Raw genomic sequence first — 144,179 nt, forward strand, 5'->3', positions numbered from 1 at the left:
ACCTCACCATTGGAGCTGAATCACTTTTCTGCCAAATGTTCTTTTAACCTAGGGAACAGTTGATAGTCACTGGCCGCCAAGTCAGGACCACAGGGTGGGTGGGTGATTATGTTCCACTGAAACTGTTGCAGGAGAGCAAAGGTTTGCCGAGCAACGTGTGGGCGAGCATTGTCACGGAGAATGTGTACGCCCTTGCTTGACATTGCTCTTCTCTGGTTCTGAATTGCCCATTCAAGTTTTTTCAGAGTCTAACAGTACCTGTCAGTGCTAACTGTGGTCCCAGCTCTGACCACGAGGTGAAAGGAGAGGTTCATAACTTTCTGAACAGCACGGTGGCGAGCTGGTATGATGTGGGCATACAAAAACTGCCACAGCGTCTACAAAAATGCATTGATAGAAATGGTGTTTATGTCGAAAAATAGCTAAATGTTCAAGCTGTAAACTGATGTAAACGATTGTAGAAATAAACAGGTCTATGTACTTACAAAAAAAAAATAGGAGACCTTACTTTTGGGATTACCCTTGTACATTTGAATTTGCTCATTGTATTCAAGTTTGGTCTTCTGTATGACTTTTACCCATTCACCACACTTTCCTCCATTCCTTGATGCCTCAGAATGTCTTAACAACCTGTCCCTTCTTTTTGTCAGTTTGTCCCAATTAAATACAGTTAACTACTCTGACAAGGCTTTGACTTCCCTAAATTGTGCCCTGAAATGGGGTTCATTCTGTCTGACATTTTGCCTGCCACCCTCGCAATCTCTGCAATATCCTTTCAGACCTCATTCTCCTTCTGCACCTCTCTCCCTATGCTATTTCTCCTACCCCTGTGGTTGTCTTCACTGTAAGACTTGCACCCTCCTACCACCACCTGTACTAGCCCTGTAACTGGCAGAACATGTACAGTCAAAGAGAGAGCCACCTGTGAAATGACACACATCATGCACCAGCTGTTATTTAAACACTGTTCGGCCTTTTACATTGGCACAATTACCACCAAGTTATCAGTTAAGGTGAATACGCATAGGCAGAGGGTGCACACCGGCAACATGCACTATCCTGTTCCAGAGAGTGCTCTACAGCGTCGAAGTGGTGACCTCGGTGTGATTATCAGAGTGTATTTTTTTGTTATATTTTCAAAAACTGATTATTTTTGTTTATTAGTTTAAGTTCTGATGTACCCATTCCATTTTCATCATTCACCTGTAGAACCAGATTTCAAAAACTATTATCTTTGCCTCATCTATACTACACTCCTGGAAATTGAAATAAGAACACCGTGAATTCATTGACCCAGGAAGGGGAAACTTTATTGACACATTCCTGGGGTCAGATACATCACATGATCACACTGACAGAACCACAGGCACATAGACACAGGCAACAGAGCATGCACAATGTCGGCACTAGTACAGTGTATATCCACCTTTCGCAGCAATGCAGACTGCTATTCTCCCATGGAGACGATCGTAGAGATGCTGGATGTAGTCCTGTGGAACGGCTTGCCATGCCATTTCCACCTGGCGCCTCAGTTGGACCAGCGTTCGTGCTGGACGTGCAGACCGCGTGAGACGACGCTTCATCCAGTCCCAAACATGCTCAATGGGGGACGGATCCGGAGATCTTGCTGGCCAGGGTAGTTGACTTACACCTTCTACAGCACGTTGGGTGGCACGGGATACATGCGGACGTGCATTGTCCTGTTGAAACAGCAAGTTCCCTTGCCGGTTTAGGAATGATAGAACGATGGGTTCGATGACGGTTTGGATGTACCGTGCACTATTCAGTGTCCCCTCGACGATCACCAGTGGTGTACGGCCAGTGTAGGAGATCGCTCCCCACACCATGATGCCGGGTGTTGGCCCTGTGTGCCTCGGTCGTATGCAGTCCTGATTGTGGCGCTCACCTGCACGGCGCCAAACACGCATACGACCATCATTGGCACCAAGGCAGAAGCGACTCTCATCGCTGAAGACGACACGTCTCCATTCGTCCCTCCATTCACGCCTGTCGCGACACCACTGGAGGCGGGCTGCACGATGTTGGGGCGTGAGCGGAAGACGGCTTAACGGTGTGCGGGACCGTAGCCCAGCTTCATGGAGACGGTTGCGAATGGTCCTCGCCGATACCCCAGGAGCAACAGTGTCCCTAATTTGCTGGGAAGTGGCGGTGCGGTCCCCTACGGCACTGCGTAGGATCCTACGGTCTTGGCATGCATCCGTGCGTCGCTGCGGTCCGGTCGCAGGTCGACGGGCACGTGCACCTTCCGCCGACCACTGGCGACAACATCGATGTACTGTGGAGACCTCACGCCCCACGTGTTGAGCAATTCGGCGGTACGTCCACCCGGCCTCCCGCATGCCCACTATACGCCCTCGCTCAAAGTCTGTCAACTGCACATACGGTTCACGTCCACGCTGTCGCGGCATGCTACCAGTGTTAAAGACTGCGATGGAGCTCCGTATGCCACGGCAAACTGGCTGACACTGACGGCGGCGGTGCACAAATGCTGCGCAGCTAGCGCCATTCGACGGCCAACACCGCGGTTCCTGGTGTGTCCGCTGTGCCGTGCGTGTGATCATTGCTTGTACAGCCCTCTCGCAGTGTCCGGAGCAAGTATGGTGGGTCTGACACACCGGTGGCAATGTGTTCTTTTTTCCATTTCCAGGAGTGTATTTATTATCCATGGAAGACTACTCTCCAAATGAATGCATAACAAAATGCTAGCTAACACATATACTTAGATTAGATGATAACATACTCACTTTTTCAGAGACACATTTCCTTCTTTTGGCAGTACTAATTTTATACCCTCTTTATTTCTGATGACTTAAATTACTTTCCAGTCCAGATAGTAAATGTATCTACAACATATAGAAACTAATTTTTTTAATCCAATTCCCTCCAGCATCACCTGACTTGATCAGATTGCACTTCATTACCTTTGTTTTATGTTGTAAGGATCAGTCCATATGAAAAGATGTAATGAGAGTTGCTTGACCATTTTTAAATATTTTTTTAAATATTTTGTTGTTTTTTTTCATGTGATTAACCTTAATTTAAAAGTTCAAAACAGTTTTTTAAAAAGATTTACCTTGCACCCTTACTGAATGGCACCCATTTTTATTTGTGAGTGCACAACGGTTTTTCAATTTGGAGACACTAGCATTAATTTTAATATCTCTGCACTAGACTAAGTTACAACATTGCAACTGACATGACTGTTTTTAGAAAAATGTCCTCTGCAACATCGTTTATTACCCAAAACACCCTAAATTAAAAAATAACCAGTCAAAATTACTTCCAAAGTTTGGTATTGAAAACTCAGAAAATCCACTTTTTAGACCCAAAAATAACAACCAAGGAGTGATTATCAGAGTGTATTTTTTTTCTCTAGTTAGATATCATAAACTCCTAGCCTTAAATAGAGCAAGAACACTGACAAAGGTTTCCTTAAATTTTTATAAATTTTTGAAATTTGAAAATCATTATTTTTTTGTAAGGTTTGGAACTATTTATCTCTGGTGAGACTGAATATAAAAATTTGTTTTGTTCACTTATTGTACACTTATATGATAGCAAAGTACTGTAAAAATTTCAACATTGATATTTGACTATGAACAAAGATATGAATTTTTGAATACGATGAAATAGTTGATATTGTGCCCGTTTAAATGGTTTATTGTTCCATTGTAATAAAATTTAGTTGCCACAGTGGTAACACCGGTTCCCATCAGATCACCGAAGTTAAGTGCTGTCGGACCGAGCTAGCACTCGGACGAGTGACCTTTCGGTCTGCCGAATGCTGTCGGACCGAGCTAGCACTCGGACGAGTGACCTTTCGGTCTGCCGACAGCATTCGGCAGACCGAAAGGTCACTCGTCCGAGTGCTGTCGGCAAGTGGGGTGCACTCGGCCCTCGCGAAGCAAACTGAGGAGCTACTCGATTGAGAAGTAGTGGCTCCGGTCTCGGAAACTGACATTCGGCCAGGAGAGCGGTGTGCCGACCGCGTGCCCCTCCGTATCCGCATCTGATGACGTTGCCTGTGAGCTGAGGATGACACGGCTCGCGGTCAGTACCCTCGGGCCTCCGTGGCCTGTTCGGGGTGGAGTTTAGTTTAATGTATTAAGTTAACACCGTCATCCTATATTTAGTTATTATTATTTATTTTAATAACAAAATATTCAACAATAGGAGCTTTTGCTTTGGTTCTATGTTAAAAAAAATTGCCCATTTACACCTAGGTTTATTCTCAAAAAAAGTAGCACATTATTACAAGTTCAAAATGATAAAAGTAAAATAATAAACATGAAAAATTTCCCTATTGTTGGTAAGTCTACTATTTTGTGCATGACAAGTGTGTACAGGGGCTTGGTAGCCAGAGTTACAAGTCTGTACTGCAGCCCAGTAGTCGGTGACATAAACTGTGTTCCCCCACTACATTTGCTGGGTATGGTATTGTTTTAGCCGGTCTGTCCAGAAACCTCTGTTAGTATGGATCTACATACTTCATTGAGAGCATAGAATATTTTATGTACTTTTGTTTTTAGTGTAATTTGAAATCAACTAAAATAATTTTAAAATTTAATAATAAATAAATTTGATAGCCTAATTGGAATGCAATAAAATGGATGAACAGTGCTCTAAGTTAAGTGTGTCACAAAACAGTGTATGGTTCAGTTTCAAAAAATGTAAAATATGTTAGTGACTTTGACGAAGATAGACAAACTTTGTCTAAAATAACAAGTAGGGTCTTCTGTATCACCAGTTTCTGAGTATCTTAATGGAAAATATGTTCTGACATACAATCACATTTCTGGAAAAAAAAATGCTCTGATCCATTCAAAGTTTATAAAAAGCCAGTTACTAAAGGTTCGAGGGAAATAAAATTTGAACATTTGTCCTTGCTAAGTGAGAGTAAAACAGCTACCCAAATGAAACTTAATGTAAATCCTGGAAATTCCCCATGCCCAAATTGTTATTCAAAAATATTTGTGATGAATCCAGGACCAAAACTGTGTAATCTTGTAAATGACATCTTGGTTCCTAATGAAAAAGCTATTAGCAAATTGGATTTTGTTTTTCCTGATGTAGAAATATCTTGTGCCTCAAAAATAAGAAAACTGAGTTGCAGAAAAATAAAAGCAGCTATTGAAAGCAAGGTACAATGAATTTCAGACAATATTAGAAAAGACTTAGAGCCATGTTTATGTCATCAAAACGTCGGACTGGTGACTATGGGTGCAAAACCCAATGATGTTATCTACAAAAAGTTACTAGATTTAACAGGCTGTGACACTAACAATGATGACTGCATGATGATTTTGTATGATAAATGCTACAATAATGAAACTGCTCTCGAATTGTTTAGCGAATCTGAGGAGGAAATGCCCGACAGTGGTACCTTGAGACAGTGGGTCACAACTGCAGTGCTGAAATGCTTAAGTGATTAAATCTCAGGAAGAGTACTTTGAATATTTAATTGATAACTTAGAGAATCACAAAGTCACCACTATGTTTCTAAATACCAAACTAAGTTTTTACTTTACGTTTGTGGTTCATGATGCAATACAAGGGTACCACTGGGTCAATGACCAGGTGACAGTGCATCCATTTGTTCTGTGCTTTAAAAATGAGGACGAAATTTGCAGTTCATCAATTTGCATTCTAAGTAACTGCTTGGAGCACAGCACTTTGGTTTTCCATGTGTATGTAACAAATTACATAAAAGAAAAGTTGTCCAAGGCTGAGAAGCTCATACACTTTTGAGATAGAAGTGATAGTCAATACAAGAACAAAAAGAATTTTCAAATCTTTGCAACCGCAAAGTAGATTTTGGGTTGGAGACCGAACATTGAAGTAGGAGGTACAACAAAATGTGAAGTGAGTAAATCCAGCATACAAAGAAAGACCACAGACAAATTTCTTACAGAAGAGGATATGTATGCCTTTTGCAAGCATAATATTAAAGATATCACCTATTTTCCCATCAAGAAAGAAGAGATAGTGCTTCATATAGAAACAACACTTCAAATCAGATCTGAAAACTGTATAGCAATTAAAGGAACAATGCAATTCCACTTTCACTAATGAAATATTAAATGGCTGGGTAACTGGAAGTCACCCGTTGGGATTTTTTGTGACCTATCAAAGGCTTTTGATTGTGTAAATCATGGAATACTTCTAGATAAGCTCAAGTACTGTGGTATGAATGGGACAGTGCTCAAATGGTTTAAATCATACCTAACTGGAAGAGTGCAGAAAGTTGAAATACACAGTTCACATAATATGCAAAAAACTGGCGATTTCTCAAACTGGGGAACAATCAAGAATGGGGTGCCGCAAGGTTCGGTCTTGGGTCCTCTGCTGTTCCTAATATATATTAATGACTTGCCATTCTATATTCACGAAGATGCAAAGCTGGTACGTTTTGCCGGTGATACAAGTATAGCTATCACACCCAACAGACAAGAATTAACTGGTGAAATTGTAAATGATGTTTTTTAGAAAATCATTAAGTGGTTCTCTGCAAATGGGCTCTCATTAAACTTTGACAAAACACAGTATATACAGTTCCACACAGTAAATGGAATGACACCATTAATAAATATAGACTTCAATCAAAAATCGGTAGCTAAGGTGGAATATTCAAAATTTCTAGGTATATGCATTGATGAGGGGTTGAACTGGAAAAAACACACTGAGGATCTGCTGAAACGTTTGAGTTCAGCTACTTATGCTATTAGGGTCATTGCAAATTTTGGTGATATACATCTCAGTAAATTAGCTTAACGCGCCTGTTTTCATTCTCTGCTTTTGTATGACATCATATTCTGGGGTAACTCATCATTGAGTAAAAGAGCGTTCATTGCACAAAAGCGTGTAATCAGAATAATTGCTGGAGCTGATCCAAGATCATCCTGCAGACACTTATTTAAAGAGCTAGGGATCTTCACTATAGCCTCACAATACATATATTCACTTATGAAATTTGTTATTAATAATCTGAATGAATTCAAAAGTAATAGCAGTGTACATGGCTACAACACTAGGAGGAAGGATGATCTTCACTACTCAAGGTTAAATCTAACTTTGGCTCAGAAGGGGGCAAATTATGCTGCCACAAAAGTCTTTGGTCACTTACCTAATAGCATCAAAAGTCTGACAGATAGCCATATAGCATTTGAAAGGAAATTAAAAGAATTTCTTAATGGCAACTCCTTCTACTCATTAGATGAATTTTTGGATATAGTAAGTGGGTCATTCTCCCCCCGCCCCCTCCCCCCCCCCCCCTTAAAAAAAATTAAAAATATTGAGTGTCATGTAATATTTTATGTAATGTCATATCTATGACACATTCCACATTATTACGAAGTGTCGTATTCACAATCTATGGAACAAGTACTAATCTAATCTAGGTTCCTTGGAATTGCAGAATACTAAGTTCGATGTTACATAACATCAGATACCAAAATTTACCAGGATCATTGTGTCAGTAAAAGTACTTCTCTGTCTTTAACACTGAATGACACAGGAGCATGTGTGTGTGATAGACAATGGTGACATGCAGAGGTTGAAAGTCATAAGTTTGGAAAATAATTATGTTTCTGTGCATTTTTACCACCCTGCTGGCCCAATAACACCATTCAAGAAATCGAATAGTGACAAAGTTTTTAAGGACTTCAGGAAGGCAGGAAGGCTGTGAGGGACACACGTGTATTCAGGGGATTCCTTGACAACACTGATCATTATTTAATCTGCGGTGAAATTGGGATTGCGAGGCCGAAAGTGCGGTAGTTCAGGTCCATATGTAGGAGGATAAGAGTGGAGAAACTTCAGGATAAGGAAATCAGGCACAAGTACATAACAGCGATCTCAGAAAGGTACCAGTTAGTTGAATGTAGTCAATTACAGTCATTGGAAAAGGAATGGACAAGGTACAGGGACACAGTACTAGAAGCGGCTAAAGAATGTCTTGGAACAGTAGTGTGTAAAGGTAGGATGAAGCAAACAGCTTGGTGGAACGACACAGTCAAGGCAGCCTGTAAAAGGAAAAAGAAGGCGTATCAAAAATGGCTACATACTAGAACTCAGGTAGACAGAGAAAGTTATGTTGAAGAAAGAAACAAAGGCAAACAGATAATTGCAGCATCCAAGAAGAAATCTTGGGAAGACTTTGGAAACAGGTTGGAGACTTTGGGTCAAGCTGCTGGAAAACCATTCTGGAGTGTAATTAGCAGTCTTCGAAAGGGAGGTAAGAAGGAAATGACAAGTATTTTGGACAGGTCAGGAAAACTGCTTGTGAATCCTGTGGATTCCTTGGGCAGATGGAGGAAATATTTTGGAGAGTTGCTCAATGTAGGTGAAAATACAATCAGTAATGTTTCAGATTTCGATGTACAATGGGATAGGAATGATGATGGAAATAGGATCACATTTCAGGAAGTGGTGAAAATGGTCAATAGATTGCAGTGCAATAAAGCAGCTGGGGTGGATGAAATTAAGTCGGAACTCGTCAAATTCAGTGGAATGTCAGGTCTTAAATGGCTACACAGGATAATTGAAATGGCCTGGGAGTCGGGACAGGTTCCATTAGACTGGACAAAAGCAGTAATCACACCAATCTTTAAACATGGAAACAGAAAAGATTGTAACAACTACAGAGGTATCTCTTTAATCAGCATTGTGGGTAAAATCTTCTCAGGTATTGTTGAAAGGAAAGTGCGACTATTAGTTGAGGACCAATTGGATGGAAATCAGTGTGGGTTTAGGCCTCTTAGAGGTTGTCAGGACCAGATCTTTAGCTTACGGCAAATAATGGAGAAGTGTTATGAGTGGAACAGGGAATTGTATCTATGCTTTATAGATCTAGAAAAGGCATATGACCGGGTTCCTAGGAGGAAGTTATTGTCTGTTCTACGAGATTATGGAATAGGAGGCAAACTTTTGCAAGCAATTAATGGTCTTTACATGGATAGTCAGGCAGCAGTTAGAGTTGACAGTAAATTGAGTTCACGGTTCAGAGTAGTTTCAGGGGTAAGACAAGGCTGCAACCTGTCTCCACTGTTGTTCGTATTATATATGGATCATATGTTGAAAACAATAGACTGGCTGGGTGAGATTAAGATGTGTGAACACAAAATAAGCAGTCTTGCATATGCGGATGACTTAGTTGTGATGGCAGATTCGATTGAAAGTTTGCAAAGTAATATTTCAGAGCTAGATCAGAAATGTAAGGACTATGGTATGAAGATTAGCATCTCCGAAACGAAAGTAATGTCAGTGGGAAAGAGATATAAACGGATTGAGTGCCAAATAGGAGGAACAAAGTTAGAACAGGTGGACAGTTTCAAGTACTTGGGATGCATATTCTCACAGGATGGCAACACAGTGAAAGAACTGGAAGTGAGGTGTAGCAAAGCTAATGCAGTGAGCGCTCAGCTTCGATCTACTCTCTTCTGCAAGAAGGAAGTCAGTACCGAGACTAAGTTATCTGTGCACCGTTCAATCTTTCGACCGACTTTGTTGTATGGGAGCGAAAGCTGGGTGGATTCAGGTTACCTTATCACAAGGTTGAGGTTACGAACAGGCTTAGATGGTGGGGTCATGTTACACGCATGGGAGAAGCAAGGTTACCCAAGAGACTCATGGGTTCAGCAGTAGAGGGTAGGAGGAGTCGGGGCAGACCGAGGAGAAGGTACCTGGATTCGGTTACGAATGATTTTGAAGTAATAGGCTTAACATCAGAAGAGGCACCAATGTTAGCACGGAATAGGGGATTATGGAGGAATTTTATAAAGGGGGCTATGCTCCAGACTGAACGCTGAAAGGCATAATCAGTCTTAAATGATGATGATGATGATCATGATGATTTCAGTTCTTGAACTTGCCACAACAACTGGGAGGTCTTATTCTATATCCCTCAAGCTGTCTGAAGAAATAAGTGGTCTTAACAGAAACTGCTAGGATTCGGAAGCACCACATCTTGAAAAATTACTGAACTCAACATTTGTATTATGTTGAAAAATTTTAAATAAATATTTTCAGTTAACGTACTTTAGAGTTTATGCATATAATTCAGTACCTTAACTTCAATTTGATTACGTCCAGCCAATATCACACATGAATTAGGCAACAGCCATAAGATCAATTGTAATGTGATGGGAATTATTTCCTCATTTTCAAAAATTCGTATCTATGTTCACAGTCAAATGTCAATGTTGAGTTTTTTACAGTACTTTGCTACCATATAGGTGCACAAAATGTGCAAAACTCAATCAGTCCCACCAAGGATAACTAGTCCCACACTTTACAAAAAATTAAGATTTTCAAATTTCAAATATTTATAAAAATTAAGGAAACATTTGTCAGTGTTCTTGTTCTGTATAAGGCTCTATATAAGGCTAGTAGTTTATGATGTCTAACTAGAAAAAAAATTGTTTCTTGGTTGTCATTTATGGGCCTAAAAAGTGGCTTTTCTAAATTTTCAATACCAAACTTTGGAGGTTATTTTGACTGGTTATTTTTGAATTTAGGATATTTTGGGTAATAAACAATGTTGTAGAGGAGACTTTTCTAAAAACAATCATGTCAGTTGCAGTGTTGTAACTTAACACAGTGCAGTGATATTAAAATTAACCTAATGTCTCCAAATTGAAAAACCACCATGTGCTTACAAACAAAAATGGCTGCCATTCGGTAACGGTGCAAGTTAAAATTTGTTTTAAAAACTATTTTGAACTTTTCAATTAAAGGGTAATCACCCATAAAAAATCAAAATATTTAAAAATGGTCAAGCAACTGACTTAATTTTTATTGGATCACTTCATTAGGACTGGCCCTAAAGTAAGCTGCCAATTTGTGCAACAATTTGAAATCGTATATAGGTATCTGACTGGATTGTTTTTGGATAGCACTCAATTCGATGACTGCGTAATCTGCAAAAAGTCTGAGATTCTTGATGTAGCTGTTACTTCCTGGTCTCCAAATTGAAAAACCATCATGTGATTACAAATAAAAATGGCCACCATTCAGTATCAGTGCAAGGTAAAATTTTTTTAAAAACTATTATGAACTTCTCAATTACACCTGCATAGCATTAGTTTGTCCTTGTACTTCCCATGTTAATCTCCCAGACTTTGTCAGTGATATTGTAATAATTACTTTAATTGTAAAATGTGATGTAGAACAGAAAACATTTTTTAAATTTTAAACTTTTCACACAATTTGCAACTGAAGATGCGATATATATTCCTATACTTTATGTACATTGATAACTTGTACTATTCAAATGTTTTTATCGTTGCTCATAAAAGATTAATATCAAATTCAGAAATGCATCTCCCTTCCAGTTCACGATTTTTATTGTCGATATAACAGTTCTTGAGAACATTGCACATCTCCAGGGCAGGATGGCGACCCACGAAATGTTTACTGCCATGTCCGAGCAGCTGTTTCCTCTCACTAAGTTGCTGCAACTGCAGTCCCATGCCGAAGATGCATGTCATCTCTCAGTATCCACTACACAATTTGCACCACACAAGGAAACAGCTACTAAGGTAGCAGAGTAATTCTGGAGTGCACATGGGATTTTTTTGGCTAGGCAGTAGTTTGAGGTGCTCTGACGGACACTCACCATTCAATAAGCATCGAGGGGAGTCAAACGGCGTTCAGAATAAAGACATTTTGCCTGTCAATTTTATGAGTAAACTGTCGAAGTCTTCGTAATAACGTACCTGAATGTACTGCCCTCCAGGAAAGTTCTCACTCTCAAATTATTCTTGGGCTGAGAGGTAGCTGAAACGTGAAGAGTAAAGTTAAGAGATATTTAGCTAGCTGTGGAGTGTATATTGGAAAGACAGATTAGAGGCCATAGGAGGGGAAGTATTCGTTGCAGTTGACAAAAATGTTGTCTCTGAGGTCGAAGTGGGTGTGACAAAGAAGTCACATATAACAGGTGTAGGTGAAACCAAGTTAATTGTTGGATGTTTTTACTGTCCACCCAATTCTGCTGTGACACTTCTAAGAGTCATTAGAAGAAAATGTACCTTCATGCATAAATACTCAGATCGTGTAGTACTAACTGAAGGTGATTTTAACCTACCGAGAATAGACTGGGATGTCTGTCGATTCATTGTGGGAATATACAGACATCCAGTCATGCGAAACACTTGTGAACATGTTTTCTGAAAATTGTCTCGAGCAGCTAGCTCGGCAGCCCGCATGCAGTGGAAATATCTTAGACCTTGTAGCAATAAACAGTCTTGACCTTATTGACAGAGACAGTACAGAAACAAGGATTAGCGATCGTGATGTCATTGTAGCAATTATGAGTACGAAAGTTATTAATTCAGTCAAGAAGACTAGGAGAGAGTTTCTGCTCGATAGAGCATATGGGCAGTTATTAACATCTCACTTAGACTGTTTATTGGCATCATTTACTTCCAGTACCATGGATGTTGAGGAATTATGGCCAAAGTATAAGCCTATTGTAAATCGTGGTCTGGAGAGTTACATGCCTCGTAAGCAGAAAACAATGGGAAAGACCCACCACGGTTTAATAACAAAATTCGTCGGATGCTGTGGAAGTAGAGGCTGTTGCACTCTCGGTTCAAAAGCGAGTGCATAATTGACGACAAGTGAAGGTCAGTAGAGATTCGTGTGTCTGTGAGATCTACACGCGAAGCATACAACAACTACCGACGTGATACTTTAGCGAGAGATCTGGCAGAGTACAGAGTAGAAAGATCGAACCCGTGGTGTTCGGATACAGTATTACTAGTGTCCTGGTCGACACAGTCGAGTCATTTAAATATCTGAGCGTGACATCGCATACCGGTACGAGCTGGAACGAGCGTGTGAGAACTGTGGTAAGGAACGTGAACGGCTAACTTTGATTCATTGGGAGAATTTTAGGAAAGAGTGGTTCGAACGTAAAGGAGACTGCATATAGGACACCGGTGCGACCTCATCTCGAGTGCTGCTCTAGTGGTCGAGATCCGTACTGGGTCGGACCGAAGGAAGACGTCGGAGCAATTCAGAGGTGGGCCGCTAGATTTGTTGCCAGTAGGTTCAGACAATGTGCGAGTGTTATGGAGATGCTTTGGGAACTCAAATGGGAATTCCTGGAGGAAAGCCAATGTCATTTTTGAGAAACACTATTGAGGAAATTTAGAGAACCTGCATTTGAAGCTGACTGCCAAACGATTGTACTGCCGCCAACATACATTGTGCGTAAGGGCCACGAAGATAAGATAGAAGAAATTAGAGCTCACAAGGAGGGGTATCGACAGTCGTTTTTCCCTCGCCCTATTTGTGAGTGGAGCAGGAAAGGAAATAACAAGTAGTGGTACACAGTGCCCTCCACCACATACTGTACAGTGGCTTGTGGAATATCTGTGTAGACGTAGATGTAGATATGGCCCACCAAATGTGCAATAAAAATAAAACCAGCACACAATATGTGCCTGTTTATATTAGACTTACACTGAGGTGACAAAACTCACGGAATAGCAATGTGCACGTATACAGGTGGGGTATAAAAGGGCAGTGCATCGGTGAGCTGTCATTAATACTCAGCCGATTCCTGCCAAAAGGTTTCCGACGTGATTATGGCCGTACGACAGAAGTTAACGGACTTTTAATGTGGAACAGTAGTCAGAGCTAGACGCGTCGGACATTCCGTTTCAGAAATCGTTAGGGAATTCAAAATTCTGAGATCGGTAGTGTCTGGAGTGTGGCGAGAATACCGGATTTAGGGCATTAACTCTCACCGTGGACAACACAGTGTCCAATAGCCTTCACTTAATGACTGAGAGCAGTGGCATTTGCTTAGAGTTGTCATTGCTTACTCACGAGCGACACTTCGTGAAATAACTGGAGAAACGAACTGGGGACGTACGACAGACGTGTCCGTTAGGGAAATTTGGCGTTAAGGGGCCACGGCAGCAGACGACCGATGCGGGTGCCTTTGCTAACAGTACGAGACTGTCTGCAGTGCCTCTCCTGGGCTTGTGAGCGTATCGGTCGAATGTTAGATTATTTGAAAACTGTGGCCCGGCCAGACGAGTCCCGATTTAAGTCGGTAAGAGCTGACGGTAGGGTCTGAGTGTGGCACGTAGCCCATGTAGTTGCGGACCCGAGTTGTCAACAGTGTGTTGTGCGAGCTGGTGGTGGCTCCACAATGGTGTGGGCTGTCTTCACACGGAACCAAACTGGTCCATTGGAGCAGTTCTGTTTGGCTACTAGGAGACAATTTACAGCCATTCATTGACTTCTTTTTTGCAAACAGTGATGGAATTTTTATGGATGGCAATGTACCATATCACTGGACCGCATTCCGGACAACTCGAGTGAACAATTCGGCCACCCGGAATGCCTGTAATGCAAATCTCGTTGAACATTTGTGGGACGTAATCGAGAGGTCGGGCTGTGCACAGTACTGTGCTGTGGCAACGCTTTTGCAACTACTGTGTAAACAGCTACAGAGGCAGCGCGGCTCAGTACTTCCGCAGAGGAAATGTACGTAAATGACCTTGTGGGTGACATCGGAAGTCCACTGAGGCTTTTTGCGGATGATGCTGTGGTGTATCGAGAGGTTGTAACAACGGAAAATTGTACTGAAATGCAGGAGGATCTGCAGCGAATTGACGCACGGTGCAGGGAATTGCAATTGAATCTCAATGTAGACAAGTGTAATGTGCTGCGAATACATAGAAAGATAGATCCCTTATCATTTAGCTACAAAATAGCAGGTCAGCAACTGGAAGCAGTTAATTCCATAAATTATCTGGGAGTACGCATTAGGAGTGATTTAAAATGGAATGATCATATAAAGTTGATCGTCGGTAAAGCAGATGCCAGACTGAGATTCATTGGAAGAATCCTAAGGAAATGCAATCCGAAAGCAAAGGAAGTAGGTTATAGTATGCTTGTTCGCCCATTGCTCGAATACTGCTCAGCAGTGTGGGATCCGTATCAGTTAGGGTTGATAGAAGAGATAGAGAAGATCCAACAGAGAGCAGCGCGCTTCGTTACAGGATCATTTAGTAATCGCGAAAGCATTACGGAGATGATAAATAAACTCGAGTGGAAGACTCTGCAGGTGAGACGCTCAGTAGCTCGGTAGGGGCTGTTGTTGAAGTTTCGAGTACATACCTTAACTGAGGAGTCAAGCAGTATATTGCTCCCTCCTACGTTTATCATGCAAAGAGCCCCTGAGAATAAAATTAGAGCCCACACAAAGGCATACTGACACTCCTTCTTTCCACGAACAATACGAGACTGGAATAGAAGGGAGAACCAATAGAGGTACTCAGGGTACCCTCCACCACACACCGTCAGGTGGCTTGCGGAGTATGGATGTAGATGTAGATGTAGATGTAGATGTAGAGGACTCCAGTGACTTGTCGAGTGCATGTCAACTTGCTGCACTGTGCCGGGTAAAAGGAGGTCCGTCAGCAATTTAAAGGGTATCCTATGACTTTCGTGGCCTCAGTGTATTATTGTATGTTCTGTTATTATAAATTACTTTTATTTAGAGTATCATTTGTTGGTAAGAAGACGTAGGGATATGTCTCACTTCTGTGTAGTGTTAAGCCCATTACAGGCTACTGTTACTATTGTGTGCCAGTTCATTAACGCACTTCCCTCAGTCACACTTGAAGTTACTTCTACACCTGCCGACGGCACTCCATCTGAGATAAAATGCTTCATTCTCCTCACTGAGAAGTCCTCAGTGTGGTCACAAATTGTAGTTGCTCAGCAATCGAGCCTGCACTAAAGTTTGGGCCACAATTCTGATAGTATACAGTTATGAACTTCTGAATGTACAGCTTTTATACTTTGCATGCTTTGGTTGTTTCTCTCTCACACCGCCTAATGCCCGAGTGCAAAATACTGTGTAGCGAAGTAAGTAAGAAGTTCCTCTTCGTCATGCTTCTGAACCGACAAGTGATAGTCGTGTCGAGATGTACAGTTTTTAATCGGCAGCTGGTGCCAGAGCTCTCTTTGTTTTGCTGTGCTTTGCTGTGACAAGTTTTATGTTGTGATTCACAATTGCTGTGTAAATTAATGAAATGAGTGTGTCATTAAGTAGACAGCATAGTACTACTTTATTATCAACATAACTTATTTGCATTATTTTCTTTTAATTGGAAAGCTTGCTGTTAAAGTGAAACAGTTGAATTATTCTTCAACATGGTTGGCACAATTAAATTGTAAACTGAAATTCGTTTACTCCATTTCATAAGAATTCACTTGCTTAGGTTTTTCATTTTGATTTTGAATTGAACATACACTGTGATCAAAAGTATACAGACACCCCTAGAAACGTATGTCTTTCATATTAGGTGCAGTAGGTGCCACAGTATGATTTCATTTGTCTGAGATGCCAGATGTGAGTGCAAGTTGCATTTGTGTGTGTGTGTGTGTGTGTGTGTGTGTGTGTGTGTGTGTGTGTGTGTGTGTGTGTGTATGCGTATGCGTACACATGTCTATTGCTGACAAAGGCCTTAATGGCCGAAAGCTATAATTGTGTGAATCTTTTTGTTGTGCCTATCACAACTCAGCATCTCTGCTATATAGTGAGTAGCAACTTTCCTTCCCTAATATTGTTAACTCTGAAAGCATACTCTGGTTGGGATTTGTGGGGAAGATGCAGATGACAAGATGCCCAAATGAATAATGAAAGACAGGTTGTGTTCCACCAGATGGAAGGGCTGACCGAGAGCTAGATGGCGGGATACTGTATCCACTGACCTTACTGAGATAGAGATCTGATGGAGGAGAAAAACAGAGAACAGATACGTATGGAGGAAGAGTATTGAGGAGCTCGAGGTCCACCGAGACCTGTAGTGCCAAAACGAAGAGGAAATATGTTTCATTTTATCAGCCTCAGTCCTTCTTCTCACTGCACACAATACACTCTCTTGCACAAGAGCCCAATTTGACTGTGTTTACATCCCAGTATCAGTATCTGTCCACCTTGCCTCTCAACTCCAGCATATTTGACAGATATTTTTATGAAAAATTTCAACACCAGTATTTATGAGTGGTATAACGCCATACTCGTCTTTTTGAGATATTTTGATTGCCATTTAAAAAAAAGAGGTTTTGATTGCCATTAAAATGAATGCTGTTCCATTAAAACAAATTATGATTGGGAAAAGGGTTAACTGTGTTCACTCCATAACACATTTAGATGCCCCTGTGCTTACTACCAATTGCTGAAAACCTCGTGTCAGTATCTTGAAGCTGAAGGGGGTGTGCCTTGCATGAATCAAGCTGTTTATAATATTCTAGCAAAGTTTTGATAGAATTTAAACTCTTTTTAGATTAAAGGAGACTAGTCACTGAAAGTGTATGTCTGTGTGTGTGTGTGTGTGTGTGTGTGTGTGTGTGTGTGTGTGTGTCAGAATCACAATTTTATTGTCTCATGACATACATAATTGATTTAAAGTAGAGGACGCTTGTAATTGTAAATAATGTACCAGAGGTACATACAATGTAGAAAGAAACCTAATCTATAAAAATCATTACAAATTTGTTTCATTATTCTACAAAAGGAATCTTCCCCATCATTCAGAAATTCCATGCATGAACAATAACATTTTTGCACTAGGATGGTGCATAATTTTATCTTCAGTGAACCTAGTTCCATACTGAGAAAGTTTTTCATTTTTAATTTATCATAAATTTTTATAGCTGTTTATTGAGGAGCCTGGGAGTAGAGATTTAGCCTATGATATAGCAACAGAAAATTATCTTCGTTTCTTGTGCCATATATAAATTGAAAATGGTTTCCCATAAATAATTCTGGATTGATATGGGCAAAGACAAACAGTTCATAAATGTAAATACATGAAGTAGTTAAAATTTTTAGACCTTTGAATAAAGGTCGGCATGACGCTGTAGAATCAATAGTTCATATATTTATACTAATACTTTTCAAACTAATAATATTCTATTTACACTACTTCTTCCCCCCCCCCCCCCTCCCAAAAGATTATACTATATCTTATAATAGATTCAAAAGAGTTGTGGTAAACAACATTCCTAGTGAAACTTCCTAGCAGATTAAAACTGTGTGCCAGACCGAGACTCAAACTTCACAGAAGCTTTTCTGTGAAGTTTAGAAGAGAGGAAATGAGGTATGGCAGAATTGAAGCTGTGGGGATGGGACGTGAGTCGTGCTTGGGTAGCTCAGTTGGTAGAGCACTTGCCCGCAAAAGGCAAAGGTCCCAAGTTCGAGTCTCGGTTCAGCACACAGTTTTAATCTTCCAGGAAGTTTCATGTCAGCGCACACTCCGCTGCATAGTGAAAATGTCATTCGGAGAACTTTCCTAGTGTCCGTGTCACTTGCATAGAACAGTATTGTCATTGAGATAGGCTTATATGAGAAGACCGGGATAATTTTTTTTTCTAAAAATACCCCAAGGAATTTGACAGATTCTGCTTCTCCAAGTTCCTCGTTTTTATGGATAATTTGGAAGTCCGTTGATTTTGGTTTTTTAAACTGTAGTATTTAGTTCTTTTCCTGTTCAGTTGTAATCCACTTGCACCAAACCAGTGTTATAAACTATTTAGGGTGACATTCACACAGTATCTAATAATAGAATTAAGTAATTTCAGTACACATCTTATTTTTGAGGTAAGAAAAAACCTTCAATGTTGTACCGACCGAAAGCAAGTAAAAAGTATGCAATATTCTATCATTATCCTATATCCACATCTGCATCTACAGAGTGTCCCAGGATTTGGGAACGTGACAAACGATCATTGTAAACAAAAAACGTCACATAAGCATGGGCTCTAAAGTACATACCATAAGAGCTATGAATACACCCTGTATATTGTGTAACAAGTCCCTTGTACTGCAAGCTCTCTGCTTTCCGCATTTTGAGAGGTGGTGGTATGGATCAAAACAAAGAAAAAATTTCCAGTAAGCAGGGGCTCTTAAGTGCATAGCTTAAGAGCTACAAACATTTATTCAGTAGAAGAGATGTTTTTCAAAATAGCAAAGATGAACCAGTGGTCATAGCTTTTAAGGTATGACCACAGGCACATTTTACAGCCCATTCCTACAAAATTTTTTGCTTCAATCGATCATTCCTGTCGTACCTCCGAATATTGACTGTTCCTGTTGGGATATGCTGTACGAAGGAAGGATCGATATACTGGTGGACTTCCGGGAGGTTGACTTCTGGGAACGTACGCACTCGTAATTTTAAAAGTAAGCTATTCTGTGGTACACGACACTCCTCTCGCAGTGTTTACCATTTGAGTTGACTGGACATCTCCTCGATGCTTTCGCACTTACTAAATGAACCTTTACGAAGAAGAACCTACAAGATGTGAAACGTAGAGAAAATGTACATTGTTGCAACACAAGAAGCATCAAACACATATACACGCCTTACCACAGACTATCAAAATCAATAAATAGCTATGAAGTCACAGGGCACAAACTATTTAATAAGCTCCCACATGCTATACAGGATCTTCCTGAACATACATTCAAAGAAAGACTGCATGAATGGTTTATTGCCCACCCGTTCTATGATATCAATGAATTCTTCAACTGTAAAATGCAGTAATCCAACAGATGACCCACTGTACATTTATTGTAATATAAGCTAAAATATTTCAGTAGTCAATACCTTATCACACTGTATTATAAATTGTAACTTCATTTGACGTTGTCAATTGCTGTAATGGCCTAAAGACAATAAAATCTTTATTATTATATGACAAAATGTTCTGCTCTACTTTTGGGTATTGTCTGTTTCTTCTATCAGTCCTATTTGTTACAGATCCCAGACTCACGAGCAGTATTCAAATACAGTGAAACCTCGCACAGTGAGCACAATTCGTTCCGGAATCTTACTCTTAGTGCAAAACACTCTTTAAGGGAAATAATTTATCCTGTATAAAGTGATGTAAAATATGATAATGCGTTCCGTGCAGAAAAAGTACTAAAAGTTTTATCTTCCTTGTGCCATTTGTTCAAAGAAAATTATGCATACAGTATTACGTACGTGATAGGGTCAGGGAATGTGAAGTAGGTGGTGACCTGGTAAAGATAGCTACCCAAACATAACACTATGTGCATTTCGTGCAGCGTTTCAGCATCACAATTGGCCTCATCTTAATGCGGCTGTTAGGCACGTTAACATGGTGCTGGAGAAGGCACTGGTGGCAGAGGGGATGGGTCACATTGCAATTGTGCCAGTACAGTCTTATCAGTAGATCAGGTTTCACTAGGCATGGCCTGCACCTCAAAAGATATAGGGAGGGGAGGCTGGCAAAGCTTATAGGTGACAGTGTAGTGGGAGGGGGTGGTGGGATCACTCGTGGAAAAATTCCTGTAGTAGTTGGTGTTAGAGCTGCACCTTTTTTAGATTGAAGTCAGCTGATAGGTATACCTGCTTAAAGGAAGCCCCTCTAACTAAGGAATCACCATCAGAGGACGTCATGTTCCCGAGTAGAGAAGGAATTAGCGTATTTCATCAAAATGTAAGAGGTATTAGAGATAAAGTTAGTGAACTGCTTATAGATGTTGACTCTGAAATTATTGGTATATGAGAGCACCACATAAATAATTTGACAATTCAGAGGCTTCTTTTACCAGGATACAGATTAGCTGGCTGTTTTTCAAGCAGTTCCTTGCAGGATGGGGGAGTGGCTATGTATGTAAAAAATAGTATTCCATTCGAGTCCATAGACGTATCACGGCACTGCACTGAACAGATATTTGAATGTTGTGCAGGGGCAGTTGAATTTAATGAAACTAAACTTGTATTTTTTCTTGCTTATAGGTCCCCCAACTCCGACTTCAGAGCATTTCTGCTCAAGCTAGTGAGGTTTCACGATTCACTTTATAATAAGTACCAGAAATTAGTTATACATGGTGACTTCAGTGTTAATTTTGTATATGATTGTGCAAGAAAAATGGTGTTGGTAGATCTCCTAAATTCGTGTGATCTGATACAGACTGTGTTTTTTCCTACTAGGGTGCAGGGGAACAGTAGCACAGCCATAGACAATATTTTTATTCATTCTTCATTACCAGATGGGCATTCTGTTAGTAAAAGGGTGAATGTCCTTTCAGACCATGATGCACAAATTTTAGCTCTAAAAGGCTTGTGTACTCAAACGAATGTCACATATAATTACAAACTGTGTAGAAAAGTTAATACAAGGGCAATCGAGAGTTTTTTAAAACTCGTCAAGGAACGAGAGTGTCAGGATGTTTATAGTGCCGATAACATAGATGATGAATATAACGCTTTCCTTAACACATTGCTCCTGCTCTTTCAGAGCTGCTTTCCATTAGAACGTTCTACATGGAGTACTAGCAGTAAAAGGCAGCCTGGGTGGCTGACTACTGGGGTAAGGATATCATGTAGAACAAAGTGGGAATTATATCAAAATGTTAGAAGTAGTCACAAACAAGCTACAGTTGCCCATTGCAAGCTGTATTGTATGGTGCTTAAAAATATTACTAGGAAGGCAAGAGTATGTGGTGCGCAAATAGAATAGCTAATTCACAGGATAAAATTAAGACCATATGGTCAGTTGTGAAGGAAGTGTCTGAAGGTTGACAATATAAAGTCAGTTCGTAGTAAAAATATTTCTGTTACTATTAAATCAGATATATGTACAGTATTTAACAATCATTGTCTGAGCATTGCTGGTGAATTAAATAAAAATTTAATTTCTACAGGGAATCATATAATTCTCTTAGAAAATGCCTTTCCAATGCTGATGTCTGAAATACTCCTCTGTGATACTGACAAGGGGGAGATGTAGTCAATAATTAAATCACTGAAGACTAAGGATTCTCATGGATATGATGGAGTTCCTTGCAGAGTATTAAAGTACAGTGATGCACATGTAAGCCCTGTACTTAGCCATATTTGTAATTTTTCCTTTAGGTATGGTCAGTTTCCTGAACAATTAAAATACTCACAAGGGAACCTCCACATCGCACTCCCCTGAGATTTAGTTATAAGTTGGCGCAGTGGATAGGCCTTGAAAAACTGAACACAAAACAATTGAGAAAACAGGAAGAAGTTGTGTGGAACTATCAAAAAAATAAGCAAAATATACAAACTGGGTAGTCCATGTGGAAGATATGCAACATCAAGGCTAGTGTGAGCTCAGGAGCGCCGTGGTCCCATGGTTAGCGTGAGCAGCTGTGGAACGAGAGGTCCTTGGTTCAGTTCTTCCCTCGAGTGAAAAGTTTTTTTTCTTTATTTTCACAAAGTTATGATCTGTCCATTCGTTCATTGACGTCTCTGTTCACTGTAATAAGTTTAGTGTCTGTGTTTTGCGACCGCACTGTAGACGAAAGGATGTGTCTCTCCAATGGGAACCGAAAACATTTGATCGCAAGGTCATAGGTCAACCAATTCCTCCACAGGAAAACACGTCCGATATATTCTATATGACACTGGTGACGCCATGTGCATCACATGGCAAGAGTATGTTGTCGATCCACCTAACTTGTGCACTTGGCGAATGGGTAAAAAGATTCTACCTTGCCCGATTTAGGTTTTCTTGTGGATGTGATAATCACTCCCAAAAAAGTGATGAAAACATAAGAGTTTGTCTCATAAACTGCAACAAATGAATGCAACGGTTTCACAGTCACACTGTTTTCCTGTGCTCTGTCAAAACATATGTTTTTAACATTTTCAAATTTTTCCGTGTGCAGACTGTCAAATCCTGCATATGTCCAAGCAAATCTGAACATGTTCTGGAATTTTGGAGAGCGAAGTTGGTTATGTGTAAGTGCCTGAACTTTGATAATTGTCTGAAAATAAAAAATTAAACTTTACACTGGAGGGAAGACTTGCACCAAGGACCTCTCGTTCTGCAGCTGCTCACGCTAACCACGGGACCACGGCGCTCCTGAGGTCACACTATCCTTGATGTTGCCTATCTTGCACGTGGACTACTCAGTTTGTATATTTTGCTTATTTTTTTCATAGTTTCACACAACTTCTTCCTCTTTTCTCGATTGATCTGTGTTCAGCTTTTCAAGGCCTATCCACTGTGCCAACTTTTAACTAAATCTGAGGGGGGTGCAATGGGGAGGTTACCTTGTCAGAAGTAAAGCTGCTTTATAGAAAGGGATAATGTAGACAGTTTTAGACCTATTTCTATGCCATCAGTGTTTGCTAAAGTTATTGAAAAGGCTGCTTATGTAAGGATAATTGATCATTTTATGTCACACGATTTGCTATCAAATGTACAGTTCGGCTTTAGAAATCATTTAACAGCTGAAAATGCTATATTCTCTTTTCTCTGTGAGGTACTGGATGGGTTAAACAAAAGGGTTTGAATGCTAGGCATATTTTTTGATTTAACTAAGATGTTTGATTGTTTTGATCACCGACTATAGCTCCATAAGTTGGTCCATTACAGAATAGGGAGAGTAGCTCAATTGGTTCATCTCTTACTTTAGAAACAGATAGCAAAAGGTCATTACTCACAATGTTGAGAATGTCTGTGATGTGGGATCTGAGTGGGGTACTGTCAAATGGGGGGTTGCCCCAGGGATCAGTGTTGGGGCCGCTCCTGTTCCTTATTTATGTAAATGATATGCCCTCTAGTATTATGGGTAATTCTAAAATATTTCTGTTTGCTGACGACACTAGCTTGGTAATAAGGGATGTTGTGTGCAACAATGGCTTGGTTTCAAATAGTGCAGTTCATGACCCAAGTTCATGGCTTCTGGGAAATAAACTAACACTAAATCACAGTAAGACTCATTTTTAGAGTTTCTACACGTAATTCAACAAAACCTGACATTTTAATTTCACAGAATGGGCTTATGATTAGTGAAACTGAACAGTTCAAATTTCTGGGTGTTCAGATAGATAGTAAACTGATGTGGAAAAGCCCACGTTCAGGATCTCGTTCAAAGACTTAATGCTGCCATTTGTACTATTCGAATGGTATCTGAAGTAACTGATGGTTCGACATGAAAATTAGTCTACTTTGCTGATTTCAATTCACTTATGTCATACGGTATTATATTTTGGGGTAACTCTTCTCATTCTAAAAGGATATTTTTGGCTCAGAAATGGGTGGTTTGGGCAATAAGTGGTGTAAGTTTGCGAACCTCTTGTCTGCCCCTGTTCACTAGTTTGGGTATTTTGACATTGGCTTCTCAATATATATATTCTTTACTGCTGTTTCTTGTTAGCAATGTCAGATTATTCGCAATATCAGCTTATTCGCAAGAATAAGCAGCTTTCACTCAGTTAATCCTCAGCATAAATCCAACCTGCCTTTGTATCGTACTTCCTTGACTCGTAGGCAAAAAGGTGTGCAGTATACTGCTGCATCCATTTTCAATAAGCTACCACAAGAATTCAAAAATCTTAGCAGTAATCCACGCACTTTCAAATCGAAACTGAAGAGTTTCCTCACGGGTCACTTCTTGTATTCTGTTGTGGAGTTCCTTGAAAAATTAAGCTGATTCTTATGTTGTATTGTTGACTGCGTTTACTTAAACTTATGGACTGACTTTTTTTGGGGTGACGATTTTCAGTGGACGATGCAACCAATTCCCACACTTTCAGCATTTCTCGTATTGGACCAGAAGATTGCTGCTTTGCTGTTACTGCCGCCTCCTCTTTCTCCTCTTCCTCCTCCTTTGAAGAACTCCTCTCCACAACTCCCTGCCGTGAAACACACTGCAACTCTATAAGCTCTTCGGTGCTCATTTCTTGGCTGTAATCTTCCACAAGCTGATTGATATCACTGTTGTCCACTTTTAGTCCCGTGCTCTTAACAAAGACACAATCTCATTCACTACAGGCTCCACAGGTACTGACTCTATTGCCTCCGAGTCACATTCGACAGTGCACTCTGGCCAAAGTTTCTTCTGAGTAGAAGTGAGAGTTCTCTCGGTAATCCCATCCCACACCTTTTTGGTGATCTTGACACAGGTAATCGTGTGTAAGTGATATTTCCAAAACTCTCCGAGAGTGAGATTGGTAACTTCAGTCGACTCAAAGAAATGCCTGAAGAGTGCCTTAGTGTAGGGCTTCTTAAAATTAGAAATAATTTACTGGTCCATAGGCTGGAGTAACGGATTTTGATGAATTGAAATTCTTCAAGGAAGTGGTCTTGTAGGCCTGGAGGATTGGAGAATAGGCAGGAGCGTTGTCCGTAATGAGCAAGATACAGAGTGGTAGATTAATCTCGAGAGAATATTTTTTCATCGAAGGACCGAACACTTCGTCGATCTGATCACAAAAAAGATCGTGTGTCACCCGAGCCTTGTTGTCGGATCTCCACATCACATTTAACCTGCTCTTGTGCCCTTTACACTTTTTGAAGGCTTGAAGAGTTTCTGAATGGTAAACAGGGAGAGGTTTAATTTTCAAATAATCTCTCGCATTGGCACAGAATAGCAGTGTGAGATCGGCTTTGGTTGTCTCACACCTGGGTAATGCATTCTCCCCTGCTCTTACAAAGGTATGCTTCAGTATATTTTTCCAGAACAGACCTGTCTCATCACAATTAAAAACCTGCTGTGGCAGATAACGCTCAGAATCTACGAGCATTTTGAAGTTTCTGATGAAAGCTCTCTGCTGCCTCTGTGTCCGCCATGCAGTGGACGCTAGTTCTTCTCTTAAACTTCTCGGACCACCCACCGCTTCCCTTAAACACTTCAGTGAATCATTCTCACCTTTTCACATATTACGTTCTCATTAATAGTGTTTTGCAATTGCTTTTCATTTATCCATTTTATCCGTATAAGGAACAACCTGTCAGTATCGTCCAGAATACGAAACCATTGTTTGGATGTTCATGTCACTCGCTTTGCAGCCTCTATCTCCTTAATCTTGTCCCGGTTCTTGAGGATAGTGCAAATAGGTGATGCTAAATCAGCAATGCTCACATCACGTCTGCATTTTTCACTTATTTTACGTTTCATTTCTAAGGTCATTTTCTTACACTTACAGTCATATTCTTGCAGCTTTAGCTTCTGGGACATTTTTAAGAAGCTTATTAAAATTTGTGCATAAAAAACACTGTGGGAACACTATTTTAGAAAAAATGTGTGATTGCAAGCTGCAGTAAGGTGGGTAGCAGAAAGAGCGCTAAGCCCGGACTGTGGTATGTACTAAAGACATTATTGATATGCTGCTGCTGACAATGAAAGTTGCTCATATTGGCAACCGTTTCCCCCACCGCGTGCATACGGCTGGTGATGTTGCACTAAATCGTCATGACTCGTGCTTGTTATGCGTGTCTGTTTTTAATAATTTGTTTAGCTCATTATGTGAAATGCACATTGTGGGAGCTGCTTATTAAGTGAGGTTCCACTGTATTGGCTGAACGAGGACTTTTGGACTAGCTCCTTTGTGGGTGGTCAGCTAATCTCAGTGTGGCATCAACGTTTTCCTACACTTAGTTTTACAAGGATATTCTATTTTAAAATGCTCTGTGCACATATTCCAACATAATAAATATGGCTGCTTCCAGGGATTGTTTGGCAATTGTGTAATTGTCCAGTAATGGGTCTTTCTGTTTATTTATGCGCAATATGTTAATTTGTTTACTTTGGGGGTCAACTAACAGTCACTGCACCAAGTGTCAGTCCTCTGCAGTCATCATCTGCAAACTGACTGACGGGCCTCTTGATGTTCTCCACAAGGTCATTTATACACTCTGTGGATAGTTACGGTCCTACAGCACTCCTTTGGGGTATCAACTTCCTTTGTTATAATGCTATTGCAATTTTGGCTTACATGCCTTTGTCACACTTAAGATTCAGTGCCGTATTGTTGTTATTGTTCTGATTTTCATTCCAAAGATTCGTGTGATGCACTTCCCCCTGCCACTCTTTCCTGTGCAAGCCCCTACGTCTCCAAATAGCTGCTGCAACCAATGTGATCAATGTGATGTGCATTCCAGCCCAAGATGCTGGATTGGTGGTCATGTGTGCATGGTGTGTGTGTGTGTGTGTGTGTGTGTGTGTGTGTGTGTGTGTGTGTGTGTGTGTGTGTGTGTGTCTTTACTGACACAGGCTGTGGCCAAAAGCTATATGTGTGAGCGCCTTTTAATCTCATCTGACCGCAACCTGATGTGTCTTCTTTATGGTAACTAGCAGTCCGTCTCTTCCTACATTGTTGGTGTTCGTACCTCGAGTTTCGATTGTTTGATATATGAAAAGTAACAAGTCTTCGCTTCAGCTTACGACCTTAGTGCACATCGACAGCAGGAATTAGTACCCTGTCACAACTAAATTTTTCTGTACCTTAACTATGTGTCTGAACAATTTCTTTTATTTCATCATCTGTGGAGCTAGTTGGTATATAAACCTGTACTACTGTGGTGAATGTTGGCTTCATATCTGTTTTTGGCCTGCATGGACTCCTACTTTGTATGCATTATTAAACCTACTCTTGCACTACCCTATTTGATTTGTATTTATGGTCCTGTACTCACCTGACAAACTCCTTTTCCACTTGCCACAGAACTTCACTAATTCCCACAATATCCAACTTCAAATCATCCAGTTCCCTTTTTAAATTTTCTAACCTACCTGCCCAATTAAGGGATCTAGCAGTCTATGACCTCACCTGTAGATTGTATGTTTGGTTTTTCACGATGACGACATCCTCCTTATCGGACCCACGTGGAGGCCCGAATGGGGAACTATTTTACCTCCAGAATATTTTACCCAAGAGAATGCCATCATCGTTTAACTACACAGTAGAGGCAGCACGCCCCCAGGAAAACTAACAGCTGTATTTTCCTGCCGCATTTAACTGTTTGCAGTACTGGCACAGTGAAGTCGTGTCGGTTCTTGTTACAAGACAGTGGCTTATAATCCAAAATTGCAATAGCACAATAAAAACAGTTACAGCTAAAAGTGAAAATGACATCTTTTAAGAACTCCCTTGGGATATTTCAGAGGTTACTAATATGTCTGAAGGTTTGTCTTTACTAAGAATGGCATACTATGTTCCATTTGTTAGGAGCTCTTCTGTTCAGTCACAAAACTGGTCCAATATTCCGTACGCTCATCTTTTGTTTATTAGGCTACAGTGTGGAACCCTGTCAGACATCTTCCAAAAGTCGAGGAACGTCAACCTGGGCACCAGTATTTGCTGCTTTCAAGATCTTGTGGATTAATTCACTATAAATGGACTACACAGTTAACGAGAGTAGTTTTACACACGAAACTTACGTCAAAGTATAAGAATTCGATCATTATGTGTTTCTCATTGTGCGCCTCTCACACTGCAGGGCACAGAATGGGAGGAGCTGCTGCGGTGTCACCTGCTCCGAGTGCGCCCACTGCAGGTGTGAGAAGACGGACAGAGAGGTCTTACGGACAGCCGGTATGATGCCACAACTCCGGACACTTACGATGATGCGCGGTACCAGAGCTCGCATCTTACGTAAGATCTGCAGGAACTTTGCAGCTTCACGGCTGTCAGAAGATGAACTACTCGGTAAGTTGAACCTTCAGCTATAGTGTGAGATATAAATGAGGGCCCACTTGTGCGAGTACTGTTTTTAACCAGATGGACAATTCCTGTTTTCTGTACTTTATAGTGAGGGATTGGACGGGTTAAAAGATACGTGTGCTTCTGAGAAACAGAAAGTGCACGTGATTCAAAATGTAGCAATGTGGGACCTCTCATCTTGCTTTGAGATCACTCTTAGAGTTTATACATGGTATGTTTCTTTTTTTTCATTTTTTAATTTAGTTTTGGACTACAGTTACCTGTTAAAATTATATTGTAGGTTACATTTCTCGTATTATCGTTAACTAGCCTTTTCCCTGTGGCTTCGGTCACATACACTTTTGACACATATATTACACACACGTCCTCCTCTCGCTCGCTGTGTCCACTTCTTCCTCTCCCTGTCTCCCTCATCCTCCCACCTCTTCCCTACTCCCACCTCTTCCCTACTCTCTCTCTCTGCCCATCTCTTCCTCCCCTTTTCTCTCTCAGCTTCCTCCTCCTCCCTTTCTCACCGTCAGTCTCTCCTGTGCCCCCACCCCACCTTGCTCAGCTGTGCCACTGCAAGTCGTGCAGATACTACTCACATGACATGCCAGTCATGCAGGGCAGCCTACATGTCAGTGGTAGGAAACCCTTTTGTGCCCATATAACCACTCCTGTGGAAGCTAGGAAGTTCTAACTGCCATAGTGCTGAATGTGATACAGCAAGCAGCATGTCTTCCAAATTTGGGTGAAATTGATTAAGATGCAATTGACAATTTGCTTATTTCTGTAGTGTGAGAATTTTTGATGCAATGACCAAACTCGGCAATCACGGTTAATAGAATAATAAAAAGTAGCAACCGGGATCACAAATTTGTTTTATATCTGGTGTCAGTAATTGGTTTCAGTCATTAAACTGACTTCAGACTGAGACCCCAGATGATGGAGGAGCCTGTGCCAAGCTCTGTTGTGTGATGCCTGTTGCTGTCTGGGACAGATACTACTTGATACTGGCTTCTCTCCTCATCTGGAGTCTCACTCTGAAGACAGATGTCATGTTCTCAGCTGTAATTTTTTATCATTACGGTAGAGTGTAATTAGTCTTGTCGAGGAAGCAGCTTCTCGTACAGCTTAGCTGCAGCGTGCTACCTCGGATGACAGTGAGGGAAACCAGACACGGATCAGCTCTGTGCAGCAGATTAATGACCAGGTCTTCTGTTTTTGTTTCAGGGTGCAGGGTCGTACGCACCCGTGTCAGAAATGTAGAATGTCGGTGCCAATGACGAAGGCACCCCTGACATCACGGTCAGTTCGAGAGCTGTCAGTATATGCAAAGGTACTATTGTGAATTTCCGTGTGAAGGTCGTGAAACTGAAGGCGATAGAGCAAGGCTGGAGGTAGTGACTTTAGGAAGCGAATGGAGGCTGAGGCGAACACGGGCCGCTGCGTGAAGTCGAGCTGGTGAAGGGTTCACACGCGTCAGGAAAGTGGCAGGTATTGTGAAGTTAAGCTGTCGGAGGAAGAGCCGAAAGTGAACTCCGGGAGGTAACAGAGAAAAGGGACGTGCCCCATGCTGGCGATCAAAGGAGTCATTGAAGAAGGAGGCATAGGGTGGGTGGCCTGCACGGCAGACAAACGGTGTGCTTACCTGCTGAGGAGAAAGTAGGATAGCGGTAGTTTGGCAGCTTCAGCATACAGACTCTCAGCTGGTCCAGTGAATAGGTGCCAGTGACCAAACAGATACTACAGTGGTGAATAGTATTGAAACAGGATAAGAGGGACAGATGTGCAGATGCAAAAACGAAACACCCCTAGTCTAGTTTTGAATGGAAAAGGGACCGGTACAAACAGTGGAGGGTGGTTCGATCTGCTCCCCAGGAAGTACCACTGAGGACACGTACAACATTGAGGGACTGCATACAGTGGGCTGTTAGGTAAGACACGTGAGAGGACCGAGAAAGTTTCCTATCGAGCGTGAGACCCAAGAATTTCATAGTTTCAACAAACTGAAGAGGTACAGGTCTGAGGTGCAAAGATGGCGGAAGAAACCGGTTGCGCCACAAGAAATATGTACAAACAGTTTTGTCAACAGAAGAACAAAAGCCACTGTCCGTGCTCTACAAGTAGAGACGATCGAGACATCGCTGAAGATGCTGCTCGATGAGCCGAGTCAGTGGAGAACTGGAATAGATGCAAAATCGTCGAAAAAAAGGGAGCCAAAGATGTCCAGTGGGAGTCAGGCCATTATGGGACTAATGGCGATAGCGAAGAGGACGACACTTGGGATGGAACCTTGAGGCACACTGTTTTCCCGGATAAAGGTGTCTGACAAGGCAGAACCCTCACGTACTTTGAAAACTCGGTCTTTTAAAAATTCCTGAAGGAAATGGGATATGCGGCTACCGAAGCCCCACCTGTAGAGAGGACAGAGGATACCGGTCCTCCAGCAGTGGTCGTAGGCTTTCTCCAAATCGAAAAACATGGCCACAATCTGGGAGTTCCGCAGCAAACCGTTCGTGAGACGGGTGGACAAAATGAAGAGATGGTCGACAGCAACTAAATCCACAGTGTGCAATGTTTAGTAAATTGCGAGAATCATATGTTCCGTCACCTTGCAAACACAGCTGGTGAGAGAAATGGGGCAGTAGCTAGAAGGGAGGTGTTTGTCCTTACTGGCCTTAGATATGGGTATGACAGTGGCTTCATGCCAGAATCGGGGATGTGATGTCATCAGTCATACGACCACACCACCGCCTGAGACACCGATCCGCCGGATGTGATTCTCTCAATAAATGGAACAGAAGAATGGCTGTGTTAGCCAAAGAGTACACAGCCAGTCACAGTACTTACGCTTACCACGAGGCACTGCTGGGCCATTTCGTGTGCAGCAGGACAGTAATGCAGTTGTGCCAGTCCACAGTTCGTAGCCGCGCTCAGTGGTCAGCCAGTGCCGACGTTAGTCATCATCTGCAGCTCAGTATTGCTGCCATCGAGTCTTTGTTGCTTCATTCCAAGTTAGTCTTCAAATTCACCGGATTCGACATTTGAGATTACAAGACATTAAGTCATCACTGCACGATTTTTGACATGTATATTATGTCATTCTACAGACGCTTAGTCTAGTCGCACCTTCTATAATTGATGACCAACTGATCGTGGACTGCAGCAAAGTTAAGTAATAACTTCTTTCTTATTTTGTACTCCTGCTAATTAATTGTGTTTTCCTGTTGTAGCTACCGAGCAGTCTTGGCATAGTTGAACCCACGTTTCCACCTCCTCGGCTACCTCATCTTCGCCACCTCGTGTTGACGGACTCGATTATGGTGGAAGATCGAGAGCCGTTGTGGGAAATGTGCCCTCTGCCCAGATGCGGTCGTACATGTTAAGCAGAAAGTGCTTGCCCTGCCCGAGCCTCCTCCACTCATTTCCGACGGATGAGAAGGCAGGAAAATGGCAGCCCAAGGTGTCGGAGATAGCAGTAGGGTCCACTGTGACATTGTCTGCTACTGTCAGGACCGAAAATCCCAGAGATCTGTCAGAGATTGGCCCACATGGTGGGCGAGGGATGGAATGTTAAAAGAGCTAATGAATGAAACCGAACTAGATTGTTTGCTGTCCTGAAGAAGGTGATGACACTGTGCACACAACTGTTTACAATGAATGCAGTTTGCCATTGTAGGATTACGGTTAAAAATGCAGAGAGCACGTGTCCACACACAAATTGCGTCGCGGCACGCCTCGGTCCACCAAGGGACCGGGGGCCGCAGCGTGGTGAAGAGAAAGTGTAAGGAATGGAATGTTGTGTCACAGTAATGATAACATCTGTAAGATACTCTACCTGGTCAGCACAATGTTTGTCGAAGGTCACCAGAGAGGAGTAGAGCCTCCAGTCAGACTTAGTAAGCTGCCATTTGGGTGTGCACGTAGATGGGATAGGAGTCAGCAAATGGATATTACACGGGAAAAACGGTCACTCGATTACGTGTCAGAGAACGTACGCCTCAGACAGTGGGCGAGCTAGTCAGTGCAGAAGGATAGCTCCAAATGGGAATAGGTGTGCGTGAAGTCTGAAAGGAACATGGGTGCTCCTACATTAAGGCAGAGGAGGTTAATTTGATTGAGAAGGTCAGCCGAGAGGTCACCTCTCCGACACATTCTGGTAGAACCCCAAAGGGGCTGATGCACATTAAAGTCACTGAGCAGCAGAATGGGGTGAGGTAGCTGCCCAATAAACTCTAGAAAGTCTGCCCCGGCGATATCAAATGACGGAGGGACATAAATGGTACAGAAGGAAAAGGTCAAGTGAGGAAAGAAAAGGCAAACTGCAACAGCTCGGAGATGGGTAATCGGAGAGGTGGATCGACTGTAAACATCATCCCGTACGAGCTACAAGGCTCCTCCACGAGGGGGAGGAGGTCAAAACAGACTGGAAAGAAATGCGAGAGCTCAAAGTGGTCGTGAGGATGCAATATTGTTTTCCCGGAGGCAGAGGACGAGTGGACACTGTGATTCTAAGACCACCCATAAATTGTCGTCGTTGGATCGAAGAACGCAAACGTTCCACCGGAGGAGAGTCACGACGAGGAAAACACGGAGGGGTGTCACCTCGGCGGCTGCCAAGTGCCGGCCTACGTATACCTGTCACTACGGGACACGGAAGCGGGAACATCCCACTCCGTGAAGTCTACAGGAGTGTCGGCATTCTCCGTCTGTCGGCCTGCGTATTCCAGGGCAGAAAAACAGCCGAGAGTGCACACCGGCGACACAGAGTTCGGCCAGGTGAGGGTATCACGTGGCGACAGCGTCACAGGGGAGACCGGCCGCCTCCGTTCCACTTCTCGGAGCCTTTCCGGTTGGCAGAGGAAGACTCTGATGTCGGCTGGCTGGAGGGATGTACAAAGTCTTTGTAGGAGTGTTCCTTCTGTCCTTTATGCCTGCCGGTTGTGTAGCAGGTGGCTTAACCCTGGGAGGCGAAAGTTTGTCGCACAGCTGGAGGAGGAGACGGGGACGCTACCGGGACACCGAGCAATTTCACAATCGCGGTGCTAAATATTAGGTTGGACGTCTGCACGGCCGGTTCCTCCGTAGAGCGAGAACGATACTGTAGGTGCCAGGCGGTTGGACGTGGGGTTTACGAGTAGCCGACAACTTACGAGCAGCCGGGTAATGCAGTTTTTCCTTCACTCATATCTCCCGGACAGCCGACTCGTCGAGATACGCGGGATAATCGCAGGAGGATTTGGCACGGTCGTCAGCGCTGTCACTGCAGCAGGGAGAAGGAGGTGGGCACTCGCCCTCGTGAGCGTCACTACCGCAGGTTACACATCTGGCCGGGAGTCGACAGGACTCTCAGGTGTGGTCGTAACGGTGACACCGGTAGCAGTGCGTCGGGTTTGGAATATACAGTCTGACTGTGATAACTTCATCACCTGCTTTGATCTTTGACGGAAGAACCACTCTGTCAAAAGTGAGAAACAGAGTGCGTGCGGGCACTGAGGAGGCATCTACCTTTTTCATCACACGATAGACTGCGATGGCACTCCGATCGGAGAGGTATGTTCGGATTTCTGCCTCAGTCAGACCGTCGAGCGGTGTAGTGTAAATAACACCGCAGGAAGAATTCCGCATTCGGCGGGCCTCGACACCGACGGGATAGCCGCGAAGGAGCGGAGCTGCGAATAGTGTCGCGCCTGCGAGTCAGAAGTAGCCTTTGAAAGCAAAGTGACATTGTGTAAATGAGAGCAGGAGTTCACAGGGCCAGCAGTTGCATCGACACCTTTCCAGGTAATATACGGATTTAGCGTAGTGACTGACCGTCTTCAATATGTGAAACCACGTGGAACCGTGGTGCAGCTGGGAGGGTCTTTTGAATCATTGGCCTCATTCCGTTTATGTTTTGTAGACGTTGAAGGTGAAGACGATTGGCTCGTTGCGAGAAAATCCCCAATGATTTTCGGCATCTCCGACGGCGTGCTCCTTACTACTGGGGGGCACACGTCAGAAGGGGACACACTTGCCTCAGACGATTGTTCACACTTCAGATTGCACCTCACGAACACCTAACAGACGTTCCAATTGGCAATTTGAGAAGCTAGCAGCTCGGGCAATCATCTCTCCTCAGGCCCGGCCTCTACGAGGGGAGGAAGAAGAAAAAAGGAGGACCTCGAACGCCGAAACGGAGGAAGGATAGGAGAAGGGGAACAAGGAAAGAAAAAAGAAATGAAAAACAGTGCAGAGACTGTTCTGATATTGGCCACTGAAAATGCAAAACACCTTTCCAGAAACATTCCGGACACGTTCCCCGAGGGAGAAGAAATAGAACAGTGTGAGGATATACGTGCAGCACCGAAGGGAAACCGTGCTGCAAAGGCAGCGGCCTCACGGTAGCCGAGCACGGACCCGACGAAGAGTGGCGAGTCCCGTGAGGGGTTGGGAACCGGTGGTCTGGTACTTCGGTCAGCCCGAGTGTGGCTTTTAGGCGGTTTCCTGCACTCGTGTAGGGAAATGCTGGGCTGGTCCCCAATCTCCACTCGGTACAAATATCTGTAATATACGGTTACACAAAGGACAAAGTTTACACGTTCCATAGTCGTGTGGCAGCCACAGCTCTCCTCCCTGACGTTAACTGGTGACTGTGGCACCAGGAAGGGTATCTGGCCTCAAATTTAAAATAAAAACAAAATCTGCCAAATCGTGTTAAATAGTAGTGCCTTATGATGGGGTAAATGCTAGGATAGACAGTCAGTGTTTGTGACGAAATTTTATTTTGCAGAACAACCTGATTTTTGATATTTCATAGTACCGTGCAGTCAATAAATTTCAGCATCAATAATAATACTTCCTAGGACAATGACCTGTACTGCTCTACAGTACTAAGTTCCTTAATTTAAAAAATTCTTAAATTTTTATCTAATTTTCAATAATTTAGAATGTACTTGTATTTAATTATTTAATTTTGCATGTGAACATGTAATCAGGAGTATACTGCATAAATTACACATAAAAAATAGGACATGTTTAATCAATTTACAAATGTATGTGAATTACTGAGAGACATAAGGAAATTTGTGTTAATTATATTACACTGCTTGATAAAATTATACAACCATAAATTATATGAGCCACTGAGAACCATAAGAGGCCAAAGCGTATCATCATTGATTGAGACTGTAGCATTTATTTATGCTTCTGACATCCATCAATCTTAGGCTGTGTCACGTTTGTCTGTGCTCTAGATCCACATTGTATGTATGAACAGTCACGAAAAGCTATCTCACTGGCTTCTCTGATATTCGGTTTGATGATGGTTTGCTTGAGGCCCTTGTGGTTCTTAGTGTGTGTGTGTGTGTGTGTGTGTGTGTGTGTGTGTGTGTGTGTGTCAGTTGTACAGAAAGTGCAAAATTGCTAAGCAGGAATGGCTAATGGATGAATGCAAGGCTACAGGAGCACGCATTACTGTGGGGAAAGATAGATGCCATGTAGAGGAGCATTAAAATGACTTTCGGAGAAAAGAGAAACAGCTGTACAAATATAAAGAGCTCAAGTGGCTCGCCAGTACTACGCAAAGAATAGAAAGCTGAACGGTGGAAGGAGTGTGTAGAAGGACTTTACAATGGAAATCAACTTGAAAGCAAAGGGATGATGACGTAAATGAAAATGAGACGGGGGATCTTATTGTGCGAGAAGCATTTGTTGGAGCACTGAAGGTTGAAATAAGGCCCCTAGAGAAAATGACATTCCCTCAGAATTATTGAGATCCTTGGGAGAGTCAGCCATGACAGAACTATTCCATTGTGTGTGTACAAGGTCTGTTCAAAATATTCCAGAACATTTGTAATTTAGAGTGAAATGTGGTTGGCATCTGCGTATGCTTATGTTTAATGTGTTTCATTGTTGTATTTCTGTTAGTTATTGTTGAGTGCTGCATTTAGTAGAATGTTGTGTTGCACAGTTTGTGAATTTCGAGATGGAAGAGCTAGAGGAGCAATGCATCTGCATTAAATTGTGCACGAAACTCAAGAAAATCTGCAGAGACACTCCAAACGATGCAGGAAGCCTACGGTGATGAGTGATTAAGTCGTACTCTGTGTTACAAATGGCTGACACAGTTTAAAAATGGCTGGACAGAAGTTAGAGATGACCCTCATTCGGGACACCCTCCGACGTCTACCACCGACACTCGTGTCGGTAACATCGACAAAATTGTGCGATCCAGTCACAGACTGACTGTCCGAGAGATTTCGGAAGAATGTAACATTTCAATTGGACCGTGTCATGAAATCTTGACACAGCATATTGGAGTGCTATGTGTTGCCAGCAAATTCGTCCCACAGCTCGTGAGTTGAGACCAGAAAGATCTTCGCCATGCAACCTGTGAAGGGCTCTCGCATCGCACAAATGAGAATGAGATGGTCCTTAAGAGTATCATAACGGGTGATGAGATGTGGGTCTACAGTTATGATGCTGAGACTCAGGTTCAATCTTCACAATGGATCAGGAAGGATTCTCCGACACCAAAACTAGCTCATCAGGTCAGATCAAATGTCAAAGCGACGCGGACAGTTTTCTTTGACTTTGAATGATTAGTTCATCTTCATCACGAATTTGTTCCACAGGGACAAACTGTTAACCGATGGTAGGATTGGGACGTGTTACGAAGCCCAATAAAATGTGAGAAGGAAACAGCCTGAAAAGTGGCGAGACAGTTCACGGCTCTCGCTTCGCGATAACGCGTCCACACATCTCTCCCTGTTGCTGCACGACTGTAGCACAAAAAATGAAATGACTGTGCTGCCTGATGCTCCGTACTCTCCACACCTGGCCTCTGTGGACTTTTTTTATTTTCGAAGTTGAAATCCCTTTTGAAAGGACGAAGATCTGCAATGATAGACGATGTAAAAGAAGATTTTAAAACAGCGTTTTGCGTAATCCGTCTAGAGGCGTACCAGGACTGCTTCCACATGTAGAAACGACATTGCGAGCGGTGTTATCAATTGTGGTGGAGAGTATTTCGAAAGAGAGCGTGTAGAAATAGAAGGTAAGCATAGACAAATTTTTTGGACAAAGTTCTAGAATTATTTGAACAGACCTCGTAAGGTGTATGAAACAGGCAAAATACTCTCCGAGTTCAAGGAGGGTGTCACGATTCCAATTCCAGAGAAGGCAGTTGCTGTACTTACGGTTGTGTATTCTACTGGACCAACGGTTTACTAAACCATTGTTGCAAAATACTGACACCGTGAGGACAAGTCAACGAATAAGTCACAAATATCAGTTTACCTTATACTGTGTTTAAATCGCGCATACATACTTTGCCAGAAGATAGTGGCACGTGTACACATTTAGAGGCTGCAGGGAAGTGTACACGAGTAGAATAGTATGTGGTCGTGCATTTCTTGTGGGTGGAAGGGCTGTTCACAGGGGAAGTGTATCGTGAAATGGGTCCCGTGTATGTGGACAACTGTTTATCACAGAAATCTGCGTTCACTCGGATCAGGAGTTTATAAAGGGAAGGCAAAGCGTCAGAGATTGGGAGCGTGCTTGCTGTCCTGCAGTGGTTGCAACTGAAACCGAGAAGCAGTGTGTGGAGCAGATAATTCGTAACGAGTGGTATGTGGTGATCAGTGACGTAGCACGTGCTGTAGGCTGTTCGTGTCAAACAGCTTACACTATAATGGGTGAGCAGCTGAAGTTTCATAAAGTTTGTGCACAGTGGTTGCCTAGCATGGTGACTGAGGAGCACAAAATGAATATAATGGGCTTTTCTCAACAGCACCTCATTCGATGCTCTGGGGAAGGAAGGAGGGAAGGAGAGGATTTAGTGGCACAAATTGTTGCAGGGGTCAAGTTTTGGATTCACCACTTTCAACCAGAGACCAAACGACCATCCACGGAACGGAAGCATTCTACCTCCTCGACAATAAAAACACTGAAGGCCATTCCATCAGCCTGCAAGATTCTGCTCACCACGTTTTGGGACACGTGAGGGCTGTACTGGTGAAATTCCGGCCTCACGGTGAGGCACCGAATGCCGTGTCATACTGCACCAGTGTGTGGGAACTCTTGACACACCATTCACCACAAATGTAGTGATTCCTCTAGATGACAGTGCCTGCCCTCGTACAGAAAGACAAATACGGGACCTGTTACCGATATTTAATTGGGAATGCTTTGAACAGTTGCCCTACGGTCCCAACTTACCCTCGGAAGACTTCTTTGCTGCCAGTTATTGAAGGCTTGTAAAAAGGTGGGATAAGTGTCTGAATGTACAGTGTGAATATGTAGCAAAGTGAAACAAATTTCAGGAAGTTACTTCGAGTTTTATTGCCTCTAGCCTGTTTTGCAACTTATTTATTGACACGCCATCATGCTTACAGAGGTACGGGAAAACTAGTAGAAGCTGGCCTGGAGGAAGGTCAGTTTGGGTTCCAGAGAAATGTAGAAACACACAGGGCAATACTGCCCCTGAAGTTAGCTGGGATAAAATACGGGGAGTGAAAGGATATTTATGGCACGTACAGAAAGTAGACTGCAGATGTAAGAGTTTAAGGGCACGAAAGTTGCAGTGCCGTACAGTATCGATACCGTGCCAGGCAGAACGCATCCGCTGCCGTCTTGAAGCCACATCTCTGGTCATACACGTATGTAGCACCACTGCTGAACTGGATAAGAAGACACTGCAATGAGCCAACTAGTAGCCTATGAGTGAAGGTTATAGTGGCATTTCTGTATTTTGATCATTTATAATGATTAGGCTCTGTCTAATGGAATCTCTTGGACATGCTGTACGAATTTACGTAAACAGCAGTGCCACTGTGATTGTGCATACTTCTAATCGTATCTGCTCTCTGTCTAAGCACCCGCTATTCCATGACACCCGCCACGTGCGGATCCGACGAAAGGGAAGCAGTGCTGCAAAGCGAGGAAGATGGGGTTGTAGCCTAAACCAGGTGTCGTTCAGTCTGTTCACTGAGCGAGCAGTAAAGGAAACTGGGAATAAATTTGAAAATGGAATTAAAGTTCAGGAAGAAGAAATTAAAAGCTTGAGGTTTCCTGATGACTCTGTAATTTCTGTTAGTGTCGGGAGAGGGCTCGGAAGAGTAGGTGAACAGAACGGATAATGTCTCGAAAGGAGGATATTAGACGAACGTCGACAAAAGCAAGACAGGGTAGCAGAATATAGTCGAATTAAAACGGGCTGTGGCGAGAGAATTAGATTGGGAAATTGGACACTAAAAGTAGTGGAGGAGTTATGTTATCTGAGTAGCAAAATAACATAATTGCTGAATTAGAGAGGATGTATAAAATGCAGGTTATCAATAACAAGAAAAGCATTTCTGAAAAAGAGGACTCTGTTAACATCAAATTCAAACTTAAGTGTCAGAAAGTCCACCTCTGCAACCAAACGATTAATGTTGCTGCCTTCAGTGTGGAGGTCGCAGGTTCAATTCCTGGTACCTCTTCAGATATCTTTTGAGATAGGGAGATATGGTACGGTATTCACTCAGCCCTTGTGAGGTCAAATTAAGAAGCAACAGCATCATCAGGATTCATCTGGTGGCTACAACGGCTGGAGCAATTGTCAGCATGCCGATCACACGTTCCACCGTCGTAGACCGCTCCTCGTAGTGCCTTTTAGGCAGCAGTTGGCCAGCCAGAACAGGCCTGAGGCCTAATCCGTGAGCGGTGTTTACGTTTATGTTAGGAGACCTTTCCTGAAGGCACTTGTGTGGAGTCTACACTTGTATGTAATTGGAACGTGATTGATAAGCAATTCAGACAACAGTAAAACAGATCCTTTTGAAATATGGTGCTACAGAAGAAAGCTGAAGGTTAGATGAGTAACTGACAAAGAGGTACTCTGTGAAATAGAGGTAACATAGATTTAGGATTGTCTGACGACAATGCTCTCACCACTGAAATCCCTTTAAGGTCAAACGACGGTAAAGGTATAAATAATATTTACAAAAGAAACTTCTCTGTGGACAGCTGTCATCTGTTCATAAGTATCTTAGAAAAGAAAAACTGGTTAGATGTTATGAAACAAACAAGTACAGATGAGGCATATAGTGTATTTTCATCGAATTATCTGATGAACTTTGATATGTGTTTCCCAAAGAAACTGACCAGAATCAAGTCTAATGGACACATAAAGTCAGGTTCTCGGATGACTCTTGGCATTAATAAATCGTGTGAAAAAATGAAAAAACTCAATTCAGAGTTGAGGGAGTGTGCAGATACTGATTTTATAGAATATGTCAAAACGTATAGGAAAATATACTGCAGAGTAATTGCAAATGCAAAGTTAATAAGTAATGACATGGAAATAAAACAGTCCAGAAATAAAACTAAAATAGCATGGGAAATTGTGAGAAAAGAAACTGGGGTACCTATCAAAGATAAGGAAATTATTCTAAAAGATGAGGAGAATAAAATGTTAGATAAATATGCCATGCCCAGTTATATAAATAATTACTTTTTAAATACACCCCAGACATTAAGCAGGAATTTTGGGGAGCAGATGAGGAGAGCAGCACCCAAGGCACCCAGCAGTATGATGGCAGTCCCAACACATGAAAAGGAAGTTTTAAAAATGATTAAAAGTCTCAAGTCCAAGATGTCAGCTGGAGTAGTTGAGGTGTCAATAATAATAGCAAAGAAAACAGCTAATCAAATAGTGAAACCATTGGTGCACGTAGCAAACGTGTCAATGGCTGAGGGAGTGTTTCCACAGAAACTGAAAATTTCTAAAGTCGTCCCCCTGTTGAAAAAGAGAATTAAGCTTAAAATAGAAAACTACAGACCTGTCTCACTTCTCCCAACTTTCTCAATGTGTGACTCTATATTTCATTTGTATCTGTAAAACCTTAATCTTAATATCCACAATCTGGTAAACAGTAATCAGCACAGTTTTCAAGCTGGGAGAAGTACCAAAACAGCTGTACTGGAATACACAAAAGAAATAATCAGTAAATTGAGAGAGGGAAAAAGTGTAGTTGGATTAAATCTAGATCTGTCAAAAACCTTTGACACTGTTGACCACAGCATACTTTTGGAAAAACGTGAAGCTATAGGTATTAGAGGACCGGTAAAAAAGTGGTTTGAGTCGTATCTGGAAAAGAGGAGGCAGGTAGTTGAAATTACAGCACCAAATATTAACCAAAAAATTAAACTAAGGTCAGGTCCAAGGGAGGTCACTGTAGGAGTACCCCAAGGAAGTGTATTAGGCCCTTTGCTATTCCTCATTTACATTAGTGATATCCGGGTGTCAGAGAGAAAAGCTAGAATCGTGTTATTTGCTGATGATACGTTTAATAGTTAGTGATATGAAGCAGTCATTGCACAGTGCTGTGGACCATGTCTTACAAGATATACAAAAATGGTTTAGTGCAAACAAGCTAACAGTGAATGAAAAAAAAAAAAACTAATTATGTGCAATATGGAAAAATAAGTGAACATGATGACCTAAATGCCACCATGGAGGACAAACAACTTGAGTACAGTGTGCAAAATTCCTCGGTATGCACAGTGATGAGAAGATAAACTGGAAGGACCATTTGGTGAGCTTAGCACTAAAACTAAATTCAGCATGTTTTGTACGTAGAATAATTTCAAGAGTTTGTAGTAATGACTGTACCAGATTAGTATATTTTGGCTATTTTCAGTCCATTGTGTCCTATGGGATAGTATTCTGGGAAAAAATAAATTGTCGTCTAAATGAGACTTTCAAATTGCAAAAATGCGCTATTCGGATAATGAGCCAGAGCCCACCTCAAACACATTGTAGGCCCCTTTTTAAAGCATTGAAAATTTTAACAATTCCATAATTATACATTCTGAAATTTCTGTTGATGATCAAAAGAAATCAGGACAAAATTAAAACCAATACAGACTATCATAATTACGATACACAACAATGTAAAGATCTCCCCCTACAAGCTGTAACAAGGACCCGAAGTCAGAAACATGTTTGTAATCAAGGCATCAAACTTTTTTAATGCACTACCAAAACATATCAAAGAGCTGGAAAATGAAGATAAATTTAAAACTGTTATAAAGAGTCACATGCTTGACAAATGTTGATACAGTGTAAGTGAATTTCTAGGCTCAACTGTATTAGAATATAAAGAACCACATGCTTGACAAATGTCACTACAGGATAAGTGAATAGCTCTGCTCAACTGTATAAGAATATATGATATCATAAATGTGACAAATGAAATCACAACATCAAGGAATAGGTCTGTTAAGCACATAAGAAATTATGTTATAAAAACACTTATTAGTTGTATATTGTATTAAACATAAGATAGATTCATATGAATTCAGCATAGAAAAACATTTTGTTAAGATATTATATAGTTGTTGAAATGTATCCTGACAAATCCTATATCACAAGTGTGATCATTGGGATGATAATAAATAAATAAATAAATTGGGGGGAAAATAACTCCCTGGCACAATATGGCTAAAGGAAGGAGTAGCTCGATACAGCACAATCTGCGGCATTGAGGAGTAATTAATTTGGTGGTGAAGGGAAGTATATTTGATTATAATGCTTTACTTGGACTGAAGTTCAAAATACTTTTCAGTTACTGGTGCCTGCTATATGAAGCGGACTTTGAAGGAATATGAGGAAACTCTGTACACCATAATAAATCTCCATTTCATCGCAATAATATAATAGTTTTGTTGTAATACTTCCTTCTTTTGTTTACCCACCTCAGTGTAGAAAACTATTAGTAGATCAGTTTTCTTGGATTTAGTAAAATAATTTGTTCTTATTTTTAAGTCAAAGACAACTACCACTCATTGCTGTAATAAAAGGCTTATTACATTCTCTGAGTTTCTAATTGCAATCTTCCATTTGGGCTAAATGGGTCTTTAATGCTTCTTTTCCATATAACTTCCCAAACTCTGTGCAAAATAAATAAAAATACCCAGTTGCAAATTTTTTTAAATTGTGAATAATTCCTCTCACTACAGATAATGTGATATTGTGAATTGTGATAATTGTGATAATTCCTCTCACTACTCACTATGAATCTACATTATACATTCACAAATCATTTCCTATGATGAACAGGTGGAAAATAATTCTACTGGCAATAGGCAATAACTGAACATTTTCTTAATATAAATTACACGGTACAGTTACAGAGCCGTCACCTTTTTTTTATTGACTATACAGCTGCCGTGTTCTCACCTTTGCTGACTGTCAGCTAAAAAATCGTGGTGCCTGGTGTTGCATCAGATGAGAAAGATGATACCACACTGTCAGTATTGTAAACTCCACACGAAATGGAGAATGAGAAAACATTTGAGTAAATGTATCGAAAAGAAACTAAACTAAACTACGCCCGAACAGGCCGTGAAGGCACAACGGTACCGACCGGCTGCCGTGCCGTCCTCAGCCCACAGGTGTCACCGGATACAGAGGGGGACGTGGTCAGCACACTGCTCTCCCGGCCGTACGTACGTTTAAGAGACCGGAGCTGCCACTTCTCGATTGAGTAGCTCCTCAGTTTGCCTCGCGAGGGCCGAGGGCACCCCGTTTGCCGACAGCGGTCGGCAGATCGGATGGTGACCTGTCCGAGTGCTAGCCCGGCCCGACAGTGCTTAACTTCGGTAATCTGGTGGGAACAGATGTTACCACTATGGCAAGGCCACTGCCAAATGTATTGAGATGAAGCTAACGTAAATGCTGTGAAGTATAAAATTATGAATGTTTGCCTAATGTCATTTGGGCAGGGAATGTTAGTAAGACTACATATTTTAGAGGCAGACCAGAACTTAATTACAGGAAAGAAGGAAAGACATTCAAACAAGTGTAGGCTGAGTGGTTATTCAGAGATGAAGAGGCAGACAGCTGCATCAAACTAGGCAACTCATACAAATCTCTGGATGTAAGAATTTGTAGGGAAATTGAACTGAACTGTTTTGTAGCCTCTGCCATAGGTAAACAGGTGGCAGACTTTGGTTCATTGGTAGAACACTAAGAAAATAGAATGAGTGCACAAAAGAGATTGCTTGCAAAACACTTCTGCAATCCATTCTAGAATAATGCTCAGGTGTGTGAGACCCATACCAGACAAGACTGATAGGGAATATTCAGAGGATAGAAAGAAAGGCAGCCCAAATGATCACAGGCTTGTCTGACCCGTGAGAGAGTGTCACAGATATACTGCGGATACTGAATTGACAGACTCATCTACATCTACATCTGCATCTATACTCTGCAAACCACGGTGAGCTACACGGCGGAGAGTACGTCCCGTTTTACCAATTACTGGGGTTTCTTCCTGTGACATTCGTGTATGGAGCATGGGAAGAATGATTGTTTAAATGCCTCTGTGTGTGCAGTAATTATTCTAATCGTACCATCGCGCCACCTCTGTGAGCAATACGTAGGGAGTTGTAGTACATTCCTAGAGTAATTATCTAAAGCCAGCTCTTGAGGGATCATTAACAGAGTTTGTTGGGATAGTTTACATTTATCTCCAAGAGTCTTCTGGTTCAGTTCCTTCAGTATCTTTGTGACAGTCTCCCACAGATTAAAAAAACCTGTGACCATTAGTGTTCCCCTTCTCTGTATACATTAATATCCCCTGTCAGTCCTATCTGGTACGGCTCCTACCCACTGGAGCAATATTTTAGGATAGGTCACACGAGTGATTTGTAAACAATCTCTGTTGTAAACTGATAGCACTTCCCTAGATTCTACCAATAAACTGAAGTCTACTACGTGCTTTATCCATGACTGAACCTATGTGATTATTCCATTTCATGTACCTACAAAGCATATACAAGCACCTGGTTGTAGAGATGGCTGATTCCAGCAGTGACTCATTGGTATTTTGGTCATAGGTTACTACATTTTTTTCATTTTGTGAAGTGCAAAATTTTACATTTCTGAACATTTAGAGCCAGTTGCCATACTCTGCATCATGTTGAAATCTTATCAAGATCTGACTGAATATTTATGCGGTTTCTCTCAATTAGTACTTCATTATAGATAGCTGAATCATCTGCAAAAAGACTGGTTTTACTATTCATATTGCCTACAAGTCATTAATATACAACATGAACAGCAATGGTCCCTGGTGCACAGCCAAAGTTACTTCTACATCTGATGATGGCTCTCCATCCGAGATAACAGGCTGCACTCTCCCTACCAAAAAGTCCTCAACCCAGTCACAAATTTCATTTGATACCCATATGATCAAACTTTTGACATTGCAGTACTAAGACAAATGCTTTTTGGAAATCGAGAAACACTGCGTCTACCTGGTTGCCTTGATCCAAAGCTTTCAGTATGACATGTGAGAAAAGTGCAAATTGGGATTTTCACATGATCAATTTTTTAAAAAACCGTGCATCACTTCTACAACGCTTCTTGTAGATGAGTGTGACCTGTGCCATTTTTTCAAAAATTCGGCACGGCTTTTTGTTCGAGGATCTACGATAGATTGTAGTGAGGAGAGGGGTTAACTTGGCTGCAAATTCAGCAGAGAATCTGACAGGAACTCCATTGGGCCCTGGAGCTTTGTTTAGTTTTAACAATTTCAGCTGTTTCTCAGTACCATTGACACTAACACTTATTTAATTCATCTTTCCAGTGGTTTGAGGATTAAATTGGAGCAATTCTCCTGGGTTTTCCTTTGTAAAGGAACATTTGAAAATTGAGTTAAGCATTTCACCCTTTCATCTACATCTACATCATACTCTGCAAGCCACCTAATGATGTGTGGTGGAGGGTACTTTCACTACCACTTTTTGACCCTGCAACCCTGTTCCACTCCTGAATAGTGTGTGGGAAGATTGATTGTCGGTAAGTCTCTGTATTGGCTCTAATTTCTTGAATTTTCTCCTCGTGGTTAATACACGGGATGTATGTCGGGGCGAAGTAATATGTTGTTGGACTCCTCCTGAAAAGTGCTGTCCTGAAATTTCAATAGGAAATCTCTCCGTGATGCACAATGCCTCTGTTGTAACATCTACCAGTGGAGTTTGTATAACATCTCTGTAATGCTCTCTCGCCAGCTAAAAGATCCCGTGATGAAATGTGCTGCTCTTTGTTGGATCTTCTTTATCTTCTCTACCAGTTCTACCTGATAGGGATCCCAGATAGATGAACAATACTCAAGAATCAGATGAACAAGTGCCTTATAAGCCACTTCTTTTGTGAATGAGTTATATTTCCTTAAGATTCTTCCGATGAATCTGAGTCTTGTGTCTGCTTTTCCCAGTATCTGTTTTATATGGTCATTCCACTTAAGGTCACTCTGGATAGTTACACTTGGATATTTTATGGCAGACACTGTCTCAATATGTTTGTCATCAATAGTGTAGCTGTACAGTAGTGGATTTCTTTTTCTATGTATGCGCAATATGTTACATTTATTTATGTTCAGGGTCAACTGCCAGAGTCTGTTCCATTCATCAATTCTCTACAGGTTGTTCTGCAAATTCTTATTATCTTCTGATGTTGCTACTTTGGTATAGACAACTGTGTCATCTGCGAATAGCCTTAAAGAGCATCCGATGCTTTCTTCTAAATCATTTATGTATATTGTTAACAGCAACGGTCCTATCACACTTCCCTGTGGTACTCCGAATATTACCTTTACACCTGTCGATTTAGTTCCATTAAGAGCAACATGTTGAGTTCTGTCTGCAAGAATGTCTTGAATCCAATTGCAGGTCTGCTGTGATACTCCGTAACCACATATTTTTTTCATTAAATGGCAATGAGGGACGGTGTCAAATGCCTTACTGAAATCAAGGAACACGGCGTCAACCTGAGCACCATTGTCCACTGTGCTGTGGATCTCATGGAGGAATAGAGTGGGCTGAGTTTCACAGGATTCCTATTTGTGGAATCCATGTTGATTTTTATAAAGGAGATGTTCATTTTCCAAAAATGTCATAATTCTTGAGCATAAAACATGTTCCATAATTCTACAACAGATTGACATCAATGATATACGTCTGTAACTGTCTGGATCTGTCTTACGGCCTTTCTTAAAAACGGGAATGACCTGCCTTTTTTCCAGTTGTTAGGTATTTTTCATTGCTCAAGCGATCTGCAATAAATTACTGCTAGAAGGGGAGCAAGTTCTTTTGCATAATCTTTATAGAATCTTATAGGTATCTCATCTGGGTCTCAAACCTTTCCACTATTAAGCTATTGTAGCTGCTTTTCAGTTCCGTGATCAGTTATCTCAATATCTGCCACTTCGATGTTCGTACGATGGTTGAAAGTCCACGGTGAAGCAACTTCAGAAGACCGAATTCAGTATTTTGGCCTTCTCTTTGTTATCTTCCATTTTGGTGCCAGTGTGGTCACCAAGAGAATGAATAAATGATTTTGACCCACTTACTGATTTTACATACAACCAAAATCTCGTAGTCTTCGTTGATCCATTATGGACGCTGGCATGAACTTCCTGATGCGATAATTTACCAACAGCCGTATGTATTGTAGAAATTTATTTTATTTTATGAAATTCTATGTGCTATCAGTTTCGGCATTACATTGATGCCATCTTCAGGCCCCACACGTCATAGTCGTAAAATTGCTATACACGGAGGGAGCCATATAACTGGATCCGTGATTCAAATCATTGTGCAACAGCTCTTGGTGGCCAGGCGACACAGCCTCTCTTAGGGTTTTTTCTCAGATTTGTTGACAATGTCTTACTTTCAAAATCATTGAACGCTTCTCTCATTGCTCTCCTTACACTCATTTTTGCTTTGTTCAGCTTTTGTTTGTCACCTAGGTTTTTACTTCTCTTGAATCTGAGTTGAAGTGCTCTTTGTTTATGTAGTGCTTTTCTAACATGACTATTACACCATGGTGGATCTTTTCCATCTCTTAAAACATTACTCATAACATACTTGTGTAGGGCATATTGAACGATGCCTTTGAATTTTTTCCATTTGTTCTCCACATCTTTGTCCTCATCACCGAATATTTGATACTAACTGCTGAGATATTCTGAAATTTATATCCTGTCACCCTTGCTGAGCAAATATGTCTTCCTACCTTTCTTAACATTCCTTGTAGGACCCGTCATCATAGATTCTGTCACAGCCTTGTGATTACTGATACCTTTCTCTGCGTTAACTGATTTTATAAGTTCAGGTATGTTTGTTGCCAGGAGGTCTAAAACGTTATCCTCTCGAGTTGGTTCTCTAACTATCTACTCAAAGTAATTTTAGGGCAAGACATCCAGGACAATGGCTCATGATTCTCTGTCTCTGGCACCACTTTTGATGGCATAACACTTCCAATCTATACCTGGCAAGTTGAAGTCACCCCCTATTACAGCGGCACAATCAGAAAAATTACTAATGATATTGTGCAAGTTCTGTCCGAAGCATTCTACAACTACAGATCCTGACCCAGGTGGTCTATGAAAGCATTGGATAACCATTGTTGACCGTTATTTGATACTCAATTTCACCCAGATTAATTCACATTCGGAGTCCGTGGTAACCTCACTAGATATTATCGAATTTTTTACTGCAATATGCACGCTGCCACCATTGGCGACTAACCTATCCCTAGGATAAACATTCCAGTCTGAACTTAGGATTTCATTGTCACTGATGTCTGGTTTCAACCAGCTTTCTGTTCCCAATACTAACTGTGCAATGCCACCTTCAGTAAGCGATACTAATTCTTGGACCTTTCCTGGGATGCTCCTGCAGTTTACTAAAATCATATTAATCTTTCTATCTCTGATCTGCGAGGACCAAGAATCTCCGTGGTTGCTGTGGTTGATTTGACATGCAAATCATCTTTGCTCCCAAGGGAGGAGTTCTCTAACCTGAAACAGCTCCGTGTGCACACCACACGTACTCCACTACTGTAGTAGCCGCATCCTGCATTTATAGTTCAATTCTTTTATCTTGGCGGCTTGCGCATGCCCGCCCAGATGCGGGAGATTGCTGCGTTGCCAGTTGCAAACGACGTACACGCCAAGAGAAGCAGCGCCAACTTACGTTTAGGCGGGAGCGCGCAGTTTATGAAGTAAAGCCACCACGGCCGCACTAACCCTTTCGCTGCTAAGAGACGTGCTCCGTTTAACAAAAGTCCTGGAGTACTCTAAAATATCAAGCAAAATACCGACAAACACTGTTGGTATTACCGCTTTTCTTTATTGCAAAAAAGCGGTTCGTGAGAATGATACAAACACCTTTCCTTGCTATCACCTGAATTAGGAGGCTTATTGCTTGTTTGGCTTAATTAATTAATATAATATGAAGCAGTTGGTATAAAGAATGCTTTTTCCAAACTTTCTATAAAAAAAAGTCTGCTATCAAGACTTTGCTTTTGTTCGATTACTTTATTTATGACTGAACGTTTCTAAAACTTAAGACACTCGTCCGTGCTCTGCACTGCAGTCGAGTTCTGGCAACGTCGTTCTCTGTTCATCGGCTGACTGTGTTTTGTGACGTCAGATGCGCAGAAAGAACCTAAACTTGCCCGCCGTCGTAAATGATGCGCACTTTAGTGCACGCCTGACCTATTAATGGGAACCTTAAAATTCTGCACCCGATAGTGGAGGTCGTGAAATTTGCATCCGATACTGCCACAGAGTCGTCTGAGCCTCTGGTTTAGATCTTCCACTCTGCTCCAAACCGGAGGACCACGATCGACCCTGGGTACGATGCTACAAATAGACAGCTCAGCCTGCAACCTGCGTGCAAATTCTGAGGCAGTGGCTACCTTCGCCTTACACGCTTAATTACGGTTATATCTGTTATTGGTTGCTGATTTTTAAGTACTTTGTCACACACAATGATGATGGTTAACATTCACAACAATCCTCACTGCAATCGACGGTCGTTACTGGCAGACGCGGTTCATGCGAAACACAAAATTCGGCACTTGTCACTTTCGGTTTTATATCACTCACAAATCGGTATTGATGAGGGTCAACCCCACAACGATAATGGGGACGCACTCATTTGTTACACTTCCGTGAATTTACAATTTACTCCTCATTCGGCACATCCGCCATTGACACCATACTCGGCTCGACCACCCTTCTTGCCCGTCTTCTCAGTACTGCCGCTCACTCGACACTCCTCTCACTGCCTCCTGCAGTGCTCGACAATCGACTCCTGTCTACTATTGACCTGGGCGTCGGATACTAGTATCTGTGTTCGTGGGATCACAGATCCCTTACAACATTAATCTAATTTCCTTCTTTCAAGACATTGTCCATTCTGTTCAGCTGCTCTTCCAGGTCCTTTGCTGTCTTTGAGAGAATTACAAAGTCATCGGCAAACCTCAAAGGTTTTATTTCTTCTCCATAAATTTTAATTCTTTCTCCAAATTTTCTTTTGTTTCCTTTACTGCTTGCTCAATATACAGATTGAATAATATCAGGGATAGGCTACAACCCTGTCTCACTCCCTTCTCAACTGCTGCTTCCCTTTCATGCCCTTTGACTCTTATAATTGCAATCTGGTTTCTGTACAAGTTGTAAATAGTTTTTCGCTCCCTGTAAATAACACCTGCTACCTTCAGTATTTGAACAAGATTATTCCAGTCAACATTGTCAAAAGCTTTTTCTGAGTTTACAAATGCTAGAAACATAGGTTTGCCTTTCCTTAACCCATCTTCCAAGTTGTAGGGCCAGCATTGCCTCACATTTTTCAACATTTCTACAGAATCCAAATTGATCTTCGGTGACTCAGCTTCTACCAGTTCTTCCATTCGTCTGCAAAAAATTCGTGTTAGTATTTTGCAACCGTGACGTATTAAACCAATAGTTTGGTAATTTTCACATCTATCAACACCTGCTTTCTTTGGGATTGAAATTATTGTATTCTTCTTGAAGTCTAAGGGTATTTCACCTGTCTCGTACATCTTTCTCACCAGATGGAAGAGTTTTGCCATGACAGGCTCTCACATGGCTGAGTGTTGTGGAGTGTTGTCTACTTCCCAGGCCTTGTTTTGACTTAGGTCTTTCAATGCTCTGTCAAATTCTTCATCCGTATCATATCTCCCATTTCATTTTCATCTACGTCATCTTGCATTTCCATAATATTACCCTCAAGTACATTACCCTTGTATAGACCCTCAATATACTCCTTCCACCTTTCTGCATTTCCTTCTTTGCTTAGGGCTGGTTTTCCATCTGCGCTCATCTTTACAGTTGACCTCTAGCCATCCCTGCATAAGCATTTTGCCCTCCCTGTCGATCTCATTTTTGAGATGTTCGTATTTCTTTTTGCCTGCTTCATTTATGGCATTTTTATATTTTCTTCTTTCATCAGTTAAATTCAATAACTGCTGAGTTACCCAAGGATTTCTGCTAGCCCTCATATTTTTACCTACTTGATCCTCTGCTGCCTCCACTATTTCATCTCTCAAAGCTGCCCATTCTTCTTGTATTGTACAGTTAACCATTAGGATTTCAATACTCTCACCTGTGGGAGACATTTCTTTCGATCTTACACTGATACTTCTGGGTTTCCTACATCTATTGTTATTTGGATTGGATGGAGAGTCGCCTAACCTGAGAAACCCTTGTGTGAATCCCACACACAGTGAGTTACCTCTGATGTGTAGTGCATGCCTGACCTACTTAGGGAGTCCCTACAGTTCTCAACCCTATGGTGCAAGTCCAGGAAGTTGTAGCCTAGTTTGTCACACAACTTTTGAATTCTCTGGTTCAGTCCTTCCACTCTACTCATAACCAAAGGGCCACCATCACTTCCGGGGACAATGCTGCAAATTGTGAGCTTCATTGAAACTCCACGCACAATGCTGGTCCTCTCAACCTTCTCTGCCAGTTGTCGGAATGACACAAGAATGATTTCAGAGCCCAGACGACAGACATCATTTGTTCCAATGTGTGCCACAGTCTGTAGTTGGCTGCAACTTATTCTTTCAATGACTCCTGGAACAGCCCGTTCAACATGTTGAATGAGCCCCCCCCCCCCCCCCAGGCACTGAGTGCACCTGATGTTCTTTCCCGTCCCTTGCTGCCATTTCCCTGAGGGGTACCACCATTCACCGTACATTCAAAGTGCTGACGATTAATTGACCCCTACCCTTTTGCGTTTGCTTCCTCCCGACACTGGACAAAACAGGTTTCCCCACAACAGGTGTAGTGGGTCCCACTGGCTCAGTTTCAGTGAAAGACGGCACTTCGAACTTGTCGGTTAGGGGGATCGGTACGACAGCCTGAGTCCTCCTTGGTCACCGTCCGCCCTGTACAAGCCACGCAAAGTCAGTTGGACAGGTAATGACAGATCCTGTACTTTCTGCAGAGGAGGCAGGATCCACAGGAGAAGAGGTACCTCTGGTAGAGGTATCACAGGTACACGACTCTCGGGAGTTCTTCCGACACACCAATTCGCAGCAGCTGTCAATCGTTTGTCAGTAGTCGTGGTAATTTCCGACTGCTTCTGAACGTCGACCAACTCGTATAGTTTACATATATCTTGAGAAAGCCTGTTAAAAGCTTCAAGAACATGCTTGTAATGATAATTCTATAAATATACTACATCCCCTTATATATATTGCTCACATAAGGATTGTGAGAACAAGAGTAGGTTATTTACAGCATGCAGAGGGGCATTCAAACAATCATTCTTCCTGTGCTCCGTACATGAATGGAATGGAAAGAAACCCTAATAGATGACACAGTGGGTCATCCCCTCTTCCACTCACTTTGTAATGAAGCAGGGTTGCCCACTGATATCCTGTTTTGGTTTTACACTGCTTTAGTAACTTAGTTAAGCAATGAACTTGTATTTTTTTTCATTTTCACTACTCAGATTCCGACTACAGATTCTGTGACGTTCAGCCTCATCGTACAGAATTCAGAAATAGTTTAAATAAAATTCCCCTTGTAAAATCTATTATTTCAGTACATTCTAATGTCCATTCTGAAAGTAATGAGCTAATTAGTTTTATTGGAAATGCATCATATTAACAGTTATGAACAATGACATATATTGTGCAATACATATTAAATAAAATTTGAGTGAGCTAATAGATCGAATTCAGCTAGAAGACTGCATCCAAAAGAAAGCCTAAATTTTACTGATTCCAGCAAAGTGTTTAAATTAACCTAAAGTCTATTAATTAAATAGATATTAAGACTTGAAATCTGCAGCCTGTATGACTTTAAGTGCCAATTGGGACCAAACTACTGTATAATTCCGAGATCTGTTTTGATACTTTTGCTACCTATATTTTCTTCGTAAAATGACTCCAGTCTCAACTTTGTAAGTGCATTAATTAAGAATTAAGTAAATTTGAATATGTAAAAATTATTGTTCAAGACGTGCCATGGTTATAAGTCGGGAATTCCCACGGCGGATGCATAAGTTAGTTCCCTGTATTTAAATTGATACAGCTCACTCATGTTATTTAAGTAATAAAACCCTATAGTTAACTTCAAAACCAATTAGAAAGGATCATTTTAACCCTGGGAAATTATAAAGTATGATATATTAACTTGACGATTAAGTGTAAGAGGCCTGGTCACATGAATATTGTGTTTGCGAGTGATAACAAATAAATCGCACTGTGGTTGACATAAATGTTCAACAGTGAATACGATCTTGACTTTTGATTTTGGAAAACTTAACCTAGGATCCTGGCTTCTTAATTTCAGTGTGATTTAGGTGGGACAGACGCAGCTACCGGGAAGACAATATTGAATAAGCAAAGCAAGGTAGGTCGAGAACACTGCGCACTATCTACTGGGTGAGGAAATGTTTCAAAACCGGTTCATCCAGTTGTGACATGAACTTTAAGTGGCACTAATACACGATACATGTCCCGGCGCGCTCCAACTTCACTGCGGTTTGCTGAGTGTGGATGTAGATGGTGTTCTTACACTCATTTTCACATTAACGAGAATGCAGCTGTATAAATTCGTAGAGAATATTAATAGCAATACTAGTATTGAGAAGGTTGGTTTCAGTGTATGAAATATGACAATAGTAAAGGAATAGTTACACCCCATAATGAGATGTAATCTATGGAAAATACTGATGTACTAACAAATACACTGCAATTTGTTCTCCCTGCAGCTCCTGAAGTACATATTTGAGAAGTGTCCGAAGATAGAGAAGCTGATAATCGCCAACAACTTACTGGCCGACCGACAGTACGCGGAGTTGGTGTCACGCCTGGAACACTTGCAGAGCCTGGAAGTGTTCGAGAATCGGAGAGGTGCGGGGCCCGTGCTGCTGCGCTTCCTGGCAGACACCTGCTCGAAGTTGCGGGAGATAAACCTCAGCTGTGACTACCACCCACTGGAGGACGTCGAGTACTTCGTGAAGGCCAAGAGGGACACACTCACTTCTGCCACCGTGCGCTGGACCATGGCGGGGAAGAGGTGAGCCTGTCGGCATCTTTCTCCGCGTTCTGGTACGTCACCTAAATTCACACAGACGTAAAATACTCCACGAGCCAGTGTACGGTGCGTGGCGGAGGATACCTTTTACCACCTCTAGTCACTATCTTTCCTGCTACACTTGTAAATGGAGCAAGCTGAAAAGTGGCTATCTGTTCTTCTCTGTACCAGTGCCGATTTCTCTTACCTTACCTTTGTGGTCATTATGTGATACGTATGTCGCTTGCTGTAGAATCATTCTGCAGTCTGTCACAAATGCCAGTTATCTAAATATTCTCAATAGTGCTTCACAAAAATGATATTTTCTTCCCTACAGGCATTCGGATTTCAGTTCTCAGAGTATTTCTGCAATACGCGTTGATCAAACCTGTAACAGATTTCAAATCTGAAATAATTGCATGTATTCCTTTAATCCAATCTGGTACGGATTCCAAACACTTGAGCAGCATTCAAAACACAAGTATTCTATTTGCAGACTTCTTTATAGCTAAGCTACATTTCCATAAAATTCTCCCAAAAAACTAAAGTCAACCACTTGCCTTCTCTTTACACACTCATTCCATTTCCTATCACTTTGCTACATTATGCCTAGATGTTCTGTCAGGTCACACACCACTAATACTGTATTCAGACATCACAGAATTGTTTTTCGTAGTCATTTTTATTAACTTACATTTCCCCACATTTAGAGCAAGCTGCCATCCATCTCATAAAATAGAAACTCTGTCTAAGACGTCCTGAATCTTCCTACAATCACTCAAAGATGACACTTTCCATAAACTACAGCATCAGAAAATTTTCAGTGTCAATGAACTTATTGTATGAAACTTCCTGGCAGATTAAAACTGTGTGCCAGACAGAGACACGAACTCGGGCAAGTGCTCTACCGTCTGAGCTACCCGAGCACGACTCATGAGCCATCCTCACAGCCTCAGTTCTGCCATTACCTCATCTCCTACCTTCCAGACTTCACAGAAACTCTTCTGTGAACCGTGCAGAACTTATTGTATAGTGTACGGGGCCTGAAGATGGCAACACGAACACAAATTGCCGAAACTGGTTGCTTTCAAAATAAAATAAAATATCTTAAAGTGTACAGCTGTCGGTAAGGTTTATTGACATTGAAAAGTACATACTAGCCGATGTCCCCTAATTGCAACGGACCGACTGAGATTGTCAGAAAATTGTTGCTGTTCACCCTATCTGTCTGGTAATTTGTGTATATAGATGTACAGAGGACAAGAGTGGTCCTAGCACACTTCCCTGAGGAAATCCTGATGGTTACTTTCTCTGTGAGGAACATTCACTGTCCTCATTGATGAGGATTTAAATTGGAAAAAACAAATTTTGGAATTCCTGAAACAACTTAGTTCACCCACATTTGCGCTTAGAAACATTGAAAATCCCACGGAAAGACAAAACAGTAAGCTGACATTTTGTATCTTTTAATTCTATAACGTCATATGAAATAATTTTCTGGGATAACTCATCTTTAAAAAATAAAGTCTTCATAACTCAAAAAGGGCTGTAAGAATAATATGTGTTGCTCACCTGTGATCAACTTGTAGACATCTGTTTAAGGAGTTCTGACTACTGCTTCCCAGTGTATTTATCCCCTCATGAAGTTTGTTGTAAATAATCCACTACAGTTCGAAAGGAGCAATGATGTACAAAATTACAATAGGAGAAGGAGAAATGACATTCATCACTCCACATTAAGGTTGTCTTTTGCACAAAAAGGCGTGCACAGTGCTGCAACTAACATTTTTGATCACTTACACAAGGACATAAAATGTCTGACAGGCAGCCAAGTAAAATTTGAAAAGAAATTAAAAAACTTTCTACTTGACAACTCCTGTTCTGTACAAGAATTTCCATTATTGTAACATGTAAAATGTTGTGGGTAAGAGTTACTAACTCACATCTGTATATTTAATACATAATAAAAAAAACTTATAAATGTTCAGCATATAGCCATATTTACAAATTAATTTGCAGTGCGAACATCAAATAAGACTCGTTTGACGATTACGATTTATCATGCAAAAATGATCCGTGGAACACGAAATGAACTAACTAACTTTTCTATTACGTAAACACTCTTAGAGATGCTTACTTATCTGAGAACCTATTCTACGAGCTCGAACCTTCATTAATGGTCTGCTGTTTGGCACCGTGTCGAATGCTTCCTGCAGATCTAGGAATTTGCAGTTTGCCTGTTGCCCTCGATTTACAGTTTGCAGGACATCGTGTGAGAAGAGGACGAGCCGAGTTTCACCGGAATGGTGATATCTAGATCCCTATCGATTTTTGGATACGAGCTTTTCTCTCTCGAGAAGATTTGTTGTAATGGAAACTCAGGGTAGGAATATCGACAATGTAGGAAAAGACAGATTGCTACTTACCGTAAAGAAGACATATTAAGTTACAGACGAGCACAATTTAAAGACATTTATATAAAGCTTTCAGCCACAGCCATCATCAGTAAAAGAGAGACACGTGCCATTCGTACGTACAAGAAAGCATACCTCACGCAGACACGACCACCGACTTCAGTTTCTCGGGCCGGAATGCGACTGCGATGTGGGATACGAGCGACAATCTGGAGGGGCAAGGAAGTGGAAGGGGCGGTAGTGTACGAGTGCAGAGAGAGACGAACGCTGCCTAGCGGAGTGAGTGGGGACTCGAATGCTGACGAGTGCGGCGTTAGGAGGTCGTGGGACAGGTAGGTAGGGAAAACAAGGAGCAAACGAGGAGAGGAGCGAGGAAACGTGGGCAGGTGTAATGGCAGAGAATAGCAAACAAGGAGGGTGGGAGATGGGAATGGAGAGGAGATAACAGAATGTAGGGGAGTGGAAACTGTCGGATACAGAGTGCAGGAACAGTATGTTACTGTAGGTTGAGTTTGGGATAGTTACAGGAGCACAGTTCGGAAAGGCTGGTAGTGAATGGAAGGACCCAGATGCCCCAGGTAATGATGCAGGCGTCGAAATCGAGCAAATTATGTTCAGCTGCACGCCGTGCCCCAGGGCGGTCCACTTCGCTCTCGGCCACAGTTTGGCAGTGGCCGTTCCTCCCGGTGGACAGCTGGCTGGTAGTCGTACTGATATGAAAAGCTGTGGAGTGGTTGCAACAGAGCTGGTAAATGGCGTGGCTGCTTTCACAGAAGGCCTGGCCCCTGATAGGGTGACAGCACTGGAATAGGGAGTGTTGGGTGACTGACTGAGCCAATTTTTCACCTCCGTCTTCCTCAGAGATATCTCGTCAATGTGCTAACACGAGGATCAGTAGTGTGTCACACAATTATGAGGCTAAGTAAGCAACATCGTTAAACTTCAGAATCACCACTCTACCATTCCAGCATACCCCCATACTAAGGTATTTGGAATAAAACTGGTTGGACTGCATTGATTTGTACTATTTTTAGGTCGGGTCCTGCCTTCTATTGCACGATTCCTTCCACGTCGACTTACGAGGGTTGCCCAGAAAGTAATGCACCACATTTTTTTTTCTTCAACAACTCTTTATTGAATGTAATGAGAATTACACACACAAAATAATGGTGTTTCATCTGTTGCTGTTGTTGTGGTCTTCAGTCCTGAGACTGGTTTGATGCAGCTCTCCATGCTACTCTATCCTGTGCGAGCTTCTTCATCTCCCAGTACCTACTGCAGCCTACATCCTTCTGAATCTGCTTAGTGTATTCATCTCTTGGTCTCCCTCTACGATTTTTACCCTCCACGCTTCCCTCCAATACTAAGTTGGTGATCCCTTGATGCCTCAGAACATGTCCTACCAACCGATCCCTTCTTCTGGTCAAGTTGTGCCACAAATTTCGCTTCTCCCCAATCCTATTCAATACCTCCTCATCAGTTATGTGATCTACCCATCCAATCTTCAGCATTCTTCTGTAGCACCACATTTCGAAAGCTTCTATTCTCTTCTTGTCCAAACTAGTTATCGTCCATGTTTCACTTCTATACATGGCTACACTCCATACGAATACTTTCAGAAACGACTTCCTGACACTTAAATCTATACTCGATGTTAACAAATTTCTCTTCTTGAGAAATGCTTTCCTTACCATTGCCAGTCTACATTTTATATCCCCTGTACTTCGACCATCATCAGTTATTTTGCTCCCCAAATACCAGAACTCCTTTACTACTTTAAGTGTCTCAGTTCCTAATCTAATTCCCTCAGCATCACACAACTTAATTCAACTACATTCCATTATCCTCGTTTTACTTTTGTTGATGTTCATCTTATATCCTCCTTTCAAGACACTGTCCATTCCGTTCAACTGCTCTTCCAAGTCCTTTGCTGTCTCTCACAGAATTACAATGTCATCGGCGAACCTCAAACGTTTTATTTCTTCTCCATGGATTTTAATTCCTACTCCGAATTTTTCTTTTGTTTCCTTCACTGCTTGCTCAATATACAGATTGAATAACATCAGGGAGAGGCTACAACCCTGTCTCACTCCCTTCCCAACCACTGCTTCCCTTTCATGCCCCTCAACTCTTATAACTGCCATTTGGTTTCTATACAAATTGTAAATAGCCTTTCACTCCCTATATTTTACCCCTGCCACCTTCAGAATTTGAAAGAGAGTATTCCAGTCAACATTGTCAAAAGCTTTCTGTAAGTCTACAAATGCTAGAAACGTAGGTTTGCCTTTCCTTAATCTACACACCCTATTTTTCTATGTAATCTCCATCCTGTTCTACAGCCTTCCTCCGGCACGAGACGAGGGCGTGTGTGCCCTGTCGGTACCGATCCTTGTTCTGGGGCCAGAGCCAGTGCTTCACTGTCTGAATCGTCTCCTCATTGCCCTCAAAATGTCTTCCACGAATTGCATCCTTTAATGGCCCAAACAAGTGGAAGTGCGAGGGGGCTAGGTCAGGTGCGAGAGCTGTCAACGGTCTCCCCGACCGCTGAAAATCGTGGAGCTCTGCCGAACTGCCTTCGTGTCACTTCACCCTCAGTGCCCAACAACTGACTGTACTTCTGTCAACAGCAGGTGCTCCTTAAACTCTGGACAAGCGTTTTTGAGTATTCCCCACAATTTCTTTTCCTGCAGCGAGTCATTCGATGATGGCACATCACTCGTAACGTCTGTCACCTACAGACACCATTCTGAAACTGTCCCGAAGCTACGCTATCCGTCGGAAGTGACAAACTTGGCACACTCTCTCGGGAGACTTCAAATAATACGTATGTAATGTTTTGCATTTGTAGCATTGTTTCTGGCTGAAAAAATAAAATGCTTTGCATTATTTTCTGGGCAACCCTTGTATTAATGAGAGCATGTAGTTGTCTCAGAGATGAGGCAACAGAGCTTACCTCATCAGCTGTGTCATATCTACTAAGAAAGGTAAAGCTGTGCCAATAGACATTTTTGCTGGATCTGAGCTTTGCAGGTTTGTGTAGTCTGTACTTGAAGCAGCCCATTAGTTAGCTGGCTGGCACATACATTCCAGTGTCGACTACAAGCTCGACGAGAGGTGCTTGATAAGTTATGGATGGTGTTGCATAAAGTGTGAAACCTTTTATCTCTTCTATATCTGTCCCTCTCCTCTCTGTGGCAGTGTGGAAGCTAATTTCATCTCTGCAATCTAGCCATTGTCCAGACTCGAAATCAATGTAAGGCGGTCTTGCAGTAGTTTGCGCACGCACACACAACTGTTTTGAATTTAAATTCTCAGTTCAGAGGCAGTCAGAATCCAGATAGTGCCCAGCACTTTTAGCATCACTAACGTACATCTACATCTAATCAAGATTTCACTAATCACTGTGAGGTGCTTGGCAGAGGGTACCTCCCACTGTACCTGTTATTAGGGTTTCTTCCTGTTCCACTCTTGTACAGAGTGCAGGAAGAATGATTGTTAATGCCTCTGTGCATGCTGTAATTATTCTGATCTTGCAACTTCCTGGCAGGTTAAAATGGTGTGCCAGACCGAGACTCAAACTCGGGACCTTTGCCTTTTGCAGGCAAGTGCTCTACCAACTGAGCTACCCAAGCACGACTCACGCCCCATCCTCACAGCTTTACTTCTGCCAGTACCTCATCTCCTACCTTCCAAACTTTACAGAAGCTCTCCTGCGAACCATGCAGAACTAGCACTCCTGAAAGAAAGGATATTACGGAGACATGGCTTAGCCACAGCCTGGGGGATGTTTCCAGAATGAGATTTTCACTCTGCAGCGGAGAGCTACTGTAAAGTTTGGAAGGTGGGAGACGAGGTATTGGCAGAAGTAAAGCTGTGAGGACAGGGCGTGAGTCGTGCTTGGGTAGCTCAGTTGGTAGAGCATTTGCCTGCGAAAGGCAAAGGTCCCGAGTTCGAGTCTCGGTCCAGCACACCATTGTAATCTGCCAGGAAGTCTCATATCAGCACACACTCCATGCTAGTTCTGCATGGTTTGCAGGAGAGCTTCTGTAAAGTTTGGAAGGTAGGAGACAAGGTACTGGCAGAAGTAAAGCTGTGAGGACGGGGCGTGAGTCGTGCTTGGGTAGCTCAGTTGGTAGAGCATTTGCCCGCAAAAGGCAAAGGTCCCGAGTTTGAGTCTCGGTCCGGCACACCGTTTTAATCTGCCAGGAAGCTTCATATCAGCGCACACTCCGCTGTACAGTGAAAATCTTCCTGTGTGAGTGATATGTAAGGCATTGTAGTATATTCTTAGAGTCAGCATTTAAAGCCAGTTCTTAGAACTTCAGTAGACTTTCCTGGTATGGTTTATGTCTCACTTCAAGAGCCTGCCAGTTCACTTCTTTCAACATCTCTGTGACAGTCTCTTGCTACGGCTCAAACAAACCTGTGACCATTCATTCTGCCCTTCTCCGTATACGTTCAGCATCTCGTGTTAATCCTACGTAGTACAGGTCCCACACACTTGAGCGATATTCTAGAATAGGTTGCACAAATGATTTGTAAGCAATCTCCTTTATAGACTGATTGCACTTCCCCAGTAATCTACCAATAAACTGAACTCTACTGCCTGCTTTCTTTACTCATTACTGAGCCTATGTGATCATTCAATTTCATATCCCTATAAAGTGTTACACCCAGGTATTTGTATGATTTGGCCGATTCCAACAGTGACTCATTGATATTTTCGTCATAGGATACTACATTTTTTCTGTTTTTCGAAGTCCACTATTTTACATTTCTGAACATTTAGAGCAAGTTGCCAATCTTTGTACCACTTTGAAATTTTGTCAAGAGCTTACTGATTATTTATGCAGCTTCTTTCAGATAGTATTTCATTATAGATAACTGCATCACTTGCAAAAAGTCTGAGATTACAGTTAATATTGTCTTCAAGGTCATTAATATACAACATGAACAGAAGTGTCTGGACACACTTCTGTGGGGCACACCCTGAGTTACTGCAACACCTGACAGTGACTCTCCATCAAGATAGCACACTGTGTCCTCCCTCCCGAGAATTCCTCAGCCTGCTCACAACTTTCACTTCACAGCCCATACAATGATCCTTTCAGTAATAAGGATAGCTACGGTACTGAGTCAGACGCTTTTCGGAAATTGAGAAATGTTGCATCTCCGTGACTGCCTCGATCTGTGGCTTTTAAGATTTCCTGTGAGAAAAGTATGAGTTGGGATCCACACGATCAATGATTTCAAAATCCATGCTGGTTGGGATGGAGGAGGTCATTCTGTTCAACATACAGCATTACATTTGTACTCAGAATATATTCTAAGATTCTACAGCAGATGGATGCTAAATATATTGGATGGTAGTTTTGTAGATCACTTCTGCCATCCTTCTTGTGGAAGTGTGTGTCCTGTGCTTTCTCCCAACTAAGGGCACAGGTTTTTGTTTGAGTGATCTGCGATAGATTATTGTAAATTAGCCACAGGTCTGATATGGAATTTGATGGAGATTCCGTCAGGCCCTGTAGATTTGTTCAGTTCTAGTGATTTCAGTTATTTTTCAACACCACTGACACTGAAATCTATATTGCTTATCTTTGCAGTGGTACAAGAATTAAATTGAGTCAGCACCCGTAGATTTTCCTTTGTAAAAGAACATTTGAAAATCAAGTTAAGCATTTCTGCTTTTGCTTTGCTACTCTCAGTCTCAGTCCCTGTCGTGCCCACGAGTGTCTGGAGACATACCAGCAACAGCCTTTACTCGCGATCTGAATTTCTTTTGGTTTCTCGACAGGCCTTCGATAAATTTCTGTGACGGTAGTCATTGCTCTCTTGGCAGCCAAATTTGTAGCGCCTCTCTGTCCGTAGCCCAATGTTTAAAGAAAATGAACTGCTCTACTAGGTACATATCTGTCAAATTTATGGGCAATTATTTTTTTAAACCTAAGCCACAGTTTGTCTGCAGTATTCTCACTAGAGCTCAATGTTTTGAGTTCCTTACTGAGATATGGCACTACATCATCTCTATCTAGTTTACTGAATTTGTGAATGTTTCTACTCATTTTGGTGCTTTTTGTATTTTGCTAATCATTGTTACTACAGCTGCCTCAGTCACTGATACCGGCCTATGTGTAAATCCTCAAAGAGCTCAGGTTTATTTATTATTGTTATATCCAATATATTTCTATCGTGACTGGTCTTCCAGACAGTATGAAGTAGGTGGTTTAATAATGTTTTGCAGGGTACCCTGCCATGCCCACCACTTATAAAACTGTATTCTTCTCATCTACTATGAGAAATACACTACATCCATTTACATTAGCCTACTCTTTCAATACGCATTTAAAGTTTTCACAAAAATCTCACTGCCATCAGTTTCCGGTTTTAACCGGATTTCTGCACCTAGCATTATGTGAGTCACTCTCATCTGAATCCTGCTGCAATTAATCAGTAGGATTTTAAGACTCTCACCTGTACGAGGCATTTCTTTGAATCTTATACGGACACTTCTGCGTCCCCTACATCTGTCATTGTCTGGAGTGAATATTGGGTTACCTAATCTAAAAAGCCCTTGGGTGCACTCAATACACATTCAGCTACCTGGGTAGCAGCCTCTGATATGTAGTGCATTTCTTACCCATTTAGGGGGACCGTACAGTTCTCGATGTTATCTTGCTATTCCAGAAAGTTTCAGAACCTTTGAAGCCTGTCATTCGACCCTTCCACTCCATTCAGAACTGTGGTGCCACAGTAAGTTCTGGGGTCAGTGCTGTAAACCGTGACCTTTGAACAAGGATGGTCTCCTCAGTCTTTCCTGCCATCTGCTTGGGATAATTTGAGTATGACCTCGGAGCCAAGATGACAGGCATCATTTGTTCCAACACCCACCACAACCGGTTCTCGGTTGTACCTCATTTTGTCAACGGCTGCCAGACTAGCCTCTTCGGTATGCTGAATGAGACCCCCCAGGCAGGTGAATCTTATCTTCCTTTACATCCCTAGCTGACATTTCCCTAACAGGTACCATTATTTGCCATACATTTGAACTACAAATTAGTGATAGACTGTACACTTTCACATTTCCCTTCTCTTGACCTGAGACAGAACAGGTTTCCGACAGTGAAAGTGAGTCTCACTGGCTGAGTGTAGTTTCAGGGGAAGTCAGCATTTTGAACTTGTCTGTTATTGAGATGGGTCTAACACACGGAGTTCTTCCTGGTTCCTTTCTCCCCTGGAAATGTTGCCTAGCCCTTCCACTGACACGTCACCCACAGCCGAGTGGATGAATAGTCTTCTGTAGAGGAGACAGGAGAGGATAGTGCTGGAGGTAACTTTGTTACCTCTGGTACAAAACTCTGGGGAGCTCTCCCAACACACATATTCAAAGCAGTTTCCAATTGTTTGACAATAGTTAGGCAATTTCCATCTATCTCATCCCATGTTTGAGAACAGCCTTCACAGTGAGGCTCCGTTGTGGCGGGTGCAATGTTTTACTAAACAGCAACAAATAACTTTAAAATAAGTCTGCTGATTCTCTTTTAATTTCTGGATTTGTTAAGCTAAAAGTATTACTAATTACCTTTAAGTGCTGAAGCAATAAGCATACAAAACAGTATTTCCATAAAGCAACCTGGGACAAAAATTACTAATTTCATGAAACTTACTTTCAGAGTTATAGTCGTTAAAATTTACGAGAAATGTGGACAGTGGAAATGTCGAGACATTACTGGCTGTCACCTTTGATCCAAGAAGTCACGAATATAGCATACTTAGCCATATTACCTCTGTCCACCACATTGACAAACTCAGTAAATTAACAAAACAAAAACAAATACAAAATTTGATTATAGTAATTTAAAGAATAACATGAAAGTAACAGGAAACACGTAGGAATTAGGGGATTTTGGGTAGTGATAAACAAAACAAATGACTTTCTGTGTTAACTCACATACCCAAGCAAAATAATACACAGGAATCAATAACATCTACATTGCATGAAGGCCACAAAAACCCACACAATTTGGTATTGTCATTTTTTATTAACCTGTTTAGGTAAACCGAGCTTTATAATACCAATTAATGAGTAAATCTGTAAGAAAATGTATCAAAAAAGTCTAACCAAAAATCCAAACCTCACTACAAATTCTCGTATTGGAAACTTCAATTGACCACATAGCTAGAAAGAAGTCCACGATACTAAGGAAGCAAAACTTGCTACAAAAATTGGCACTGAAACCTCCACTTGACCTATATAACTAGAATTCTGTCCTCAGTACCAAGAAAGCAAAACATGCTGCAAAAACTGTTACTGAAAACATCACTTGATGTACATGCATAACTGACACATTGCCAACCTATGAGCATCAGACACACAGCATTCACTGGCCCTGACACTCATATATTTAGGTATACAACTGAATCACATTCTGCTATATCAAATAAATCCACGACATTCTTCTTAAAACGCAAAAAATTAAAAATATACTTACCAAGCAAAATCCCCCTTCACACGCGCACGTGCACACACACACACACACACACACACACACACACACACACACACACGAACTTCATTAGCAGGGAAAGATGTGTGTGTGTGTGTGTGTGTGTGTGTGTGTGTGTGTGTGAGTGTGTGTGAGAGAGAGAGAGAGAGAGAGAGAGAGAGAGAGAGAGTGTGTGGGGCAGTGTGATAAAACTTAAGAATATATCTGAATCCAATTAAAAGAGATTGTCATATATCAAAATCAGATTTTAGGCACTGACATGTAGGTAAGAAGTACATCGAACAATGAAAAATCCAGGAAGCTGAAGAGACTGTGGACACGTGCGTGCGTGCATATGTGTGTGTGTGTGTGTGTGTCTGTCTATTTTTACAAAGGCCTTATTTTGTGACAGTCTTTTTGTTGTGCCTATCTGCAACTCAGCATCTCTGCTATATTGTAAGAAGTACGTCATTTTATATAAATCACCAAAATTGCTAAGCAGTGCACTGAAAAGTATCTTTTAAGAGAAATAGATCAAATATGGGAACCAGTGAGACAAAAGCGTATGATAAATGTAATCATGGTGAGTAACTGAAAATACAGGGCGGTATAATGAAATATAGGTGTGCAGAATGCCGACATATGAAATTTAATGCTGTGTAATATTTAAGCTGTTCTTTTAGGCTCCTGCGAAATCACGACCTTGGAAAATGGAGCATTCCAAAACAAAACAAAAACCACGCTACGTTTTTGAGATTATTATTTAAACTCCCACATTCAGATGTGACTTAGACTTTGGGCTACACTACAGATCAGTCTGCCGCGGCAGCCAGTTTTCTTCCATTCACATTTGATGGCTTCCCCAACTGACAATTAATTAAACATTCCACATTAACATAAACTTCAGGCTATGCTACATATGTGTTTGTCATCACAGTGAGTTTTCTTTGATTCACATTTGTTGGCTTCACCATCTTGCAACCAAACTGTGACATTCCAAAGTAGCCTAGGCTTATAGCTACACTACAGATCCTTGTGTACTGTGATCATTTTCTTCCATTCACATTCATTGACTTCACCAGTGCCCAACCACACTAACATTTCAACTTTACATTGATCATTCCATAATACTTTGCTCAAGAATGTGTTTATTTTAGGAATGTCTTTTAATTTTGTTTCTCCCTGCCCAAAAATCTATAATTCTCAAGCGTCATGTTAGTTTCATGTTCTGAAGTGAAATAAAATGGTCTCCGGTTGTCGGTAGTAACCGAGTCCTTGTTTATAGTTCTGTCTGTCATTCTGATGCTTCACGCGATCACCTTTGTCTCATTTGAGCCCGACGCTTGCCTTCTCGTAGCTCTCTCGACGCTGTGGAAATGCTGCACAGTGCCACTACTTCTGGCCGTGTGACTTCGACTCCTCCTGCAGAAGGTCGAGGTTGTAATACCTCTTTATATTCGATGAATTATTCTGATACAATTCTACCCTTGAATGATGTTTACTAACTTTCTATCTTCATACTTCCAGAATCCATGCGCAAAGTAGTTTCATACAATAGCTATGCCATGAGCACATAATTAATCTTTGTAGTGCTCTCTCTGGTGGTTGTCAGAAAAAGCTTCCGAGATGGTCTTCGTGCCGATTAGCCTGAGCTTTGTTTGAAGAATTGTAATCTGAATATTGAAATTTATGACAAAAGATAACTGATACGAAATTGTACGATTAAAAGGGATATATATATATATATATATATTGCTCCTTTATACAAAAGGTGTGTATTTGACATTTGAGAATTAATGATATCCATCAATATATTGCGTAGTTGTTAATCAGAAGGGACCTTCCGAAAGACTGGATACGAACCTGCATTTAATAATCCAAGAGCTCCATTACTTCTTCAGAAGGTTAAACTTCATCAAAGCCAAATATCCACATAATCTGCGGTTTCCCGACTGATTATACAACGCTCCCAAAATTACGAGGCATTTTATTTGTACAGATTAGCAGACTGCCACAAAGCACGAGCCTGCAGAGAAGAAGAATCATCGCCTGATTTCATTCTAACAAGTAAAATTTCTGAATCATTTGAGTGACTGAGATATGATTGTGTTTCCTATTATGAATGACTGATTGCTTGAACGAATTGAGAACTACATAACTACATAATTACATAGATAGGAGGAAAAATTACTCAGTCTGTAAGAGAGTGCAGATGTACGTCAACTATTTACAGAAAGATGTAAACAGTGTATCGTTAAATCTTCTGTATTATATGTTCACTACTTCTCTGTGTACAACTTCAGTGACACTCTAGGTGAACAGATCTCAGGAAGTCTCAACATACATAAGTCTTGCTTTGATATTAGCCAATGACTGAGTGACAGTTCTAACAACTTTCATCATTTGATTTCTCTGTTGACTTTCTTGCACACTTCTTTTCACTCCTCGTCCTTCAAGCCACCACTGAGCTGCGACATCCCAAAGAAAAAGTGCTCTGCCACGGCAGGTGGAGTGTTTTATTCACCGTCGTGCCTTGCTGATGTCTGGAGCTGACATTATTTACAGTTCATCTGCACAGACGTAAAATTAGGGCACACACAGTGTAAGGTTGTCCACTTAATAAATACCTAAAATATGTTTTCCACTCTAATACAGCCGGTATTGGAAATTTTGGTATTTCTGTACATCCCGTATAATAAAAATTTTTAAAAAGCTTAAAGTGTGTCACTTGCTGACAGATGTGTGGTTCCCGTGCTGAAAGAGGCCGCCAGCTCTCTCGAGAAACTGCAGCTGCGCCTCTTTGACGTGGCACCCAAGGAGGAGGCCGCGACGTTTGCAGATCTCGGAGAGCTGCACAACCTGTGTGAACTGCACTGCAACCAGCTCTGCCCGCACCGGCCTCGCCTCATCTCTCTCGCCTTCCAGTAAGTCATTCCTCACTATTTATAGGTACAAGGCTGAGTCGATATAAATCGGATTTTATTTTTAAAAAATTCATTTATTGAAAAAAAGGCAGTTACAATTTATTTTTCCACATAATTCCCTGCTTTAGAAGTACATTTTTCCCAGGGAGAAGGAAGGTTTCTTTATTGCAGCATTATAGAATGCAGCTGGTCACGTCAGAAGCCAACTGCGCACGGATTCCTCCACACCCCCGTCATCTTCAAATTGGTGCTCTCCTAGAGCTTTTTTCAAGCTGTCTAAATAAATTGAAATCACATTGTGATAGGTGCGGACTTTAAGGAGGACGACTAAGTTAAGTCCAGTGCATTTTCTGCAATTTGGAGCTGCAGTATCGGGTCCAGCACTGTCACAGAGGACGACGATCTGTCAAAGCGGTCGACCTCGTCTTTTGAGGCGATACGCAGCCCTCACCTTCTTCGGCAGCTCACAGTAGCGTGCAGCACCGATTGTGCATTGCTCGTGTAAAAATGCAGTGAGCAAAATGGCTTACCGGTAAAAATGAAAAATGGTGGAAAGAACCACGCCAGCTGACAGCTGAGCCCTGTCTTTCCCTGGGGCTTCCTCCCCCTTCCTCCAACACTCCTTACTGGCCCGTCTGGATGTGCGAGTGCAGTGGTGGACCGACACACAGGTCACAGCTGACGATCCGACTCAAAAGTGCATCACTTTATTTCTCAAACCTTGCTGTAAGACTTTGACAGACCTCCGAATGTGTCAGCTTCTGATTTTTGATCAAAAGGCGAGGTACCCATGTGGAACAAACTTTCCGGAGCTGTAGGTAATTTGTGACGATCACTCGAAAGCTCCCGTAACTTATTTCTGATACTCTCACCTATCGGTCGCCTTCGAGAATGTATCGAACTGCACAAATGTCTCAGTTTGTAATACTGGTCCGAGGATGATGATCGTATTGCTGATTTTCCTCAAAATCTTTATGCCAGCAAACACACGCATCCTTGACAGTATTTGATCACCGAACTGTGCAATCAGTCTCTGGAAGATTTCTATCACTCTAACTCTTTCACGAGCAAGAATTTTTGTAATAATTATGCATCGCGCAGTGGAGAGGTAGACCTGTCACTCAGATATCTTGCGCATTACGGACGGAGCTGTCGGAGGTATGCGATAGCCGGCTCTCCCTGCTCCTCACGGAACCACCCGACAATACTAGCAGCACAGGTCCGGTCCTACCAACTGTTGGTGCTCAGGAACAAAAATCCCATTTGTATTTGATTCACCCTCGTACCAACTCTGTTAAGTGTCAGGATGGTTTGAAGAAGACTGTAAAAAGAAAATGACAGAGGGAAATGAGGCAAGAAAGAAAATGATAAACAGGGCAACAAAATCTAATACGGAAGATTTCACAAAGGAAAGGGAGGAAGTAAACAGAATCAACAGAAGAAAGAAATGAAAATCAGAGAAGACACGAAGTATGGAGCTAGAATAAAAATGTAACGGCGAAGAAGTAAGAAAATTCTATGAAAGGGTTCGTGAACTAAATAAAGGCTTTTATTCGTGTACTGTATTCTGCAGTGCTAAAGGAGGAAATTTTATAGGAGGAGAAGAACAGATTCTAGAATGGTCGGCTGAATATTTTAGTAAACTGCTGATCAGAGATATACGGAAACCTCTTTATAACTTTCCCTCAGATAATGTTTCCCCCGTGTTCTGTCTTTCTTTTCCAGTCCCGACGAAAAGCCCGTTTGCCCACTGCTAAAGTTTCCTCTTTAGTATGTTTACTCTGTACAACACTTTCCTCCATGTAACATTCATATTTTTGGAACCCTAACCAATTATTTCTCTCCTCATAGCATTTAAGCCTTTGGTGGAGGTGCTTCATTTCCCGTCCTGTGTACTTGCACAAGCTCTGAAAGGGCACACTGGGCGTGAGCCACACGTCAGCGTCAGTGCCCGCGTGATGTGAGATGTGACACACATTGTGCTTGTCGTTTGTCTCGTCGGCACTGTTTTTTTTGTTTTTCGTGTGAGCAAATGGTGAACAGCCGTACGGTGTGTTTAACACTCCACCTCAATTACACTATACACCTGAGGTGCACTGCAGGCATACGTGTTTGGAACTGCAGATTGGTTCACGTCAACCAATTACACAGTACACACAGGGTATCCCTGGCACGAATCTGCGTGTTTACACTAGATGGAATAAAATGTGAAAATGGAAGGAGAATTAGTGATTTTTCGTAACATAATTCATTTGAATTAAAAATTTCTGACAGGTGTGACCTTGAGGTTCCTATTTTTTAAAGTAATTGTTGTTCTGTTACGTAGCTAGCACAAAATTATTTTATTACTGTTCTGAATTATGACCCAACTGTTTTGTATTATAATGGTTGTTTGCTCAAGGACACTTTATCTAAATTTATAACAATAATGGAAATTCCAGGATGGAGCAATACGTAAAATAAGGGAAAGGCAATTACCTACGGTCTAACAGATTGGTATGTGGAACATAGAAACACTTAAAAGCAACAACATTCATCCTAGCTTTTGAGCATTTACTCTTCTTCCAGCAGTAGTACACACAACCACACAGGCCATAAATTTACACACGGTAGACGTAGCCGTTTTTCGAATATTTCCCTGGCAGTGCCTGTAACCATTAGGATGAGGGCAGGATGATGATGTCAATGACTGTGATGAAAAAAACAAACGTTTTTGGGTTCACCCTGGATGGGAAGAAGGAATCTGGGGCCTGAAGATCCATTTATACAAAGGTGGCTGAAGGATTTGAAACATTCAAAACATTCAGAAGATTTATGATGACCCCTCGGGTACAACAATAGCACAACTTTCTCATTTGGAGCAAGAAATGGTTCTAATACAGCCCAGAGGAAATAGGAAGCAAACATGTTTGCTTGATTACTTCAAAGAACCCTGGGTACAGGATGTTCAATTTGTGTCAGTTCATAGATTTTTGCGAAAGTCTGACAAGTTGTATTTTACAAGTTCATTATTAAAGTAATTATTTGTAGCTAATTCTTTTTTAATTTTTACTATTTACTGTCTTCTTATGTAGTATAACCTCAGTAAAATTTGACTCAACTTTTATAATCATCAATTAGAAGTCTTCACCTTTACAGTGTTTACCTCGATGCAGTGTTGAGAATTCGTGTTCCCTTGAAAAAAAATATCATAGAGAGATTTCACTGTAGTAATACTGGAAGAAAATGAAACAGGGCACAGTCGGCCATGCACAGTGGTAGCTAGGATGAAATATTTGCACCCACAACAATAGTAGAGAAAATTAGGTTGCCAGTTAAAAGCCTGAAGAATAATGGGGTCTCGGAGAACAATAACATTTCAGCAGAGATGACTGAAGGTGGTGGTGAACATCTGACACACCCTGTCCACCAGCTGATCTTTGAAATATGAGAAAAAGAAGTGATGTCAGACCAGTGGAACTTGGCCATTATTTGCCCGATTTATAAGAAGAAGGAGAAAGCAGATTGTGAAAATTACTGTGGTATCGCCTTATTTGATGTTGTGTACAAAGTCTTAGCCAAAGTCATTCCTGTGAGACTCATTCCATTTGCAGAAGAGATACTTGGAGACCATCAGTGTGATTTCTGACAGGGCAGATCAGTGACTGACTGTATATTTACTATAAGGCAAATAATGGAGAAGCACTATGAACATAATGTGGATGTACATCAGCTCATTGTAGGTTTCAAAAAGGCTTACAATAGCTTTAAAAGGAAGAAGCTATATCAGATTGTAATGGGTATGAAATTTCATTATAAACTAATGAGATTGGTACAATTGGTCCTCACCAGCATGAAATGCCAAGTGCAAATAGAAAGAAATTCTTCTAAAAATTTGAAGTTAACCAAGAGTTACGACAGGGGGATCTACTATCTGCACTACCTTTCAACATAGTGTTGGAGAAAGTGATGAGAAGGGGAAAGATCAATAACCCATGTGGTACTCTGTTTAACCATGTGAACCAAAACCGAGCATATCCCTATGATGATTGCATGTTGTCCAGAAAATTGAAAGAACTGGAACAAGTATTTGGCAGACTAGAAAAGAAAGCAGAAGAGTTGAGCATTTGAGTAGACGACATCAAAACTCAGTACTTCTTTGCTTCCAGGAGAAATGCTGCTGTTAAAGAGAAATACATCGAGTTGAACGGGACCAACTGTGAGAGATGAGAGAAAGTCTAGTGCTCAGAAGTGCCGATAATTGATAATAACAGCATAAGCGAAGAAATAAAAGGTGTGGATTGCTGTGTGAGATAGAGCTTACTGGCCCCCGATTAAGATTATTTAGTCACATAGACCGAGCAGAAAATTGAGGTGACTTTCTGTCAAGCAGTTATGAGGCAGGTTGTAAGACAGACTATGTGATCAAATGTATCTGGACACCTGACTAAAAATGACTTACAAGTTTGTGGAACCCTCCATCGGTAATTCTGGCATTCACTTTGTTGTTGACCCACCCTTAGTCTTGATGACACCATCCACTCTTGCAGGCAAACGTCCAATCAGGTGCTGGAAGGTTTCTTGGGGAATGACAGCCCATTCTTCACCACAGAGCACTGCACTGAGAAGAGGTATCGATGGCAGTAGTAAGGCCTGGCATGAAGTCAGTGCTCCAAAACATCCCATAGGTGTTCTATAGGATTCAGGTCAGGACTCTGTGCAGGCCAGTCCATTACAGGGATGTTATTGTCATGTAACCACTTTGCCATAGGCGGTGCATTATGAACAGTTGCTCGATCATGTCGAAAGATAAAATCGCCATCCTTGAATTGCTCTTCAACAGTGGGCAGCAAGAAGGTGCTTAAAACGTCAGTGTAGGCCTGTACTGTGATAGTGCCACTCAAAACAACAAGGGGTGCAAGTCCATTCCATGAAAAACACGTCCACACTATAACACCACGAGCTATAAATTTTACTGTTGCCACTACACACGCTGGTAGATGACGTTCACTGGGCATTCGCCATACCCACACCCTGCCATCGGATCGCCACATTGCATACTGTGATTTGTCACTCCACACAATGTTTTTCCACTGTTCAATCGTCCATTGTATGTTTATGCTCCTTACACCGAGCAAGGCGTTGTTTGCCATTTACCGGTGTCATGTGCGGCTTATCACCATGAATTCCAAGTTTTCTCACCTCCTGCCTAACTGTCATAGTACTTGCAGTGGATCATAATGCAGTTGGGAATTCCTGTGTGATGGTTTGGATAGATATCTGCCTATTACACATTACGACCCTCTTCAACTGTCAGCAGTCTTTGTCAGTCAACAGACGAGGTCAGCCTGTACGCTTTTGTGCTGTATGTGTCCCTTCACTTTTCCACTTTACTGTTGTTGTTGTGCTCTTCAGTCCAGAGACTGGTTTTATGCAGCTCTCCATGCTACTCTATCCTGTGCAACCTTCTTCATCTCCCAGTACTTACTGCAACCTACATCCTTCTGAATCTGCTTAGTATATTCATCTCTTGGTCTCCCTCTACAATTTTTACCCTCCACGCTGCCCTCCAGTACTAAATTGGTGATCCCTTGATGTCTCAGAATATGCCCTACCAACCGATCCCTTCTTCTAGTCAAGTTGTGCCACAGACTCCTCTTATCTCCAATTCTATTCAACACCTCCTCATTAGTTATGCGATCTACCCATCTAATCTTCAGCATACTTCTGTAGCACCACATTTCGAAAGCTTCTATTCTCTTCTTGTCGAAACTATTTATCGTCCACATTTCACTTCCATACAAGGCTACACTCCGTACAAATACTTGCAGAAACTACTTCCTGACGCTTAAATCTGTACTCGATGTTAACAAATTCCTCTTCTTCAGAAACGCTTTCCTTGCCATTGCCAGTCTACATTTTATATCCTCTCTACTTCAACCATCATCAGTAACTCATTTGCTACTTTAAGTGTCTCATTTCCTAATCTCATTCCCACAGCATCACCCGATTTAATTCGACTACATTCCATTATCCTCGTTTTGCTTTTGTTGGTGTTCATCTTATATCCTGCTTTCAAGACACTGTCCATTCCGTTCAACTGCTCTTCCAGGTCCCTTGCTGTCTCTGGCAGAATTACAGTGTTATTGGCGAACCTCTATACAAATTTGTAAATAGCCTTTCGCTCCCTATATTTTACCCCTGCCACCTTCAGAACTTGAAAGAGAGTATTCCAGTCAACGTTGTCAAAAGCTCTCTCTTAGTCTACAAATGCTAGAAACGTAGGTTTGCCTTTTGTTAATCTGTTTTCTAAGATAAGTCACAGGGTCAGTATTGCCTCACGTGTTCCAACATTTCTATGGAATCCAAACTGATCTTCCCCAAGGTTGGCTTCTACCAGTTTTTCCATTCGTCTGTAAAGAATTCGTGTTAGTATTTTGCAGCCGGGGCTCATTAAGCGTATAGTTCAGTAATTTTCACATCTGTCAACACCTGCTTTCTATGGGATTGGAATTATTATATTCTTCTTGAAGTCTGAGGGTATTTCGCCTGTCTCATAGATCATGCTCACTAGATGGTAGAGTTTTATGTGGCCTGGCTCTCCCAAGGCTGTCAGTATTTCTAATGGAATGTTGTCTATTCCCGGGACCTTATTTCGACTGAGGTCTTTCAGTGCTCTGTCAAACTCTTCATGCATTATCGTATCTCCTATTTCATCTTCATCTACATTCTCTTCCATTTCTATAATATAGTCCTCAAGAACATTGCCCTTGTATATATCCTCTATATACTCTTTCCACCTTTATGCTTTCCCTTCTTTGCTTAGAACTGCGTTTCCATCTGAGCTCTTGATATTCATGCAAGTGCTTCCCTTTTCTCGAAAGGTGTCTTTAATTTTCGTGTCGACAGTATCTATCTTACCGCTAGTGATATGCACCTCTACATCCTTACATTTGTCCACTAGCCATCCCTGCTTAGCCATTTTGCACTTCCTGTTGATCTCATTTTTGAGACGTTTCTATTCCTTTTTGCCTGCATCATTTACTGCATATTTATATTTTCTCCTTTCATCAATTAAATTTAATATCTCTTCTGTTACCCAAGGATTTCTACTAGCCCTCGTCTTTTTACCTACTTGATCCTCTGCTACCTTCACTATTTCATCTCTCAAACCTACCCATTCTTATTCTACTGTATTTCTTTCCCCCATTCTTGTCAATTGTTCCCTTATACTTTCCCTGAAGCTCTCTACATCCTCTGGTTCTTTCAGTTTATCCAGGGAAATAGAGGGTCTTTCAAAAAAAAGTAAAGAATGTTTTGATCTGAGAGCTGCACAATTCTACCCCCAATCCCGCCACTGTGTCTTACACCTTCATTGTCTTCAGTGCCAGTATGACACAAACAGCATGTGTCATTTACTGTTTATTTGTATGATTTTTAAACGTGTGACAAAATTAATGATCCCACCAAGTGAGAGTGTAGAGTGTTTTTCTGTATGGCTGTGAAAGCTGGGAATTGAAGGCGAGAGAGACAGAATATAATAAATTTAAGAAGAATATAATTAACTTTCTTGAGAATGAGAAGCTTATGTACACGGATCAGCACAGTTTCGCTTGTGTGAGTCAGCTTGCCCTTTTCCCACGTGACATTATGGATGGTGGGCAACATGCAGATTTCCAGAAAGAATTTGACACGCTACCCCCTTGCAGGCTGTTAACAAAAGTACGAGCATATGGAATGAGTTCACAGATATGTGAGTGGCTCGAAGACTTCTTAAATAATAGAACCTAGTATGTTGTCCTCGACGGTGAGTGTTTGTCAGAGACAAGTGTTTCTCCAGGAGTGCCCCAGTGAAGTGTGACAGTTGTTCTCTGTATACGTAAATGATTTCGTGGACAGGGTGGGTGGCAATCTGCAGTTGTCAAAGTTCAGTGACTGTATGAAGATGCAAGATGACTTAGACAAAATTTAGTTGGTGTGATGAATAGCAGCTAGCCCAAAATGTGGAAAAATGTAAGTTAATATGGATGAGTAGGAAGATCAAACCTGTAATGTTCAGATACAGTATTACTAGTGTCGTGTTTGACACAGTCAAGTCATTTAAATATCTGGGATTAACGTTGCAAAGTGATACGAGGTGGAACGAGTGTGTGATCACTGTGGCAGGGAAGCTGAATGGTCGACTCCAGTTTATTGGGAGAATTTTAGGAAAGAGTGGTTCACCTGTAAAGGAGACTGCATATAGGAAGCTAGTACTACTCGAGTGTTTGGGATCTGTATCAGGCCGGATTGAAGGAAGACGTCGAAGCAGTTTAGAGGTGGGCTGCTAGGTTGGTTACCAGTAGGTTCGAACTGTACGTGAATGTTATGGAGATGTTTCAGGAACTCAAAGGGGAATCTCTGGAGGAAAGGTGAAGTTATTTTCGAGAAACACTATTGAGAAGATGTAGAGAACCCACATTTGAAGCAGGGTGCCAAACGATTCTACTGTCAGTAATATACTCTGTGTGAAGGGCCGTGAAGATAAGATAGAGAAATTAGGGCTCATATGGAGGCACGTAGATAATCATTTTTCCCTTGCTCTATTTGCGAATAGAGCAGAAACAGAAATGACAAGTATTGGTACAGAACACCCCCTGCCACACACCATATGACGACTTGCAGAATATCTATGTGGATGTAGATCTAGATGTAGAGAGAGAGAGAGAGAGAGAGAGAGAGAGAGAGGGAGAGAGAGAGAGAGAGTGTGTGTGTGTGTGTGTGTGTGTGTGTGTGTGTGTGTGTGTGTGTGAGGGTGAGGGAGATTTAAAGAATTTGAGATGTGAGGTTGAAAGAAGAATGGAGAAAACAACATGAGTGGGTAAAGTGAGGAGTAATGGGGTAGTGAAAAGCATAAAGAAGCAAAGAAATCTCCTAAACTTCATTAAGAAAAGGGGAAGAGATTTAGCGGAACACATAAAATGAGTAAAAGGATTTCTGACAACAGCTCTTGAAGGTTCAGTGAGAGCACAGAAGAAAGTGGGAAGGAGTAGAATAAAAATGTAGGATGTAGTCAAAAGAGGAAAATTCCAGCGCAGGAAGCAGTTGACCTATGGAAAATGGTGTCAGCAAGTAGGCAATAGTCACAGCACCTTGTAATGATCATGAAGTGTGAGGTTCTTAGCATAATGTGGTTTCTGAATGCCAAAAAGTCTGCTCTATTGAAATTTATAAACACATAACAAAACATTATGGAAGTGTGTTGAATGAAGTTTTAGTTCAAAAATTGTGCATCACATTTAGTGGCAGACAGAGGAAAATTTATGATGAAGAACGATCAGCCAGACTGGCAGTTGCTACTGACAAACCCAGGAAAAAAATTCGATGCCATAAACGTTCCACTTTTGATGGACTGAACTTGTACTTTCCTGAAATTTCATGATCAGTTTTTTCAAATTGATTCTGGTGATTTGGGCTATAGAAAGTGTGTACCACATGGATTTTATCAAACTGATTCTGGTGATTTCGGCTATAGAAAGTGTGTACCAGGTGGTATTCTTGACATTTGGCAGCAACATTTCTCACACAGCATAACAAGTATGGTGGGGATTTTTGTAACCGCATTGTCACTGGTTGCAAGACGTGGGTTCCATGTAAAAGTACAGAAACAAAGTGCGTGTCATTCAAATGGCACCATTCGTGATTTACATCAAAACAAAAAAAAATCAACAAATTCTGATCACCAGAAAGGCTACAGCCACAGTGTTTAGGGATTGAATGGGCATCCTGCTCGTTGGCTGTAGGGTTAAAGGAGAGACCAAAAATGCTGCAGCCTGCCGTCAGACCCTTCGGAGACTGTGCCAGGCAAATCAAAACTGATGCATGGGTTGTTTTCCGGCAGCACTGTGGTTCTTCACGATAATGTCCAGCCGCATTCTGCTGCGTCGCCATGGCAGTTTACGTGGAAAGCTTTTGAACAGCGACGTCATAGCCCAGATCTGGTCATGAAATGATTATGATATTTTTCACAAAATGAAGAACTGAGAGCTGAGAGCACAATGGTAATGACAACAAACTGAAAGAGGTCAGTAGTGACTGGCTCAACAACTTGATGGCAAATGAGTCTGTGACAGGTATTTAAATTTGAGTGGCAGCTACATAGAAAAGTAGCTCAGCTACCAAAATATGTTGTAAAATAAGTTTTCTTCAATTATCTTCAATGAAAAGTGCTGGAGAACCAAAAACCAAATATTTTTTTCCTCGACTCTCGTATTTGGTACTATTCGAGAGTGTACTTGTTCAAATGTCTTATTAGAACACAGCTGGTGACGTGTTTGACAACCGCCAATATTTCGATAGGCACACACCCCACCGTTTGAGAGCCACATATGCAATGAGAGATGAGAGTGTGCTGTGCAAGGAAGTTTAAAACCTCGGTATGCTGGTCAAAAAGGACACACACACACACACACACACACACACACACACACACACACACACACACACACACACAGAGAGAGAGAGAGAGAGAGAGAGAGAGAGAGAGAGAGAGAGAGAGTAAATACTAGCTCCACTGCACAACCAAAGATGATGAACACCGGAAGTTATTGATTGTGAATATTAATTATCAGCAGGAGAGGAAGCAACATTAACTCTGTCTCTCTGTTGTTTCAGGAGAGAGAGAGAGGGAGAGAGCTGGATTTTAAATGGAATTTAAGCAAAAACTTCCATTTCTAGAGACGTCACCATTTAGTATTTGCTATTGATAACTTTTGACATCTATCATCACAGTGTTTATCTGAATGTGACCTGCATATTGAGGTTTTAAACTTCCTCACACAATGCTGCCCTACTGCATTTGTGCTGCGAAAATGAAGGGCTGTTCACCTGGCTACGTGTCATTGGTTGCCTAAAACATCTCCTGACTGTGCTCCCTCAAGTTGTTTGAATATCTTATACATCAGCAGAAATTCAAGTTTCACAAGTTTGTGATTGGCTTTGATACGACCTAAGTGAACATTTGCGTGTGCCAGCAGAGAGTGCCATTCTAAGTGCACCGTACACAAAGTTACTCACCCCATAAAGACATCACATTAACACCTTCACAGTGGCTGAGAGTCCAGACGCTGTTTCAGGTATGCCAAACCCAGCCGGAGCCACTCGTCAATGCTCAGATCATCTAGAGCTACGCCGGCACGGTAGCTCAGCGTGTTCGGCCAGAGGGTTAGCTGCCCTCTGTAATAAAAAACTGAGTTAATCGATCAACAACGAACTTCAATGGACGTCTTACGACGTCCGCCCCGAGCAAATGCAACGAACAAAATGAGATTAAAAAAAAAAAAAAAAAAGAAAGAAAAGAAAAAAAAACAAAGAGCTACAAAAAATGTGGGGATATCGATTGCTACTTCCCACCACTATTTGAGATAGTCCTACATATTTTTCAGTTGAAACTTCTGGGCTGAGAGGCCGTGGTCGATGTATAAAATTTCCACCTGACGTTTCGTCTCCATCTGCGGGAGACGTCTTCTGAGGTCGACCGGCTACTGCCACTGAGGCACCATGTACTCTCGCATTTATAGAGCGCGTAGAGGGCACCACCATTCGTCACGTGATGCCGACGGTATGCCTATCTTTGGGAGGCGTCATCATTCTCGATTAAGAGTAATTGATTGTCATTCTGCTGGCGCAACGTCGACATCCATATTTTGTCCAACTTTAAAACTTCCTCTTTTCTATTAAAGTTGTTATGGTGTTTGTGAATTTCTATTGCTTCTCTACACATGCGAGCATAATAATGGGATGTTCGTGCTAGAACGCTTGTCTCATTAAATTTAATTTCGTGATTCCCATCTCGAAAAACATGCTCAGCTACGGCCGATTTTTCGATGTGTCCTAAGCGACAGTTACTTCTATGTTCGGCTAAGCGGGTGTTTACACTTCTTTTCGTTGTTGAAATATATACTTGTCCACAACTGCATGGAATTTTGTATACCCCAGGTGTTGCTAGGGGATATCGGGCGTCTTTTGCAGTTCTTAAATATTCCTTAATCTTCTTGGTGGGTCTGAAGATTGTTTCTAACCCATACTTGGCCAGAACTTTCTCGATACGGTCCGTGACGGAATACGGAATATCAGACCAGCTGTGTGGCTGGATTGAAGAGTTTTTAGCAAACAGAACACAGGATGTTGTTCTCAATGGACAGACGTCTACAGACGTTAAAGTAACCTCTGGCGTGCCAGAGGGGAGTGTTTTGGGACCATTGCTTTCACAACATATATATATATATATATATATATATATATATATATATATATATATATATATGACCTAGTACATAGTGTCGGAAGTTCCATGCGGCTTTTCGCGGATGATGCTGTAGTATACAGAGAAGTTGCAGCATTAGAAAATTCCTGCGAAATGCAGGAAGATCTGCAGCGGATAGGCACTTGGTGCAGGGAGTGGCAACTGACCCTTAACATAGACAAATGTAATGTATTGCGAATACATAGAAAGAAGGATCCTTTATTGTATGATTATGTGATAGCGGAACAAACACTGGTAGCAGTTACTTCTGTAAAATATCTGGGAGTATGCGTGCGGAACGATTTGAAGTGGAATGATCATATGAAATTAATTGTTGGAAGCCGGGTGCCAGGTTGAGATTCATTGGGAGAGTCCTTAGAAAATGTAGTCTATCAACAAAGGAGGTGGCTTACAAAACACTCGTTCGACCTATGCTTGAGTATTGCTCATCAGTGTGGGATCCGTACTAGGTCGGGTTGACAGAGGAGATAGAGAAGATCCGAAGAAGAGCGGCGCGTTTCGTCACGGGGTTATTTGGTAAGCGTGATAGCGTTACGGAGACGTTTAGCAAACTCGAGTGGCAGACACTGCAAGAGAGGCGCTCTGCATCGCGGTGTAGCTTGCTGTCCAGGTTTCGAGAGGGTGCGTTTCTGGATGAGGTATCGAATATATTGCTTCCCCCTACTTATACCTCCCGAGGAGATCACGAATGTAAAATTAGAGAGATTCGAGCGTGCACGGAGGCTTTCCGGCAGTCGTTCTTCCCGCGAACCATACGCGACGGGAACAGGAAAGGGAGGTAATGACAGTGGCACGTAAAGTGCCCTCCGCCACACACCGTTGGGTGGCTTGCGGTGTATAAATGTAGATGTAGATGTAGACCTGCAGACAAAGGTTCTTCCACCACTGTTGTTATGAATCACAGTTAATAGAAGGCGGAAGGTCTCTGCCAGTTACCTGACTCCTCCACCTGTAAACTCTGCCAGAATAATCCCATCCCTGAAGTCCAACGTAACCTTCAATCTGCTTAAAGTGGTAGGCCCTTCCGGCAACCACTGCCCTAAATCCGTATCACGGTCCTGGGAGGACCGCCTGGGCGTCAGCAGGCGCCTCCAGCGGCTCCAGCGGCTGCGGGCTACACGACACCACGCCCGGCCCGAGATAGCGCAGCTCTGGACAGGTGGTAGCAACTCGGCTCCAAGGGCAGCATCTGCACGTACCACAATGGAGCAGCGCCAGCTTGCCTCTACTCAGCCTCTACACAGCGAGTCATGACGACCCCTAACTCTGCCGATACTGAGAGCAGTATTTCAATAAGCGATGCGTTACAGTTGATCCCTCAGGCCTTTGATGGCACTAAGTCAACATTAAATGAATTTATAAATAATGTACCTACCACCTTTGGACTATGATGTGAAGATCATTCTATCCTTTTAAAATTTGTCAAAACAAGAATCCAGGGTCCTGCACAAAGCAAATTTCTCGTGCGCGAACTACACTACTGGCCATTAAAATTGGTACACCACGAAGATGACGTGCTACAGGCGCGAAATTTAAGCGACAGGAAGAAGATGCTGTGATATGCAAATGATTAGCTTTTCAGAGCATTCACACAAGTTGGCGCCGGTGGCGACACCTACAATGTACTGACATGAGGAAAGTTTCCAACCGATTTCTCATACACAAACAGCAGCTGGCCGGCGTTGCCTGGTGAAACGTTGTTGTGATGCCTCGTGTAAGGAGAAGAATCGCGTTTCATTACTACAGGAACAATGTTGACTTCTCTCCAAGCAACTAAGGCAGCTACGTTCACCGCTTGAAACCTCTCTTCGGAGTCCAGTAGCTTGTTTCCGACAGACCACAGATCATGCACATTAACCCTTCACACCGGCACACTGACGATGCGTCACAGAAATTGCGTCTCGTTTGAATACTACGGGATCCATGTCGACTGCTCTCCAAACTACTAACGTGGATACCTTCAGCACATGGAATCTCTCATGGGAGGCCAGCAGCCTTTTTCCGATGCTCAACTTCCCATTTGTTGTTACCCTCGCACCTTCACATCGATGATGCAACACAGAATTTCTGTCACAAATGAATGCTACAGGCTCCATGCCAACTTCTGTCCAAGTGACTAATACGGCTACGGTCACCGCATGGAATCTCTCTTCCGAGTCAGTAGCTTGTCTCCGGTGCACCACTGCCCATTTACTGTTACCCTCGCACCCTCATATTGATGATGCGACGCAGAAACTGCAATGCGATTGAGTACTGCAGGTTCCATCCTGACTTCTCTTCAAGTGAAGCGAGTAGTCTGTTTCTGATGCACCACTGCCCGTTTATTGTAACCCTCGCACCCTCATATTGACAATGTGACGCAGATATGCCATCACGATTGAATACTACAGACTCCACGCTGACTTCTCTCCGAGCGTCTGACATGGCCACAGTCACTGCATGGGACCTTTCCTGGGAGACCAGTAGGTTGTTTCAAATGCCCTACTGTCTGTTTACTGTGACCCTCACATTGACGATGCGACACAGAAATTGCGTCGCGTTGAATACTACAGGCTTGATGACGACTTATCTTCATGTGACTTACGTTACTACGGTCACCAAATGGAACCTCTCCTGGGAGGCCAGCGGTTTGTTTCTGGTGCACCACTGTCCATTTACTGTAACCCTCGGAGTATCACATTGACGATGCAACACAGAAATAGCGTCGCGATTGAATACTACAGGCTCCATGCCGGCTTCTCTCTGAGCGACTAATGCCACCACGGTCACCACAAGGAACTTATCCTGGGAGGCCAGTAGCTTGTTTCCGATGCACCACTGCCCATTTACTGTAAAACCTCTCACCATCACATTGACAATGCGACACCGAATTTCTGTCTCGATTGAAAACTACAGGCACCATGCCGACTTCTCTCCGAGCGACTAACGCGGCTACAGTCACCGCATGGAACCTCTCCTGGGGTGCCAGTTGCTTGTTTCTGTTTTGCCACTCCCGTTTACTGTATCCTGCACACCCTCACATTGACGGACGACACAGAAATTGTATCGATTTTCAAAACTGCAGGCTTCATCCCGAATTCTTATCAAATGACTTACGTGGCTACATTCATCAAATGGAACCTCTCCTGGGAGGTTAGTAGCTTGTTTCCGGTGCACCAATGCCCATTAACTGTAACCCTCACACCATCACATTGACAATGCGACACAGAATTTCTGTCGTGATTGATACTACAGGCTCCATGCTGATTTCACTCCAAGCGACTAACGTGGCTACAGTCATTACATGGAACTTCTACTGGGAGTCCAGTTTCTTGTTTCCGATGAACCACTGCCCATTTTCTTTAACCTTCGCACACGTACGTTAGTGATACTACACAGAAATTACGTCGAGCTTGAATGCTACAGTTTCTATGGCGATTTCTCTCCAAGCGAGTGACGGTGCTACGGTGACCGCACGAATGCTCTCCTGGGAAAGCGGTAGGTTGTTTCTAATGAACCACTGCCCGCTTACTGTAACCCTCGCTCCACCACAGTGACAATGTAACACAGAGATTCCGTCGCAATTGACTACTACATGCTCCATGCCGACTTCTATACGGATTAGCCGCGACAGCAGCTAAAACACCTACTCGGGCATCATTATTTGTTGCAGGTCGTGGTTGACGTTTCACATGTGGCTGAACACTTCCTGTTTCCTTAAATAACGCAACTGTCCGGCGAACGGTCCGAACTCTTGGATGATGTCGTCCAGGATACCGAGCAGCATACATAGCAGACGCACGTTGGGCATTTTGATCACAATAGCCATACATCAACACGATATCGACCTTTTCCGCAATTGGTAAACGGTTCATTTTAACAAGGGTAATGTATCACGAAGCAAATACCGTACGCACTGGCGGAATGTTACGTGATACCACGTACTTATACGTTTGTGACTATTACAGCGCCATCTATCACAAAGCGAAAAAAAGTGGTCTAACTACAACATTCATATTTCTTTACGTACTACACGAATATGTAATAAAAAATGAGGGTTCCTATTTTAAAAAAAAACGCAGTTGATATCCATTTCACCTATCTAGCGGGCCAACCATAGCGCCATCTGGTTTCCCCCTTCAAGCTAGACGAGTTTCGTTCTTTAGTTTTTTCGTTTGATGCTTATTTCGTGAGATATTTGGCCCGGTCACTGTCAGTGGACCACCCTGTATCCTAAGTGCTGTTCGGAAAGTATGTGGCAACTCAGTGACGGACTGGAGCTGCATTAACCTACTCTTTTCACTGGATATAATTGTAATTTTCTGAACAATTCATGTTTAATAAGTGACAGCGGTTTTGGAAAACTTTCGTTTGCGGGTCGGTTACTTTATGCGATAATTAGGGTGTCTCTCATCGTTTACTTTGTGGGAAAGCTGCTTCTTTCCGCCTCGGCCTATACTACAGCAATGAGTGAATGCTCACATTCATGATACCTCACTGGATGTACTACTGCAACTGCAGCTAAAGATTCACATCCCGCTGGAAAAGTATATTTCAAGTCAGATGGTTTTGTTCCTCCTCTACTGTCATTGAAAACGATCACAACGAAATAAAGTGTAGTAATCCTACGAAACTCTTAAGTTCATACTGCGGTGCTGAGCAGATGAAAAAAGTAGTTTTTCACAGTTACCAGTTCGCCACATTCCACTAATTATGACTGCTTTATTAATTGTTGGTTCACAGGCGCTTTTCTGCCGCTTATTGTAACTGTCTTTTGAAAGTTAGAAGAATAGAAACATCAGATTTTCGCCGTATGGGATGTTCGAATTCAACTTAAAGTCTTCACGTTTCGAGCAACGGCAGAATATCCGTCAGAAAAGCTAACAACAAGAAGCTAGGTCATGTCTGTGTTCTGGAGGGTGTGCCAATGTCAGGTATCTCAATAACAATAATGTATAGCAAAGATACGTTGTCAAGTCAACCACTGGAGAAGATCCGAAATTGTGAATCGCTTCTGGTGAATACGCTTCCAAGGTTTTGTTCCGATTAAGACAGTAAAACATAAATAATTTCGGAGCTATTAATTTATGACGTATCGTTTGCACTTAGTGCATCGTTGTGTTACAAGTAATTACACTCTAGCCCCTAAACCTAGACAGAGAAGTGCGAATAAGACTCACTGACTTATAATGAGGGTACTCCGGCCCTTGCCACCCACAGCTTTGACACGATCCTGTGCTCACTTTCGAGGTCACCCACAGAACACATCAGGTGGTATCCTTCCTGGAAGTATAACTGAATATGTACGGCAACTCTGTGACCGACGAGTTACCTCCTTGATGGTACAGAACTATCCTGCTACATTCACTTGATATTATCATGACATTTCAATTGAATAATGTGAATGATTTTCTCTTGAGATGTGATAAAAGGACATCAGTTGATGCTTTGTAGTCCACGTCGTTCCACACGAGAAATACAGCTACTCTCGTCTCTTGTGTTGCGGTTTATCTATTTTAGAGACTGTTGTTGTTGTTGTTGTGGTCTTCAGTCCTGAGACTGGTTTGCTGCAGCTCTCCATGCTACTCTATCCTGTGCAAGTCTCCCAGTACCTACTGCAACCTACATCCTTCTGAATCTGCTTAGTGTATTCATCTCTTGGTCTCCCTCTACGATTTTTACCCTCCACGCTGCCCTCCAATGCTAAATTTGTGATCCCTTGATGCCTCATAACATGTCCTACCAACCGATCCCTTCTTCTTCTCCATGGATTTTAATACCTACTTCGAATTTTTCATTTGTTTCCTTTACTGCTTGCTCAATATACAGATTGAATAGCTTCGGGGAGAGACTACAACCCTGTCTCACTCCCTTCCCAACCACTGCTTCCCTTTCATGCCCCTCAACTCTTATAACTGCCATCTGGTTTCTGTACAAATTGTAAATAGCCTTTCGCTCCCTGTATTTTACCCCTGCCACCTTCAGAATTTGAAAGAGAGTATTCCAGTCAACTACAGTTCACAACTAATAGTTGTGGTCAGAGTCAACATCTGCCCCTGGAAATGTCTTACAATTTAAAACCTGGTTCCTAAATCTCTGTCTTACCATTATGTAATATATCTGATGCTTTCTATTATCTCCAGGATTCTTCGATGTATACAACTTTCTTTCATGGTTCTTGAACCATGCTGTGTGCAAAATTCTACGAGACGGCTTCCTCTTTCATTTCTTACCCCCAATCCATATTCACCTACTATGTTTGCTTCTCTCCCTTTTCCTACTCTCGAATTCCAGTCACCCATCACTATTAAATTTTCGTCTCCCTTTACTACCTGTATAATTTCTTTTATCTCATCATACATTTCATCAATTTCTTCATCATCTGCAGAGCTAGTTGGCATATAAACTTGTACTACTGTAGTAGGCATGGGCTTCATGTCTATCTTGGCCACAATACTGCGTTCACTATGCTGTTTGTAGTAGCTTACCCGCACTCCTACTTTTTGTTCATTATTAAACCTACTCCTGCATTACCCATATTTGTTTTTGTATTTTTAGCCCTGTTCTCATCTGACTAAAATTCTTGTTCCTCCTGCCACCGAACGTCACTAATTCCCGCTATATCTAACTTTAACCTATCCATTTCCCTTTTTAAATTTTCTAACCTACCTGCCCGATTAAGGGATCTGACATTGCACGCTCCAATCCGTAGAACGCCAGTTTTCTTTCTCCTGATAACGACGTCCTCTTGAGTAGCCCCCGCCCGGAGGTCCGAATGGGGGACTGTTTTACCTCCGGAATATTTTACCCAAGAGGACGCCATCATCATTTAATCATACAGTAAAGCTGCATGCCCTCGGGAAAAATTACGGCTGTAGTTTCCCCTTGCTTTCAGCCGTTTGCAGTACCAGAACAGCAATGACGTTTTGGTTATTGTTACAAGGCCAGATCAGTCAATCATCCAGACTGTTGCCCCTGCAACTACTGAAAAGGCTGCTGCCCCTCTTGAGGAACCACACGTTTGTCTGGCCTCTCAACAGATACCCCTCCGTTGTGGTTGCACCTACGGTACGGCCATCTGTATTGCTGAGGCACGCAAGCCTCCCCACCAACGGCAAGGTCCACGGATCATGAGGGGGGGGGGGGGGGGCTACTGGGCCTATAAGTAAGGCACATCTGCCGCACATTTTCGCTAGCTGCGAGGTAATGTTCTTGCCTACCAGGTGCAAGTTGCTTTCGTTCGCCTTTCGAGATTCGCTGAAAGCCATGTTTTCAATTCCGTTCGTAGCAGAGCTAGAAGCAGGTAGGTAGAAACTCAATAAGGCAATCGTAAGACAACTCTCCAGCAAAAGTCGTCTTCCTACATTCAGTACCCCCTTAGCGTCAGAGCGAAAACCTTATGGTACTACGAATATTCATACTTCCACTTTTGACTTCTGCCGACATATATTCTGTTGTTGTGGATACGTAATTTGAATTATGAACTGCCACATTTTCATAAGACTTGAGTATGATACAGGACATGAAGTAAATACATACCTTTTCGGAGTCAAAAGTCGGTAATATCCTACTAATTCGTATTAAAATAGGCACAATCGTGTTACAAGTGCTTAATGCTTTATTAAGGTAGACTGGCGTCGAGATGTTTCTGTAGTAAGTTGAATTCAATTTGCTTTTAGTAAAGTGAATATTTAATTGCGTTTTACGTTAGTTTATTGAACATAACAGTAATCATCAAAGAGAAATTAATCAGCAACAGTATATTCGTCCACAATATGTAAAACAATCTGACAATGCTAAAGTAGTTTACCAATTCTACTCCTGTAGAAACCTACTGGATCTAACGATGTCATTAAGCCAGTGTAGTTTGAAGAGCATTTTCGTCTAGAAATGAATTGCCTTCACGGTTGATCGATCAAAAGCGGGAAAGGTAAAAGGTTATGAGTAAACGATCAGAGGGACAAGTGCCTAAAATATGACTTCCCTATCAAGCTTATGGCTAGTTTTGTTTCTCAAATCAACAGAGTGCATTATCATGTAGTATCAGACGTGATGTAGTTTTGTCGGCCGATTTTCTTACACTGCGAACGAAAGTTGTCTCAATTCTTAACACCAAATTCCAGCTGTGATGGACAAACCCTTGATGAAGAATTCGTTGTGCAAAACACACATTTGGAGCTAGCAGATGCAAAACATTCTGTGCACACTACTCTTTGCTCGAGTTTACGTCTTTTGGTGGGGCTCAGCCTTTCATTTCTTCTTAGGCAGTTAACGATAAAGGCACCATAACTCGTCACCAGTAACAGTACTGCGTAGGAATGCTCAATGAGCGACCTGACGACGGTCAAGCAGAACTGCAATAAAAGGCGCTTCGTTGATTTTTGTTGTTTCGAATTAGTGCATGCAGTACACCTACATCAGACTTCTGGACTTTGTCTGCTGAACGTAAATGTCGCATGATGGTTAAATGGTAATCCATCACTTATATCAGTAGTCGAGACTTCCTTAATGTGGAAAATCGTTCAAGCCACAACGATCTTTGTTGAAGCAAGAACTTCTTTATCTGGCATATTTTTTTCCAAAAGCAGTCACTCCACACACAGTTCAAATCTTACGAGCTGCCTCCTCTGCATTCACCCCTTTATTATACCAAAAGTAAATATTGTGTGGCAGATGTTACACCTTTTTCCACTTGCGACCCAATTTTACAACGCTTAACAGTAGTTCATGATTTTCAAGTATGCAAAATCCAATGCTTAACTGCAAGATGATAGCTAGAACTTCAGATTCGAAAATGGCAGTTGATACATACACTGGCACCCAACTTCAGGCGGCGGGTGGCGTCTGGCCGGAGGCCGGTAGCCGCTGCAGCGCGGGGAAACACTCGAGCGTAAGCTGTTGTGATCGCGACGCAGCCACGAGCTGTTCTGCGGAATTGTTTCTGGAAGTATTAGTTATTGCTTGTGGGTAGAATGTGAAGCCAATTATCTCCGATGCTCAATCAGCCTCAAAACTTAAGACGACGGCCGAAAAGAGACAAAAAGAAAATTATAGAACTGGACGCGAACACGCGACTGTAAGATTAGAATTCGTGACGGTTACCACTAGACCACGGGCTCACCCAACACAACCATCTCTCGCAAGTAGACAACAGTTTCTGCTGACACTTCCGCATGTAACAGTGTTGCCACATTGTGTGGATGGCCGGACTTAGCGTTGTCAGGGGCGGTCGGTTTTATTCTCCACCTTAAGTGAACGACTCGGACTCAGTCTCTGTGACGGCCGGCCTGCGGTCACTTTTTATGTCTAAGACTGTACATTCAAAAAATATTGTGACTTGAATGACTAGTGGCAGTTGAAAAATCTAAAAGCTATTCTATTCACGACACGCACATGCTGAGTAAATATACCGGGTGATCAAAAAGTCAGTATAAATTTGAAAACTTCATAAATCACGGAATAATGTAGATAGAGAGGTACAAATTGACACACGTGCTTGGAATGACGTGGGGTTTTATTAAAACAAAAAAAAATACAAAGTTCAAAAAATGTCCCACAGATGGCGCTTCATCTGATCAGAATAGCAATAATTAGCATAACAAAGTAAGACAAAGCAAAGATGATGTTCTTTACAGAAAATGCTCAATATGTCCGCCATCATTTCTCAACAATAGCTGTAGTCGAGGAATAATGTTGTGAACAGCACTGCAAAGCATGTCCGGAGTTATGGTGAGGCATTGGCGTCGGATGTTGTCTTTCAGCATCCCTAGGGATGTCGGTCGATCACGATACACTTGCGACTTCAGGTAACCCCAAAGCCAATAATCGCACGGACTGAGGTCTGGGGACCTGGCAGGCCAAGAGTGACGAAAGTGACGGCTGAGCACACGATCATCACCAAACGACGCGCGCAAGAGATCTTCCACGCGTCTAGCAATACTTCGTTTTTTTTGTTGCTTTTTTGTTCTTGTTGTAATAAAACCCCATGTCATTCTAAGCATGTGTGTCAATTTTTACCTCTCTATCTACATTATGCCGTGGTTTATTAAGTTTTCAAATTTGTACTGACTTTTTGATCACCCGGTATATTTTGAGGCTAGACATAACATTGCGTATGAACAACTATATAAATATATTTTTCTACTTTTTTAATATTTTTTCTGTTTATGGTTATTCTTTCTTTCGCACACATGGTGTGCATATATATAAATTTTTCACTTTTTCTTATTTTACCCTTTATTTTCCACACACACACACACACACACACACACACACACACACACACACACACACACACACACACACACACAAAAATAACTTACAATATGATAAAAGTGTTATACTACTACTCTGCGGACTCTCTCTCTCTCTCTCTCTCTCTCTCTCTCTCTCTCTCTCTCTCTCTCTCTCTCTCTCTCTGTCGCTCGCTCCCTCTCACTCCCCCCAGCCCTTTTCTCGTTACAAGTGAGTAGTGTAAGTATGGGAGACTTTAAATCCCGTCATCACAAACATCCCTATTATCGTCATGAGGCAAGAGGCCGATTTTAGGCTGCGGTACAAAGTACCTCGTGTCCTCTCGATCGAATACTGGTCTGCCATACCATATGCGGTGCTTGGAAACAAGTCAGGATGGAGCCTATAGTATTCAATCTCGACGCAATTTCTTTGTCGCATCGTCAATCACAGGGTGCGAAGGTTACATTAATTGGCAGTGGTGCATCGGAAACGGGCTAATAGCTTACCAAGAGAGGTTCCATTCAAGAGACCGTAGCCCCGTTAATCGATGGAGAGAAGTCGGCATGGAGCCTGTAGTATTCAATCGCAAATGAATTTCTGTGTCGCATCATCAACGTGAGCGTCCGAAGGTTGCAGTAAATGGGCAGTGGTGCATCGGAAACAAGCTACTGGAAATCCAGGAGAGATTGCATGCGGTAACGGTAGCCGCATTAGTTGCTTGGAGAAAACATCGGCATGGAAACCGTAGCATTCAACCTCGACGCAATTTCTGTGTAGCACCGTTAACGTGAGAGTGCGAGGGTTAAAGCAGTGGTCCACCGGAAACAAGCAACTGGACACCCAGAAGAGGTTCCATGCAGTGACTGTAGCCGCATTAGTCACTTGCAGGGAAGTCGGCGTGGAGCCTGAGTACTCAACCGCGTCGCAATTTGTGTGTCACATCGTCAATGTGAGGGACCAAGGCTTGCAGTAAACGGGCAGTGGTGCATCGGAAACAAGCTACTGAACTCTGAGGAGAGGTTGCATGTGGTGACTGTAGCCGTATTAGTCGCTGGGAGAGAAGCCTGCATGTCGCGTCGTCAATGTGAGTGTGCGGGAGTTAGAGTAAATGGGCAGTAGTGCATTGGAAACAAGCTACTCGCTTCCCAGGAAAGGTTCCATTTGGTGAATGTAGCCACGTAAGTCACTTGATAATAAATCGGCTTGAAGCATGTAGTATTCAAAAGCAACACAATTTCTGTATTGTCCGTCAATGTGAGAGTAACCGCGCGACTGCTACGGTCGCAGGTTCGAATCCTGCCTCGGGCATGGATATGTGTGATGTCCTTAGGTTAGTTAGGTTTAAATAGTTCTAAGTTCTAGGGGACTGATGACCACAGCTGTTAAGTCCCATAGTGCTCAGAGCCATTTGAACCATTTTTCAACCAATATGAGAGTGCGAAGGATACAGTAAACAGGCCTGGCAAATCACAAACAAGCCATCACAGGAGAGGTTCCATGCAGTGATTATAGAAGTCTGGAGTTCTGGATGACACTCGGTCGGAAGTAAGGAAGACTTTGAACCAGGCAAAGAAAAGGGCACGAAAGGGAGAGACTTCTATTTCCAAAATATATTGAGAGGAGCTGGGTTGCCTGCATAATCGAGGATATGAGCAGCAACCAACTAAGAGAACTTTATATTAGCAGGGGCAAAATCGCAGGAAAATCAGAGAGATGCACTATAGATGGGCAAACTCGTTCATTCTTGGGAACTAGTTCACTGCTGATCGTTCTTTTTTGCGAACCGTTCATTTTTACTCGTTCACCGTTCATTTGTGCTTGGTATACGGTCCTTACGAAAAGCTGAAAACTAGGAGTGTAGGTGACTGAAGGATGGAGGGCACCAAGAGGGGGCACTTGCCTCCCCCTGGGGGTATAGAGTTTTTATTCATTACAGAATTCTTACACACTTTTAGAAGTAATTTCTATGATTGTGCAGAACCTCTCGTTCAGCCAACTGTAGCGTTGTGTGGCTGATCGCAGGGAAATAATATAGGGTGGCGTACGGAAAACCGGCCCCGAGTACAGACTGCTCGCCAATTACGGGCGATGTGTTGCCCGTTACGAGCAGATACAACAGATACAACAAACAGACAAACATATAATAATTAGGCAGTGAAGAAATAACAAGCTAATGCAAGCAACAACTGCAAAACAACCGATGTCGATGTGTAGAGAGCTGGAGAAGAGAACATGAAAATCTCACGCGACGCGCATGGGCTATATAGCACATGTAGTCTTGTAAACCTGTTTGTGGCTGTTTCCCAACTTAATAGACCACAAGTGTCTTGTATAAAATTCTTCGTTTCGGCTTCCGCTACATAGCTATGCTACGTTCTAAACAATAATCGTTTACACGCTGTGTATACTTCACGTTGTCTCTGAGTTCGTAGGCGAAGGACAGACTCTTTGGAAGCATAAAATAAAATGTGGTTTTCTCATCATACTTGCGTCACACGCTTAGTAAAAATTAGGTTTCTATGTCGCATTATTAAAGTTAATGCAGCAATAATAATAATAATAATAATAATAATAAAGTTCGCAGTAATAAAGTTTTTGGTTTGAAAGCTCCTTCTGAACAATTGTTTTTGAGATAATAAGTAAATACGATTTTATGGTAATCTGAGTCTTTTCAAATGGAGAGGCACCGCTTTTCCTACTGAACCAGAATGACCCACAACCCACTTTTTTTTTCACAGAAACCAAACTAGCAGGTAATGCAAATTGGAAACAACTAAACTTAAAAATAATTAGAGCCTTCCTAAATGTAATGTTTTGTATATGAAAGATACACGAAAATCGTTTTATATGAATTTCTTACACTACAAATTAAGCAAATTATTGAAAGTTAGTTGCCAAATCAAGTCGATGAAACCAAAAAATATATGAATAACAAAAAAAAACTTGCCTTGTTATAAGTATGTCTTCTGCTGTTCATCGCTATAATGAAGTGAGCTGAAATGCCCTTTTGTTACCTGAAAAGACGTACCTATTACATACAACGTAACTTTTATGTAATTTACGTAACTATAAAATACTCTCTGATTACCGGTCGTGGACGCTGAATAGCCAGAGCCAAGTGCAAGAAAAGTTTGGAACACATGTAAAATAGGCGAGCGCAGTGAACGAAACGAGCAACTGGATACTGAACTAACTAGGAGCAGTCGGCAGTGGAACTGAGACAGGTGGTCATGCGAAGAACGACGAGTGCGGCCGAGGGAGACCGAGACTGAGGCGAGCACGCGACCGAGGCTGGAACGAGAACTGCCGAAGTGATCGCCGCGACCGAAGTGAACTAGTGAACTATGAACCGATCGTTCCTCGTTCCCGGGAACTGTAAGTAGACCGCCGCGACCGAAGTGAACTATGAACCGATCGTTCCTTGGAATTCGTTCCTCGGTCCTTTCGTTCATCTTGGTGAACCGTTCCTTTGCACCCGTTCGTTCGCGAACTACCCATCTCTAAGATGCACAGACAAGAGAAAATTTTTGGAAATTTGTTTTAAGCTTCTATGGGACCAAACTGCAGAGATCATCGGTCCCTAGACTTATACACTACTTAAACTGACTTCGCTAAGGACAACAGACACACTCATGGCCGAGGGAGGACTCGAACCTCCGACGGGGGCAGCCGCGCGGATCGTGAAAGGTGCCTCAGACCGCGCGGCTACCCCGGAAGAGCAGGGAGAGAGGCTGTAAGAAGTAAATAAGACTTGTCAACAGATGATACGTCCAAGTGTTGTAGCAAACAGTTTTCGCAAGTATACACCATTCTCGCCGACTTTGGGCTTTCAAATAACGAGACAAACATCTATAAAGCTGCCTTGGCATTATTGCCCAACGAAAGAAGAGAGACATTAGGTGAAAAATATTCCAGAATGAAATGAGCGCAGATTTCTGCGATTCAAGTTGTACTACCGAAAGTGGAAGTGCATGGAGTCTTTGTATGTTCATCTTTCCAGAGATGGTTGCGGGACTCGGCTGTTCGGTTCAGGATGTCAAATCAAACACCTTTCAGCCGCCTAATTTCCAAACATTTTATTTGGCTACCAGTTTCAGCGATTTACTACGCTATCTTCGGGCTCCTGACGTGTAGGGCGATTCCACCTCGGTTCTGGTCAAACCAGGTGCCAGCACTGAATTTCTGGTATCTGTAGATTTCTGCTTGCTACAGCGATCACTTCAAGCACCATCTTCTACATCTACATGGATACTCTGCAAATCACAATTAAGTGCCTGGCAGAGGGTTCATGGAACCACCTTCACAATTCTCTATTATTCCAATCCTGTACAGTGCGCAGAAAGAATGAACACCTATATCTTTCCGTACGAGCTCTGATTTCCCTTATTTTATCGTGGTGATCGTTCCTCCGTATGTAAGTCGGTGTCAATAACATATTTTCACATTCGGCGGAGAAAGTTGGTGATTGGAATTTCGTGAGAAGATTCCGCCGCAACGAAAAACGCCTTTCTTTTAATGATGTCCATCCCAAATCCTGTATCATTTCTGTGACACTCTCTCCCATATTTCGCGATCATACAAGACGTGCTGACTTTCTCTGAACTTTTTCGATGTTTTCCACCAGTCCCATCTGGTAAGGATCCCACACCGCACAGCAGTATTCTAAAAGAGTACGGACAAGCATAGTGTAGGCAGTCTCCATAGTAGGTCTGTTACATTTTCTAAGTTTACTGCCAATAAAACACAGTCTTTGGTTAGCCTTCCCCACAACATTTTCTATGTGTTCCTTCCAATTTAAGTTGTTAATAATTGTAATACCTAGGTATTTAGTTGAATTTATGGCTTTTAGATTAGACTGATGTATCGTGTAACCGAACTTTAACGACTTTCTTTTAGAACTCATGTGGATGACCTCACACTTTTCCTTATTTAGGGTCCACTGCCACTTTTCGCACCACTCCGTTATTTCTTCTAAATCATTTTTCAGTTTGTTCTGATCTTCTGATGACTTTATTAGTCGATAAACGACAGCGTCTGCAAACAATCGAAGACGGCTGCTCAGATTGTCTCCAAAATCGTTTATAAAGATAAGGAACAGCAAAGGGCCTATAACACTACTCGATGACTTTCCGTCAATTACTATGAACTGTGACCTCTCTGACAGGAAATCACAAATCCAATCACATAACTGAGACGATATTCCATAAGCACGCAATTTCACAACCAGCCGCTTGTGTGGTACAGTGTTAAAAGATTTCCGGAAATCCAGGAATACGGAATCGATATGAAATCCCTCCCCCCCCCCCTCCCCCCCCCCTCCCCCATGAACCATGGACCTTGCCGTTGGTGGGGAGGCTTGCGTGCCTCAGCGATACAGATAGCCGTACCGTAGGTGCAACTACAATGGAAGGGTATCTGTTGAGAGGCCAGACAAACGTGTGGTTCCTGAAGAGGGGCAGCAGCCTTTTCAGTAGTTGCAGGGGCAACAGCCCAGATGATTGACTGATCTGGCCTTGCAACCAAAATGGCCTTGCTGTGCTGGTACTGCAAACGGCTGAAAGCAAGGGGAAACTACAGCCGTAATTTTTCCCGAGGGCATGCAGCTTTACTGTATGATTAAATGATGATGGCGTCCTCTTGGGTAAAATATTCCGGAGGTAAAATAGTCCCCCATTCTGATCTCCGGGCGGGGACTACTCAAGAGGATGTCATTATCAGGAGAAAGAAAACTGGCGTTCTACGGATCGGAGAGTGGAATGTCAGATCCCTTAATCGGGCAGGTAGGTTAGAAAAATTTAAAAATGGAAATGGATAGGATAAAGTTAGATATAGTGAGAATTAGTGAAGTTCGGTGGCAGGAGGAACAAGACTTCTGGTAAGGTGACTACAGGGTTATAAACACAAAATCAAATAGGGGTAATGGAGGAGTAGGTTTAATAATGAATAGGAAAATAGGAATGCGGGTAAGCTACTACAAACAGCATAGTGAACGCATTATTGTGGCCAAGATAGATACAAAGCCCACACCTACTACAGTAGTACAAGTTCATATGCCAACTAGCTCTGCAGATGACGAAGAAACAGGACAGTGCATGACACCGAAGAAAATCGCAGGGAAATAGGTCACTTGGACCACCTCCACTAAACTAAGTCAAAAAATGGTTCAAATGGGTCTGAGCATTGTGGGACTTAACTTCTGAGGTCTTCAGTCCCCTAGAACTTAGAACTACTTAAACCTAACTAACGTAATGACATCACACACATCCATGCCTGAGGCAGGATTCGAATCTGCGACCGTAGCGGTCGCGCGGTTCCAAACTGTAGCGCCTAGAACCGCTCGGCCACTCCCGACTGTCAATTCTTCCTATGAAATGCCGCCAAGTTTGAATTTTGGCGGTAAACAAAGGTCAATTCGTGTCTCTACTAAGCTAAGGAAATGACGTGACAGGAAGGACACTTGTACTAACCTCAGTCACCCGATTGCCACCTCCTCTTAAAGATACTTGGGAAAATGACATGGTCATAAGTCTTTATTTAATCATTTTCATGCAGTACGGCCATCCAGTGCGTTTACCAAGAGCTCTGGACTTAGTACACAGCGCCACCACCAGAGGGCGCCCTCATCTGTGACATAATCCAAGATGGCGGCAAATAGTGTGTTCGCCAAGAGATCTGGACTCAAACTGACATAGTACACAGCACCAGCACCAGAGGGCGCTACTGTGACTTCAGGTGATGATGCAAGTACTATTATCCAAGATGGCCGCATACAATGTGTTCACCAAGAGCTCCAGACTCCAACTGACTTAGTACACAGCGCCCCCACCAGAGGGCTCTGTCAGCTGTGACATAATCCAAGATGGCGCCATACATTGTGTTCACCAAGAGCTGCAGACCCTAACTGACTTAGTACACAGTATTTGCACCAGAGGTTGCTGTCGTCCATGACGTCATCTTATGATGCGACTACCGTTATTAAAGATGGTGGCATAGATTGTGAGGCCTAGTACATATTGACACCACCAGAAAGAACTACCGTGCACTTGTAATGAACATTCGTGAGTGGCTTGCCCACCTTGACTTGGAAGGAAATAGTTAAACTCTCCACCAGGATCCTCAACCGACTGACATCTCAGTGCAACATGCACTAACGTGTGATAATGTGCACAGCACATGGCGCCATCCAAGATGGTGGGGGAATTGGCAGGAAAACGCCTCTGCCTATGATGGACATAAGTTTTTATTTTGCAAGCAATGTCTCCACCACTAGATCTAGACTCCAACTGACCTAGTACACATTACTGCCACCAGAGGGCACTGTCATCCCTCCTGCGACCTTATCTCAGTTTGTGATCTGTAGGGGGAAAATGGCACAAAAATGATTCAGGCTGTGCTGGGCTGCTGGGGAGAGTAAGCAAGGAGTGCGCTCTGTTTATTTTGGAACATTTTATTTATGGATGGAGTATATTTATCACACTGACACAAAACACTCCCCCTGATGTGCTTGGGGTCACAATACACAGTCTGCAGACACACAAACAACTCCTAATTTACCGAAATAATTTCAGTACAGACCTGAAAACTGCAGCACAGTGATGTGTAGACATGCTCAGTACTCATAAACTGTCCAAATAACGCATAGCACAGCCTACAGCCCTACGCGCAAAATAATGCAATCAGCACTTAGAAGCACCACCGCCACCCCCTATGCACTAGAGCCCACGGGAGGTTAGCGACAACCCCTGCCAAGTGACGCAGCTATCAGCTGTCAAACCACACACAGACGCCCAATAAGGGCCCTCACACATGAGGTGGTGGTGCCCCTTTCATACTTGACAGCAGGGAAATTGCTATCCAAATACGTGTTCACCTAGACACTGGTGCTGGTGCGACCAGCCAGGGACCCACGATCTGTAACACACGCGAGCCACCGCCGAATGCAGTTGGAAGTTGCATCTATTTTCAGGTATACAGCCGCTGTTATACTGAAGTCACAGAACTCCAAGGCGCAGCCCCTGTTTGCGGGGCACTTCACGGCAGCGCCTGTCTTCACTGTTGATGGCAGAGTAGCCACAAACCTTCGCAAACGCATCTAATAATGTTCTCAGTCTTATAGTCATATCACGTGACTGTGTAAAAAACAATAACTGGGTTGACCTCACACAAATTGTATACTGCCCCAGAAATAGTTAACGCTCGCTTTCTTGATGTCTCAGCCTGTATGCACAAAAATTCCTGCCCTAACGGAACCTGTTTACGAAAATAACGCAGAATAATGTCGAATGCAGTCTTCCTCGTGGATGTAACGTGCTACCCACTCCATCACATGTTACGCTCCCTGCTCTCAACATACGCAAATGTTCTCACTGCTATGTAGAGGCTCCTATATCCCAGCACAAAGGACGTGAATGAATCGAGCACTATGATTGCCTCTAACCGAATGTACCCACCAAATTACTGTTGTCGGTATCGAAGCACCATCCACCTTTTCCTTCTGCAGGCGAGACTTTCAGTGGTAAAATTATTTTGCACAGATCGCTAAAGTGCATTCACAGTTAAACCCCTAAAGTTGTCTATAGATCATCAAATACATACTAGACTCACAAGGATAATGGAAGCCAGGAACTAAATTATTACCAGTGTAACTACAATTAAATATTACCATTGCTGCTACAGTCTGACACAGATCCATGCATAGGTAATGTCTGCAATTCACAGCTGTGCTTCTGGAACCAATCTCAGCATCTATAGCGCACATAATTTTCCATGTAAAAAAATCTCTCACGGTTATCGATGTGCTGAATCCATACGTACCTCACAATAGGACACACAGTCATCCTCTCTAGTCATGCCACAACATTGACCACAGGAACTTTACAATGCAATATATAAGTAGTAGGGCAACCTATGCGTCAATACACGCTGCTTTGTTGCCAAATTTATTCAAGGTGGCGGCGATGGCGTAATCCAAGATGGCGGCAGCCTCTGGTTACCCATCCTTTTTAAGTGTCCATAAAATGTAATCTTCCTTTTTCTCGTTGTATCTGTTATACAAGGTGACTCAGGAGGAAAGGTACACGCTTTGACTGGTGTCAGTACTGGTGACGTGAACAAAAAAACTTCAAATGAACATTTGCCCTTTACCTTCACCATATCTGATACAGCTGTTTGAAAATCACGGGTGTAAGTACCACGCGCATCATCGCAAGCACTCACACGCGAAACAACCAAAGTGACATTAGGCTACGTAGTGTCGCGGTGCGTGACAGTTTCAAGGCGTAGCTCACTTGCGTGTGCTCAGGCGAGGAACACAGCCGCTGCCTGCAACAGACGCTACAGACGCTATGTGCGTTGCAGTTGACGGCGAGCGTTTTGAACATCATTTGTGAGGAAATGTACGCAATTAAACAAAACGTTTGTCCCGTTCCCCATCGTCTTCATTAGTTTCGCAAAAACAGTCAAGAACAGTATAATTATCTGTTCATACGAAGTTTTGGAGCTTTCAGAGCTATGGTCTGTGTGGATAGAAGTAAGAAAATATCCTGCTGCTCAGCCCGTGTGCACAGCTCGGACACCCCTGTGTTGCAGGGCCGTTGCTAGACAAGTCGTGCAGAAGCGGCAAGACGCCAAACACAGGATGTACCAAAGAGAATCATCCGATTTCGCACGTCTATATTTCTAAAACCAATAAACATATACAATGAATTTGGTTTCTGATGAACGGGAAACTCGAAAAGTTTTTCGCATACCTTTTCATAGGTGTCCAATATGACCCCCTCGAGATGCGGTGTTCAAACTGTTCCCACACTGCAGCGAGCATGCCTCGAGTTACAGCTTCCAAAGCAGCTGTTACGTGATGTCTCGGTTCATTCCTTGTTGTCGGTAACGGAGGCACATAAACAGTTTTTTATAAGCCCCCACAAGACATACTCAGATAGGGTCGGGTCCCGTGACATTTGAGGCCACTAATGTAAGGCTGAATCATTTGGTCCAGTGTGGCCGATCCATCGTTCAGTAATCCTTTGATCTAAAGACTCCCGCACTTCCGCGCGACAGCGTCGCGGTGCCCCATCCTGTTGCTAGATGAAGTTATTCGAATCGGACTCCAACTGTGGGAAAAGAAAGTTCTTAAGCATATCGAGATATGTGCTTCGAGTAACAGTGTTGTCAGCGGTGAAAGATGGACCGTACGCCTTTTCCCGTGAAACTGCTCAACATACATTACATTTTGGAGAGTCCCTCTTGTGTTGTACAACTTCATAGGGTTGTTCTGTACCTCATATTCTCACATTATGACGGTTCACCTTTCTATTTAAATGTAATGCTGCGTCGTCACTAAACACTAAGCGTGGAAGAAAACTGTCATACTGCATCTCGCCAAGAACGAAATTACAGAACTCCACACGTTGTTGTTTGTCACCTTCACCAAGAGCTTGCAGTAGCTGGATTTTGTGCGGTTCCACGTGTAAACGTAGACGCAACACGCGCCAGACGGACATCGGGGACATGCTGAGCTGCCGAGCTGCACGCGAAAGGGTTTCTGAGGACTCCTCCTGAAACTGTGGCGGACGCGTTCGACGTCGTGTCAGACACTCGGGGACGGCCCGGCGATTTGCTTTATCATCCTGTTTCTCGGAACTGTTTGTGCCATCGCCTAATGCTCTGTGCTGTACGAGGATCCACACCATACCTAGTACCAAAGACACGCTGAACAGTTATTACTGACCCATACTGCGCAAAACGTGGAACACAAAACGCTTTCTGTTGCCCCGACGCCATTTTTAGTATCTGTTTCGATAGCTTAAATAAACTAACATTCGATAATCTAACCATGCAGGTTCGTAAAACCCATCTGTGTAAAGGTTTCTTAGATCGTCGCTGAGCAGCGACCACCTGATATTTCAAAGAATACCTTACGCGCCACGGCGCAGAATACGAATTGTTCATAATTTGTATCGCTAGAGATATTTTGTGTTTCTTATCTTTTGACAGCTGAAGAATTGTAATCCTCTTCTTTTAACACAGTCGTGATATTATTTAAAGACGGCGGACGGTGGTCCGCAATCACTAACTAGTTATAATAAAATATTACTATTGTGCTGTGCTATGTAAGAATTTATGTGTGCAGCTAAGATGAAATGTCGTAAATATTAAAGGACTTTATTTAAAGAAACAGCCAGCAAGATATAAAATTGAAATGTACGGAGCCTATTGTTAGAAATACTAAGGTAATTAAATTGGTTTATTGTGGTCTCAAATGCTGTAGTGCCTGCTTATTACTTAAAGTACTTCTATACTATCCATCTCCTATTAATGGCAACAGAAATAACGGTGCGTTTATAGTTTTCATACAGCTACCAGGGACCCACTGCATCTCGGCAAACGTCATAGTTAAGGCAGAATGCGCACTGCTATTTACCTTGTTTGCGATTTAAATCCAACTACTTTTAACGTGTGGTGTAGTATAGCAAAGAAAATTAACAGCTCTGTCTGGTCCCTTAGGTTTCTCTGTTCGTAGTTGCTATGTCTCATATCCGAACATGATCACGAATAAATTAAGTGGCAATGCGAACTGTGTTCTTAATCTTGAGAACGCTACGCCTTCTGCAAACGATGTCAGGTGATATATAGATAAACTATAACTAACAGTACTTAAGTTTTTTCAAAAGTCTTTGCTCTTCCCGCCAATAAGTGATGCAAAACTCACATTTCTGAATCTTCACAAGAGAATAATAATTTGATCAAAATATAATATTTTTAAAAGAAAAAAATACCACCACACTTGGCGCCCGAACAGGGACTTGACTGAAATCACGAAAATCTGTCCTCTTTGCTGTTAATAAAGATGTATCTAACAATACATTTATTTTTCATGCGGACGCTACGCGCTTAAAAAATTGTGGATGTAAATTTCAAGGAGGAAAGGCGAGCCGACGGCGGAAAAAGGAGAAATTTTATACCCAGTTGCCGACTTCCAAGACATCAAACGTAAATTAAGAAAAAATTTCATATGCAGTTGTGACGCTTCAGTAGTACAGTTGTCTTTCGACCTACATTACCATTCTTCCTTTTATTTCCATCAGCACATTTATAAAATCAGCTTAAACTTATTTTTTTAGTCAGAGTTTAGTAGGTTTTGCAACGTAGTGTCGGAATTCCATTGTTGAGCTTGATGTCAATGTTTAAATATGGCGTCGTGTTACATGTAAAATGCTAGCGCTGTGTGCTAATTCAGTTGTTTAGTGTACCCGTCTTCCATCTTGTCTTGTCCGCTTCAGTTCACAGTCGCTTGTTAGGTGAGTGCAACTCCCATACTTGACAGACAGCACGTGACCTGACGTCACAAGCAAAGGACAGACGACCCGCGTAGCAGACCGCGTGTAGCTGACGTAATACTGTTGACGAACAGACACCGCGAGATGGAGGAGGGTAAACAGAAATTAATCCCGACAGCAGGTGACAATGACAATATGAACAGCACTCAATATTCGTTGCGCTCACGTGCAATTAGCATGCGAGTGGAGGCGGGGGCTAACGCCGGTGATACGATTAACAAAGACCAAACAATTCAAACGATTCCTGCGGGTAGCAACCCAACTGTAGATACGAATGCTACGCGTCTTCAAATCCAAAATTGGATGGAAAATAATGATAGGTAAAAGGGACAATTGCGGTTAGAAAAAGAACGAAAAGCAAGAGAGAGAGCTGAACGAGAGGAGGAAAACAAAAAGAACTAATGCGAGCTTTTACCGATTTAAATAAACAATTTGAAGTGGTAAAAACTGAAATAACTACCGACTTGAAAACTGATCTGAATACCCGATTGGGCAAGGTCAAGTCGGAAATAAGTGGGCAAATCGAAGCAGTAAAAACTGAGATCTGTAAACAGGTTGAGGCTGAGATCTCTAATAAATAATCTGTCTCTAATAAATTTGATGCAGCACTAGGAGCTGCCAAGGGTGAAATTAACCCTTTCGTGATCCGTGGGAAACATGCTTCCCACTACAATGAACTAGCTCCTAGTCCCGTGGGATTCACAGTTCCCACTGTTTTTTTGCTGTACCTTCGCGCAGAGGCTTAGTATAGCTGAGTGTTGCTCTGTAGAGGATCCTTTCAGTGCTGTTTGCGTGACATTTTGTGATACTTTTGATTTTTGCTATGGTGTCTTATTATCTGCTGTTCCCTGTTTGTTGTAAAATGTGTTTTACTTACATTACTTGTGGACTTTACTTGTAATATTTGATTTTGTTGGTGGGAAGTGTCCGTCCCACCGCCTCTTTGGTAGCCCATTGTTTTACGTCTCTAGAACGAATATTTCTATATTTAGCCACATTTATTTGACACTTTTGACTTAGTGGGTTTCAGAAATAATGCACTGATCATTATGTTACTAAAGAATGTCAAGTTTACCATACCAAACCAAGTGCTTGCTTCCGTTGAATCTGTCATAGTATTTTTTACACTCTCCAGTTCTCTATTTATTTGCATTGCCTTCCTTTCAGATGTCTCATTCCCTAGACCTCAGCAATCCTAAACATGTTAACGAAATTTACAATATATTATTTTCATTACCTGATGACAGAACCTGAAGGAGATGAAGGTGCAGCAGATGAACTGAATGTTCTAGGTAATACAGTCACCAGTGATTCAAGACATTTTTCTGTGGAACAAGACATTTTTTGGTGATAAACATGACAGTGAATCATTCGTGCTTCCGTCTGTTGCCAGTAGTGATACGTTGGACAGTGAAAGTGAAGAAGAATGCAACGGCGACTGTTATTACTTCAACAATGGAAAGAACAACTTTGAAACACGAATGGAAGGAAAACCAAAATTTCTCTGTAGTGCCAATGATCGGGAGCTCACTTATTTTTCTAAGTTCTTTGATGACGATGCTTTCACTCTTATTGTAAATGAAACAAACTTGTATGCAAAAACAAAATCGTGGTAGTATATGTCAATCAAACACCTGGGTGGACACAACTACTCAAGAAATGAGCGCTTGGATGTCTTATTCTAATGGGAATTCACCAACTTCTTGCTCTCTAACTTCTGGAGTTCAGACCCTATACTAAAAGTAGAGCCAATTGCTAATGAAATGACAAGATTTAAAAAGATTGTAGAGAATGTCCACTGTAATAACAACGAAACTGCAAAGCCAAGAAATCGTCCAGAATATGATAAATGCATAAATTGCCATTGATTGAAAAGCTTTTGCAGAGCTGTAAGAATAATTATGAGCCCTCATCATTTATGTGAGTGGATGAATCGATGATTCCTTTCAAAGGACGATCATCTGTGAAACAGTATATGCCAATGAAGCCGGTGAAACGAGGCTACAAAGTGTGGTGCTTGTCAGATTCACTCACTGGATATATAATGAACTTTGATGTTTACACAGGGAAGTATAGGCAGATAGTGACTTTTCATTGGGCGAAAGGGCTGTAGTAGATCTAACAAAGGAAATAAATAATAAAAATAATGTAGTTGCATTTGACAGATTCTTCACCACCGTGAAATTGATGTCAACACTTTTGAAGAAGGGTGTGTATGGATGAATGACAGTGAAGACCAAAAGGAAAGATTTACCCAAATTTATGAAGGAAAACGTAAAATTGGAACGAGGAGAATTCCAGTTTGAAACAAAAGGAGCCATTTCTGCAGTAAAATGGATGGATAGCCGCCCAGTTACTTTTTTGTCCTCAATTCATGACCCAAGATCAACAGCCACAGTGAAAAGGGAAAACAAGGATGGTACTAGTACAGAGATTTCTTGTCCTGAAGTTGTGGCTGTAAACAACAAAATAATGGGTGGTGTCGATAAGTTTTATCGATTACGAGAAAGGTATGCTACTGGCAAACGTTCTGTAAAATGGTGGCACAGAATATTTTGTTTCCTGGTGGGCGTTGCCGTAGTGAACAGTTTTATCCTGTAGAAAATAAGTAACAGCGAAAGTCGACAGCATGATCAGCTCACATACAGGATCCATGTAGCCAGACAATTGATCGCTGGCTTCTCATCCCGAAAAAGGCGTGGACAAAAATCTTTCTGGCAGAAAGGGGTAAAGTACCTGAAAGTGTTCGTCATGTGGCTGTAGGGGAGCATCAAGCCATTTTAGGAGAAACCTACAGGAGGTGGCATGATTGTAGTACCAAAGCTGCGGAAAAGCGCACTTGCTGTGTTTGTACATATTGTCAAATACTACTTTGTATAGACCCAAGTTTCAGAAAATTTCATGGCATGTAATTGTGAATAAGCATTGTAACAAGAGAAGTAAATTTATCAAATAAATATGACATATATTGAAAAAGTTGTTTTTGTCATTTAACTCCAAGGAAGGGCAGTGCGAAGAATACTTCCCACCTTGTTGTGTGACCTCACTTTCACAGTTGGAGCAAATTTGATATTCTCTATGATAAATATACCTATCTGTTAACTACTATCTGCTCTCCATTCATTATAAACAATTGCTCAATAATTTCGCCCACGAAAGGGTTAATGCCACGGTAGAAGCATACCATAACGAAACTATAGCATTAAAGGGTAATTGTGATACGAAGTCAAAGAAGGTCAGCGCCGTGAAACTGGTTGTCATTAATATGGGAAAGGAGACAGATGATTTGACGAAACAAGTAGAATCCCTTGGCATAGAGGAGCAGGTAAAAATTACGGTACAGGCTCACGCCGAAGCGTTATCCGACCACTACACAGAGTGGATAAAAACCAAAGACCATCTGATAGAAAAAAAGATAAAGACAGAACTGTAGGAAGTAGTGAGGGAAGTTACTTACGATCTTTTGGCGGAACCAGGAAAATTGTGAAACACCGTGTTATCTGAGCTAGGACAGATAAGGCGAACTTTGGCACAAGACCTTCCTCAATGGAAGCAGCAGGTCACTGAAGAGGTGCAGACACTAAAGAACAAAGTGGAAAGTCCCTCACATCCGATGGGTAGCGCATGGAATCACTCCCCATACCGAAATGACAATAGGCAAATCATTACCGCTCTCCACTTGGCGACACGTCATACCACAGTCCGACAGACGCAGTGCAGAACCACACTGAAGTGAACAGCCCACCAACACTCATAACCCAAATGCAGGAAGAAAGTGTATTGAAACAAAACATTTCCAACCTTTCACCCGCAAAAACGTCTCATACACCCGATCTGGAGTATTTCCGAACAGTTGGACAGACAAGCAAAGAATACAGTTCGTAACGAGGTATATAACAGGAGATGCCGCCTTATGGGGAACAGAAATGACAGACAAGTGCAGAGCCTATAATGAATTCGAGAGGATGTTTCTGAACAAATTTTGGAGTGATGGTGTTCAGCAGCGCTTAAGAAAAGAAGTGTTCAATGCCGAAATGTTCGGTTCGAAACACGGCAGCCTCAGAAGATATTTAGAAAAATATTTAGCAAAAATTAAATTCTGGGACTCGCCAATTACAAATAAAGACGCGATCATGATTTTGAAAACTAAATTGCCCATCTCTATAAGGGAGAGGACGATACTGAAGCATTTCTTTCCATATTGGACTCACTGCATTTGATTCGCAAAGACACGGTAGCAAATGTTGGTAGCGCTCCGAATGAAGTGAGCAGCCGAAACAGTGGAGTTTAATAGACCGGTATTACACTGTCAAATTTCTTTGTCAAAGATTTGATCAAAGATGTGATCAAATATTCCGTCAAATATATTTGACAAAGATCTTTGACGTAGCGCTAGAAGGGGTATTACACTGTCATCAAATTTTTCGTCAAAGTTCAAGATGGCCGACAACAACTTGTTATTAACTGCAGCAGTTGCACGTACCGCAATTGCATTGTGTGCACATGCGGAAAAGAAGGGGGGGGGGGACCATACATACGAGGTTGACAGTTTTAAATTCCTGGGATTACAACTTGATAATAAATTCAGTTGGGAGGAGCACACCACAGAACTGCAGAAACGCCTTAACAAATCTGTATTTTCAATTCGAGTGTTAGCACACAAAGGCAACATAAAAATGAAAAAGCTTGCATACTTTGCCTACTTTCATACCATTATGCCATATGGTATAATATTTTGGGGTAACTCTCCAAGTCAAACAAAAGTTTTCATAGTCCAAAAGCGTGTAATACGTATTATTTGTGGAGTAAACTCACGGACGTCCTGCTGAAACCTCTTCAAAGAACTGGGTATTCTAACTACTGCCTCTCAGTATATTTACTCCTTAATGAAATTTGTCCTAAATAATATATTTCTTTTTCCAACAAACAACTCAGTTCATACATACAATACCAGGAACAAAAATGATCTGCACAAGGACTTAAAAGCACTTACTTCAGTTCAAAAAGGGGTCCACTGCTCAGGAACACTAATCTTCAATAGTTTGCCAGCAAACACAAAAAATTTAGTTACAAATAAAGATCAGTTTAAAAGGAGCCTGAAAGACTTACTAGTGGCCCACTCCTACTCCATTGACGAAATTTTTAATAGAAACAAATGATGTATTGTATTTATTCATACTATTAGTATTGTTATTTCAGCTTAAAAAATTGACATGTTCCACATCCACGAGGATCTCCTCAGCACGGATCTATGGAACGAAAATCTGGGCGAAGCCGTGGGTTTTACGACGACACGATAAAAGCATTCAACAAAACTTGTTACGTGAGCTTACAGTGGAAGACGCCAAGTCGTACATCAATTACTTAAGAATGGATGAGCATACATTTCTGGATGTGCTCAGTGAAGTGTATCCTCATATCACAAAACACAATACTCACTTAAGAACTGCTACATCTGCAGAAGACAGGCTCACTGTAACACTCCGATTCCTTGCTACAGGAGAGGGTTATGTTATGTTATGTCAGGTCAGGTCAGGTCAGGTCAGGTCAGGTCAGGTCAGGTCAGGTCAGGTCAGGTCAGGTCAGGTCAGGTCAGGTCAGGTCAGGTCAGGTCTCCAATCTTCTTAATCTATTTTTGTATTCAGGGTGCCTCACGTTGTAAAGCGCCTCATCAGCTTCATACATCACTATTAATTTTGCAGTTGTCGGCACACACCAACTGTATTTACCGGCAATGTTTATGAAAACACTACAGACGGCAGAACGCTGCAGCGATGCTAGCGCTCCATTTGGTAACATGTCACACTGCAGTGAACAGAAGACAAGCGACTTCTTTGATCAAATCTACAGCGAGATCCTATATTTGATCAAATATTGGACGACATTTGACAAAGTTCCTATTACACCATCAAATATCTTTGACAAAGTTTTTTGACAAAGATATTTGACAAAGAAATTTGATAGTGTAATACCGGCCTTACGCGGCCAACAATGGCAATGAGGGAAGAGCGCGCGGAAGCGACGCTTACTGCCAACTGTCCGGCGGCTGCAGAAATCAACAGGTGTCGCACGGAAGTGGACAGTCTCGACCGAAGGGTAATAATAAACAACGGTACAATCCAGTGGATAGTACACAACGGCCACAGTACGGAAACTCAACACACAATTATCCACAGAATCAGTACGGAAACAAACCACCAAAGGAAATTATCAGTGCGGACCAGTCTTTAACAGGACGCGTGAGTGGAAATCACATAAATGGCATGGGACAAGTGGAAGACAACAACATTTTGCTAATAATAACAACACAATACACTACATGGCCCAGAATACATTTCGACCTCCGACAAACATGAATTTTTCCGGTCCCTCAAATGATTATGCAGGAAATCCGAAGCCTAAACGGCAAAGGACTACAGAAATCTATTATGCGCAAAGTGGATCGAACACGGGACAAGATCCTTGTCCAGCACCCTTCGTGCCACAGTCACAACACCAACACGAAAGAGAGGAGACGTTAAGGGCGATATCCGCTAGGGATAACCACTACAATTAAGAAAACTAGAAACAGCATTTTTTAGCCTCCACAAGAAGCTGACACCAAAATCAGGCAGGCGTTGATTTCACCGACAACGTATACAAACCTCCGTAAGAAAGCATTTGACAAAAAGGTAAATAAGGTTATTGAATATGGAGAAGGTGAGAGAATCTTACTAAGGACTCATTTTAAACCATCGAAGCTACGAAATAAAAATCGTAAGTGGCAGCGCGTTTATGAAGGCCCATCTGTTATTGTCGGGAAGCCGCACACAGGAAGCTACTTGCTAGCCGACCCCGTCACTGGAACCGTTAAAGGTCTGTTCCACCATAGTGACTTCAGAAAATTCCACAATGGTAACACAAGAAATTTACAAGTATTTCTAGTACGAGGCGATTACAAAGCATCATCAGAGAACAAGGTAAGTCGTCGACGTCGAATGATCACTCAAGAAAAATGACAAGCCAGCAGTTAATAAAGAGAGAACTTAGTACATAAGTATATGATGCATGCTCGTGTTTTTTTTTTTTTGAGAAACTAAAGTCTCTCGGAGGACAAGTTGTAGTCCTGTGTAAAATAAAGGGTCATAACTCAAAAATGGTTCAAATGGCTCTGAGCACTATGGGACTCAACTGCTGAAGTCATTAGTCCCCTAGAACTTAGAACTAGTTAAACCTAACTAACCTAAGGACATCACAAACATCCATGCCCGAGGCAGGATTCGAACCTGCGACCGTAGCGGTCTTGCGGTTCCAGACTGCAGCGCCTTTAACCGCACGGCCACTTCGGCCGGCCGGGGTCGTAACTTTTCGTGACTAGAATCAAAGAATAACAGAGGATATCGTAATGAGAGCGACACATTACGTAAATGAGAAAGGGAGTAAATTATAATATGCTAAAGATCATGTGTCAGATCGGATGCTTAGAAGAAGTAATGTATGTGGGAAAACTTAATTAGGAACAGAGTTTTAAATTCTATGGCAGATAAGTTATGCTGACGCAAATTCGAAGGTGTAGCAAGTAAAAGAAGGGGTAGAGATAACACTATAAGTTCCACGGAAATGTTATACTTGAGAAATGCCAGCCGCAAGACTAAATGTAGCGATTAATAACAGCAGTCCGCAATGCTTTAAAAAGTGATGCGTCAAAAAAAAAAAAAAAGTAAATGAAAAATAAAATGAATGGATGACAGCTTCTTGTAGAAGACTACAGAGTCAAGTAACCAAGTAAACAATTGGTCAAACAAGCACATCCATAGAGGCATGTAAATGAATCAGTTATATTTTCTAAGTGAATGACACGCAAAAAGCAACTGCAGCAGCATAAGCGATCGCATACAAATGTTTCTTGTTTAGTATGATAATTTTTATAATGTCCAGATTATTTAAAGGCTGAATTTTGTGTTCCTTTATAAAATCTTATCCAAAATACCGACCCCTGATAATCCTTCAAACATCCTATTCCAAGGATCAGCTCGTAGAGGTTTACTTGTACTAGGCGAAGCAAACTCGTATGAAAAGCGTGTAGGTTCGCGACGAGATCAGTTAAATTTTGCTTGTTGAAGCAAATTAGAGTGAAGCCACTTGTTTGGCATGCAGTTGAGTTTGTTGTCTTTGTAACAAGCGATTAGTCCGTCAGCGCCGGTATATTTTGAAGCGAATAGTATTCAGCATGGAAAAGGAGGCAGTCTCTCTGTATGGAGGCTGCCCTCAATTTAAACAACACAGTAAACACAAATTAATGGACACATAAATGAAAAGAGTAATAAAAAGAGGCGTGTTCTCAAAGAGAAAGTCTATTACTTTGTCTTTGAGACAATTAAAAATTTTTATAAGAATTGGACGGTAAAGAATAAATGAAACTGGTAGCTGAGTTAATTTTAACTGGTAGACGAGAGAGAGAGCCATAAAGAGAATTATCGACAGCAGTTCTGTACCGGACGTGACAATTAGATTAAGAATATATATGTATATATAAACAAACTATGTAAATATTGTTAGGCAAGGTATCTTGTTATCCTTCTGTGAAAGTGTTATTTTTGCAAAGAGAAAGTGAGATGAAGGACGACGTTTAGTTCACGAACGCCTGTGAAAGTGAAAGTGAAAATTTGTGCGCCCAAAAGCGAGTCTGTGTCACGACCCTTTAAACCACACCTTGTGTGCATCAGTTTATTTTTAACGTGTGCAACGGTCAGTGAATAAGTATCGTTCGCCATGCAGCCCACGCAAGCCAGCAGAATAACTTGTATTCACTTACCTGTGAGTCCTTAACAGCCAGTTGGCGAGTGGTGCGACGAGATGACTTCGTGCAGGCTCCCTCGGTGACGCAACAGCAGCAGCAGCAGCCCTCAAACAACGTGCTTTAAACGCAGCACGTTGTCGGCGGACAACACGACACACACACAGTCTACGATAGCGCGCGCCATACTGGCCGGTGTTGGTCTGTCAACATCGCCGCGCAGCGGCGTCTGACGAAATAATGGATATTGGAAACTTTAATGGCCAGGTCCGCGTGGCTCGCTCCGGCAATAATCATACTACTTTGAAGGACACTGTTCTATATGTACATAGAAAACATCATATTTTAGAGACTGATAGAGAACGATTTGTACTAAGCAAATAATAATACGGTCACTACTAGAAGAAATTTCGGTCACGGTCAGAACGAGATTTATATTTGCCTTAACCGCTGTCGTAAACAAGAGCAGAAATCAGTGCGAAATGAAAGAAAGAAAGAAATGATCCTTAGCCATCCTGAACCTATTGTAATTAAACCGATAATTTTAAGTAATACTAATGCAGAGTATTCTCTATTTATGTTCCATATTCCATGAGTTGACGGAGAATGGAAAACTCCATTCAGTGAAGTGGTGGAAAAGGGACTCTCATCGTGAGAGATTCTTGACAAATAACTCGACGGCACAGTGTGATCCACGAACCAATGTACAATGTGTGTAAAATAAGAAAGAATATTACGATGGAATAAACACGAGCCTATCGAGCTTGTAGACACATTGAAAATTTGGAAACCGTGTCAAAGAATAATGAAAATGTCATGCCAAATTCATAGTTTGTTGCATTTTAGGATTATATAGGTACTTCTATGTGTATGTATTTTTTTTCTGCGACAATGCCTGTCATGTCCACTTAATGTATATAGCTCTGTATTGTGAATAGTAATACTTCCCATGTTGTTGTAGATGTTAAGAAACCATGTGACCAAAACACAGATGCAGAATAAGTGCACAAAGACAATTTTTACTGATGATCTTAATAATGACTGTTTTCTCTAGTATCGTAACTTTATGAAACGTCAAGTGTATAGTACTATATGACCACACAATTTCAGCAATAGACATGTATTAAAAGCCACTAATATTACGAGTGACATGAGGACGATATTCCTCCCCTCCTCATGGGAGGCACTGTAATATTAGTATCTGTTTCGATAACTTAAATAAATTTACATTCGATAATCTAACCATGCAGGTTCGTAAAACCCATCTGTGTAAAGGTTTCTTAGATCGTCGCTGAGCAGCGACCACCTGATATTTCAAAGAATACCTTACGCGCCACGGCGCAGAATACGAATTGTTCATAATTTGTATCGCTAGAGATATTTTGTGTTTCTTATCTTTTGACAGCTGAAGAATTGTAATCCTCTTCTTTTAACACAGTCGTGATATTATTTAAAGACGGCGGACGGTGGTCCGCAATCACTAACTAGTTATAATAAAATATTACTATTGTGCTGTGCTATGTAAGAATTTATGTGTGCAGCTAAGATGAAATGTCGTAAATATTAAAGGACTTTATTTAAAGAAACAGCCAGCAAGATATAAAATTGAAATGTACGGAGCCTATTGTTAGAAATACTGACTAAGGTAATTAAATTGGTTTATTGTGCTCTCAAATGCTGTAGTGCCTGCTTATTACTTAAAGTACTTCTATACTATCCATCTCCTATTAATGTCAACAGAAATAACGGTGGGTTTATAGTTTCCATACAGCTACCAGGGACCCACTGCATCTCGGCAAACGTCATAGTTAAGGCAGAAGGCGCATCGCTATTTACCGTCTTTGTGATTTAAATCCAACTTCTTTTAATGTGTGGTGTAGTATAGCAAAGAAAATTAGCAGCTCTGTCTGGTCCCTTAGGTTTCTCTGTTCGTAGTTGCTGTGTCTCATATCCGGTCGTGATCGAACATGATAAATTAAGTGGCAATGCGAACTCTGTTCTTAATATTGAGAACGCTACGCCTTCTGCAAACGATTTCAGGTGAAATATAAACTATCACTTACAGTACTTACGTTTTTTAAAAAGTCTTCGCTCTTCCCGCCAATACGTGGTGCAAAACTCACAACATATTTCTGAATCTTCACAAGAGAATAATAATTTGAGCAGAATATAATTAAAAAAAAGAAAAAACACCACATCTTCCTGACGACAGCGTCGCGGTGCCCCATCCTGTTGCTAGATGAAGTTATTCGAATCGGACTCCAACTGTGGGAAAAGAAAGTTCTTAAACATATCGAGATATGTGCTTCGAGTAACAGTGTTGTCAGCGAAGAAAGATGGACCGTACGCCTTTTCCCGTGAAACTGCTCAACATACATTACATTTTGCAGAGTCCCTCTTGTGTTGTACAACTTCATAGGGTTGTTCTGTACCTCATATTCTCACATTATGACGGTTCACCTTTCCATTTAAATGTAATGCTGCGTCGTCACTAAACACTAAGCGTGGAAGAAAACTGTCATCCTCCATCTTGCCAAGAACGAAATTACAGAACTCCACAAGTTGTTCTTGTTTGTCACCTTCACCAAGAGCTTGCAGTAGCTGGATTTTGTGCGGTTCCACGTCTAAACGTAGACGCAACACGCGCCAGACGGACATCGGGTACATGCTGAGCCGTCGAGCTGCACGCGAAAGGGTTTCTGAGGACTCCTTGTGAAACTGTGGCGGACGCGTTCGACGTCGTGTCAGACACTCGGGGACGGCCCGGCGATTTGCCCTAACATCCTGTTTCTCGGAATTGTTCGTGCCATCGCCTAATGCTCTGTGCTGTACGAGGATCCACATCATACCTAGTACCAAAGACACGCTGAACAGTTATTACTGACCCATACTGCGCAAAACGTGGAACACAAAACACTTTCTGTTGCCCCGACGCCATATGTACTACCGGCCGAAGTGGCCGAGCGATTCTACGCGCTGCAGTCTGGAGCCGCGCGACCGCTACGGTCGCAGGTTCGAATCCTGCCTCGGGCACGGATGTGTGTGATGTCCTTAGGTTAGTTAGGTTTAAATAGTTCTGAGTTCTAGGGGACTCATGACCTCAGAAGTTAAGTCCCATAGTGCTCAGAGCCATTTGAACCATTTTTACTAGAACTGGAGTGGGCGCACACTGCTGCTACCTAGCGGGAAGTTAGCTCTTTCCAACAGTACGTTGTTCACGAACATATCTCAAATGACGTAATTATTATTGTCGTTAATTCCCCATTTAGGAGAGCATTAAAACAGAATCAATTTTCATGGCACTTTTTTTTGTATCTTTATTTTCTCTTTCCAAAAACCTCTCATACATTCACTGCGTATGTTCTTTCTCTCTTCTGTCCACTTCTTTCCTGGTTTCTTTTTTTTTTTTTTTGGTGTTTACTCGAATTTCTGTTTCCTGATTTTTTGCTCTGCATCTTTCTCTGATCGTTATTTCTCCTGTGGACATATTTATTTTCTTTAGGTCTTCCATGGTTTCCTATGCCCAGTTAGTTTTCATCGTATTACTCATCACTATTTTAAAAATCTTCTTTGTCAGCCTGTTTTCGTTCATCCTATAAATGTGCCCATAGAATATAGCCCTTCTTTTTCTGATATCTGTTAACTGTCTGTGTCTGCTTGTATAGTTATTTCATCTGTCATTTTATCCAGATCCCCTGTCTCTGAAATGACCCATTGATCTTTCTCAGAATTTTCCTCTCTAGCTTTTCCATTCCCTTGATTTTCGTTCTTCCCCTGATTACTGTCGTTTCTGAGGCATACAAGGCTTCTGGTAAGACTACTGTTTTGTAATGTCTTAATTTGGCATTAACTGAAATAGTTCTTTTGTTGTAATGGTTCCGTGTATGTCTGTATGCTTTTTTTAGCTTTGCAACTCTTTCTTCTTTGGCTGTCCAGTTTAGTCCTGTTTTCTGTATGATCTCTCCTAGGTATTTGAAACTCTCTACTTGTGCTTTCTTTCCGTACTATGCTACCAATGGGTTTCTGTCTGTGGATTTTGTGTCCATGTGCTGCGTTTTTTCATACGAAATTTTTAATCCTGGTCTGGCCGCGAATTCATGTAGTGTCTCTAGGGCTTCTTTGGCTCTTTTCTGTTATTTATTATGATGACTATATCATCGGCAAAGGCCAGACATTTTATGTTGATGGTTCTATTTTTGTGTCTACCCATCTTTACCCCATTGACTCCTTTGTCCCATGTCCTGATTATTTTCTCTACAACTGCGTTAAATAAAATGGGTGACAAGCCATCTCCCTATCTCAGTGCTGTCTTGATTTCGAAACGGTTCTGAGATCTCTCCCATGAACTTCACTTCGGATTTTCTATTTGTTAATGTTTCCTGGTCTTGTTGTCTACCTTCATTTCTTCCCGTGTACTGAAAAGTGTTTCTCTGTCTATGGAATCGTAGGCCTTTTTGAAATCAAAAGATGTTAATGTGGTGTTTCTGGACTTTCTCGTTGTTAATATCGTTCTCAGGCACCAGATCTGTTCACTGCACGATCTTCCCATCCTGAACCCTGCTTGGGACTCTCCGATATGTGGATCTGTCTGCAATTTAACAGAGCTCTGGATAGAATTTTGTATGTCACAGACAGTAACGAAATTCCTCTACAGTTAATAGGGTCTGTTTTCAAATGGCTCTGAGCACTATGGGACTCAACATCTTAGGTCATAAGTCCCCTAGAACTTAGAACTACTTAAAACTAACTAACCTAAGGACATCACACACACCCATGCCCGAGGCAGGATTCGAACCTGCGACCGTAGCAGTCCCGCGGTTCCGGACTGCAGCGCCAGAACCGCACGGCCACCGCGGCCGGCTAGGGTCTGTTTTGTCTCCTTTCTTGTGGAGGGGGTGTATTTGGGCTGACTTCCATTCTTCTGGCACCTTTTCTGTTTTCCAGATGTTTTTGATTATTCTGTGTTTTGGGTGTAATGTTTTCATGGTGCAATTTCCATATTTCTGCAATCAGTCCATCTCCTCCTGGTGCTCTGTTATTTTTCAATGATTTTACTATTTTCACTATTTCTTCGTATGTTGGGGTTTTGGAGTCCTGGTTAGGTTCTGGTTTTGTAAACTGTAATCTCTGTTTTGGTTCATCGCAGTTGAGTGATGTGTCAAAGTATCTGGCTAATATTTCACAGTTTTTCTTCGGATTTGTCTCCAGTGTTCCATCTTGTCTTTTGAAGCATAAGCTTGGAGGTTGATATCCTGTCATATTTTCTCGGAATATTCTGTAAAAAATCCGTGTGTTGTTTATGGTTAAGTCCTCTTCTATCTCCTTCAACCTGCTGTTTTCGTAACCTCTTTTATCTCTGCGGATTGTTTTTGAAGTGTTTTCCTGTATCCTGTTGAACTGTTCCCATTTCTCTTGTGTTCTATGGCTGTTAATTTTTTTCTGTCTTCTATGACTGTGTTGCATGTCATGTTCTATCATCGATGTTTCCTTTTTCTCAGTAGTTGCCCCAGTTTTATCAGTTCTCTCATTTTTTCCGACAGTTCTGTCCGATTGTTGCTGTTGATTTTCGTAATTTCTTCTATTATTTCTTTCTTGTTTAGTTGCAGGTACTCTGGATCCGTTGTGAAAGGTCTGTTGGTTCTCTTCATTTGTCTGTTGGGTGTAAGTTTTGCTTTGATTTGGAGATGATGATGATCAGATTCAAAAACTCCTTTCCTAGTTCATAAGTTCATTATTTCTCTAGTGTTTTTCACGGATATTGCTACGTGGTCCATCTGAAATTCTCCTAGAGGGATTTCTCCTAGGGGGATTTCCAAGTTACAAGTTTTCTGTGTGGTTTCTGGAATTGCATTGACGTGATTTTCAGCTCAAATTTCCTGCAGAAATTTATCAAGTTCTCTCCATTTTTGTTTGTTCTCTTGTGGGACGAGTTTCACTGTCGTGTCTCGGTATTTTCTTTCCGTGCCTAACTGGGCATTGAAATACCCTAGTAACACTTTTATGTGATTCCTGTGGATTTTGCTGGTAGCTTCCTCCATATCTTCCCAGAATTCCTCTATCATCTCTGGGTTCTTCTTGTTATAATTATTTGTGGGGGCATGTGCACTACTTAGTGTATAGGCTTTGTTTCCAGATCGTATCGTGAGTGTTGAAATTTTTTCTGATTTTGAGGCGAAATCTATTACAGAGTCCAGTATCAATTTATGTACTACAAATCCTGTTCCGAAGAGCTTAAGATTAATTCCTGGAATGGTTATGGCTGGTTTCCCCTTATATATTCTGTAATTTTCCGAATCAAAGTGGTTCTCATCTGCGCATGGTGTTTGTTAATTGTTTTAATTTACCTACCTGCAGTAGTGTGTCTGTGTTGAGTGTTCCCACGTAAAATATTCTCTTCGTCTTGAGGATTTTTTGGAAGCTCCGATTCTTCTCTTCATGACGTGTCTGATCCTATGGAATCCGATGACACGGTCTGTTACCTAGTCTTACCGACTGGGGCCCAGGGTAGTGGATTCTTTGTCATTGTTCTGTCACGATTATTGCTTTGGGTTGAGGTTTTTTTTTTTGTGAAATCACAAAGGATCTCACATAATTTTGAGTTTTGAGTTCCAGAAGATTCAAACACAGCCGAGCTCACAGAGCCAACAGACTCTGGCCGGAGAACCGGTGGCTGGGTTTTAGGGCCCTACCATCCGGAGACAGATGGACGCAGGTTTTTTTACGAGGTGTTATTCCTCCCCCTCCTCCCCCTTCTCCTTCCTCATCACTTGAGAGATGAGGCCCCGGGCTTGGGACCATCAGTGGCGCAGTTCGGATAACGTAACATTTTTAAAAATCGGATGATTCTTTTTTATACATCATGTATATTTAATCCAGACAGGAATCATCCAGAAGCAAATAAAAGAGGTAAGATAGTATACATACTGACAAGTCGCGATGCAATAGTGAGTCTGTTTAATGTAAGGTCCATTGTTGAAATGCAGGAAGGCAGATTATAAATCTCTCAGTTACCAGTGGTACAGACTGCACCAGGGTCGATCGACAGAACAACTATCGGTTGTTGTTGTTGTGGTGGTGGTCTTCAGTCCTGAGACTGGTTTGATGCAGCCCTCCATGCTACTCTATCCTGCGCAAGCTTCTTCATCTCCCAGTACCTACTGCAGCCTACATCCTTCTGAATCTGCTTAGTGTACTCATCTCTTGGTCTCCCTCTACGATTTTTACCCTCCACGCTGCCCTACAATACTAAATTGGTTATCCCTTCATGCCTCAGAACGTGTCCTACCAACCGATCCCTTCTTCTGGTCAAGTTGTGCCACAAACTCCTCCCCAATCCTATTCAATACCTCCTCATTAGTTATGTGATCTACCCATCTAATCTTTAGCATCGTTCTGTAGCACCACATTTCGAAAGCTTCTACTCTCTTCTTGTCCAAACTATTAATCGTCCATGTTTCACTTCCATACATGGCTACTCTCCGTGCAAATACTTTCAGAAACGACTTCCTGTCACTTAAATCTATACTCGATGTTAACAAATTTCAGTTCTTCAGAAACGCTTTCCTTGCCATTGCCACTCTACATTTTGTATCTTCTCTACTTCGACCATCATCATTTATTTTGCTACCCAAATAGCAAAACTCCTTTACTACATTAAGCGTCTCATTTCCTAATATAATTCCTTCAGCATCACCTGATTTAATTCGACTACATTCCATTATCCTTGTTTTTCTTTTGTTGATGTTGATCTTATATCCTCCTTTCAAGACACTGTCCATTCTGTTCAACTGCTCTTCCAAGTCCTTTGCTGTCTCTGACAGAATTACAATGTCATCAGCGAACCTTAAAGTTTTTATGTCTTCCCCATGGATTTTAATACCTACTCCGAATTTTTCTTTTGTTTCCTTTACTGCTTGGTCAATATACAGATTAAACAACATCAGGGAGAGGCTACAACGCTGTCTCGCTCCGTTCCCAACCATTGCTTCCCTTTCATGTCCCTCGACTCTTACAACTACCATCTGGTTTCTGTACAAATTGTAAATAGCCTTTCGCTCCCTGTATTTTACCCCTGCCACCTTTAGAATTTGAAAGAGTGTATTCCAGTCAACATTGTCAAAAGCTTTCTCTAAGTCTACAAATGCCAGAAACGTAGATTTGCCTTTTCTTAATCTAGCTTCTAAAATAAGTTGTAGGGTCAGTATTGCCTCATGTGTTCCGATATTTCTACGGAATCCAAACTGATCTTCCCCGAGATCGGCTTCTACCACTGTTTCCATTCGTCTGTAAAGAATTCGTGTTAGTATTTTGCAGTCGTGACTTATTAAACTGATAGTTCGGTAATTTTCACATCTGCCAACACCTGCTTTCTTTGGGATTGGAATTATTATATTCTTATTGAAGTCTGAGGGTATTTCGCCTGTCTCATGCATCTTGCTCACCAGATGGTAGAGTTTTGTCAGGACTGTCTCTCCCAAGGCTGTCAGTAGTTCTAATGGAATGTTGTCTACTCCGGGGGCCTTGTTTTGGCTTAGGTCTTTCAGTGCTCTGTCAAACTCTTCACGCAGTATCGTATCTCCCATTTCATCTTCATCTACATCCTCTTCCATTTCCATAATATTGTCCTCAAGTACATCGCCCTTGTATAGACCCTCTATATACTCCTTCCACCTTTCTGCTTTCCCTTCTTTGCTTAGAACTGGGTTTCCATCTGAGCTCTTGATATTCATACTAGTGGTTCTCTTTTCTCCAAAGGTCTCTTTAATTTTCCTGTAGGCAGTATCTATCTTATCCCTAGTGAGATAAGCCTCTACATCCTTACATTTGTCATCTAGCCATGCCTGCTCAGCCTATGTATTATAAATTTGAGGCATTCTGAATCAGAATATGATATGTGTTATTTCTTCTTTAGTAAAGTGTTTACGTATCCTGACTATACACAACAATCACTCATCTTTCACCAGAAAATTTCTCTTTGGTTAAATTTTCGACGCCGCCTGAAGACATGAAGCAAATATACGAAATGCTGTAGAGGGATTTGAGAGCACTGCAGTTTTCCCCTTCAGCCCCAAGAAAATACCGTCACGCTAACTGCTTCCTTCGCCTACATTCCTGAATGACGAGACCCGTAATGTACCCCGGAATCAGAAGTAAGTCGACGCCCTGGAACTCCTCCTTAACCTCCAAGTCAGAGCTCAGCAACACCGTCATCGCGTTATGATCACTTTCTTTTGGTTTGCCAACGCCAACGGTAACAACCGGTACCACACATACGGGGAGAGAGAAAAATTCAACTTGCCATCTGATTTCAGGATTTCATCCCAGTCTTAAAAGAGGGAAGACGAAGTTGCATTTTTAAAACCGTCAAAGAAAGAAAGTCAGTAGCTGCAGAAATGCGCAGAATGTTCGAGAGAAACCTTCAAATCGAGAAGAAGATTCATCTTCATCATCAGCTGAAGCTGAGTCGGAGACATAAAACATATCTTATGTTTTCCGCAGCATCAAATATTACGACCCTAGGTCTGTATAGGAAGCGGAATGGATCAGGTGTGATAGGTGCAATATGTGGTTTCACGAAATTTGTGTGGAGCCTGCTGGTCGTAACCAATTCTGCTGTGACAAATGCGTGTAGCTACAACTGAAACAGTTAAAAAGCGTAATTTTACGTACTGTGTATAAATGTATGACACTTCGCAATGATTGACGATTCAAACAGCCCTACAAATTTTTGAATATTCTGTTGTTTCAACTTTTCAAAATTATCTGTTTACAATGAAGAACAAAAGATCTTGAAATAATGCATCTATATCACACAAAACTTATAATTATGAACTTCCCACCATTAAAATTTGACATACTTAATACAACACACTGACGGAAAAAAATCACAGCACCGAGAGGGAGTTGTGCGACATAAGTTGGTTGACGTGATTCTAGAACTGAGAGATGACGTCTCTTCAGTGTTCACGCCACTTGCATAACAGTGGCGCTACCAGCCCCACTATGTGGATGCAAACACAAGCTACTGTATAACTGTAGTGAGCGTCAGTTACCTTTGAGACGATTTGATGTTTGTCAAGAATGCCCACTAGGCGACAGAGGCGCCATTTTCGGCGTCTTACTAAGTTTGAAAGAGGTCGTGTTACAGGGCTAGGAGATGCTGGATGTCCATCTGGGATACTGCACAAAGATTTGGCAGCAACATACGTTTAGTGTCTGGAGCTTTTTACACCAGCCCTGTGGAAAGCCTTTATGCTGAGACTGCTGAACCTCCGCTGTCCAATCGACGAGCAGTCCTTCTGAGTCGTTATGCTAGCCATCTGTCTTCCATGCCCGCTAATCCGGCCCATGACATTTTTTTCGACGCCTCCTTGGATTTAGGGTTTGCAGGCCGCCCTTCCTCCCTGCTACCACCGGGAGTCCGCTTCCGTCAACTGCTCCATTCTCTTTCCTTCCGCTTTCCTAAAACCTTCTTGACAACTTGGGGTACAGCACCGCCTTGGCTCCTTCCCCGGATCTGCCTGCTCCGTGACCTTCGTCAGTTTCCCAAGGATGGTACGCCTTCACTTGTTTATCGTCGGGCATTTGCTGCTCTATGTGCACAAATGAAGCATGCCACATTTATTTACACTGATGGCTAAGAAACATCTTTTGGTGTAGGGAGTGCCTATATTGTTGGCGACACCCCAAATCGATTTCTGCTTGCCGACCAGTGTTTGGTTTATACTGCGGAGCTTTACGCTGGTCTCCCGGCTGTCCAACACATCCGTCGCCATCAGCGGATACAGCATGTTATCTGCTCAGATTCGCTCAGCTTGTAAGTAGGCTGTTTAGGTTTTTATGTTGGTAACGCCATGTAGCGCTCTATATGAAAATCACTGACTGTGCTGTGTGCAGTCTGTGGCTGGTTGCCATTGTTGGAATATTCGCTATTGTAGTGTTGGATGTGAACAGCGTGTAGCGTTGCGCAGTTGGAGGTGAGCCACCAGCAGTGGTGGATGTGGGGAGAGAGGCGGCGGAGGTTTGAGAGTGGACGATCTGGACGTGTGTCCATCAGAGACAGTAAATTTGTAAGACTCGATGTCATGAACTGATATATGTATTATGACTTTTGAACACTGTTAAGGTAAATACATTGTTTGTTCTCTACCAAAATCTTTCATTTGGTAACTATGCCTATCAGTAGTTAGTGCCTTCAGTCGTTTGAATCTTTTATTTAGCTGGCAGTATTGGCGCTCGTTGTATTGCAGTAGTTCGAGTAACGAAGATTTTTGTGAGGTAAGTGATTCACGAAAGGTATAGGTTATTGTTAGTCAGGGCCATTCTTTTGTAGGGATTTTTGAAACATTGCGTTGCGCTAAAAATATTGTGTGTCAGCTTAAGCACAGTCATTTATAATTTTTCTAAGGGGTCGTTTCAAGCTCTCTCCTCAGACTCCAAGCCCTGTACCCTGTCGACCCTCTGGTCCACCGAATTCAGGACTGTCTGCGCTTGCTCCACCTGGGGGCGTCTCGGTGTCGTTCCTCTGGATCCCAGGACACGTTGGTATCTGTGGAAATGAGGCGGCCGATATTGCGGCCAAGGCTGCAGTCTGTCTTCTTCAGCCAGCTATTCGCACGATTCCCTTCGCCCATCTGCGGAGTGTTTTATGTCGTCGTGTTGTTCTTTTATGGCACGCACATTGGTCGACACTTCCCAATAATAAACTGCGGGACGTGAAAGCTCTTCCCTGTGCTTGGACCTCTTCCTCCCGAACTCGTTGTCGGGAGGAGGTAATTTTAACTAGACTCCGGATAGGGCACTGTCTTTTTAGCCATCGACATCTTTTAAGTGGCGATCCGCCCCCCATCTGTCCCCACTGCTCTCAGCTGTGGACGGTAAGACACCTTTTACTCGAGTGCCCCTATTTTACTCCGTTACGCGCCCGTCTACAGCTGTCGCCTGATATATCTTCCATTTTAGCAGATGACACGCGCTCAGTCGATCGCGTTCTCGAGTTTATTAGTGCCAGTGAGATGACATCAGTCATTTGAAGCTCTTTTTGGGGACAAACAATCCCCCTTCTATAGTGGTTTTTTAAGTTTTCCTTCTGTTTTTAGTTTCCCACTTTATTGAGTTTCGCTCCCATTGCTGATGGTTTCCAGTTTCGTTTTTTTTACCTTTTCCTAAGTCACAGACCGGGCGCTAATGACCGTAGCAGTTTTGCGCCCTAAAAAAAAAAGTCATTGTACGTAATTGCTGGCAACGGTGATCACGTGAATGTAAGGTCCGAAGAAGACCGGACTGCGGACGGCCACGTGGCACTACAGAGAAGGAAGTCCATCGTGTTCGCTGTACGGCTCTGGCGCACCGTATGCATCTGCAGCAGCATTTTGGGAGTATTTGGCTCCTCAGTGATGCAACGAACGGTTACAAATCGATAACGTGTAGGGTGCATTCCAGTGACCACAAACCACAGCCATACAGTGGTGTCAAGCGAGAGCTCAGTGGAGGGCTGGGTGGGGGTCTGGTGGAGGCTGGACCTGCTCGCTGCCAGTGATGGCCGACTGTTGGTTGGGAGGGGCTACAGCGAACCTGTCTGCGTGCTACACACACTCGAGCGCGATTCCGTAGGAGCACTTCTGTGGTTACCCCACGCAAACTGACTGCAAAACTGTCCTCAGTCTGGTGATTCGACCCGGTGCAATGCCATGCGTGGACAGCATTCCAGGAGATGTTTTCTAACAGGATAACGCTCGCCCACGTACCGCTATTGTAACCCAACATCCTCTACCGAGTGTCGACACGGTGCCTCAGCATGCTCGGTCGCCAGATCTCTCTCCAGTCGAGCGCAGAGGGGCTTCGATCCTTCACAATATACCGGGAGACCAAAAAGTCAGTATAAATATGACAACTGAATAAATCACGGAATGATGTAGATAGAGAGGTACAAATTGACACACATCCTTCGAATGACATGGGGTTTTATTAGAACCAAAAAATACAAACGTTCAAAAAATGTCCGACAGATGGCGCTTCATCTGATCAGAATAGCAATAATTAGCATAACAAAGTAAGACGAAACAAAGATGGTGTTCTTTACAGGAAATGCTCAATATGTCCACCATCATTCCTCAACAATAGCTATAGTCGAGGAATAATGTTGTCAACAGCACTGTAAAGCATGACCGGAGTTATGGTGAGGCATTGGCGTCGGATGTTGTCTTTCGGCATCCCTAGAGATATCGGTCGCTCACGATACACTTGCGACTTCAGGTAACCCCAAAGCCAATAATCGCACGGACTGAGGTCTGGGGACCTGGGAGACCAAGCATGGCGAAAGTGGCGGCTGAGCACCCGATCGTCACCAAACGACGCACACAAGAGATCTTTCACGCGTCTAGCAATACTTTTTTTTCTAATAAAACCCCATGTCATTCCAAGCATGTGTGTGAATTTTTACCTCTTTATCTACATTATTCCGTGGTTTATTAAGTTTTCAAATTTATACTGACTTTTTGATCACCTGGTATATAAATGACCTAGTAGATAGTGTCGGAAGTTCCATGCGGTTTTCCGTGGATGATGCTGCAATATACAGAGAAGTTGCAGCATTAGAAAATTGCAGCGAAATGCAGCAAGATCTGCAGCGGATAGGCACTTGGTGCAGGGATTGGCAACTGACCCTTAACATAGACAAAAGTAATGTATTGCGAATACATAGAAAGAAGGTTCGTTTACTGTATGATTATATGACAGTGGAACAAACACTCGTAGCAGTTACTTCTGTAAAATATCTGGGAGTATGCGTGCAGAACGATTTGAAGTGGAATGACCATATAAAATTAATTGTTGGTAAGGCGGGTGCCAGGTTGAGATTCATTGGGAGTGTCCTTAGAAAATGTAGTCCATCAACAAGGGAGATGGCTTACAAGACACTCGTTCGACCTATACTTGAGTATTGCTCATTAGTGTGGGATCCATACCAGGTCGGGTTGACAGAGGAGATAGAGAAGATCCAAAGAAGAGGGGCGCGTTTCGTCACAGGGTTATTTGGTAAGCGTGATAGCGTTACAGAGACGTTTAGCAAACTCGAGTGGCAGACTCTGCAAGACAGGCGCTCTGCATCGCGGTGTAGCTTGCTGTCCAGGTTTCGAGACGGGAGTTTCTGGATGAAGTATCGAATATATTGCTTCCCCCTACATATACTCCCCGAGGACATCACGAATGTAAAATTAGAGAGATTCGAGCGCGCACGAAGGCTTTCTGGCAATCGTTCTTCCCGCGAACGATACACAACTGGAACAGGAAAGGGAGGTAATGACAGTGGCACGTAAAGTGCCCTCCGCCACACACCGTTGGGTGGCTTGCGGAGTATAAATGTAGGTGTAGAAGTCGATAATTCCAGCGTCATCCACAGCCAGCTTTAACTGACACTGTATTGACCGACCAAGTACAGCAGGCATGGAACTCCATCCCACAAACTGACATCTGGCATCTATTTAACAGAATGCACATGCGTTTGCATGATTGCATTCAACATTCTGAGAGCTACATCACTTATTATTGTTCCAGCATTTTTCACTTGCAATGGCTTATCTTGCGCTTACATTAACCTGTGATCTTGCAAAGTTAATGACTGAAATATGTTACCTAAACATTAGTATTCACAAAATTTCATTACTCTACATTAACATTTTTGGTGTTGCGATTTCGGGCCCAAGAAATTGAAATCATTTGTTTAGCCCCATCTTATCCTATCACCCCTCAAAGCATGTAAACAGTTCAGCTGGAACATTATGACAACCGACAAAGTGTCAATAAAAACCCGTCCATGTGATAACAGCTTTACAAGGTTAGGAATGACTACGTGTAGTATCAGTGAACACTCTGTCCGTGTGTAGAGAAGGGAAGGCAGACGACCAGTTTGAGTCTGACAGAGAGCACAGTGTGATGGCCCAGAGGCTCGGCACGAGCATTTCGGAAACTGCACGACCTGCCGGGTGTTCGAGGAATGCCGTGGTGAGTGTTTTCAATAGGTGGCAAAACCGAGGTGAAACCACGTCCAGACGTTGTGGTGTTGGGCCGCCACCCTTCATTACACATATCGGATGTCGTAGGGTGGTCAGACTGGTGCGACAGGACAGGCGGCGAAATGTGGCGGAAATAATATCAGACTTTAATGCTGGGCAGAGTACACTGTGCACCGAACGCTCCTAACGATGGGCCTCCGCAGTCGACGGCGTGCGCATGTGCCAGGGTCAACAGCGCGACATCGGCAGCTACGACTGAAATGGGCGCTTGACTACGGGCATTGGACTGTTGGGCCCTCTCCACCAGACATCACGGCGCCTAGAGTATCAGCAACCAATCTGACAGCCTGCAGCCGCGGGTTGCCCGCTTCGCAGGCGCACCGAAGCACTACACAACCGACAGGTACTATTGATGAACGGCCACATCAACAACAACAACAACACAGCAAAGACACCAGCGGCCACCAGGGGCCACTACCACATAAACATAAGGAAGAGGTCGCTGCAGATCCCGGAACTCTTTTCACACGTCAAACTACGTGATGGAAAATAGTTCCGAGGTACTCATCCGCCGAAGGGCTATAAAGGCCGGCGCTCGGCCGCACATCGGCAGTTCATCGACCGCCAGCAAACGTGGATAGCTACCGCCCCAGCAGCCCGGCTTGAATCTTCTCGCTGATCTCTGGATTAGGCTCGGTATATCAGAGAAGTCTCTGGTGGAGACTAGTAGGAAATTATTTCAGTTGTTTTCTATATTATTCTTGTATGTAGTTGTATTTCGAAGACGGATCACTGTTTTGTGTTGGTGTTATACTTGGAGAATTTGTTTTGGTTAATTGAACAGTCCAATAAATTGTTTTCGGACTTTGATCGTTAGTTTCTTCTGCTTACGTAGACTTCACCATGTTCTAATGTGTCGTCTGCAGGACGGAGACAGGCTGGCTGCGGCTCCATTTGCTCTGGGGAACATTCACATGTGGGCACTCAGGGTCCAGTGGAGCTCTTGCAAGGCACTGTGACGGCCAAGGAGTATCGAACAGTGATTGCAGACCGCGCGCATCCCGTCATGATGACCATGTTTCCAGACGGATGTGGCATTTTTCAACAAGATGCCAGGAGTGTGATGGAGTGCTTCGAGGAACACAGTGGCGAATTCCAATTCGTGTGCTTGCCCCCAACTTGCCAGGTCTGAACCCAATCGCACACATCTGGGATGTGACTGAAAGTACAAAGGAGCAGACGCATTTCGTGCAAACATGTCCTAGTGTACTGGAGCCATAGTAGCATCGTCAAATGTTAAACACAAAATATATGTAAATAACAGCACATGCAAGAATCACCTTGTCAGCAGCACTACTGTTTCACACAAACTGCCGCACAGTAGCCACAAAATGTTTGTCAGGCAAGTTCACCAACTCTTTATATACACTACTGGCCATTAAAATTGCTACACCACGAAGATGACGTGCTACAGACGCGAAATTTAACCGACAGGAAGAAGATGCTGTGATATGCAAGTGATTAGCTTTTCAGAGCATTCACACAAGGTTGGTGCCGGTGGCGACACCTACAACGTGCTGACATGAGGAAAGTTTCCAACCGATTTCTCATACACAAACAGCAGTTGACCGGCATTGCCTGGTTTAAATGGCTCTGAGCACCATGGGACAAATTCTGAGGTCATCAGTCCCCTAGAACTTAGTTAGGTTTAAGTAGTTGTAACCTACGGAAATCACACACATCCATGCCCGAGGTAGGATTCGATCCTGCGACCATAGCGGTCTCGCGGATCCAGATTGTAGCCCCTAGAACCGCACGGCCACACCGGCCGGCGTTGCCTGGTGAAACTTTGTTGAGATGCCTCGTGCAAGCAGAAGAAATGCGTACCATCACGTTTCCGACTTTGATAAAGGTCGGATTGTAGCCTCTCGCGATTGCGGTTTATCGTATAGCGATATTGCTGCTCGCGTTGGTCGAGATCCAATGAGTGTTAGCAGAATATGGAATCGGTGGGTTCAGGAGGGTAATACGGAACGCCGTGCTGGATCCCAACGGCCTCGTATCATTAGCAGTCGAGATGACAGGCATCTTACCCGCATGACTGTAACGGATCGTGCAGCCACGTCTCGATCCCGGAGTCAACAGATGGGAACGTTTTCGAGACAACAAACATCTGCACGAACAGTTCGACGACGTTTGCAGCAGCATGGGCTATCGGCTCGGAGACCCTGGCTGCGGTAACCCTTGACGCTGCATCACAGACAGCAGCGCCTGCGATGGTGTACTCAACGATGAACCTGGGTGCACGAATGGCAAAACGTCATTTCTTCGGATGAATCCAGTTTCTGTTTTCAGCATCATGATGGTCGCATCCGTGTTTGGCGACAATGCGGTGAACCCACATTGCAAGTGTGTATTCGTTATCGCCATACTGGCGTTGAAATGAAATGGCTCTGAGCACTATGGGACTTAACATCTATGGTCATCAGTCCCCTCATACTGGCGTATCACCCGGCGTGATGGTATGGGGCGCCATTGGTTACACGTCTCGGTCACCTCTTGTTCGCATTGACGGCACTTTCAACAGTGGACGTTACATTTCAGATGTGTTACAACCCGTGACCCTACCCTTCATTCGATCCCTACGAAACCCTACATTTCAGCAGGATAATGCACGACCGTATGTTGCAGGTTCTGTACGGGCCTTTCTGGATACAGAAAATGTTCGACTGCTGGCCTGGTCAGCACATTCTCTAGACCTTTCACGAGTGAAGACGTCTGGTCAATGGTGGCCGGGCAAATGGCTCGTCACAATACGCCAGTCACTACTCTTGATGACCTGTGGTATCATGTTGAAGCTGCATGGGCAGCTGTACCTGTACACGCCATCCAAGCTCTGTTTGACTCATTGCCCAGGCGTATCAAGGCCGCTATAACGGCCAGAGGTGGTTGTTCTGGGTACTGATCTCTCAGGATCTATGCAACCAAATTGCGTGAAAATGTAATCACATGCCAGTTCTAGTATAATATATTTGTCCAATGAATACCTGTTTATCATCTGCATTTCTTCTTGCAATGGTGTGCCGCAGGGTACGAGGGCCCCCGTCTGGTGGTCACGTTCCTCTAACCAGTTCTCGCCTCTGCGGCGTTCTGGCGTCAGTGTTCACAGAGAGCGCTAATCATGTGCGGCAGCCTGTTTTCTTTGATTGAGGCTTCTTTAGCTATTTGTTTTATAATTTTTATATTGTTCTGTGCACTCGGAAAGTTATTTATTGTTTATGTCATATCTATAATATTGGCAGTTCTGTCTCTTAACTCTTCCCCTTTTTAACAATCTAACGTTTTTCCTGTTTTACTTCATCGCTTTTTATTACTGTAATGCCTCTTACACCTTATAAGCCCATTACAGACTTAACTGATTGTATCACCTTTATTTTAAGTTGTACAATTAATCACTGAAGAATATGTGTATGCCTACAGCAGCGACGTATGGTGAACTTGCCACGCAAACATCTCGTGCCAGTTCGATTTGAACACCAGTGCAGCCGACAAGATGACTCTCGCATACGCCGTTATTTATACACAGGGTTTCTCACCTAACTCCGCCACTTCAAATATCTCTGGGACAACAGTAGGTATTTAAAACCGGTTTCCACAGCATGAGCGCACGGCAGGGGCTTAGGAAACCAAATACTATGAGAAATTATAAAATGTAAACAAATACTATTTTCAACACGAATTTGTGTATTTTTAAATAGAAACCCCCTATTATTTCGTATGCAATCAATAGCATGAAAAATCAAAAAAATAATGGCGTTGGTTGCATAGCAATACGCCAATTATATCACGAGAAATTTCGAAGCGAAGTTGACGCTTGAAATAAATGAAGCACACAGCTAGCGCACGTCCTGAAACTTAAGTGTGCACCTCACGCTGCCTGTGTCAGGGGCTCACGCAATGGGAAGTTATGCACATTTCACAAAAATAAACAAGTAACACGTCCAACGCAAAGTTATGTTTTTCAAATTGTAAATATGGTGATTCTAGCAATATGACAACTAGAGCTACAATTAGAGATAACACACTTGAATTCACTTTGCTAAACACATTTACTAGTGCTCTGTTGCCCACAGAAACTGAATTGTTGTGGATTAGATTCAGCATAGACAATACACGCACATCTTGACCGATGAAACTGTGTCACGTCAACGTATGTTCGAAGTTCCCTCCGTTTGCATCGATACACTCTTGCAGACGGGTAAACGAGAGAGTCTTGCACAGATTGTATAGTTTCTACAAATGTTGCCGCACACGCCGCAGTTAGACGATGTTGCATATCCTACACAGTCGTTGGGGGTTCTTGATACACTCTGCCTTTCACTGCTACCCAGTGAAAGACGTCTAATAGCGTCAAGTCGGGGGACCGTGCTGGCTATCGCACAGAAATGTCGCATCTAGAACGCCTCTGGCAACTTCTGCATTGCGTGCGGGGCATCCATCATGTTGGGACCACATTGATAGACGAGTTTCCAGTCCTAGATCCTCCATGAGGAGCGCTAGTGTGTTTTGAAGAAATGATGGATATCACTGTCCATTCAATGTTCCGCGGTAAAAATAGGGGCCTACAATACAGTTAGCAATGGTACCGCACCAAACATTAACACTCTACTGCCGTTGACGAGCAACTTGGCGAATCCAGTGGCGATTTTGCACGGATCGGAAGTGCATGTTCCGCAGATTCGCATTACCATGATTTGTGTGTGACTGGATTACCTTGCAACTGCTGAAGTGCAAAACGACAGAATGCAATGCGGGATTCAAAGTCATTCCCGGTGTACCGTAGGTCTCTAGAAGAGCGTAGCGGCCGGCCGCGGTGGTCTAGCGGTTCTAGGCGCGCAGACCGGAACCGCGCGACTGCTACGGTCGCAGGTTCGAATCCTGCCTCGGGCATGGATGTGTGTGATGTCCTTAGGTTAGTTAGGTTTAAGTAGTTGTAAGTTCTAGGGGACTGATGACAACAGATGTTAAGTCCAATAGTGCTCAGAACCATTTGAACCATTTAGAGCGTAGCGTTCCAAAGGATTGGAAAAGAGCACAGGTCATCCCCGTTTTCAAGAAGGGACGTCGAACAGATGTGCAGAACTATAGACCTATATCTCTAACGTCGATCAGTTGTAGAACTTTGGAACAAGTATTATGTTCGAGTATAATGACTTTTCTGGAAACTAGAAATCTACCCTGTAGGAATCAGCATGGGTTTCGAAATAGACGGTCGTGTGAAACCCAGCTCGCGCTATTCGTCCACGAGACTCAGAGAGGGCCATAGACACGGGTTCACAGGTAGATGCCGTGTTTCTTGACTTCTGCAAGGCGTTCGATACAGTTCCCCACAGTCATTTAATGAACAAAGTAAGAGCATATGGACTATCAGACCAATTGTGTGATTGGATTGAAGAGTTCCTAGATAACAGAACGTAGCATGTCATTCTCAATGGAGAGAAGTCTACCGAAGTAAGAGTGATTTCAGGTGTGCCGCAGGGGACTGTCTTAGGACCGTTGCTATTCACAATATACATAAATGACCTCGTGGATGACATCGGAAGTTCACTGAGGCTTTTTGCAGATGATGCTGTGGTGTATCGAGAGGTTGTAACAATGGAAATGCAGGAGGATCTGCAGCGAATTGACGCACGGTGCAGGGAATGGCAATTGAATCTCAATGTAGACAAGTGTAATGTGCGGCGAATAGATAGAAATATATATTCCTTATCATTTAGCTACAAAATAGCAGGTCAGCAAACTGGAAGCAGTTAATTCCATAAATTATCTGGGAGTACGCATTAGGAGTCATTTAAAATGGAATGATCATATAAAGTTGATCGTCGGTAAAGCAGATGCCAGACTGAGATTCATTGGAAGAATCCTAAGGAAATGCAATCCGAAAACAAAGGAAGTAGGTTACAGTACGCTTGTTCGCCCACTGCTTGAATACTGCTCAGCAGTGTGGGATCCGTACCAGATAGGGTCGATAGATGAGATAGAGAAGATCCAACGGAGAGCAGCGCGCTTCGTTACAGGATCATTTAGTAATCGCGAAAGCGTTACGGGGATGATAGATAAAGTCCAGTGGAAGACTCTGCAGGTGAGACGCTCAGTAGCTTGGTACGGGCTTTTGTTGAAGTTTCGAGAACATACCTTCACCGAGGAGTCAAGCAGTATATTACTCCCTCCTACGTATGTCTCGCGAAGAGACCGTGAGGATAAAATCAGAGAGATTAGAGCCCACACAGAGACATACCGACAATCGTTCTTTCCACGAACAATACGAGACTGGAACAGAAGGGAGAATCGATAGAGGTACTCAAGGTACCCTCGGCCACACACCGTCAGGTGGGTTGTGGAGTATGGATGTAGATGTAGATGGTTCTTGGTGCAGTAAGATATGGAACGGATGAAACCGATGCCGATGCAAGATTCTGCACACACTACTGCGGCTTATTCCCGCACCTCGTGCAATTTCTCGTACACCCACCTGGGGACTGTGCGCCACAGCAGCCAGGACAGGAGTTTCGTTTCCATTGCCAGTCGCTGGCGTTGAACGTCGACGTTTTGTGGGAGCCCAGCTTCCTGTTTCCCAGTGTCTTCCTGATGCTGTCACGTGACGGACACTGCCGGTCTGGTTAACCTTCAGCTACAGTGTCACAGCTGCGGTTGTATTTCTGTGACATTCGCCATAAATTAAAATAATATCTAGCTTTTCTTCATTACTGAAGGCCAGCGTATCGACTAGATGACGGCAAATGTAACAAGCCACAAGAAATCAGGTTTTAATGTGGCAACGTATGTGAATTACGTTACAGTGTGAGAGCAGTCCCTCCCCCTCCCCTGAATGAACCATGGACCTTGCCGTTGGTGGGGAGGCTTGCGTGCCTCAGCGATACAGATGTCCGTACCGTAGGTGCAACCACAACGGAGGGGTATCTGTTGAGAGGCCAGACAAACGTGTGGTTCCTGAAGAGGGGCAGCAGCCTTTTCAGTAGTTGCAGGGGCAACAGTCTGGATGATTGACTGATCTGGCCTTGTAACACTAATCAAAATGGCCTTGCTGTGCTGGTACTGCGAACGGCTGAAAGCAAGGGGAAACAACGGCTGTAATTTTTCCCGAGGGCATGCAGCTTTACTGTATGATTAAATGATGATGGCGTCCTCTTGGGTAAAATATTCCGGAGGTAAAATTGTCCCCATTCGGATCTCCGGGCGGGGACTAGAGGATGTCGTTATCAGGAGAAAGAAAACTGGCGTTCTACGGATTGGAGCGTGGAATGTCAGATCACTTAATCGGGCAGGTAGGTTAGAAAATTTAAAAAGGGAAATGGATAGGTTAAAGTTAGATATAGTGGGAATTAGTGAAGTTCGGTGGCAGGAGGAACAAGACTTCTGGTAAGGTGACTACAGGGTTATAAACACAAAATCAAATAGGGGTAATGGAGGAGTAGGTTTAATAATGAATAGGAAAATAGGAATGCGGGTAAGCTACTACAAACAGCATAGTGAACGCATTATTGTGGCCAAGATAGACACGAAGCCCACGCCTACTACAGTAGTGCAAGTTTATATGCCAACTAGCTCTGCAGATGACGAAGAAATTGATGAAATGTATGATGAGATAAAAGAAATTATTCAGATGAGATAAAAGAAATTATTCAGGCAGTGAAGGGAGACGAAAATTTAATAGTCATGGGTGACTGGAATTCGAGAGTAGGAAAAGGGAGAGAAGGAAACATAGTGGATGAATATGGAACGCGGGAGAGAAATGAAAGAGGAAGCCGTCTTGTAGAATTTTGCACAGAGCATAACTTAATCATAGATATCACTTGGTTCAAGAATCATGAAAGGTTGTATACATGGAAGAACCCTGGAGATACTAAAAGGTATCAGATAGATTATATAATGGTAAGACAGAGATTTAGGAACCAGGTTTTAAATTGTAAGACATTTCCATGGGCAGATGTGGACTCTGACCACAATCTATTGGTTATGAATTGTAGATTTGAAGAAACTGCAAAAAGGTCGGAATTTTAAGGAGATGGGACCTGGATAAACTGACAGAATCAGAGGTTGTGGAGAGCTACAGGGAGAGCATTAGGGAACGATTGACAAGAATGGGGGAAAGAAATACAGTGGAAGAAGAATGCGTAGCTTTGAGAGATGAAATAGTGAAGGCAGCAGAGGATCAAGTAGGCAAATGACGAGGGTTGGTAGAAATCATTGGGTAACAGAAGGGATATTGAATTTAATTGATGAAAGGAGAAAATATAAAAATGCAGTAAATGAAGCGGCCAAAAAGGAATACAAACGTCTCAAAAATGAGATCGACAGGAAGTGCAAAATGGCTAAGCAGGGATGGCTAGAGGACAAATGTAAGGATGTAGAGGCTTATCTCACTAGGGGTAAGATAGATACTGCCTACAGGAAAATTAAAGAGACCTTTGGAGAAAAGAGAGCCACTTGCATGAACATCAAGAGCTCGGATGGAAACCCAGTTCTAAGCAAAGAAGGGAAAGCAGAAAGGTGGAAGGAGTATATAGAGGGCGATGTTCTTGAGGACAGTATTATGGAAATGGAAGAGGAGGCAGATGAAGATGAAATGGGAGATATGATACTGCGTGAAGAGTTTGACAGAGCACTGAAAGACCTAAGTCGAAACAACGCCCCGGGAGTAGACAACATTCCATTAGAACTACTGACAGCCTTGGGAGAGCCAGGCCTAACAAAACTGTACTATCTGCGGAGCAAGATGTATGAGACAAGCGAAATACCCCTAGACTTCAAGAAGAATATAATAATTCCAATCCCAAAGAAAGCAGGAGTTGAAAGATGCTAAAATTACCGAACTATCAGTTTAACAAGCCACAGCTGCAAAATACTAATACGAATTCTTTACAGACGAATGGAAAACTGGTAGAAGCCGACCTCACAGAAGATCAGTTTGGATTCCGTTGAAATGTTGGAAGACGTGAGGCAATACTGACTTATCTTAGAAAATAGATTAAGGAATGGGAAACCTACGTTTCTCGCATTTGTTGACTTAGAGAAAGCTTTTGACAATATTGACTGGAATACTCTCTTTCACATTGTGAAGGTGGCAGGGGTAATATACAGGGAGCGAAAGGCTATTTACAATTTGTACAGAAACCAGACGGCAGTTGTAAGACTCGAGGGGTATGAAAGGGAAGCAGTGGTTGGGAAAGAAGTGAGACAGGGTTGTAGCCTATCCCCAATGTTATTCAGTCTGTATATTGAGCAAGCAGTAAAGGAAACAAAAGAAAAATTCGGAGTAGGAATTAAAAAATCCATGGAGAAGAAATAAAAACTTTAAGGTCTGCCGATGACATTGTAATTCTGTCAGAGACAGCAAAGGACTTGGAAGAGCAGTTGAACGGAATGGACAGTGGATATGAGATGAACATCGACAAAAGCAAAACGAGAATAATGGACTGTAGTCGAATTAAATCGGGTGATGCTGAGGTAATTAGATTAGGAAATAACTTAAAGTAGTAAAGAAGTTTTGCTGTTACGGGAGCAAAATAACTGATAATGGTCGAAGTAGAGAGGATATAAAATGTAGACTGGCAATGGCAAGGAAAGCGTTTCTGAAGAAGAGAAATTTGTTAACATCGAGTATAGATTTGAGTGTCAGGAAGTCGTTTCTGAAAGTATTTGTATGGAGTGTAGCCATGTATGGAGTGAAACGTGGACGATAAATAGTTTAGACAAGAAGAGAATAGAAGCTTTCGAAATGTGGTGCTACAAAAGAATGCTGAAAATTACATGGGTAGATCACATAACTAATGAGGAGATGTTGAATAGGATTGGGGAGAAGAGGAGTTTTTGGCACAACTTGACTAGAAGACGGCATTAGTTGGTAGGACACGTTCTGACGTATCAAGGGATCACCAATTTAGTATTGGAGGGCAGCGTGGAGGGTAAAAATCGTAGAGGGAGACCAAGAGATGAATACACTAAGCAGATTCAGAAGGATGTAGGCTGCAGTAGGTACTGGGAGATGAAGAAGCCTGCACAGGATAGAGTAGCATGGAGAGCTACATCAAACCAGTCTCAGGACTGAAGACCACATCAACACGAGAGCAGTTCAGCAGGCCAGATTAGGAGACACTTGTACAGTGAAGGTTGAGCGTGCTGTGGCGATACCGCTATGTTTACGACAGGATACTGGCGGCAGTGCAGGCAACCCCTGCTCTGAGCACGGTACCACATGCGATACATTACGTCAGAAACTGTGGCGCCGTTGGTATCCTTTACAAGCCACGTATCTCAGAACTTATGAGGTTTCGAAACGTGAATTCAAGTGTGTTACCACTAATTGTACGTCTAGTTGTCATTTCTCAATAATAATCATTATGCACAGGACATCCATGTTTCTGATACCACATTATTTGACACGTTATGAGGTGCACCGGTTCAAGTAAGGTACAGCTCAAGAAGGGGCTAAACTATTCCCCTTTACGAGTGCCATCAATAAAATATGGACCAATGGTGTGTTGTCACACAATACCGCACCATACAGTAACACTCCACTGGCGTCGTACGTCCATCACATCACGATTACCGGCAGCGTGAGGCGCACGCTCGAGTCTCAGGACGTGCGCTAGCTGTGCGTTTCATTTATTTCAAGCGTCAACTTCGCTTCGCACTTTCTCGGAATGTAATTGTATCGCAATGCAACCAACGCCATTATTTTTGTGATTTTTCATGCTACTGATTACATACGAAATAATAGGTGTCCATTTAAAAATACACAAGTTTTTGTTGAAAATAGTATTTGTCTACGTTTTAAAATTTCGCATTGTATTTGGTTTCCTAAACCCCTGCCGTACGTTCATAGTGGTGAAAACCGTTTTTGAATACCTGTTGTTGTCCCAGAGATATTTGAGGTGGCAGACACCCTGTACATTCGACGATGCGGGCGCTGATTTTGTGTTTAACATTTGACGACGCCACTATGGCTCCAGTATACACGGTAATTGACGAATATATGCAAATATTTTAATATGTTATTCTACAAGTAAAACTAAAGAAAAAAGTTCATATAAACATAGGTCCGCAAATGTTTAGTTACGGCTGATAAAAGGTTTTGCCTGAAATTTAGCAACTTCGCTAATATGAAGCCATCGCAAAACTGTACGAGAGTAAAGTAAAGCACCATTTCCATTTATTTTGTCGTTATTGACCTGGTGAATCTAATAAAACATGTCCCAGACGTGTATCTGCAGTAGTTTTCCAGAACATCCAGAGAAGCGAAGAAGTAATTTCGTTATGTAAATTGTTTATACTATCTCAAGTATACTGTGCCTCATCAGTAAATAAAATGTATTTGTGTAACTGCCGATTAGTATTTAACCAGTTGCACAACTTCAAGCGAAGGGCAGTACCTCCCGGACGTAAATGATGCACTTTTTGTTTATGGTAAGGATACAGATTACTGTACTTCAGTGTGCGCCATACCTTGGATTGCGAAATGCCTAATCGTCGAGAGATACGTCGTGTTGTGGTACCCGGGCTACGTGGAAAAGCATCCATAACATCCTCATCACCGTCTTCACGTATCGAGCGCTCGTACTGATTACGAACGCTAGGTAGAGAACCTGTCTCCCCTAACATTCCAAATACTCCGCTAACGGTTCGTGCGTTCGGAATCCTCCGAGTTGGATAACGTACGCGATATTTGTTAATTGCAGCCGTAGCTTTACCATCACATTTGTCCTAAATAAACACCATATCGGCGTACTCGTCAGTCGTAAATTTGAAAGACATCCCTACTTCATAAATAATCTACAAACTGCAACAATTACTATGTGGTTTCTCTTAAACACACAGCTGTCATTATGTTATTTCACTTAACAATACAGGAAAGTAACTCGTTTCCACGTTAGGAAACGACTGAAACAACTCATTAACGGCTGCCAACAATGAGAAACGCTTCTACGTTCTTAATGGACAGTAAACAAATCCCATGCCCGAGGCAGGATTCGAACCTGCGACCGTAGCGGTGGCTCGGATCCAGACTGTAGCGCCGGCCTGTGAAATGCATCCTACATTTCCATCCTCTGTGTTGTTTACCGATGAAGCAACGTTCGGGCGCGATGGAGTCTTCAACATGCACAATTCGCATGTTTGGAGTGAGGATAACCGACATGCCACAGTTACTAGCGCTCATCAAGTGCGGTTCTTCGTTAATGTGTGGGTCGGTGTTGTTGGGGACTGTTTAATTGGGCCGTATCTGCTACCTAGGCCATTAAATGGCAGGAACTATTACAATTTTCTCGCCAGAGCATTGCCAGAATTGCTGGAAGACGTCCCGAACCCTACAAGACGACGCATGTGGCGCCGGCACATTTCAGTGGTCGCGTGCGTCGATTCCTGGACCGACGGTTCCCAGAGACGTGGATTGGCAGAGGTGGTCCTGTACCGTGGCCTGCTCGATCCCCAGATATGTCCCGTCTGGACTTTTTTGTGTGGGGAGAGATGCGCAACCTTGTTTACGCACCTCCTGTTGCATCAGAAGAGGATCTGGTTGCCCGGATAGTAGCAGCAGCAGGAACAATTCAGGATAATCCTGGGGTTTTTGCCCGTGTCGGACAGAACATGATCCGACTGTGTAACCTTTGTTTACGTGTCAATGGAGGAATTTTTGAAAACCTAGTGTAACTGAAATTGGGTTTTGTTAATGTGTTGTCTCTTGGTCATAAAAAAATGGAAAAGCGTTTGTTGGTTTAATTAACTTGCCGCCAGAGAAATATTCCTCTACCGGTTTAAATACTCCTCAGAGGAAAAAATGACACTAGGGAAAAATATTTGTTTTGATGTCCCCTACAACCTCCCAGAGTTTGTAGGTTTAAATACTTTTCACCCTGTATACAATAGTACTGTTTATTTTTGCTACAGCTTTTCTGTAACCTATTTTAAGACCGGGTGTAATAGTATAGTTTGTAACTTTGCTGTTCCTACCCTTGCAAGGCAAAGAAATTCTGAAGATGGCTAGTTGTTGTCGTTGTTGTGGTCTTCAGTCCTGAGACTGGTTTGATGCAGCTCTCCATGCTACTCTATCCTGTGCAAGCTGCTTCATCTCCCAGTACCTACTGCAACCTACATCCTTCTGAATCTGCTTAGTGTATTCATCTCTTGGTCTTCCTCTACGATTTTTACCTACAATACTACATTGGTGATCCGTTGATGCCTCAGAAGACGTCCTACCAACCGAACCCTTCTTAAAGTCAAGTTGTGCCACAACTCCTCTTCTCCCCAATTCTATTCAATACCTCCTCATTAGTTGTGTGACCTACCCATCTAATCTTCAGCATTTTCGCTAGCACCACATTTCGAAAGCTTCTATTCCCTTCTCGTGTAAACTATTTATCGTCCATGTTTTACTTCCATACATGGCTACACTCCATACAAATACTTTCAGAAACGACATCCTGACATTTAAATCTATACTTGATGTTAACAAATTTGTCTTCTTCAGAAACGCTTTCCTTGCCATTGCCAGTCTACATTTTATATTCTCTCTACTTCGACCATCATCAGTTATTTTGCTCCCGAAACAGCAAAGCTTCTTTACTACTTTAAGTTTCTCATTTCCTAATCTAATTCCCTCAGCATCATCCGACTTAATTCGACTACATTGCACAGTCCTTGTTTTCCTTTTGTTGATGTTGATCTTATATCCTCCTTTCAAGACACTGTCCATTCCGTTCAACTGCTCTTCCAAATCCTTTGCTGTCTCTGACAGAATTACAATGTCATCAGCGAACCTCAAAATTTTTATTTCATCTCCATGGATTTTAATACCTACTCCGAATTTTTCTTTTGTTTGCTTTACTGCTTGCTCAATATACAGATTGAATAACATTGGGGACCGGCTACAACCCTGTCTCACTCCCTTTCCAATCACTGCTTCCCTTTCACGCCCCCCAACTCTTATAACTGCCATCTGGTTTCTGTACAAATTGTAAATAGGCTTCGCTCCGTGTATTTTATCCCTGACACCTTTAGAACTTGAAAGAGAGTATTCCAATCAACATTGTCAAAAACCTTCTCTAAGTCTACAAATGCTACAGAAGTAGGTTTGCCTTTCCTTAATCTTTCTTCTAAGATAAGTCGTCTGGAACCGTGCGACCTGGCTCGGGCATGGATGTGTGTGATGTACTTAGGTTAGTTAGGTTTAAGTACTTCTAAGTTCTAGGGGACTGATGACCTAAGAAGTTAAGTCAGATAGTGCTCAGAGCCATTTGAACCATTTTTAAGATAAGTCGTAGGGTCAGTAATGCCTCACGTGTTCCAACATTTCTACGGAATCCAAACTGATCTTCCCCGAGGTCGGCTTCTACCAGTTTTTCTATTCGTCTGTAGAGAATGTGCGTTAGTATTTTGCAGCTGTGAGTTATTAAACTGATAGTTCGGTAATTTTCACATCTGTCAACACCTGCTTTCTTTGGGATTGGAATTATTATATTCTTCTTGAAGTCTGAGGGTATTTCGCCTGTCTCATACATCTTGCTCACCAGGTGGTTGAGTTTTGTTAGGCCTGGCTCTCCCAAGGCTGTCAGTAGTTCTGATGGAATGTTGTCTACTCCCGAGGCCTCAAAGAGATGGGTAGTATATAAGGCGAAACCAGTCAATAATGAAATGTTAATGCGATCTCGAGTGTTCAGTTTAACGTAAATGTGACATCGGGTCGGCGCCCTCTGCAGACTATGTCGTCAGAATTGAAGAGTACAGTGCGCCCTGGAGGGGAGACGGACGTCCGCTCCAGCGAACCGACCGCTCGTGACGCGCTCGACACCAGTCACCTGCGACGACGAATCGGCGGGGCGACATCTGGTCTGCGGCCATTGTAGTGTGGCCAGTGTTCCGCGTAATCCAGTGCGGGAGGGTGCATGTACCGCCATTGTGTAGCTCAGGCCGGGCTAATCGGTTGTCACCGTGGGATCGGCAAACCTGTCGTCGCGTCCTCGAAGCATTCCGTGAGCGCCTTGCCTCTTATATCTCCAGCCGGGCGTGCTGGCCGCACCGCCGCGTGGCCGCCATAACTCTGGAGTGGTACAGGAAGAGCGGGTGTGGAGGGCTCGCAGTATCACAGCTCAATGGCAGCGGAATCCCAGCGGAGCCCACTTTATGAGATGTTTGACAACGGGACGCGACCTTCGCTGCACATCGCCGCGCCTTCCTCCGTACCGATTCGCAGCTCGTCTCCTGTAAGGGCTCCCAGCTGCTGTACCGAAATCTGCGCCTATTGAAATTTCCTCCCATAAACGGTCGGGGAAGGGTCCACCAGTCCCCTGCACTGTCGGGTAGAAGAGCTGAGGGATGCTACCTACAGGCTTCCGGGGTCGCATTTTCAAGCCGTACTAGACTGAAGCGCCAAAGCTAGAGGATTGGAGGAAGGCACTAGCAGAAAGAGACATGAAAATTAGCAGGACGAAGTCCTGAAGGATGGGCAGGTGAAGTCTTGCAAGATCCAGGACGATGAGCTGAAATCGGTCTGCAAATTTTAATACCTGGGGTCGTACATACAGAGGGATGGAGGACTGGAAAGCGAGGTACAACCATAGAGTAAATATCTCTGGAGTGAGCATTGTAGTCCTACTGAATAGAATGGATAAAGTTATGGGGAAAGAATATAATATGAGAATTAATAAAGCAAAAACAAAAGTAATGGCATACGACAAAAAAGATAAAGTGAAAGTCCATGTTCATGTAGGCAATGAACTGCTTGAACAATAAGTTGATAAATTTACTTATCTGGGCAGTAATATTACCAGGGATGGAAGGAGAAAGGCAGAAGTGAGAAGTAGAATTGCTCGAGCAAAGGCTGCTTTTAACAAGAAGAAAAGATCTTAACATCTAAGAGCATCAGCCTTGGAATCAGGAATAGATTTTTGAAATCGTATGTGTGGAGTGTGGCATGCTATGGGTGTGAAACATGGACTCTCGGGGCAGAGGAAGACCAGAAGCTAAATTCTTTTGAAATGTGGTGCTATAGACGCATGCTCAAAATAAAATGGATCGACAAGGTCACAAGCGAAGTGGTTCTGGAAAGAGCAGGTGAGAAGAGAAGCTTCTGGAGTTTCATTGTTAAAAGAAGAGTGCGTGGTTCATGGTGTGGGTTCCTGTAGTCATGTCCTAGTTCATGAACCACGGGCAACGTATGAGTGGCCAAGTAAGTGGTCCCGACAGTCGGGATACCAGTTACTTTGGAATAAGGCTGGGCATCTCGGACATATTCTGAGTCGTGGTCACCTTTGTGCTCGTACGGCAAAGACTACCAAATCCACCAGTTAGTCCCTCAGCCGTTAGGGGTAAAACCCAATGGGACTCGGGGCAAGTAAGGCTAGCAACCTGCTTCCCTGGTACTTTAAATATGATGCTGGCAACAATCAGAGCAAAATGCCTCGGACCTTTGGAGGTGACAGAGACCCACCTCTAACTGACAAACCAGGGTCTCCAAAGATACGACTTGGCAAACAAATGGTAATGAGATGGGGAGCTATTAATATCAATGGGGGCTACTCTGGGAAGAAGGTAGAGCTGGCAGAGGCTGCAAGTAAGATGGGGCTGGACGTTTTAGCTGTTAGTGACATTCGGGTAAGGGGTGAGAAAGAAGAGAAAGTGGGAGAATACAAGGTCTACTTGTCAGGAGTCAAAGCAGGAATAGCACAATGGGATGTAGGGCTTTACATCAGGAAAGAAATGAAACCCAGCGTAGTTGCAATAAGGTATGTAAACGAACGACTGATGTGGATAGATTTGACAGTGTCTAGCAAGAAAATTAGGATTGTGTCAGTATATT

At 42.5% G+C, this 144,179-nt stretch overlaps 1 protein-coding gene and 1 non-coding gene across 2 annotated transcripts; both read left to right on the top strand.

Moving 5' to 3' along the window:
- Nucleotides 1–28,463: 28,463 nt before the first annotated feature.
- On the top strand, nt 28,464–112,422 carry LOC126484215 (uncharacterized). Its single transcript, XM_050107629.1, has 4 exons — nt 28,464–28,487; nt 54,558–54,865; nt 68,501–68,686; nt 112,335–112,422. The coding sequence occupies exons 1-4, from the start codon at nt 28,476–28,478 to the stop codon at nt 112,420–112,422; spliced, it is 594 nt and encodes a 197-aa protein (XP_049963586.1). The 5' UTR covers nt 28,464–28,475.
- Trnar-gcg (transfer RNA arginine (anticodon GCG)) lies at nt 61,171–61,245 on the top strand. The gene has a single exon. It is a non-coding gene; the product is annotated as a tRNA-Arg (tRNA).
- Nucleotides 112,423–144,179: the final 31,757 nt, after the last annotated feature.

Source organism: Schistocerca serialis, chromosome 6 (assembly GCF_023864345.2).
Source record: "Schistocerca serialis cubense isolate TAMUIC-IGC-003099 chromosome 6, iqSchSeri2.2, whole genome shotgun sequence".
In the NCBI taxonomy this organism is placed as follows: domain Eukaryota; kingdom Metazoa; phylum Arthropoda; class Insecta; order Orthoptera; family Acrididae; genus Schistocerca; species Schistocerca serialis.

Coding starts and splice junctions, on each gene's coding strand:
- LOC126484215 (XM_050107629.1), top strand. Junction 54,866..68,500: donor TGGACCATGGCGGGGAAGAG/GTGAGCCTGTCG, acceptor ACTTGCTGACAG/ATGTGTGGTTCCCGTGCTGA. Junction 68,687..112,334: donor CTCATCTCTCTCGCCTTCCA/GTAAGTCATTCC, acceptor CTTAACAGCCAG/TTGGCGAGTGGTGCGACGAG.